The sequence below is a fragment of the Hibiscus syriacus genome, unplaced genomic scaffold, assembly GCF_006381635.1.
Source record: "Hibiscus syriacus cultivar Baekdansim isolate YM2019G1 unplaced genomic scaffold, ASM638163v2 tig00113096_pilon, whole genome shotgun sequence".
Classification (NCBI taxonomy): domain Eukaryota; kingdom Viridiplantae; phylum Streptophyta; class Magnoliopsida; order Malvales; family Malvaceae; genus Hibiscus; species Hibiscus syriacus.
The window spans coordinates 802,704-925,166 of NW_024063440.1; the positions used below are offsets into that span (position 1 = coordinate 802,704).

General features: G+C 33.9%; 6 protein-coding genes and 2 pseudogenes across 7 annotated transcripts; 3 read left to right on the forward strand and 5 right to left on the reverse strand.

Annotated features, from left to right (window-relative positions):
* Positions 1-13,304: 13,304 nt before the first annotated feature.
* LOC120185280 (coiled-coil domain-containing protein SCD2-like) lies at positions 13,305-20,332 on the reverse strand. The gene is made up of 21 exons (XM_039189546.1): positions 20,242-20,332; positions 19,886-20,169; positions 19,342-19,467; positions 18,996-19,136; positions 18,579-18,710; positions 17,969-18,100; positions 17,643-17,792; positions 17,275-17,532; positions 17,070-17,198; positions 16,792-16,833; positions 16,340-16,429; positions 15,994-16,053; positions 15,768-15,878; positions 15,620-15,680; positions 15,261-15,374; positions 14,976-15,097; positions 14,746-14,791; positions 14,485-14,547; positions 14,329-14,369; positions 13,674-13,800; positions 13,305-13,430 (listed from the first exon to the last, which is right to left on the reverse strand). The coding sequence occupies exons 2-21, from the start codon at positions 20,162-20,164 to the stop codon at positions 13,312-13,314; spliced, it is 2,343 nt and encodes a 780-aa protein (XP_039045477.1). The 5' UTR covers positions 20,165-20,169; positions 20,242-20,332; the 3' UTR covers positions 13,305-13,311.
* Positions 20,333-22,014: 1,682 nt separating this feature from the next.
* On the reverse strand, positions 22,015-25,796 carry LOC120185317 (the record flags this gene model as incomplete). The annotated part of the gene is made up of 3 exons (XM_039189569.1): positions 22,015-22,218; positions 25,430-25,578; positions 25,651-25,796. Coding segments are annotated over 3 exons (330 nt in total), but the record flags the coding sequence as incomplete, so codon positions are not given.
* Positions 22,390-24,856, reverse strand: LOC120185316 (annotated as a pseudogene).
* A 1,228-nt stretch (positions 25,797-27,024) lies between the features above and the next one.
* Positions 27,025-46,984, forward strand: LOC120185281 (annotated as a pseudogene).
* Positions 46,985-49,912: 2,928 nt separating this feature from the next.
* LOC120185272 (protein CANDIDATE G-PROTEIN COUPLED RECEPTOR 2-like) lies at positions 49,913-52,838 on the forward strand. Its single transcript, XM_039189542.1, has 6 exons — positions 49,913-50,346; positions 51,448-51,639; positions 51,996-52,158; positions 52,246-52,348; positions 52,454-52,535; positions 52,643-52,838. The coding sequence occupies exons 1-6, from the start codon at positions 50,062-50,064 to the stop codon at positions 52,718-52,720; spliced, it is 903 nt and encodes a 300-aa protein (XP_039045473.1). The 5' UTR covers positions 49,913-50,061; the 3' UTR covers positions 52,721-52,838.
* Positions 52,839-93,544: 40,706 nt separating this feature from the next.
* LOC120185312 (acyl carrier protein 1, chloroplastic-like) lies at positions 93,545-95,326 on the reverse strand. The gene is made up of 4 exons (XM_039189565.1): positions 95,261-95,326; positions 94,749-94,859; positions 94,151-94,273; positions 93,545-93,890 (listed from the first exon to the last, which is right to left on the reverse strand). Exons 1-4 carry the CDS (start codon positions 95,309-95,311, stop codon positions 93,762-93,764), a joined length of 414 nt encoding a protein of 137 aa, XP_039045496.1. The 5' UTR covers positions 95,312-95,326; the 3' UTR covers positions 93,545-93,761.
* An 11,877-nt stretch (positions 95,327-107,203) lies between these two features.
* On the forward strand, positions 107,204-113,637 carry LOC120185311 (vesicle-associated protein 2-2-like). The gene is made up of 10 exons (XM_039189564.1): positions 107,204-107,452; positions 108,080-108,160; positions 108,620-108,690; positions 108,764-108,845; positions 109,342-109,457; positions 109,539-109,688; positions 109,885-110,427; positions 110,529-110,606; positions 111,005-111,131; positions 113,626-113,637. Exons 2-9 carry the CDS (start codon positions 108,112-108,114, stop codon positions 111,116-111,118), a joined length of 1,203 nt encoding a protein of 400 aa, XP_039045495.1. The 5' UTR covers positions 107,204-107,452; positions 108,080-108,111; the 3' UTR covers positions 111,119-111,131; positions 113,626-113,637.
* LOC120185309 (sodium/hydrogen exchanger 2-like) lies at positions 112,404-117,850 on the reverse strand. 2 transcript variants are annotated; one of them, XM_039189562.1, is made up of 15 exons: positions 117,440-117,850; positions 116,490-116,829; positions 116,252-116,370; positions 115,848-115,945; positions 115,588-115,647; positions 115,456-115,502; positions 115,170-115,364; positions 115,040-115,086; positions 114,762-114,828; positions 114,574-114,674; positions 114,343-114,444; positions 114,027-114,165; positions 113,876-113,938; positions 113,419-113,502; positions 112,652-112,984 (listed from the first exon to the last, which is right to left on the reverse strand). In XM_039189562.1, exons 2-15 carry the CDS (start codon positions 116,664-116,666, stop codon positions 112,652-112,654), a joined length of 1,632 nt encoding a protein of 543 aa, XP_039045493.1. In that variant the 5' UTR covers positions 116,667-116,829; positions 117,440-117,850. The 2 variants fall into 2 exon arrangements, with proteins under 2 accessions (XP_039045494.1, XP_039045493.1); XM_039189563.1 differs by lacking the exon at positions 117,440-117,850 and having other exon boundaries at positions 112,404-112,984; positions 116,490-116,666.
* Positions 117,851-122,463: the final 4,613 nt, after the last annotated feature.

The following is a 122,463-nucleotide window of genomic DNA, read 5'->3' on the forward strand; positions in this document are numbered from 1 at the left end:
TGTTTTGTTTGAAGAATTTTACATGACCCAGCCTCCTAGGTATGAACAGGGTGATGGAACCTTGGTGTACAGACTAAATAAGGCTATCTATGGGCAGAAGCAAGCTCCTCGAGCTTGGTTTGAGAGTCTTCGAGCCTATTTGGTTTCAGGGAGGGTTCATTTTGGCGCGATCAGTTATTCTCTCTTTGTTAGGATGACTTAGGAAAGCGTGGTATACATATTAGTGTATTTTGATATTATTCTCACTGGGAGTGATGCTGATGAGGTTCAACGTGTGATTAAGAAACTGAATAAACAATTCTATTTAAAGGATCTTGGTCTTCTAAGTTTCCTTTTGGGTTTTGAGGTGTGTTATGGTTCTGATGGGTTAATGTTGAGCCAACATAAATACATTCGTGAGTTACTACAACGGTGTGGGTTTGATGACGCGAAAGGGCTTCCTACTCCTATGGTGTTAGCCTAGAAGTTGTCACTGCGTGATGGTGCTCCTATAGCCAATGCTGTTGAGTATCTATTGGATCATAAACTTGATCCATTATGGGAGCCTAAACCCAAACCCAAACTAAATTGATGTCATTGCTTACATCATTTAAGTAAAGATGTCATTGCTTACATCAATTTAGTTAGGTGAGAGTTAGGTATTTGTAGACTTTAATGGTTTAAATTGGTTTATTTGTGTGGTGTAGGATTGTTCTTGAGTAGTATAAATACCCCTCCCCGATTTAGTTTTAAGCATCAAGAAAATTAAGAGCTTCTAATTGAATGAAGAAGCAAAGTCTTATAAGAGTGAGTTGTAGTTCATGTTTTTGAGTGAGAGTGCTCTTGTAATATTTGTTTGAGTTTCAATAAAAGTTCTTTGTGTGAGTGTTTTATTTTCAACAAATTGGCATCAGAATGAGTTGGAAAGATCGAAGGTCTCGACGAGAGGAATCCGACGCAGCCAGAATTTTCTCAATCTGAGTTCTGACGCACCGTCACGCACCACTGGAATACTGCTGCCAGAAAATCGAGTTGACTCACCGAGTTGAGCCGAGTCAACCGAGTTGGAGCCCTTGACTGAGTTGTCCAAGTCCCTCTAAAGGTTTTTTTTCAGCGTTCCGGATTCATCCGTGCAATCGGATTTTACAAAATCTCATTATATTGAGAGATATGACAAATGGTATGACACCATTCCAAGTTCCAACACTCAACAACAACAACTACGACAATTGGAGTTTCAAAATGAAGGCACTTCTTGGATCACAAGATGTGTGGGATATCATAGAGAAAGGCTATAACGAGCCTGCGGATGATGATGCTTTTGCTACTCTTACACCAGATCAAAAGACAACTTTGAAGGATTCAAGAAAGAGAGACAAGAAGGCTCTCTACCTCATCTATCAAGCATTAGATGATGATGGTTTTAAAAAGATTTTAGGTTCAAGCTCTAGCAAGGAAGCGTGGGAGAAGCTGCAAACCTTTTACAAAGGATCCGAGCAAGTGAAGAATGTTCGTCTCCAAACATTAAGAGGTGAATTCGAATCCTTAAACATGAAAGCATCTGAGTCTATTTTAGATTATTTCTCAAGAGTAGTAGTTGTTTCTAATCAATTAAAAAGAAATGGTGAAAAGTTAGACGATGTGAGGATAATAGAGAAGATACTCCGTTCGTTAGATCCCAAATTTGAGCACCTCGTCGTGACGATTGAAGAAACTAAAAACTTGGAAGAAATGACGATCGAGCAACTCCAAGGATCATTGCAAGCATACGAAGAGAAGTATAAGAAGAAGCATGAGTTTACTGAGAAACTCCTTAAGCTGCAATTACAACAACAACAATTCCAACAACAACTATGAGAAAGGAGAAAGCTCAACACGAGGCCGTAGAATAATCAATCCAAACTCAAGGCATGACAAATCTCAAGTTCGATGTTATAATTGTCAAAAGTTTGGGCATTATGCTTCAGAATGCAGAGCTCCCAACAACAAAATTGAGAAGAAGGCTAACTACGTGGAGGAAAAGACAGATGGCAAAGAAACTCTTCTTCTAGCACGAAAGGAAACTGATGGTGGCCAAGCAAATTCCTGGTATCTTGACAGTGGTGCAAGCAATCACATGTGTGAAAGGAAAGACATGTTCGTGGAGCTAGACGAGTCAGTAAACGGAAATGTTTCGTTTGGAGATGATTCCACAATAGCAGTGAAAGGGAGAGGTAATATTCTTATCCGTTTGAAAGATGGGAGGCATCAATTTATTTCAAATGTCTACTATGTGCCCAATATGAAAAGTAACATCTTAAGTTTAGGGCAACTGGTAGAGAAAGGTTATGATATTCACATGAATAATTATAATCTTTCTATAAAAGATAATAAGAATAACTTCATTGCTAAAGTGCCGATGTCAAAGAATAGAATGTTCTTGATCAACATACAAAATGATGTTGCAAAGTGCCTAAAAGCTTGCTATAAAGATGCATCATGGCTTTGATATCTTCGATTTGGGCATCTCAATTTTGGAGGTCTAGAGCTGTTATCTAAGAAGGAGATGGTGAAATGACTACCTCGTATCAACCATCCTGACCAGCTCTGTGAAGGGTGTCTAGTCGGGAAACAATTCAGGAAAAGCTTTCCAAAGGAGTCAGAGACAAGAGCCAAGAAGCCACTCGAGCTCATCCATACCGATGTGTGTGAACCGATCAATCCGAGCTCTCTCGGTAACAGTAACTATTTTATTCTCTTCATTGATGATTTTTCAAGAAAAACCTGGGTATATTTCTTGAAACAGAAGTTAGAAGTTTTTGAAGTCTTCAAGAAGTTCAAAGCAGCAGTGGAGAGAGAAAACGATAGAAAGATCAAAGCCATGAGATCCGATCGAGGTGGAGAATTTACTTCCAAGGAGTTTCAAGAGTTCTGTGAAGAAAATGGAATTCGTCGACCAATGACAGTTCCAGATCCCCCCAGCAAAATGGTGTGGTAGAAAGAAAGAATGGAACAATCCTCGACATGGCACGAAGCATGCTCAAAAGCAAGAAACTACCCAAAGAATTTTGGGCGGAAGCAGTATCGTATGCAGTCTACTTGTCAAATCGATCTCCAACAAGAAGTGTATGGGGAAAGACACCGCAAGAGGCATGGAGTGGAAGAAAGCCTGGTATTTCCCACTTGAGAACCTTTGGAAGTATAGCCCCTGTTCACGTACCAGACGAGAGAATAACGAAGCTTGATGATAAAAGAGAGAGTTTTATCTTCATCAGCTATGATGCTAATTCTAAGGGCTACAAGTTGTACAATCCAAACAATAAGAAGTTTGTGATTAGTCGAGATGTGGTCTTCAACGAAGAAGGAGAATGGGATTTTAACTCTCATACAGATGACTTCAATTTCTTTCCTCAGTTTGAAGAAGATGAGCAGACAATGAGGGAACAACTAGATGAATCTCAACAAGAGCTTGCAACTCCACCCACTTCACCAACATCAACTACTCAAGGAGACTCATCACTTTCGTCATCGTCAAGTGGGAGTCAAAGTGAAAGAGTTGTGCAACGCACAAGAAGCCTTAGAGATCTCTATGAGGTAACTGAACGACAAGATAATCTTACATTATTTTGTCTGTTTGCCGATTGTGAACCAGTGAGCTTTCAAGAAGCGGTACAAGAAAAGAAATGGAGAGATGCGATGGATGAAGAAATCAAGGCCATCGAGAAGAATGACACATGGGAACTTACCTCACTTCCCAAGGGACATAAGGCGATAGGTGTCAAATGGGTGTACAAAACAAAGAAAAACGCCAAAGGAGAGATTGAAAGGCACAAGGCGAGGCTAGTTGCTAAAGGCTATAGTCAAAAGGCTGGAATTGACTATGATGAGGTATTTGCTCCTGTTGCTCGATTGGAGACTATCAGACTAATTATTTCTTTGGCAGCTCAAAACAAGTGGAAGATACAACAGATGGATGTAAAGTCCACCTTTCTAAATGGAGTTCTTGAAGAGGAAGTTTACATTCAACAACCATCATGCTATGAAGTTAAAGGGCACGAAGACAAGGTGTTGAAGTTAAAGAAGGCTCTTTACGGGCTAAAACAAGCACCAAGGGCATGGAATAGCCGAATCGACAAGTACTTCCAAGAGAATGGCTTCAACAAATGTCCCTACGAGCATGCTCTATATATCAAGATCAAAGATGGAGATATTTTGATCGTGTGCCTCCACGTGGACGATTTGATCTTCACTGGAAGTAACCCAAGCATGTTTAATGAATTCAAGGATGTGATGATGAAAGATTTTGAGATGACAGACATGGGGCTCATGGTGTACTACCTTGGCATTGAAGTTAAGCAACAAAAGGATGAAATTTTCATTTCACATGAAAGCTATGCAAAGGAGATACTGAAGAAGTTCAAGATGGAGAACTGTAAGCCAATAAGAACACCGGCAGAATACGGGATCAAGATGACCAAACATGAAGAAGGCGAAAGTGTAGATCCAACATTCTTCAAAAGTTTGATAGGAAGTCTACGCTATCTAACTTGCACGAGACCCGATATTCTTCATGCAGTTGGATTGGTTAGTCGCTACATGGAATCTCCAACAGCCACCCATTTTAAAGCCGCAAAGAGAATTCTTCGCTATCTGAAAGGTACAATTGACTTTGGCTTGTTCTATTCAGTTTCTAATTATTACAAGCTTGTTGGATATAGCTATAGTGATTGGGGTGGAGACATAGATAATCGAAGGAGCACTACTGGATTCATATTTTTCATGGGAGATATTGCGTTCAAATGGATGTTAAAGAAACAACCGATTGTCACATTGTCCACTTGTGAAGCGGAATATGTTGCTGTTACCTCATGTGTTTGTCATGCAATTTGGCTTAGAAATCTATTGAAGGAGATAGGTTTGATACAAGAAGAGCCTACCAAGGTTTGTGTCTACAACAAATCAGCTATTGCCTTATCAAAGAATCCAGTATTCCATGATCGAAGCAAGCACATCGACCTTCGCTACCACTATATAAGGGAGTGTGTTGCAAGAAACGATGTGGAAGTTGAATACGTGAAGTCACAAGATCAAGTTGCCGATATTTTTACCAAGCCACTGAAAAGTGAAGACTTCATAAGATTACGGAACCTACTAGGGGTTACGAGATCAAGTTTAAGGGGGTGTTGGATCATAAACTTGATCCATTATGGGAGCCTAAACCCAAACCCAAACTAAATTGATGTCATTGCTTACATCATTTAAGTAAAGATGTCATTGCTTACATCAATTTAGTTAGGTATTTGTAGACTTTAATGGTTTAAATTAGTTTATTTGTGTGATGTAGGATTGTTCTTGAGTAGTATAAATACCCCTCCCCATTTTAGTTTTAAGCATCAAGAAAATTAAGAGCTTCTAAGTGAGTGAAGAAGCAAAGTCTTATAAGAGTGAGTTGTAGTTCATGTTTTTGAGTGAGAGTCTCTTGTAATATTTGTTTGAGTTTCAATAAAAGTTGTTTGTGTGAGTATTTTATTTCCAACAGTATCGAAGCATAGTGGGTGCTCTTCAATATGTTGTAATCACCCGGCCTGATATTGCTTACTCAGTTAATCGCGCGTGTCAATTCATGCAGGCGCCTCTTGATGTGCATTTTCAGACGATGAAACGCATCTTACGTTATCTTCAAGGGACAACTGATTATGGGTTATGATTGACGACGTCGTCTCGGTTGCCTTTGACTAGTTTTGCTGATGCAAACTGGGGATTCGATATTGATGATCGGCGGTCTACCTTAGGGTATTGCATCTATTTTGGAGGTAATCTCATTTCATGAAGTTCTCGAAAGCAACGGTTTGTTGCATGATCCACTGCCGAGGCCGAGTATCGGAGTGTTTCCTCAGCTGCTACTGATCTGGTATGGGTCGAGTCTTTCTCAAGGAGTTGCATGTGGTTTCACATGGTCGGGCTACTTTGTGTGTGACAACTCCAACGCAGTGGCTGTTTGTGCTAATCCAGTTCTCCATTCCAAGTTCAAGCATGTTGAGCTTGACTTATTTTTTGTTCGAGAGATGGTTGTAGCTGGTAAGTTACAGGTGCATGAAGTTCCAGCGTATGAAGAGATGGCTGATATTTTACCCAAACCTCTCTCGTCTCCTCTATTTTTGAAGCATTGTCAAAACTGCTGGTTGACTTCCAGCTTTGAGCTCGTGATGAAGATTAGAAGGTTGGAAAAGCATGGGAAATGTTGAGGTTTAAGCTCATGATGAAGGTTTGAAAATTAGCAAAGTATGGGGATTGTTGAGGTTCAGCATGTTAAACGTATTACGTGTAGAAGTTTGGTGAATGTTAGTATAGGTGTTATAGCCTTCTGTGAGGTTTCTGTTGTGCATGCGGTTATAAGTTTGTTAGGGTTCTGTTATTCATGAGTTTACACGTCAATCCTTTTCAACTATTATAAATAGCTAGACTTGTAAAAGTTTTGGTACGACTTTTAATAAAAAGGTTTAGATATCCTTCTCTCTCTCTCTCTTTTCTTTATCTTTCTTGTTTAGATAGCTTCAATGCTATTTTAAAATTTTCAAATCCGGAGCGACTCTGCTCGTTTACAGTCATGTAATCATTCCTATCTTACCTTATTTTTTTTAGAAGAAATTCTTTGTTAGTTCTTAGTGTTTTTTTTGGAACGTCAAATTTTAAGCGAAAGAAAAATATTTTTCAAAGTAGATTTTTACTTTTCAAGAAGAGTAATATTACTTATTTGCATTATAAATTTTGAATGTAGAAATATTGAAGAATCGTATTAACATTGTGGGATGGCGTTAACTTCTACGATTATACAAATAATGATAAATTTACTTTTAAGATAGTAGTTTATGTAATGACAAAATTAAAATTAAAATTCATTTTTTACGAGTTATTTTTTCAGTTAATATTAATTTTTTATTTTATAACAGTCTTATTGTTTTTAACAATTTACTGTCGTACAGATATTAGCAAGCAAATCTCTTGGGTGATGAAAGCGTAGTTTGCAATAAAAGAATTAGGATACTAATCAAATTAATTTTTTTTATAAATAAGTAGTGATCAAAATAGAAATACATTTGATTAAGTAAGTAATTTATCCACAGGTAAAATGAAAAATATCCTAGGAATTTCTTCGGTAAAACTACGATAATAGTTCTTGTACGATGTATCGAATTGCATTTTATTTACTTTATTTAGAAAATAGGCAGATTAGTCCCTAGATATTTCAAAACGAACAAATTCGTCCATCCATATCTCCATTGACCGTTGAAGTAATGATTATGAAAAAGGAAAAAACTATTTTGCCACACATTTATAATTTTTATCAATTGAATAATCATTAAAAATACATACAAAATTTTAAAACAAAATGATTAACTTTTTTATTAAAAAAATATTTGTATAGAAACTGTTAATAGGATGATAATTTAATAGATTTCAACCCGATCTGATATGATAGAGTTAATCTTTTTTCAATTATAGATTTGGGCTAGATTTTATATAGGGTGAGATCATATTGGATCAAGTTTAGATGAAAGGTGAAAAACCTTCGAAGTCCGACCTAACCTGACCCGAAGGTAATAGTGTAATTTTTTCATATAGATTTATAGATGATTCCTATAATACCCTATCTCTATAATTTTTTAAGGGTAAATTATGCGTTTAGTACCTAAACTATCATTTTTGGTTTGTTTTCATACCAAAACTTTTAATTTTTTTCAAAACCATACTCAACGTTTAGTTTTTGTTTCGTTTTAGTATATCACTATTAAAAACTTAACGGGTGATTTTCACTTGGCAACTTTTTTATGGGTAAATTGCATCATTCATCACTCAACTATCTTCTCACTCCTATTTTGGTCACTAAAGTTTTTTTAATTTAATTACTTAACTTTCAAATTACTTCCAATTTAATCACTCTAACTTTCAAATTTATTTTTTATTATATATTAATAAAATTATAATAAAAAATCATGTCAAAAAAATTATTAACAAAATAAATTAGAGTGATTAAAATAGGAGCAATTTGAAAGTTGAATAGTTAAATTTTTTTTTTAAATTTTAGTACCAAAACAGGAGTGAGAACATATTTGAGCGATGAATAATGTAATTTATTAAAAAATTAAATTACATTCTTTTAGAAAATTGTAGTGCCGTTAATTTTTTTAATGGTGAGATATTAAAATAAAATAAAAACTAAATGTTAGGTATGATTTTAAAAAATTAAAAGTTTAGATACTAAAACAAATCAAAATTGATAATTTAAATATTAAACATATAATTTACCTTTTTTAATTAGGCTTTTATTTTATATCAAGTCGAACTAAATCTATACTGATTAAATCAAATTTGAGTAGAAAAAATATACTCTTCAATCAATTTAGGTAGAGAATATTTATTTTTCAAGCGAATCAAATTGAACGAAACCCATTCCAACTCGATCCCTTACATCTCTTAACAGTTACCCATTCTCTATTAAAAAATTAAAAGAGCGGCAAATTCAAGGGTCTCCTTTCCCCCGGCCTTCCCTCTTTCTCTTTTCCGTTTTATTTTGGTTCCCACTATCACTCCAAGCGCCGCCTAAGTGTATTGAAATAAAGAAAAAAGAAAACACAATCCTTTTTGTTTGCTTCATAGTTAAGAAGGTCAGACTTATTTCTTGGGTTTCTTCTCTTGTTTCTAACATCTGATTCTGACTTTTGTTTTCTTAGTGATTTTCAATGTTTCCTGCATTTTTTTGTGGGTATGCGTTCTTTCGCTGGTTCAAAGCTTCCATTTTCAATACGGGTTTGTTTCATCTGTTTGTTACTTTTTTTCCGATTAAATTTTAAGAACATTTCTGGTTTATCTTGCTTTATTTTATTTGTTAATTCGAGGGTTACATGACTTTTCTCTCAGGGTTGCTATTGGGTCCTGAGAAATAGGGAATTTGAATTATAAGTTTGCATTTTATTCAAGTTCTTAAGGCCTATGATTAAGGGATTGTTGACATCCGAGGTCTGGTGTTTGAGCACAATGTCTGTAGGTTGTAATAGCATTTTTTGTTAAATAGAATATATTGTATTCTTCCGGACTAATTAAAAAAAGGTTTTTTAAGGCCTATGGGTTGTTTGTCTCTTTGTTTTGGTTTCTTATTTTTCCTTTGTTGGCAGTATATAACTGCATGCAAAGGCTCAAACTTCTTACTTTGCTGCTTCATTTATCTTTTTGCTCCCTGTGTGCTTTAACATTTTTAAGTTATCATCAACAAGTGATGGGTTATGCACATTGTACTTCCAAGTAGAGAATCTAAGTTTGAACCTTGAAGAAGACATTGTTGTGAGTAGCCATGTATTTCGAATATAAACCGTAAAATAGGCACGTAGAATAATAAAAACAACATTTTTAGGTTCTCTTTTCTCTGATCCTTAGAACTATTAAGTTGGCTTCTAGTTGAGTTGTTGATTGCAATGATTACGAGTCCTTTTTCAAAATAATTGATCCCTTGTTATTCTAAAGATTGTATTTTTCAATACTTTAGCCATTTTGTCTTAGTTGACATGTTTATATTCCTTTTGATATTGTGGTCCGGGTGATTTTATTTATTTATGGTCTTTGTCATCTTTATAATATGTTTCAGGATTCGAAATTTGGATTCCTGGCTTCCAGTAGCATTCGGATTTTACTTAAGCATGCTACTAGGAATTGTTTGGTACTGATAGGCTGGTCCTCGGGTCTCTATTTTATCCAGCTGTATTAAGTCTTGCAAATATATTGTGGTTGTTGCTACAATGGTAGGTGTTTTGTGAGTTTTTCGAACTATTGATTTAGGTTTTAGATGAATTTGGTGGACATATTGGACTACAATGGTTTGGTTGCGCTGTTGCAGGAAGGTTTTTGATGATAGTATCATAGTGGTCATTGGATAAGTAGTAGGTCGGAAAATTTGAACGTTTAATCTTTGGGTGCTATCAACAATGGAGTGCAACAGAGAAGAGGCTGTCAAAGCAAAGGGAATTGCTGAACAGAAGATGCAGGATGGTGATCTCGAGGGTGCTAAGTAAGAGGTTTGCATTAAAGGCTCAGAGATTGTTCCCTGAGCTCGCGAATATCTCACAGTTGTTGACGGTGTGTAATGTTCACTATTCTGCACAAAACAAACTCTCTGGGTTGGAAATGGACTGGTATGGGGTTCTTCAGATTGAACAATCGGAAGTGCAGAATCTTGGTCAAAACTGCACGAAAGCCAGCTTCTCGTGCATCGAAGAAAGCAGCTTCTCGTCCATTGGAGAAGGCCTTTGTCAATGGTCCGCATGAGTTCACTAATGGTGATCAAAATTGTTCTTCAAAGTTCACTGCTTCATATGCCTATCAGCAGGCACAACATCAAACATTCTGGACACTCTGCAGTGCTTGCGGCGTCAAATACCAGTACTATAAAGATTTTGTCAACAAATCGTTACTTTGTCCGACTTGCGGGTTTCAATTCATTGCCTTTGACTTAGGTCCTCAGGGACCATATAGTAGTGGTGTCCAGTTTCGGCATGGAGTTGCAGGATAGGCTCATATTCCGAAGGCATGGAACTATTGTGAGGATTTTACAGTGAAACGGAACGTAGATGGGTTTCCAAACACAAGAGACGAAAAGAAAGGTGGTGACATGCCAATGCCTACTGCATCGGAGCCGAAAGGGTCAGGAACTTCAGGAAATGGCAAGAAGAGGGGTGGGGGGAGGAAGACGGTAGAGGTATCCGATGAAAGTCATGAGACCGAAACCGCGGATGCTGTTGGTTCGGAAGATTGTGGTCTGAATTCAAAAGCAAACACCATTCATCCTCCTAGGAAATCTTCAAAGCAAAAGCCTATTACAGATTATTTTTCTTGGCAAAAACGTGCCTGACCGTTTTTTGCTAGAGTTTCGATGTTACGAACTCTCTTTTGAAAATCCGATCCTTAAACATGTTAATTTATCACCGGTCTCAAAAAATCTGAATGTGCTCTAGCTTAAGAATGATGTGAAGTAAAAGAGATTGAGAGACTAACCAACAATTAGTCGATCTAGTGAGATGATGCATTGGATCTCTTAAGCAAAGTTTAAAGTTCAAATCTTGATGTTTGTAAATGGAATAAATTGGTTGAAGGAATCTGTAAAATTTTATCCAAAATAATCGATCAATGAATTGAATATCAATGGTTAAACCCAAAAGAGAGTGAGAGACTAAAACATGCTGCAATAACCAACAGGGCTAGCCAGAAGAGATTAGCAGCGGCTCTTCCCATTTTGCTTTAATTAGTATGTGATTTTTTCCAAAACTTTTTTATTTAATATTTTATTTATTTGATACATTTCTAACTAACAAAAGTATAATATTATTACCTTTCTATTTATATAATACTATTTTCTAGTTATTTATAATATCGTATTTGCATACTTATTACTCGTTAGAAATTACCTTTAATAATTAAATTACTATTTTATTGTTTATGTTTATTCCTATAAATACCTGATTGATAAAAATTTACAACTTGCATCAGTAACCAAAACTAGCTACTGCCTACTGAGATCCCATTTGTTCGACTCTGTTTTTAGTTTTTTCATGTAGTCTCTCGTACCTCTCATTCCACACATAAAAGAGACCTAGGTTAGTCTGACAATAGTAGAAATGTAAATACTAAATCTTAAACTTTAAATCCTGAACCATGAACAATAATAAATTTCAAACCTCTAATCTGGTTTAGTTGAAAACTGAGCCGAAGATGTCTCCTTGAGTGATCGAAATTCGGACAAGTCGAATCAAAACTAAAGCAGACACTCAAAAATTCAAATATTCATCAAAATAATTAAAAGAGTCAAAATTATGATTTTATACATTTGAACGACTAAATTATAAATATTAAAAATTTCAAGGATTTACTTAAAATATTCCTTTTGATTGACTACACATATTATTAAGCCTACTATCTTTCAAAATTATGAATTAAAAAAAAAACTAATTCTGATATTAGTTGACAAAGTTATTGATTTATGACTAAATTATAAATATTCAATAATATGTTATTGATACCATTGATAATGGTATTGATACCCAATAATCAAAGCAATGTCACAACTTACCTATTTCAAACTAACATAAAACATATTAACATGGCATGTACCACATGATTGAATATAAGACAAATTTACAGTATCAACATAATCACAATATACTAAACACTCAAAACAACATAGGAATATGCATGCAACCATACTTTACAACATTTACACCATCACAACTACTAAGATACCCGAACATAACACAAATTTGACACATAAGGTATTAACATAACAAAATATGGAATTGTAACACAATTATTCACAGAGACCTCAACATACATGCAACCTTCCTAGGAGTTTTACGGACAAAATCCCTCACCCTTATCAAGACCAGAGTTTGAATTTACTCGTGCACAAATAATATAGATCTTATGACATGCCAATTGCACCTAAAACTCACTAGTAACTAAGGTTTGATATAACTCAATTATCTAAAAATACCATTTACAGTAGCAATTTGCATATTTCTTACAATATTTTCTCCGAATTTTTTTAAACATAGCTTACATATTGAAACACGACAATTTACCATGTTCTCATATCAATTATTAAGATAATCATTTATCACGCACTGAAAATACATATAAAGTATAACGTATTGAGTTACACAATATTTCCTACACACATAAAATCCAAATAACATAAACACATACATAAGAACTCAATTTTAACTATATTCGCCTAATCTGAGCTTATGGTAATACTTAAATTGAAGATTACTCTTTTAATTTCAATTTGGGAAAAAGAAAATCAATAGTAGAGTGATCGACGAAAAAGAAAGGGATAATCAATAGTAGGATCCGATGATAAAAAAATAAAATGATGGTTGATTCGACGACACATATGAGGTTTAAAAATGCGAGGATTAAGGATTTTAAGATTTTTTTAAAAGAATTATACGTTTTTAAATTTAAAAAAGTATATAGACATTTTTTTAATTAAACATATATATATATATATTAACGAGAGCCAATGAAAAAACCATTTTCAAGAAAAACTATAAAATCAAAATAATGTAAGATAGTGAACAAAATCTCTAGCCTGACAAATAAAGAAAGAAAGGAAAATGGATAATCTTCTTTTTTAGTACACTTTCATTGGCAAAAAAGAGCGCTAAAATTATTATTATTATTATTATTATTATTATTATTATTATTATTATTATTATTTGTAGCATATGAACTCTCACCATGTAAAGTAATTCCTACAAATGAATGAAGATTTTTCTCAGCAATACATATGATGACACTTCTTTTGTATCAGAAACCTGTCTCGATATGCAACTGGGCAGTGGCGCCTAGCTCGAGTCCTCGCCGAGACGTCTTCCATAACTGGGACTCCAGCCCTAACCTTCTAATCTCCATAAGCCCACGCTCAACTGCATCCAGTAAAAACAATCAACATACTTTTACCAGACATGACATTACTTCAAAATTTACGTTGTCATATATTTAGCATAACTGCTTAACTGGTCTATGTTACCCTGATCTAGGAGATGTCCGATATAGATGAGTCCGATATAGATATATCATGACAGTATTCAAACACGGTAGTAAAGTGATATGGTTTTGGTTGGTAAAGTCTTCAGGTTAAGAAAGGGAGAGGAACAGAGGGGAAGTACCATCGACTGCGTCCTGCGAAGTGCAGGATTCTGAACTGCAGGTGATCAACGACTGCAAACGTTCATCTGCAATATCAGGTTCCACACCATGGGTCATTGCCCTCCTCCAGAAGTATGTAAGCCAAGCCTGCACGAGAAAGATATAAGCAATAAGAAATAGCTCAATGAAGATTCTTGAAATGATGCTTTCTAGGGAAATATATCACATTCAATTATGCTTTAACATTGTCAATCGTTTCATATAAAGTCGTCCATTCTTAATGCATTTCCAACAAGTTAAAAAAATATGGCGGCAACAGATCTGAAGAGTACTGCCAGCCAGTTGCAGAACAAATAACTCGAACAAGCGGGACTAATGGCAGAATTTTGAGGCCTTGGTACTGTTTCCCCTTGTTATATGTACAGGATTCATCAACATCAAAGTTGTTTTACATTTTTAAAATACAAAAGGAAACCTGCCTGTAGCCTAGACCATATTATTAAGGAGATGATTAGCTGAAGATTTTTGCAACTAATCACTTTCAAATTACACAATGAACATAAGATCCAAGAGAAAACAAAGATTAGCTTGGAGCCATAATGACATAATCATCTTTCTTAGATTATATTTGACCCTTAAGACGCAAAGGTTTTTCTTAGCAGTGAAACATGGTACCTGCTTAAAATGCACGTCATCAGACTCTTCTTGGCTTAATTCTGAAGGGAAAAAAACATCAATGGGAGTAAACAGAATACAGCAATAGATGCACAACTCTTCCATTTACTAAACTGGATAGGGAGCTTAAACGAACAAAATGGTTGACTAACTTACCGAATATCTCGAATTGACCATCGGTAGGCAGTTTCACCTCCTCTACAACCATGTAAACGGAAGGTAAAAAAATGTCAGGAGACCAATAGATCTTCTGGATTTTAAAGCATGCCATTCATGTAAAGCTTTTGCATTGACAATGCAAGTTTCGATTTCTAAAAGATGTTATTACATGTCAACAGAACAGCTAAAGATTTTCCCACCATCAATAGATGTTATGTTCGAAAAGGAAAGGAAAAAAAATACCATTTTTTAGCATATTCGGCCGTCGTTGTTTAGCCAGTGCGAATGTAACCGCGTCCTCTACCTTCAGAAAAGATTAAAAGAAATGAATTAAATATACAAATAAACTGACCATATAATGTGTTATAAGAGGGGGGAAAGCCTGTAAAGGACGATAATATGAGATATTGCATCATAATTGTATGATAGTAAGAGGGAAGAAAGATGGTATGACAGCTGCAAACACAAGCAAATGAAAGAAAAAAAACCTTTAATAAAGCCAGTTCCCTTAGACCTTTCTCCACTAAAAGCATGCTCTCAACATTTCTCTCCCCGGATAGTTCATTAGTGTGTTTCAGGACCTTCTGTCTTTCTTCTAAATCATTGCCGGCTGTTCAGTATAGAGATAAGGAAAGAAAAAGGAGACATTTAGTTTTCTCTCTATTGAGAGAGAGTAAAAACTGAATGTGAGGCTATAAGAAGCTAAAAAGTAAAAGGAAAAGATCATTTAAAGCTTCATTTAGTGATCATGCATATCAAATGAAATCTCTTACATGACATATCCTCCTCTCTGGCTCTTCGTCCAGCAGCTAATACTATTTCAAAAGGAAGAGGGGCAAATGATGACCAATATTCATATTTCACTCCAGCAATATCGGCCTGAATACCTGCAAAAAGTGATGTCCTCAAGGAATCTAAGCAGCTCCATGCAAAATGTAAAGGAAACAGTTACAGATTTGCACATTTAAGAAACCATGTCAACTTCAATTACTCCCAGGATTACTCAACTGTTAAAATAAATTGCAGCACTTAACTTTTATAGTGATTACATATAAGCAGCTTTTTATCCAATACAGCAGCATCAACTCAAAAACAATCAGGAACTTCACGTATTGAAAGATAAACACTTTACCATGTTCCACACATAAACTCCAATAACGAGCAAGCCAGCATCTCTTTAAAACAACCTCTTCCTAAGATGAAAACTGCAGATTACGTAAAAATGGCATAAAGGAGTAAATTGACAGGATGATATCTAAAAGATTAAGAACAAAGCCAACCATCTCTTCTTCAGTCAGCATCATCCTTTGAGTTACTGTTTGCAGTGCTTTGATTTCAAACTCCGCTGCATTGAGCTTCTCTAAGACTGAATTTGTTTCATCTCTTGCTATCTAGGCCACAATTTAAGAGAAAGAATTATGTTAAGAATGGATACGTTCCCTTTGTAAAAATGGTAAAATTTGAAAGAGAAAAACCAATAACATACAACATAGCATCTCAAGATACCTTGGCTTCTGTGTGAAGAGCAGCAATCATCTGAGTTTGTGTTCCACCTTTTGAAGCAGCCTGCAAGAAGGACCATGTCACATGCTACTCAGCTGCAGTTCATAAACCATGTAAAAGTAAAGCAATAAAATCAGCTCATTAGTTTTTTTTTGAAAAGTGGTCATTTATAAGCAATAAAGCATGAATAGTTAGGTTTACAAAACCAATGAAACTTTTGAAGATGCTTAAGAATGAATAAAGCATGACTTCAGCAAATCTTTCCTTGGCATTTATTTTTGCATATCGGATTCTCGTTTTAAGATTTATACTCAAGATTTCATGCTGGGCACTCAGTAGAAGAACAAACCTCCTCCTGCTGGGCTGCTTCCTTCACCTGTTTCTCAAGAAGCTGAGTTCTTGCTTCTGCTTCTTCACACCTCTCCTCTGCAAGGTGAAGCTGGAAGGCAAATATCATGATGGAGAACCAAACAAATAGTGCATGACTATTATTAAATTTTCCGTAAGCCAAAGCGCTTGTTTGGCTAACCTAAAGACATCAGAGTTATTGGGGGAGCGGGGGAGAATGGTGCTGCAACAGCAATATCCAAATGGCAGTACTCAGATAGATTATGCCAGTTATTTGAAGACAACTGTTGCAACAACTTTAGAATATTGGCTCAGTGCTTGAAGATGATGGAGAGCCAAATTGATGTGCATGAGTACAGTATCAACTTTCAAATACAACTTATCATAAGATCTCATTACATTCAACAGCGGAAAACGTTGCATGATAAAGAAGAAAAAGAGTTACTGAATCACCTTTTGAAGTAGACTTTCATTTGCAACCTGTAGCATATCAAGCTGCCATGAAATTCACAACACATTGTTTAAAAAAAAGTAGTAGTTTTCCTAAAGATCTTCATACAGACTGAAATTTGAAGCGTTCAGAATTGAGAAAAATCATACAGATTTTTGAAAAAGAAAATGTGGTGAGGTAAACAACAGGTTTCAAATAATTTATTAGAAATGAAAAACTAAGCGAAACAGTTGATGGATGCTAGAAGGGAACACATATATAGCTTAACTAATGATTGTACCTCATTTTGTAGAGCAGAAGCGGACTGCTGTGTTCCACTAACTATCATGTTGTTCATACTCCCAAAATTTGAAACCAATCTGCTTAAGCAGTAAAGTTTAGAACACTCGAGATAAAATAAATTAAGAATCTAAATCAGTGCAATTTCCATTCTAGTTCAGCTTAGAGATATAAAAATACCGCTTCTCCGCAGGGTACGGCCTGACTCCTAACTGTTGGCGACCTGGACCTGTGGAACGAGGAGATACAGTTTGTTCTGATGAACTGGTTAATGCAGATGGCCGGCCAACACTTAAAGCTGCAGAACTTTGCAAAGACGACCGTCCAGCTGAAGGTGAGATGGATTGCTCCATGGAGTTTTGACCACTTGCATGAGCTGGTATTGATTGCTCCTTGATGCTGACAGGTAGAGAGGCATAACTGCCTGGTATAGGACGTGGTTGATCTTGATTGACACGAACTGACTAAAAGCAAATTTGAAGTTACAAGTAAGGATTACATCAATCATACATATAAGCATTACACAAACAAACAATTTAGACAACTGAGCAAACTTAGTTAATAGATATATTACCAAAGGACAAGATGAAGGCTTAGCTCTTCCACCAAGCCCAATGGTTGGTTTTCCACTCATTGAACTGTTAGAAAGGTCATCCTCATCATTGTCCTCATCAGTTGGTTGTGGTCCTACCTGTTTCACAGGCCTTTGAGCCATGGGTCTGCCCTGAGTTTTCAAAGGGAAGCCTATGTAAAAATTTATTTATCGGTACCATAAAACTCCAGCATTCAAAACTGTAAAATCGTTACCTTTCTCTCACATCATAAGTAGTTCTTCTCTTACATTAGCATAACAAACAAGAAATTAGCTAAGAGACTCATAACAGGAAATCACATAATTACCACAGAAGGGTGCGGCTGCATTCCTCTACCACGAGCAAGACCAATGCTTGCTCTACCACTAACCAAAAAGTCTTCCTCATCACTTTCCTTGTCAGTAGCTTGTGGCATCCGCTTCTGAGATATGTTTTTAGCCTGCAAAATTATACTCTGTAAATCAACTGAGAACATATTTGTTGGTAGCATCAGGATTTTACATGTGGTAAGCAAATCACAAAGGTTACTTGCAACTAGAAATCTACGAACTACCCTTTTCAGAAAATTCCTCGGCAACTTACTAATTAAACTATCTTCTCTAAACAAGTCACAATCACCAAATTTGGACTGATAAACAAATTAAAATGAAGTTAAATTTTGCACATAGGACCAATATGTTCACCAACAACGTCAACAAACTACTCTTTTTTTTATTCAGTAGCAAAACATTAGGGAGTATCCCCAATGTCCTTAAGGAACCTACAACCGATTTCTAGCGCTCCAGAACACATGAACAGGTCACTCAATTATTAGCCTAAGCTTAACAATATTACTTCTCTAATTGCATTCATTTTCTTTCTTCGAGGCTTATTTGACAAACACATCGAATAAGTAAATCAGGTAATCACAAAGTTACCATAGGAGAGAAAGGCCTTGCTGCCCTTCCACCAAGCCCTATTCTTGTTGTGCTACTCACTAAAAGGTCATCTTCTTCACTCTCATCATCGTCTGCTGGTGGTGGTACTTGAGTTCGAGCTAAGCTTTTTCTCTGGATATTACAAGGTAAGTCTAGGAAATAACATACTTATGTGCAATGTGAAACCAGCTACATGCTACCATGAACAAATTTCAGTCCAGTTACATGTTTGAAAAACATTATCATGCGTTATAAATTGATAAAACTGTTAATAGTGGTAATTTAGAAAGAAAGGAAAAGTGTTATTTTAACTTGTCAAATGGAATGTGTTGAACTACATCAAGAAGTTTGTGCATCCCACTTGACAAACACAAGCAGCCGGTCTTAACTAAAATCAATTTCATATCAGATGATTACCGCAGGAGAGGGTGACCTCTTTGCCCTTGCAGCGAGACCTATGCTTGTCGTGTTACTGACTGGGGCATCCTCATCATTGTCATCATCAGATGGTTGTTGTTTCCTTAATGGTGATGGTCGCCTTTGAGGAATATTTTTGGCCTAGATTTTAAAATACAATCCGAGGTGAGAACATGCATACTAGCAATGTCATAACTTGTCATAACTCTAGCATATGTGAGCAACAAAAGAGTTTCTGAATACAAGAAGAGTCATCATCAAAGTAATGGAAGTGTCATTTTAACAAACATATCATAGGTCTACCCCAACGAACGAAATTTGAATTAAAAGATTTCCATATGAATACCATAGGAGACCGCCCCTGCATTTGTCTTCCACCAGAAAGTCCTATACTTGGCCTGCCACTCACTATAGGATCATCCTCATCATTGTCGTCATCAGCTTGTGTTGACTGCGGAACTCGCCTTTTAGCCTGCATATTACAAGTTAAAAAATCCAGGTGGTAAGAAGTGAGAAATACTTATTTCCAAATGCCAAGTCCTGGCATAGCCTAGTAGTATTTTATCTCATACTTCTTGAACGCTTCATCATTCATACTGATATGGAACTTAGGGGCTGTTTGTTTGCCTCTTAATGGAATTGTTTAGAGCTTCGCTTCACACCTCTGAATGATTCAGTGCTGACTGATTCAGCACAGAAGTACATTCTGAATGATTCAGAGTCATTATCAAACAGCATGTCACATTTAGAGCTAATTCATACAGAGCCTCTGAATCATTCAGCATTTGAATAATTCTAAAGTAAACAATACATTACCATACTTAGTAATGTAAAAAAATGTCAACTTCACACACATACTTAAATCGGATATCCATGTAACAATACATTACCATAGGAGAGGGAGGACGCGTTGGCCTTCCAACACTACTATTGTCAAGCTGGTCATAATCATCACCATCATCGTCGTTCTGCTTATTTGACATAACGGCCGCCAGCCTCTGCGCTGCAGCTTTAGTTTGCGCTTTCCTCGGGTTCCCAGCACCTCCATAGCTTGATCCAGACCGTGTGTGGCCCTGCAACGCGGAGGCCGATGTCAATGGTGATGACGGCATCCCTGGAGCCGCCGAGGTGCTGTGTCTTCTCTCAGTTTGTAACCTCCTCTTATCCATAGTCACTAAAAAATTGAAAAAAGAAAACCAATCAATGTCAATAGCATAAAATAAATAGTACTGAACATAAATCTTACCAGGATGATCAAAAAAGACTCTGGATTCCAGTAAATGGTAAGAAAAACAAACATTTTTCTGACACCAAACGGAAAATAATGAGAAAGTGTGATTGGTATGGAACAGTTTACGGGAAACATTCAAAGTTAAAACTGGTAAACACAAAGGACCCGATGGTTATGGCAAGAAAAAGGGGAGGTTTTAACGGTCAAATTCCGGTTGTACTCATTTACATTTTGGAATGAAATATTTTCTTCCACAATGTCTAATTTTATTTTACTAAAAGTATATTTTACTGTATTTGATCTATTTTTTTTATAAGAAAAAGGCTTAAATATAAAATAAGTGTTCATACTATGCTGCTTTCACGAATAGGTGCATACAATAATCTTTGAATCATCCAGGTGTTTAAAGTTACAAATGTTATCACTTTAGGTACTCTAGCGGTAACTGTCGTTAGTTTTATTCATAAGGTGACATATGTCATATTTTTGGTATTTTTTATTTTTTTTAATTTAAACTATTATTATATTTATAAAAACCTAATTTTTCTTAAATTACAAAAAATAAACAAAAAATCATAAAAATCTTAAATCCTAACCCTAACTCATCATCATCACCCTTTCCAACCATGACCATCGCCTCTGACTTAGTCCCTGCTATCCTCCTAGTCATACACCGCTGTAGTTGTCGTCGATTGACCGTCAGAATCGTGTGAGATCATAATTTTCATCCTACGGTTAGTGGGGTACAAAACGTCGATTGATCGTCGATCGTTCCTGATTTCATAGGGTGTTGATCATCGGGGTAGGTGAGGTCGGATTGAGCTTCGTCGACGGTAAAGGACAGCGGCTGACATGAGTTTGGGGTTGAAATGAAAGTTTTCAAAATTTTAGGTCAAAAATTGTGTTTTTTTAAAATATATAATTTAATTTTTAAAAAATTACCATAATTTGACACGTATCACCTAACAGAAGAAATTAACGGTGTTTACGACCCGGACTTCTAAAGTGGTAACGTTTGTAACGTTAGACACCCTGATCATTAAAAAAAAAATACTGCATGCAACTATTTGTGAAAAACATTATATTTTAACCACTTATATTAAAGCCCAAGGGAAAATATCTCCCGCAAAACTAAATAATGGTTATTAGGTATCCTTACATCCATCACTCAATGAGTCAATGTATGTGTATCGTAATTCATGCTCCTTGTCACCATTATTGTTCGAATAGGTGTTCACTTTTCGATTTTAACCGATTAATTCAATTAAATAAAATTTTCAATATTTAGTTAACAATTAATTAAATAAATTTTTCAATATTCAATTAACAATTAATTCGATTCAAAACCAATTAATTAATTGAATTAACAAAAAATATTAAATGCAAAATCATTTTTTTTTCAAATTAATTTGTTCCATTAGATTAATGATTTTCAGAAAAAGTTCGGTTAAAGATTATAATGTTACCATACGTACCATTAAGATTTAGAACTAAAGTTTAGAATAATCAAATAGGACACGATAACATTAAAATTATGCTTATGAAAAAAAATCAATAAAAACCAATCATCAGTCCATGAAATAATTACCCTCATTCAAATTAAATCACATGAACAAATAATAATTGTTCAATAAAATTAGTTTATTACTAACTAGTGCCTTATTTCATATTTTGATCATATCCAAAGCTAGCTTCAACTTTGAGCTCCCAAAATCCAAAAGATAGGGTGACACCATCATTGTAACAGCAAGGCGAATAAGGATGGAATTTAGAAGGAAAACAAAAATCAATAAATAAAGCTTAAAAGAACAAAACTTACTTTCAAAGCCACAAAAAGATGAAATGGGACAAATACATAGTTCAGTAAAAATGATATGCAAACTGGAATTACAACCCATCTGACCCAGATAGCACGAAATCGTTTCAACTTCAATGAGGAAAGTGCTGCTTGAGAGCCTTATGATGCAACATCTCTGGAACACATTTGTTTACCTGCATGCAGCAATAAACTCCATTTTCATTCAAGTGACCATTCACGATTAAGAATCCAACAACACAACTTAGATGCAGAGAAACACGTAACTTAAGAAAACACAAATTTAGACCATCTATTACCACATTGTCTAATAAGAAAGCATTGCATACAAAAATAACAAAGTTCCTTCACCTTGGCAAGAAGATGGCAGTTGGATTTCCAGGTGCTGGGCATTTCCTTAGGGGGAGGAGCAGCTTTAGAGCATCAGCTCAGGGTCAGCGAACGACAGTACTTCTACCTCTTCCAGACCAAGTCGTCTTTTGATCAAGTCCAAGTTCTCATTCAGGACCTCAATCTCTCCAAAGGGAAGCTTCAAATCCAGGGCTTCGGCACCAATTTTAATAGCCTCATCCTTCTTAAATCTCAAGAATGGCATACATAGTTTCTGGGTTCTTTTGAAGTCTGCTGCCACACCAACAGTGCTCTCTTGTAATGCTTTCATTATCTCCCCATCGGATGCAAAAGTCTTGGTATTACTGTCAAATTTGCTTTGAAGAATCTGCAAACACTCTGCTTGCCATCCATCAAATTGCTCATTCACAAAGATTAGGCCCTTTAACTTGTCCTCAGATAGTGCTGTAACTGGAGCCCCTTTCTTATTAGGTTTCTTTGAGCCCAAAATCTGCTTATTGAGCAACTTTCTCATCAACACAATGGAATCCTGCAAATACTTATTGGCTTTCTTGAGTTTTAGATCTGGAGAGTCTGCAGTGGGCCAACCTGCTTTTACCACAAAGCCATCCTTCTTCAGAAGTTCTCTCCAACCAAACTCCGCATAGTGAGGGCAGAATGGAGTGATAAGCCTGGTCTCCACATCCATAAAACGCCATACAAGGTCACGGTTCATGCCCCCACTGCCACAAGAGAATCTATACTCGTCCCTTGCAGTTTGAAGATCATAAAAGCCAGTTTTGAGAGCCTCTCGAAACATGTAATCTTGATAATTCTTCTCAGTCATTAACAGCGATGTTTATCTCATTTTCAAACACCCGATCAGCATAGGTAGATGGGGGACCTGTCCTCAACGATGATTCTGCAGCCAGAATCTCTTCCATCCATGCGATCTCTTTTGTAAGACGTAAGATTGCAGTATTGGCCGTCTCAAATACAAAGTTCGCATCATCTACACCATCCCCTGCATCAGCCAAAGAGAACCTTGTAGCATCGGCAGAGAATTCTTCAATTGCCTGACGCAGTGTCCTGAAATTTCCAGTAGACTTGGACATCTTCTCTGAATTGAGCATAATGTGTCCATTGCACATGAATCCACGAGGCCAGTGATCCTTGGACATGATTGCTGTGTGGTTGTAGATACAAAATGTCAAATGGTTCTGGATAAGGTCTTTTCCAGACACTCTAAGATCAAATGGGTACCAGTATTCAAATTCCTGCTTCATCTTATTAAGAATAGAGGATGGGATATCTGATGATTTGGGATGAGGACCACCACAGAAGAGAAATTCCCAGACCTCGTCAGTCATCTGGGCGGGTTTAAGTAGATCAGCACTTTTTCCATACATGTCCCCATTTTGTAAGAGATGAGCAACTGTGTAATAAGCCATGTAAATGGTTGAGTCAGATAATGACTCAACAAGGAATTCTTCATCCCAAGGCCAAAGGATCGTGAGCAAGCCCATTGGTTCAGCCATCCTAAAGTATGCTCAAAACCATGCCTTGCCTCATCAGAGTATAGGTTCATGTTGGATAAGCACACATCAGACAATTTTTTCCATTCTGGTTCCCCATATGTGATATACCACTGATCAGTTAGAGCCACAACACATTCATCTCCAGACCTTGAGATGACCTTTTCAGGCTCACTATAAATTATTGCTTGGCCCGTCTCAATCAGTTTGGTCCTTATCAGTGGCTTCGCTTCCTGTACTTTTCTTCCAGCATACTCTCCAACAGTCATCATTCCCTCAGTAAAACCTCTCAAGTACACCAACTTCTTTGCCTCAGCAAGCTTGTCTTTCTCATTCTGACTTTTGATTTTAAGATCCAGACAAACTTTCTCAGCAGCTTTGTCTCCAAATTCAGGAATGTCAATGATGGGAACAATCTCAAATGGTAACACCCACTCATCTTTCACCCCAAACTTTGCCCGAAAAGCAGGTTTTGCTTTCAAATCATGTAAGGCCATATAATCATCAGGAGCGTCACTAGGAACACTGGTGACAATTCCGGTACCTTTGTCTGTTAGAATAGTAAGCATTGGAAGAGCATATATGATCTCATTAAATGAGAGAGGAGACCTCACAGCAAGACCAATCAGATCATATCCAGTCAGCTCAACCAAGCAAGTAGGCTTTTCAGGGACACGGGAAAGCTTCTGGTAAGCAAGGTTGAGTGCTGCTCTCTCAGTCAGAATAAATACCTCAGTGTCATTGATTTCAAAGGCTCCATATTTCCCGTCAGGCAACACCCAGCAGTTTGTTTGCCCATACATTGTCTCAGGCCTCAATGTTGCAGCAGCCAAGAACACGTTTTTCCCTTCCAAAACACCCATTTTGGCAGGAAAAGGTGGCACCACTTCCATTTTAATAATAGTACTCTTGAGGCTGAACTCCTTCACCAGTGCCTATCATGATCGGCACAAGGCTGACCGTCCAAGGGACGTTTTTCCCTTCCAAAACACCCATTTTGGCAGGAAAAGGTGGCACCACTTCCATTTTAATAATAGTACTCTTGAGGCTGAACTCCTTCACCAGTTGCCTTATCATGATCGGCACAAGGCTGACCGTCCAAGGGAGAATATATAGTATACCTCATATCTTTAAGCTGACCGTCCAAGGGAGAATATATAGTATACCTCATATCTTTAACAATCTTACCCATCAATTTCAACTTCCTCATCTGCCACTTAACAAAAGAATCGAAAAATGGATTCATATCCGTAGTCACAAAGGACCTTCTCCAATCACATCCTAGGCCAAATGCCTTAAGATCTTCAACAGCCAATGGCGGGAAGAATTTCAGCCACTCATATGGGTTCTGAAACTTCGATATCGCACTATTCGAAAGTCCAAAACTCCTCATAATTTCCCACTGAAACATCTGTCTACTGGACTTAGAAGCTGCTTTAGATTTTTTTCCTTTAAACTTATCAGGCATCACATTGGCACCTTCATTCGGTAGGAAAAGGAAAGTTCCCGAAGAATTTTTCACCTGGTTGAGGCGGCTTCTCGCCGGGTTCTGCCTTGAAAACATCTTTCTCATCCCACCAAACTCTAACCTTCGACTCGATTTCAAGCAGTTTGTCTCTCCTTGCAAAGCTCTTGCCTCCCTCTGCTGCCATCTCGTGAAACTGATGAAATCTATAAAACAAAACAACACAAAATTCCAATTGGTAAAAACGAAGCAAGCAATAATCTTCGAAAAAAAAGCACCTGAATTTAGTGAGGAATACGGCGTTGAGCCTACTAGCAGGCTCTCTAGATCGAATAATCTTTGCTGAATGGCAGCGGAAAACAGAGGAAATGAATGGAGAAGAGGGATGATAAAGTGAAAAGGAGTAGACTGCGTTGAATTTCAATTACAGGCTCGTTCCTCATTTGTTTGTATTTACAGGTTTTTAGGGTTTAAAATTAAAAGAGGGCCGGACCCAAAGTTTTATCAAATGGCCCAATTTCTGCAAAATCTTCTTCTTCAACCTGAGAAATCAAAACCCAATTTTGTTGTTTAATGAATCCATGAATTTTCCAAAAAGATGGATTTTTTTTCTGATTAGTAAGATCTGTTCAGAATATTTTTAATTAATTAACTTAAGATCTTAAAGGAGAATAACCCTCTTTTTTACCATTAAGATCGTTTAATGAGTTGTCTAAAAAGATAAATTGAGTTGTTGCAGAGGCGGATGGTAACGACAACAAGATCCCAAAAATTCAAAAAATATGTTCCAACTCCTTTACAATTTTTAAACTTTTAATTAGACTCTAGAATAATTAAATCCAAAAGTTTTTGAACATTTTATCTAAAAAAAATTGAAACTTTTAATTAAAACCCTAATTTCTTTTAGAAAAATCTCATTAAATCTCAAAAATTTTTTTATAGAAATTTCAGTTAAACCCCAATATGTTTTTGTCAAGATCCCCATTGTTGTTTGCCAAATGGATGGTCACAACTTAAATATCCATTGTTATCTGACTTGTCTGCATCATACACCAAACGAATGGTTTATATATATATATTTGTATTTACAGATTTATTCACCCAACTTTTGCATAAGATTATTCTATAGCTTTGTTATGTTAATTACACTATACTGTATTGGCACTATACTGTATTCTGTTGACATGCCGGCCATGAGATTCCATTCACCATTGACAATTGGCAAAGCCGGCATGGCATGCATTCTGTTGATATGGAAAAGCTAAATAACTGAAGTGAAGTATTAATATTTTAAAAAAATATATTCAATAAATCAGTAAATTAGGAAATCAAATCAAATCAATAAAGGGTTAACGAATCTGGGATGAGTTCATGCAATTAAGGGGCCTTAAATTTTCACTGAATACAACAAAATTGAAGCATTACAACTGGGTTTTCCTTGATAATGACTAGAGCTGTGCTTTCAAAAATGTCTTTACTGCTTCTTTTCCATAGTCAGTGACACAAAGACAATAGAAAAGTAAAAGTCTTTGGCATCAGACAAGTCAAATACAAAACTCCAAATGGCAAGAAAATGGAGTAGCAGTACTATAAAGAATGATTTGCACAGCAAATCATAAACAGATTTTTTTTTTATAAAAAAAAGCAATTGAAATGGAACTTGTATCTCAAAATTTGCCATCATAATCTGCCTAACATTGATTTTTCTACCCCCTACCTTGTCCCTGAAATCTGCAGTAAATGTTTGGCCTAAACCAAGGCTGGTTTCGTGGCCAAAACCACTAGCCAGATTCCTTTCTGCAAACTTCACCATTGATTCTCCTTACCATCAACACCTTGCACCGGCCATCACCCGCTACCTCGGCCTCATCCGGACTGAGCACTACCATCCCCTCATCACCCCTTCCGTCAACGTTTCCACCTCGGCCACTCCGTTGCAAACTCTGTCCATCGATATAACCGATCTCGTTGTGCCCCTCCAACACAGGGTCAATGAGACCTACTCCCTCTCCACTTCCGAAGTAGGTGAAACAGCCTATTTGACTGCCGAGACAGCATGGGGCGCAATGAGGGGGTTTGGAGACGTTTTCGCAGTTGATATGGGGCGATCCTTCAGCTATCCCCGTCGGCTTGTACATATGGGATGCTCCCTTGTTTTCACACAGGGGAGTCACGTTAGATACATCAAGGAATAATTATGAGGTGGAAGACATATTAAGGACTATTGAGGCAATGGGTGCTAACAAGCTTAATGTATTCCATTGGCTTGTTACCGATTCGCATTCGTTTCCTCTAATGGTGCCTTCGGAACCGGAGCTCGCCGCCAAGGGATCCTATGGTCCTGACATGATCTATTCTCCCTCGGATGTGGCTAAGATTGTTCAGTTTGGCTTGGAACATGGGGTCAGGATCCTACCAGAGATTGACTCGCCAGGTAAACTTCTTATTACAGTGCAAAACAAATGAAATTAGATGATAAATTTTGAAAACACTCGTTTTTTTCATTTGAATATTATTTATATAATTATTATTATTATAATTATTATTATTATTATTATTTTATTATTAATAAATATTATTACATATTACAAGCCCAAATACATTACGAGCCCAACCCAGATACATCAGGCCCAACATCGACCCAGACATGGTAGCCTAGTTAAACCCTAAAACCAGATTAGGGTTTCCATCTCAGTACCCTAGCCGCCTCAACATCACAGATCCAACGGCCCACACGCATCCAGAACAAACCCTAGGGTGATGATACCCTAGGGACCATGCGGCGCCGTTTCTACTTCCAGTCGCTCCGCCGCTGCCACGATGCCCCGTCAAAGTTTCTAGAAGAGCTCTTCCAGCCGCACACGTAGCTCAACAGTGAGTCACCACTAGAAGCTAGAAGAGCTCTTCCAGCCGCACACGTAGCTCAACAGTGAGTCACCACTAGAAGTCTGGTGACTCACCAAGCGGCCACCTTATTAACCGGTCCGAGAGCCACACCGTCGATGGCTATAAAAGCCATCGACCACCTGAAAACAGAAGGACACACGGCAGAGGAGAACACACAAATAGAAAAGAAAGCAACCCAGCAACCACGAATAGCAAGGAAAAGACGGAGAGATACTTACCGAGGAAGCCACGCCTTCACCGGAGTTCATACCAGTCTCGAAACGTCATCAAAAACCTTCGAAAACTGAAGGAATCGTCTTTAGGACGGTCCGATCTACGTTTTGAGAAGTTTTGGTGTTTTTCGACCACCGGTGACGGTGGCCAGCGGCGAGATCGGTGACGGTGACCGGCGGCGAGATCGACGACGGTGGCCGGCGACGAGATCAGCGATGGTGATCGACGCCAGATTCCCTCCGGTGAGGGAATCCTAGAGAGAGACTAGAGAGTTTTCTTTTCTCTCAGTTAGAGAGAGAAGAGAAAGAAGAGAAATGAGAATATTGGCCCTTCGGGCCAGCCGTCTGGGGAATTTATACCCCTTCCCAAACGATGCCGTTTTGGGGAGGGGTATATCCATAATTTCGCGTTTGGCCAAATCCCGTCTGCAGTCCATTAGCTTTGTAACATTCTATTTTAGTCACTGAAATCAAATTCTAAACGTTTTAATTTAGTCTTCTAATTTTATTTACTTTATAATTTAGTCACTTATATGTTTATATAAATATTTTAGGTAAATGATGGATTTAGTCCTTTAATTTTAATAATTAATATTTTAATCCAGAAAGTATGTTTTAATTTGTTTTAATTTAATATTCAAATTTAATATAATTATAATTTAGTCACTAAATTAAATAAATAAAAAATAGCATGTCTAATCCCTGTAGTTTCAAATAATTAATTACAAATTAGGTATTTAATTTTATTAGATTATAATTTAGTTCCTAAACTTAATACTTTCATTTATTTTACAAGATTTATTACTTTTTACATTTTAATATTATGTTTTAATTTCATTTATTTTAAACATTGTTTAATCATATATTACTTTTATATATTTATATATATCATTACTATTACTATTATTATTATTATTTATATATAAATAATATTATTTAGTATTATAAATATATATAGAAATAATATTTATTTTATGAAATTACTATTTATAAATTTAATATGTTAAATCATTTTAATCATATTTTAATATATATTGATATTAATAAAGGACAGTCTTAAAGAAACTGGATGTCCATTTTCTAATATTTTTAAATAAATACATATCCTATTTTTTATAAATTACATATTAATCTATTTTTTTTAAAAAAATTTTTATTAATATTTATTTATTTTTTTAATATCAAAGAAAAGAGCCGTCTTAAGGCACCTAGAAGTCCTTTTCTGATATTTCTTAATAAATAAATATCTTATTTATATATAAATTAATAGATTTTATTAAAGATGCTAATAAATTTGAAATAAACAGATTATAAATTAAATATATTTTTAAATTTTTAAAAAAAATTCTAATAATAGAGACAATTTATAATTAATAAAGTATCAATTTTGGGCATTGTGGGGTGCTAATCCTTCCCCAAACGTAATCGACTACGAATCCCTTTTTATTATTAAAAAGAACAAATTTTTGGTTATACGCATATCAGTTTATCTTTTAAATTATGTTTTCTTAAAAACTATTTTAAAAGATTGTTTTTAGGTATTTGACCTACCTAACCCAAAAAAAAGGTCAATGGCGACTCCCAAAACATTTCAAAATCAGTTTTTCCCCACCAAGTAAAAATTTCGTGCCTGGACGAAAACCGGTTACGACAGCTTGGCGACTCCACTGGGGACCGGTCAAACTTTAAAATCAATTACAAATTGTCTCTATTAATTAGAAATTAAAAATTCATATATTTAATTTATGTTTCTTTCTTTTTAAAATTTTTATATGATTATTATTTTTATAATATTTATATATATTATTTTATTAATGTTTTATATTATTTTTCATGTATTAAATTTTATTGTCTGTCAGAGGTTTGAACATTTCTCCTCACACACAACACATGCATTGCATAACATAAGCTTTTTAATCAAGCTTGTCCCTTTTAAGTGGGAGTGAAAGCGACGTCTTCGTGAGAATTTATTCTCCGTGTCAGACCTAGCAAATAGCTTTCGGGGTTCATATGCTCTATGTCTTCGTGGAAATTTATTCTCCGTGTTAGGCATAGAGAAGTGTATCCCCTCGAATTAAACTCGATCCACTTTAGTCTGTGATGGATTAGGATTGAGGGTTAGCAGCCCAAGGGGGCACTAACAAGGACAATTCGGGTACTCTTACTCTTAGAACTAAAACTCTACATATAGTAAACCTTAGAAACTCTTCCGATCTGAAGCCATGCCGAAATTTTATCCAAAATAGGTATACACAAAGGAGAAATGATTTATAACTTTTTCCTTTCAATTTATTTATTTATTTATTTATTTTCTTGATGAATAAATTGCATGTAAATTTAAATTATTTTAAGTATGCTATGAAGAAAGCATGTTTAATTAGAAATATTTGGATAGATGTTATTAAATTAATTTTTACTTATTTATTATATGAACTAATTCATTTATTTTTATGTGTTCTGTTATTTTTGCATAGCATCATACATGATTAAAGGTATTGATCTTCGTGTTAATCGTCTCATTGGAAAACCTTCATCTATGGATAAAAAGTGTTCAAATCAAATAGTTCCAAACTCAGAAGTAAGACAGTGGGCTGAGAACTTACAAAGGCAAGGGGGAGACAGTCTGCAAGATGACTATGTATCTGAGTTAGCCAGTTATGCTCCAGTTTCGCTAAAAAGAAATGATATGCAAGATTTGCGAGGCATTTGGGAGAGTTGGGACTCAAACAAAAAGTTGCAGTTTTATCAGACTTACGAGGACATCCCATATTTGCTCTATGTCGAAGTTGATGATGACTTACTTCGAGCCCTAATTCAATTCTGGAATCTAGGGTACAATTTCTTCACTCTCAATAAGGAGGACTTGGTTCATACTATTGAAGAATACACAACTTTGCTACATATAGAAGGGGCTTTGGAGAATCGAATTTATTCAAGGTCAATTAAAACTCAACCTTTTCGAGTTAAATTAGCAAAGATTGCCGGAGGACGAGAGGAATGGGTGGTATCACGTACAAAACAAAAGGGCGAAAGCGAAGGCATTTCTTGGACCAACATTAAAGAACTTATTCAAAGTCATCCAGATGATAAAGTACGATTCGATCTCTTTGCTCTGGGTATGTATGGTATGGTCATCTTCCCAAAAGTATTGGGATATATTGAAGCTGCAGTAGTAGATTTGTTTGAGCAGCTACCAAAAAGGGTTAATCCTGCTTGTACAATTCTAACAGAGACTTTCATATCGTTAAACGCTTGTAGAAAGCTAAGAGGTGGACGATTCTCAGGATGTGCCCAATTGTTATATGTTTGGATCCGTAGCCATTTTTGGAGGACAGAAAAGGTTTCATACTGGCGCTTTAATACGGACTACTCACCATTGAAAGAATTTTTAGAGCAAGAATGGCCGAAAGAAATTACGAAAGATATGTGGATTAATGCCTTTGGAAATCTGCAAAGCGATGACATTGTTTGGCGAGCCCCGTGGCAAATCCAAAGGGAATTATTTTACAAATGTGGTGATTACAACTGGGTGATGTTGCTCGGATTGTGGGGAGGAATTGGATATGCACCACTTCTTGTCATAAGGCAGTATGAAGGTCGTCAATTTGTTCCTGTCACTGTTGGATTACATTCGTCTGAGTTCGCAGTCCACAGCAAAAATTATAAAAGAAATATCATGGAGGCCTTTACAGCTTGGAAAAAAAACTTTTTGTATTCGAGCTAAAGAAACAAAAGAAATGTTAACTCCCGATTATGAGGAATGGAGATCTGTCAGGAAAAATGAAAATATTCCTCTACCAGACCAAAATGAGGATATCTCTATGGAAGATCGCATTAAGGTGGTTCCATCAGAGATTGAAATCCTGAGAGCTGAGTTGAGTGCTGAGTTTGAAGCAGAAAGAGAATGTTGGTCGAAAGAATTAGAGCAAATGAGACGAGATAAAGCTATGTTGGGTTTTGACGTTAACTTTCATTCAGCACAATGTGCAATGCTGAGAGAAAACAAAGAAAAAGTTAATGGTGAATTCAGAACGTTAAAGAAAAATTACCATGAGCTATATAAATCCCGGAAAGCATCAGGACCGAGCAGATCATTAGTACAGATGACCAAAGAATTGAACATTGAGAAAAGTCGAGTTGAAGATTTGAAAGGAAAGAATAGACGTCTACTCAAAAACCTTGAGAAAGGAAAGCAGAAAATGGATGATTTTGAGGTTGACAGAAGGGAGCAAATTATAAAGCACAAAGCTGAAAGCCGTGAGATCATGAATGAAATGCAGAGAGAAATGGATCAAGCCAAAGAATTAGAAGAGATAAAGAACGACATGCTTGAGAAATTTGAAGGTGAGAAAAATACCATGTTCAAGGGATTTGAATCTGAAATGAACAATCTGATTGCCGAACTTGAAATCAGGGGCCAAAGGATTGAAGAGTTCGATGTTGAAAAAGAAAAATGGGAATTGGAGAAAAAGAATTTTAACACCAGACTTGAAGTAGAGCAAGAAGTTGCTAGAAATTGGATGCAAAGATGCAGAAACAAGAATGTTCAAATCCAGAAGCTTAGTCAAAGGACGTAAGAAGCACGAACAAAACTTGAAGAAGATTTGGATCAGTCTAGAAACAAAAACTCAGAAGTTTAATGCTTACATTTTGCAACTTGAAGAGTCATTATTTCAAGAAAAGATTCGTCTAGGACCTAGTGATCTTAAAGAAAGTTATGAGGAGAATGCTTCACTACGAAGACGTATTAGAGATCTTGAAAAAAACTCTGCACAGTTGTCAAGTCAGAATCACTGAGTTAGAGTAGACTCTCGAGGGAACTAATGAACAATGGCAAAAATCGACTGATTTCTATGTAGAAAGAAGTGAAGAAAGAAGCAATATGGTATTTGAGGTCATGATACAAATGAGAGAAGTTGCTAGATATGTTGGGGAACTAGCTGTTGAAGCAAAAATAATTGAGCATCACGTTGATCCAGTTTCCAAATATGGAAAGAAGATGTCATGGCTGATGAAAGAAATAATAGAGCTTAATAAGAAAGCTATGCCGTATATGTAATTATGAACTATTATAAAGAAACTTTTGTATGCCGATGGAAGTTGTTCTATGACAGTTAACTTTTTGGGATCAATACCTTTTGCATACATTCATTATTCATTGCATTATTTTCTTTATGTATAATTTTTATTTTACATTAAGATAAACATTAATTAATTAAAATTTGAAAAAATAATATCAAAAGAATTTTCAATCGCAGTTATTCTGGCCAAACGAGAAATACAACATCACTACGGTACTAGACAAGCTACTAAGAAAATCATGGAGGATAAAATATAACGTATTGAGGAATAACATAACAAAGAACAAGCAGAGATGAGAATGAAGCTAGAGAAAATTGAAACTAGTATTGCAAACTCACAAGACATCATGATGCAGAAAATAGAAGACATGCTCAAAAAGCAGGCTACCATTGGAAAAATTCATGAAAATCCTGTATCTTTCGACCAAGAACCTATGTATCCTCTAGGTTTCCCACCGGAACCAATTTATCACTCTGGTACTACACCTATACAAATCCATGCCCGCATATCAACACTTCAAGAGGCCAAACCACATGAAAATCAACAAGTGGATCCTGCATCTTCAAGCAAAAATCCACTTATATCAGATGTGAAAATAGGGGATTTTAATGCTGAGCATCTAATCCCAGATTTGAATGAGCTGAATGAGAAAGAAAAAGTAAATGAAGAATTGGCCAGACAGATCAGGAGCTTAGAGGAATGCATGAAATCAGTAGAAATAACTGAATCATTCTATGGGTTTGACGCTAGCGAGTTGAGTTTGGTTCCAGACCTAATCCTCCCCATTAAGTTCAAAGTTCCTAAATTTGATAGATATGACGGTACTACATGCCCTTCGTCCCATATTACCATGTTTTGCCATAGAATGATAGGTCATGTGAAAGACGAGAAATTGTTAATTCACCGCTTTCAAGATAGCTTGACAGGACCAGCCTTAAAATGGTATACTCAACTAACCAAAGTCAATATTAGATCCTGGAAAGATCTGGCAAAGGCATTCCTAGAGCAGTATCGCCATGTGATAGATATGGTCCCTGATAGATGGACTCTCCAAAATTTAGAGAAAAAGAATAACGAAACATTCAGACAGTATGCTCAGAGATGGCGTGACACAGCAGCCCAAGTTCAGCCACCTCTATCAGAAAAAGAGGCCACAATAATGTTCATCCATACGTTAAAGGCTCCTTATTTAAGTCATCTAATGGGGAATGCAACCAGAAATTTTGCATATTTGGTCATTTCTGGAGAACTCATTGAAAATGTCTTGAAAAGTGGCAAAATTGAATCAAATGAGGGGTCTAGTTCCAAAAGACCTATGTACCGAAAAAAAGAGAACGAAGTCAACAATGCAAACTCTTACAACAAGGATTCTTCGAAAAGTGTTACAATAACCCAGCCAAGGGTTAATAAAGAAGAAACAAACACTAATCGAGTAGAGTCCAGAGGATCTTGAAGGGAAAGTGAAAGGTTGTCTTTTACACCTTTACCAGTGCCCTATGCTGAAATCTATGATTCACTATTAAAAGCATATGTCATACGGCCCTATCCGTTGGTTCCCATGTAACCACCATTCCCTCCATGGTATGATGTAAAAGCACACTGTGTTTACCATGAAGGAATTACGGGTCATTCTATTGAAAACTGTTTGGCATTCAAAAGAGTGGTCCAAAATTTGATCAACACTGGAAAGTTAGAATTCAATTCACCAACTACATCAAATCATCCGCTGCCAAATCATGGAGATAAAAACATAAACGCAATTCAGGAAGAGAACAGAAAGAAAGCAAAAACTGACGTTTCTCAGATTAAATCTCCTTTTGGTTGGATATTTCAACAAATCTCTCCTTATCCGGCATGATTCTACAAGAATTCAAGCCAAAGCATAATGAAGGCAATAATTATTGAGAATATCATCAAGAGAAGGGATACAAAATTTAACTATGTCCTGAATTTAGGGATTTGGTGCAAAAATTGATGAATAACAAAGAGATAGAATTCTTTGAAGAAGAACCAGGGAAAAGAGAATATGATGTTTGCTCATCAGAAGATTCTAAACCTAATCAGACAATAAGTGATCCTGTGATTATTAATGTGAAATCATCTACAGTGAATCCTGAACCAACAAAGCCGAAGGTGGTTATCACAACTCCTTTACCATTTCCATATAAGGACACCCGCAGGGTACCTTGGAATTATACTACCAATGTTTCAATGGTAGGAGGATCTGTTTCTCTGGAAAAAGCATAAGAGAAAATATAGAGTGTGGATTAGTCGTCTGAAGCAGTGAGTGAAGTCGGATTCTTTACAAGAAGTGGGAGATATTACTCTCCCGAAACATCAAATGCATCAGAACAGGTGAAAGTAAAAGGAAAAGCCATGGTAATACCTCAAAAGGTATTTAATGATGAATCCCCTCCAGCATTCAATGAGCTTGTAACAGAAAAACAAGCTCAATAATTCTTGAAATTCCTAAAACATAGTGAATATAGTGTGGTTAAACAGCTACATAAATAGCAAGCGCGGATTTCCATTCTTGATCTATTGATGAATTCAGAAGCACACAGAAATGCCTTGATGAAAATGCTTAATCAAACCTTTATCCCTGAAGATATATCCCTCAACAAGCTTGATAGAATTGTGGGACATATAGCCGCTGACAATTACATAACGCTCACAGATGATGAAATACTTGAAGGCGGAATGGGGTCAGTAAAAGCTTTGAATATTACCACACATTGTCATGGTCATGTTTTGCCAAGAGTATTGATTGACAATGGATCCGCTCTTAACTTGATGCCTCTGGTCACACTTCAAAGAATGCCGGTGGATAAATCACATGAAAAGTTATCAGAATGTAGTGCGAGCTTTTGATGGCACTCAGAAAGAGGTGCTTGGGAAAATGGAAATACCGTTGTTGATCGGACCAGTCGTGTACAATATTGACTTTGTGGTGATGGATATCCACCCTAGATATAATTGTTTATTAGGAAGGTCGTGGATTCATTCTGCAGGAGCTGTTCCTTCTTCATTGTATCAGAAATTGAAGTTTGTTGTTGAGGGCCAACTAATATGTGTAGGAGCTAAGGAAGAAATCATTGCATCTGTAACAAGTGATGTTCCGTATATTGAAACCAATGATGATGCCTTCGAATGCTCTTTCCGAGCTTTGGAATTTGTTAATGCAACCTTTATTGCTGAGGGAAGCAAAATTCCACATCCCAGATTGTCTGATTGCACCAAAACGACAGACTTTAGGCATTGGAGCTAAAACTGGGAAAGGTTTGGGAAAGAATCTTCAAGGGAGTTCAGTTCCTGTAAGTATGAAGATGAAGAAAGATCGCTTTGGGCTTGGATTTAAGCCCAATTTTTAGCAAAAGAACAAAGAGATGAAAAGAAGATGCAAAGATAGAAAGGCAAGGTTGAAAGGAGAAGAAATCCCTTGGGAACACATGTTTTTCCCGCAGTTGAAGACCACGTTCAGATCAAGAGGAACGGTTAATATAGAACAACAGCTTGTTGAGGCCTTTAAAGAAGAAAAGTTGACAAAAGATCAAGAATAGTTGAAGAAGCTATGGAAGGATATTTATCAACATGATCATGAATGACAACAAGACTGGAAAATACTTGGCTAAGATTCGCCCTTGTTTTCCTGGAGAAACACTCAATAATTGGACTGCTGAAGACCTCCCTGTAGTTTTTAATATTAACACAGAGTAACATTCAGAACTAATCTTTATGTTTAGCCCAAGAATATGAAAACTTTTTGTTATCTTGTAAAGGAAATTATGTTAAGTTCACCTAATATCCAATATAAGAAATTTTCTTTAAAATTCTCAAAGGGCAATCATTCTTTACATTTTTTTACATTCATTATTTTTCATTTATTTCATAAATTTACTATATCCTTTCGGAAATATGTCCGACTTAAATTTGTAGGTGTCACAATGTTAATAGCATGCTTATTCCTAAATTTAATCGAGAGATAAATTTAGAGCAGCCCATATGTCTGGAGGAAATCAATGAGTGTGAGGATGAACTAGAATGTGATGTTCCTACTGAATTATTAAGATTGGTAGAAAAAGAAGATAAACAAATTTTACCTCACAAAGAAGAGATTGAGACTGTAAATCTGGGAACAGATGAAGAAATGAAAGAGGTGAAAATTGGTACTACTCTGACAATCCAGATAAAACAAGAATTGATGAATCTCCTTCAAGAGTTCAAAGATATCTTCGCCTGGTCTTATCAAGATATGCCTGGTTTGAGTACAAATATAGTGATGCACAAACTTCCAATCAGTCCAGAATATAAACCAATTCAATAAAAGCTCAAGCAAATGAGGCCAGAAATGTTGTTGCAGATCAAAGAGGAAGTGATGAAGCAGATTAATGCAGGTTTCCTACAAGCAGCCAAATACCCAGAATGGGTAGCCAACATTGTTCCAGTACCAAAGAAAAATGGGAAAGTTTCGAATGTGTGTGGATGACAGAGATCTCAACAAAGCTAGTCCAAAAGATAGCTTTCCATTACCTCACATAGACAAATTGGTGGATAATACGGCAGGACATGCATGGTTTTCCTTCATGGATGGCTTTTCAGGGTATAACCAGATAAAAAATGAACCCTGAAGACATGGAAAAACAACATTTATAACCATGTGGGGCACATTCTGTTACAAAGTAATGCCATTTGGATTGAAAAATGCAGGGGCAACTTATCAGAGAGCAATTGTAACTCTATTCCATGACATGATGCATAAAAAGATTGAAGTATATGTGGATGACATGATTGCCAAATCCCGAACCGAAGAAAAACATATTCAAAATCTAAGAAAGCTTTTCCAACGATTGAAAAGGTATCAATTAAAGCTCAACACCGTTAAATGCACTTTTGGGGTAATGTCAGGGAAGCTCTTGGGATTTGTAGTCAGCAAAAAAGGAATCGAGATTGATCCAGATAAAGTAAAAGCAATTCAAGATCTTCCACCACCCAATACGAAAAAAGAAGTTCGAGACTTTTTGGGAAGATTAAATTATATATCTCGATTCATTTCATAATTGACTGACAAATGTGATCTAGTGTTCAAGTTACTTCGAAAGAACAATCCTGAAGTCTGGAATGATGAATGTCAAGAAACTTTAGATATTATTAAGAAATATTTATCCAATGCCCCATTTTAGTATCACCAATGCCTGATAGACCATTAATTCCCTACTTAACAGTCTTTGAAAATTCGATGGGATGTGTACTGGGACAACATGATGAATCTGGAAGAAAAGAAAAAGCCATTTATTATCTGAGCAAGAAATTTACTGATTGTGAAATTCGATACCCACCAATAAAAAAATTATGTTGTGCCTTGGTGTGGGCTACTCGAAGACTCAGACAATACATGTTATATCATACTACTTGGTTGATATCCAAACTTGATCCTTTGAAATTCTTAATGGAATCACCAGCTTTGACAGGCAGAATGGCTAGATGGCAGATGTTATTATCCGAGTTTGATATTGTATATGTCAACTAAAAAGCGATAAAAGGAAGTGTCATAGCTGATTTTCTGGCCATTCGTGTATCAGATGATTATCAGTCGTTGAGTTTTAATTTTCCAGATGAAGATTTGTTGTGCATATCCATGAATGAAGAAGTCAGAACGAATGATGAATCGTGGAAGCTTTACTTTGATGGATCATCCAATGCCTTGGGACGAGGAATCGGGGCAGTGTTAATTTCTCTAGAAAATATTTATTATCCTTTTACAAGCAGATTGGAGTTCTTTTGCACCAATAACATGGCGGAATATGAAGCTTGTGTCATGGGATTGAAGGCATCCATAGAAAGAAAAAAATGTCTCAAGATATATGGAGATTCATCATTAGTGGTGTATCAATTACGAGGAGAATGGGAAACAAAAGATCCCAAATTACTGGAATATCGAAATTTTACCCTCGAATTAGTGAAATAATTTGAGAGAGTCACCTTCAATTATCTCTCTCGAGAGGAAAATCAAATGGCAGATGCTTTGGCTACATTAGCTGCTATGTTTCAGGCAACTAAGAAAGTTGATATGATGCCAATCAAAATGCAAGTATATAAAATTCCTGCACATTGTTACAGTGTAGAAGAAGAGGCAGATGGCAAACCATGGTATTATGATATCCTACAATATATCAAATATCAAAGCTATCCACAAAATGCATATAAAATTGATAAAAGAACCTTGAGAAGAATGGCTGCTGGATACTTTCTTGATGGCGAGACTTTGTATAGAAGAAGCAATGATCAAATGCTATTGAGATGTTTAAATACTAGCAAAGCCAGAAGCATCATTGAGGAAGTCTATAGTGGGATATGTGGAACACATGCAAATGGTCTTTCCATAGCTAGAAAAATAATGAGATATGGATATTATTAGGCTACCATGCACACAGATTGCATTGATTATGCAAGGAAATATCATAAATGCTAGATATATGCATATAAGATTCATGTACCCCCATCTCCTTTATATGTAATGACAACACCCTGGCCATTTTCTATGTGGGGAATAGACATCATTGGGGCAATCACACCAAAAGCATCGAATGGACATTGTTTCATCCTTGTGGCAATTTACTATTTTACCAAGTGGGTTGAAGCTGCTTCATATTCCAATATTAAGAGGTCTACAGTCTGCAAATTCATAAAGAAAGAAATAATTTGTTGGTATGGGCTACCAGAAAGGATCATTACAGATAATGCTCTGAACCTGAACAACAAAATGATGACCGAACTTTGTGCACAGTTTAAGATCAAACATGCAAACTCAGTGGCATATCGTCCAAAGATGAATTTGGTAGTTGAAGCGGCAAATAAGAACGTCAAGAGAATCATTACAAAGACTACTGAAACTTACAAAGATTGGCACGAGAAGTTACCTTTTGCTTTATATGCATACCAAACTACTGTTCGAACATCTACTAGGACAACGCCTTTTTCTTTAGTCTATGGGATGGAAGCACTCTTGCCGATTGAAGTTGAGATCCCATCACTTTGAATTTTGAGAGAAGTAAAATTGGATGAGTCTGAATGGATCCAAGCCCGATTTGATAAATTGAACCTTATTGATAAGAAGAGATTGAAAGCTATTTGCCATGGGCAGATGTATCAGAAACGGATGATGAAGTCTCATGACAAGAAAGTACATCCAAGAGAATTCCAAGAGGGTGATCTAGTGCTGAAAAAGATCTTGCCTATACATAAAGATTTCCGTGGGAAATGGATGCCTAATTGGGAAGGACCATATGTTGTAAAAAAGGCCTTTTCCGGAGGAGCGTTGATCTTGGTAGAAATGGATGGAAAAGTTCTAAGAAACCCAATAAACTCAGATTCTGTCAAGAAATATTATGCTTGAAGAAAAAATGAAATAAAAAAAAAGAGAAAAGAAAAATGAAAAGAAAAAAAAGAGAAAAAGAAAAAAAAGAAAAAAAGAAAAAAAGAAAAAAGAAGAAAATATAAAAAGAGGGTCAAGATGAAAACCCGCAAAGGGCGTCTTGAAACTAAAGGAAGGATTTGAGTTGAAAACCTGAAAGGGCGGCTCAAATGCATGTTGATATTAGGCATCTGGCAATTGAACCCTCTTAAGATTTTGATAGTTTGGGAGGAACTTCACATCTACAAGCATTATGACAACCTTTGAGATCTTCCAGACGAAAGCTTACTTCAGTGCTCTAAATTATATCAAGTTGATTAATTTAGAAATACTTGTGCTAATAATTTGTAGAGTCATTTGAATTTTTATCATTCCTATGATTGTCATGACTTTAAATATATTTTTATATATTTATAATTTATTCCAAGTTTATCTTTTTGAAATTCAATTTATTTTTTAAATTCAATTTGTTTCATATAAACATCCTGTAAATAGATTAATATAATCTTAAAAAAAACAAACAAAATATTTCTGGCTATTACTTTATGTTAATACTTTTAAGTACATGGAATCTAAAGTTAGTCTTATCGACATTTGCAATCACTGTTGAAAAGCAAACAAGTTATGTCCATCATAGAGTCATTTGGAAGCAGAACAAGAGGAAATCTGTTATCAATTGGTAGATTATGAATATAGCCCCTTTTCCATGCAACAGTGCAAAATTACTTCAAATCTACAAATTCTGGCTTTACATCGTATAAGTACCGTGACATTTTAGCCTAAATACAACTGGAGCAAATACCACGTTATCATAGTAGAAATAAGGAGTCCCAATAATATCTTCTGGAAGTATTCTTTGAGTTATCAGATCTGGTTCAGTAAGAACTCCAAAACCAATCATTGGATTAGGAAGATGAACTGCATAATTGTCTTCATTAAGAAGCTTCTTTTCAAGTTACATCCACTTCTTCTTTTTCTATGAAAATCATAGCCCAAGTTTCACCTTTTCTTGTAATTGGGATCATTGCATAATGGCTTCCTATCTTTTATCGAAATAAATACGTCAGCAGCCTTAACCATTTGAGCAGCACATATAAAATCTGTCAACTCTACAATTGATGAATCAGACCACATCTCTATGACTATTGAAGACTTAGCATTTGAGTATCCCATTTTCGTCAAGTATAACAGTTTACACTCCTCATCAGAATCAGAATTCAGGATTTCCTCAGTATCAGAAGAACTATCAATATCTGTGAAATCATCTTGAAAGATCACTTCATAGTCAGATGAGTAGTTATCAGAATCAACATGTTGTATGAGTGCGTGCTTTTCAAGAGCCTATACTATTGAGTTTTATTCTCAAGTGGTTTTGTGACATCATGCAAAAATTCAGGCATATCTACATCTACACTCTTCAAAGATGATGATTCTCAGTTCGAATAGGAAAGATTTATTGGATTTCTACACAATTGAAGAAAGACCCAGTTCACCACTTTGAGATGAACTTAACATTCATGCATCATATCTAGACATTTGCAAATAGGGGCATTCTCATTCATTTTATCCATGTTGAATATTTGACAGGAACTTCAAAGATTTTAGCAAATATTTGAATCCATCACCTAATGGATTACCATTGCCAGAGAAAGTTCATAATGAGAAGAATTTATCTGAAGAAGGAAGAGAAAGTTCATAATGAGAAGAACTTGTTCAACCTTTTGCTCAAATTCATCATTTGATGGATCAACTTTTCCAGAGAAGTTCATAATGAGAAGAACTCATCTGAAGAAGGGAGAAGAAGTTCATAATGAGAAGAGCTTGTTCAACCTTTTGCATGACTCTATCATAGAAGGAAATAGATCAATATCAATTTTTCCAGAGAAAGTTCATGAGAGAATCTGAAGAAAGAAGAAGAAGTTCATAATGAGAAGAGCTTGTTCAACCTTTTGCATGACTCTATCACAGAAGGAGATATATCAACATCAATTTTTCCAGAGAAAGTTCTTAATGAGAAGAACTCATCTGAAGAAGGAAGAAGAAGTTCATAATGAGAAGAGCTTGTTCAACCTTTTGCATGACTCTATCACAGAAGGAGATAGATCAATATCAATTTTTCCAGAGAAAGTTCATAATGAGAAGAACTCATCTGAAGAAAGAAGAAGAAGTTCATAATGAGAAGAGCTTGTTCAACCTTTTGCATGACTCTATCACAGAAGGAGATAGATCAATATCAATTTTTTCAGAGAAAGTTCATAATGAGAAGAACTCATCTGAAGAAGGAAGAAGAAGTTTATAATGAGAAGAGCTTGTTCAACCTTTTGCATGACTCTATCACAGAAGAAGATAGATCAACATCAATTTTTCCAGAGAAAGTTCATAATGAGAAGAACTCATCTGAAGAAGGAAGAAGAAGTTCATAATGAGAAGAGCTTGTTCAACCTTTTGCATGACTCTATCACAGAAGGAGATAGATCAACATCAATTTTTCCAGAGAAAGTTCATAATGAGAAGAACTCATCTGAAGAAGGAAGAAGAAGTTCATAATGAGAAGAGCTTGTTCAACCTTTTGCATGATTCTATCACAGAATGAGATAGATTAGTATCAACATTTTTCAGAAGTGTTCATAATAAGAAGAACTCATCTGAAGAATAAGGAGCAAAACTTGTTCAAACTTTTTGCTAGATTACATCACAGAAGGAGATGAGTTGTCATCCCCAGTGGAAAAGTTCATAATGAGAAGAACTAATCCCAAAGAAGAATTTGTTCAATATTTCCATCATAATCAAGTGAAGTCAAATGAAAAAAAACTTATTATCTTTTCATCTTTGCCCTATTCTTGTTAACACAAGAATAAGCAAAGAGGGGCAGCTGAAGATACTCGTTTTTTTCATTTGAATATTATTTATATAATAATAATTATAATAATAATAATAATAATATTATTATTATTTTATTATTAATAAATATTATTACATATTACAGGCCCAAATACATTATGAGCCCAACCTAGATACATCAGGCCCAACATCGACCCATACATGGTGGCCCAACTAAACCCTAAAACCAGATTAAGGTTTCCATCTCAGTACCCTAACCGACTCAGCATCACAGTCGTTGGATCTGAGATATCCAACGACCCACACGCATCTAGAACAAACCCTAGGGTGATGATACCCTAAGGACCACGCGACGCCGTTTCTACTTTCAGTCGCTCCACGTCACTCCGTCGCTGCCACGATGCCCCGTTAAAGTTTCTAGAAGAGCCATTCTAGCCGCACACGTAGCTCAACAGTGAGTCACCACTAGATGTCTGGTGACTCACCAAGCGGCCACCTTATTAACCGGTCCGAGAGCCACACCGTCGATGGCTATAAAAGCCAAACCGAAGGTATTTTCCTAGATTTGCTCTGATCGGTAGCTATTTAAGAAAAAAGGACACCAGAATCGTCTTTAGGACGGTCCGATCTACGTTTTGAGAAGTTTTGGTGTTTTTCGACCACCGGTGACGGTGGCCGGCGGCGAGATCGGCGACGGTGATCGACGCCGGATTCCCTCCGGTGAGGGGATCCTAGAGAGAGGCGAGAGAGTTTTCTTCTCTCTCAGTTAGAGAGAGAAGAGAAAGAAGAGAAATGAGAATACTGGCCCTTCGGGCCAGCCGTCTGGGAAATTTATACCCCTTCCCAAACGATGCCGTTTTAGGGAGGGGTATATCCGTAATTTTGCGTTTGGCCAAATCCCGTCTGCAGTCCATTAGCTTTGTAACATACCATTTTAGTCATTGAAATCAAATTCTAAATGTTTTAATTTGGTCTTCTAATTTTATTTACTTTATAATTTAGTCACTTATATGTTTATATAAATATTTTAGGTAAATGAAGGATTTAGTCCTTTAATTTTAATAATTAATATTTTAATCCAGAAAGTATGTTTTAATTTGTTTTAATTATATCGAATTATAATTATAATTTAGTCACTAAATTAAAAATGAAAAATAGTAGTCTAATCCCTGTAGTTTCAAATAATTAATTACAAATTAGGTATTTAATTTTATTAGATTATAATTAGTTCCTAAACTTAATACTTTCATTTATTTTACAAGATTTATTCTTTTACATTTTAATATTATGTTTAATTTCATTTATTTTAAACATTGTTTAATCATATATTACTTTTATATATTTATATATACTATTACTATTATTATATTTATATATATATTAAATATTTATTTAGTATTATAAATATATATAGAAATAATATTTATTTTATGAAATTACTATTTATAAATTTAATATGTTAAATCATTTTAATCATATTTTAATATATATTGATATTAATAAAGGACATTCTTAAAGCAACTGGATGTCCATTTTTTGATATTTTATATTTAATATATATTGATATTAATAAAGGACATTCTTAAAGCAACTGGATGTCCATTTTTTGATATTTTTAAATAAATACATATCCTATTTTTTATAAATTTTATATTAATCTATTTTTAAAAAAATTATTTTATTAATATTTATTTATTTTTTTAATATCAAAGAAAAGAGTTGTCTTAAGGCACCTAGAAGTCCTTTTCTGATATTTCTTAATAAATAAATATCTTATTTATATATAAATTAATAGATTTTATTAAAGATACTAATAAATTTGAAATAACAAGATTATAAATTAAATATATTTTTAAATTTTTAAAAAATTTCTAATAATAGAGTCAATTTATAATTAATAAAGTATCAATTTTGGGCGTTGTGGGGGTTCTAATCCTTCCCCAAACGTAATCGACTACGAATCCCTTTTTATTATTAAAAAGAACAAATTTTTGGTTATACGCAGATCAGTTTATCTTTTAAATTATGTTTTCTTAAAATCTATTTTAAAAGATTGTTTTTAGGTATTTGACCTACCTAACCTAAAAAAATGTCAATGGCGACTCCCAAAACATTTTTAAAAAAAATCAAAATCAGTTTTTTCCCACCAAATAAAAATTTCGTGCCCGGACGAAAACCGGACAAATTTCATTTTACTTTGCAATTGCAGGGCATACAGGATCATGGGCAGAAGCCTATCAGGAAATAGTTGCCCGTGCAAACATGTTCTGGTTGCCGGGAAGTGACATGGCTGACCATCTTGCAGCGGAACCAGGAACCGGCCATCTAAACCCCTTGAACCAGAAAACCTACCAAGTTCTCGAGAACGTAATTCGTGATGTATCCAATTTGTTCCCCGAAACATTCTACCACGGCGGAGCCGATGAGATAATTCCTGGATGCTGGAAAGCTGATCCAACCATTCAATCTTTCCTTTCAAATGGTGGAACCCTCAGTCAGCTCCTCGAAAAATTTATCAACTCTACTTTGCCTTATATTATATCGCTCAATCGTACCGTGGTCCATTGGGAGGATGTTCTATTAGATGATGTTGTGAAAGTAGACTCCTCATTTCTTCCAAGGGAGCATACCATCTTACAGACATGGAACAACGGCTCGAACAACACAAAAAAGATCGTTCAAACCGGATACCCGACGATCGTATCCTCTTCGGAATTCTACTATTTGGACTGTGGCCACGGAGATTTCCTGGGAAATGATAGCCTATATGATCCGCAAACAACAGGACGCGACCCAAAAGATGGAAAGTCTTGGTGTGATCCATTTAAAACGTGGCAAACTATTTATAACTATGACATAACCTTTGGTTTGAGTGAAGATGAAGCCAAATTGGTGTTGGGTGGAGAGGTGGCATTGTGGTCGGAACAAGCCGATCCTACGGTTTTGGACGGAAGGTTATGGCCAAGGACTTCGGCAATGGCGGAGACAATGTGGTCGGGGAACTGCGACGAGGCCGGGAGAAAGAGGTCTGCCGAGGCAACTGATAGGTTGAACGAGTGGAGGTATAGGATGGTAAGCAGAGGGGTGAAGGCTGAGCCAATTCAACCACTGTGGTGCATTAGAAATCCAGGAATGTGTAACGCATCCAAGCCAATGTGATTTTCAAACAAGGGGAAGAAGGAAAATGATATTGTACTTCACTACGTTTACATTGAGAACGCCTCTCCCTTTTTCAACTTGAATTCATGCTTCAATTGATTAGTAAAGGAAATGTCTAACGCATTGCATTATGCTAAATGTAGTTTTAAAGTAAAATACTAAATACCATTCCACTCCATTGCCAATCATCCTTCTTCTCATCCTAAAACAAAAGAGAAAATTCATAAGGAAAAAAAAAACCAAAAGCAAACCACAGATCAATATTAGAATTGTTCCTTTCCAAAGTGGTAACAGTTAAAAGCAAGATATCGATTTTTATTTTACATAAAAGTTTGATGTTTCAAAGATTTTGGTAAGAAAACTTTTCCAAAATAGAATTAGAAAAAAGGGAGCCTTACCGGTGTAGTTCAGGTTAATTTAATGTAACTTTTAATTTAAAATTTTATAATGCTCAACCTAAAATGTTAGACAAATTTATAGCGTTTTCGGTTACAATTAAAAGTTACATTGTGAAGATTTAAGGCTTATTATCGAAAATGTTATTAACAATATAACATTTTCGATTTCAACCTAAAATGTTACTTTGTCTAACCTAAAAAAAATAAGCTTTTAAAAAGATTTTCGGTTACAACTGACTTCTTTTGTTTTGTAACTTTGTATTAATAAATTGTATTTTAGAATTTCCAAAGGAAGAAACGAAAGATAATTCGAAAGAAATAGTTTAAGAGTAAAATTAGAAAATAATTGTTGTTAATATGACATGTCATTAAATTAATCAGAATTAACTATAGATTAATCATTGTATTACAAATAGATAATGTTAGTTATTGTAACCTGATTTTTTAAATTTTAATAAATATTAATGACCATTAGTGTAATTAATCTTTATGTTTAAAGTTACATATGAGACACTTAAGCAGGAGAACTGACTATTTTCCCCCCATGAATTGTATACTTAAAAATAAGCCTGTAAATAAACTGAACGTTCAGCGAACCGTTCATGAACAGTGCGACGGGAAGTTCGTTTATGTGCGTTTATTTATTAAATGAACGAACATGAACAAGATTTTGTGTTCGTTTAATTAAATGAACGAACATGAACATAGGTCTCGTTCGTTCATTTATATTCGTGAACGTTTAGCTATGTTCGTTTATGTTCGTTCGGTTATGTTCGTTCATTTATGTTTAACCCAATCTTCTTAAATCAATTTTGGTGACCAATTTGTAAGTATCTTAAAAATATTAATTTATCTGATATTCTGATGACCAACTCCATAATTAACCAAATTTTATTTGGAGATTAAATCTAATATTTTAACCCGTGAGGCACCTCGCACATATATTCATTTCCCCCTTTTTCCCAAACTCTAGTGTTCATTGGAAAGTAGAGACGATCGGTGAAAGCTTCAAAACAAGTTATATTATAGTGCAATATGAAGTTTTACAGGTCTGTTTTCATCTCTTTCTCTATTTTATTTGGCTTAATAGTTGATATGTAAAGTTATTGTGGGTATCTTCACATCTAAAACTCAAGAAAACATCATACTTCTTTCTCGAAATAGATGAGAAAATAAAGGTAACAATCAGAAGTATATGAGCATCAGTAAAGAAAAAAATATATAGAATTTGCCAAAAAAACAAAACAAAGGTTTCTATGCAATTTATGAAAAAGAGTGTAATAGCGGAAGTACTAGGTTTTCCAGGAAGAACCCATTAATAAGTAGAAAATACACTTTGACAATGAACTTTTGTTTTCATAGTTCTTGTGTGACCTTTAGTTGTGGAGTAGACTTTAGGTACGTTAAAATTTTGAATGGTGGTTTAGCAATAATATCAGTTAGATATGTAGCATCGGAGGGATTTCGGATCTATGTTATTACCTTGTAGTCCAATTTGTACCGTTCAAAATCTTCATGCTGTTAAATTTTATACTCTGCCAACGGAAAGAATCATTAATAACAAATCTCACTAAAGTCTGACATTGATGTCACAAAACTTTTAGCCGGCGAATCTATTAGAATAATGTAGTGGAAAATGATTGTTCATATGTAATTATGGACCACTAAGATAAATGTTATAGCATTAAATTAAAGTTGTGTGAATCATTTAATATCTTTAAAAGATCGATCGAAATATCTGATATCTTCAAACATTTCATCACTGCTAATCAGCTCTTACGCTATTTATCACTGTAGATTTGGTTGATTTGCATTGTCGACTATTTTTTATGAAAGAACAATGGAAGGTATGGTATCCAACGTTTATGTTCGTGTTCGTTTATGTCTGTGTTCGTTTATGTTCGTTTATTTATTAAATAAACGAACATGAACAATCTATATTCCTTAATGAACGAACATAAACAAAAAAAAATTTATCTGTTTATGTTCGTGTTCGTTTATGTTCGAACGAACAGGAACATACCTCCGTTCGTGTATGTTCGATTCGTTTACAGGCCTACTTAAAAAATATTATCTTTCATCATTTATTACTTACCGAATGTAAGTTTATTGAGTGTCCACTAATTTGATCTTCAGATCATAGGTTTTATTACACATTTATTTTATAAGGCTGCAAGTCGAGCTTATCCAATCATATAATTGTCTAATATTTATTGATAGAAAGACTTTTGTTAATAATATATTGTTGTTTTATGATTAAATGTAGTTATTTAACTGTTTATGTGGTTGTAACATGAAAAATATTAAATTGATAAAAAATTTAAATATAAATATTTTAAATTTATTAAATTATTTCAAATTAGAACCAAATTAATAGAATAGAAGTTTAGTGATTAAAACAATATTTTAATTTATTGACTAAATTGTAACGTTTAGAAAAAGAGTGACCCATTTGTAATCTAACAAATAATTAAGTCACCTGAGTTGTATTATGCTCTTTATTTTACGGTCAGCAGCAACCTGATTCCATGATTCAAGTCCATGCGATCAACAAAACAGAGTTTACTCAAACCCTTCAAAATTACAAAACAAAATCCTAAAAATCCCAGACTTCAAATCTTTAGGTTTTTCAATTTCTTGTGTTCCTCATTTTATTTGTGAAATTAAATCTCTCATAGAATGCAGTCTCTTGAAAGCATCACAGGTTCCCCATTTGATCAAAACCCTAACAACTCTTCTTCTTCTTCTTCTTCAAATGGGTTGTATGGATGGCTCTCTGAATGTCATGGATTTTGGCATAACTTAGCACTTACTATTCCTTCTCTTATCTTCGTTATTTTTTTGGGATTTCAAGCTAAAAAGAACTTTCAAAAGCTCTCACATGGAAGGTCTTATATCATGATTTCTTATTACGTTTGCATTTGGCTCGTTAGCTTGCTCAATCTTGCCTTGTGTTGTGTTCAGGTTTTTTTTCCCTTCTCTCTCGCTAATTCGATTTTGATGAGGTAGCGTGTTTCTTGAATTAGCTTATTGAATCTTTTGAACTTTGGTTGTTTCTGTGAAATGAATTTTGGGTATTCCCTTAGTTTGTTGGTTTGCTTTTATCATTATTATAAACCAAATTGCAGTGGAAGTTACTGTAAAAGACAAGCTGATGTGAAAAGCAAAATTAATAATTGATTAAAATGAAGGAATTGCTAAAATGTGAAATTAGTTATAGCATAATTAGTCTACTTATAGGTAAACTCAGGCATTTTGCATCAAAATATGAACGTACTTATTTTAATTCTTCACAAGTTTGTTTAGTTTATAGTCAAAATACTCTTTTTGTTCTTTGCTTTTGTGAGTTAGTAACAGAGAACGGACAACGACTAATGCTTTTTAAATTAATGGGTTGCAGCTTGTGTGTCTAGGTCTGGTTAGAAAAGGCGTGAAGGTTGTTTGATTATCTTTTTGCATTATAAACTTAAAACACGATCATTCGATGGGGGCAGTAAGCAGTTATCAAGTTTCAGTTGTTAGGTGAGGCTTCTTTGATGTCATATCTACGAATGATGCAGAGAAGCTAATAATGAATAATATTAGATCAGGGGAACAGAAATATGTATAGGAAAAGCCTTCTTTCTCGAGCTTACCCGTTGGATAGCTGTGTCTCTTTTGGTATGGCATGAGTTTGTGTCTCTCTCATTTATTATCATGCATGATGTATGATATTCTGATTTCCTTTTTCCATAGATGTTTCTGTTTCTTAAGTACGATACAAATTCCGATTACCTTTTGTATATGAATTGCATATTGGCAATCTTTAACAAATATTTTTTTTCTTTTTTTTGTTTAATATGGCTTATATGAAAATGAATTTTGTTAAGCGGTTTGTCATCTTATTCTTTGATAGTTTAAATGAGTTATAAACTCAATGGTTTGAGAGGACTTATATCCAGTAAAATTAATCAAATATAACATGCATTGATCCTTCAAGATTCTTATTCTAGTCGCTAATATGGTAATATTTTTTTTACTTCATAGCTGGATGGCTAGGTTTAAATTCTCTCTTGATTGATGCAGGCCTGGGAATGCACCCCTGGAAAGGAAACAGCTTGGAATGTCTTATCATTATTTACAACTTTTGGGATGCTATTCCTGGAAGTTAGTTTGTTGGCATTTTTACTTCAAGGAAATCATGCTAGTGGGTTGCAAGCTTTGACAAGGACATTTGTTATTTCGGGGCTTATTGTTGGTTTGGACTTACTTCTGAAGGTATTTATTTTATTCTTAAGTATTTCACCTTTCTTGGAAGTTGCATGACTGTTGCTGGTGAATCAGATTGTGGTGGAGAACATCAAATTTTCTTCCTTACTGCAAACTTTACTGTTAATAGCAGAGTCACCATTCTTGCGGCCTATAGTGAGATCATTTACCTACTTTAACTTATTAAGCAATCTTGAATTTTCCATATGACTCTACATGCACTTTTAAGTTGTTTTCATTTTCTAAAATGAAAAGGCACACAATATTATTCCTTTTTGTATTTTTCTTCTAGTGAACTCTTTAACATTTCTTTATGGGTGCTTTATATATGATATTAATATTTTAATGGATTTTCCCTCATTTAGGCCATTTACCTATTTGGATTTGGGGTTCCCTTGTTCATTGATAACTCAGAACATCCTCATAAAGTGAAATGGGGCTTGTGGGTCGTTCACAGGCTAGTGTTGACTGCTATTTATGGCTCCATATTGTTTATGTATCATTCCAAGTGGAGAGAGAGGTTGCCTGGTATGTTCATCCAAGTTACGTACGTGTTTGCAAGTTATCCAATCATAGTTTTATCGTTGCTTCACCTATCACTTTCTCCTTCTGCAGCAAGACCTGCATTCTACAAATATGTTGCCATCATGTTCATCTGGAACGCTCTAGCACTGTTTGCTTGTGCACTAACTGGAAATGGTGTTAGCTTTGGGTTTTGGTAAATACAAGCTTGATGCTACTTTAATCAGAGAATTTTTGTTATTTATATTGGTATATTATGTTCTTTTCCAAGGGATTTTTTTAATATAGAAAACATTTACAGGTTGTACAGTGCCGCAATCATTTGCTACCATGCCTTGTACCTTCCTCTTCTGTACATAACTTTTCTGGCAGATTTTTTCCTGGTAATCGTTTATTTTATATTCAACGAAAAAAAACCATCTTTTTAATTGATTTTTAGGACGGCCATATAAAACAGATCATATTTTTAAAGCATCTTTAATGTATGCAGGAGGAAGACATGCATTTAGAGAATGTATACTACTCGGAGATGAAAGATGCCGGTTTCTTCGACGCCGACTGGGAGTAAGCATTGCATGAACTTTGAATTAGTAGATTCTAATTCGATTAAGCTCTGTAAATAAAACAAAGTGCAATTCAGATTGTAAAATGTATGATCAACTACTGAAAATTGTGTTTACCGATATTACTGTGGCAATAACCTGGTGTAATCTTGATTTTTCTTCTGTATTATCAAGTATAGCTGGAGTTTGAATCTATATCTATAAATTATTTTTTTCCCAATCTGAGATCTTTTATGTTATAGAAAAGGTTGTTGAAAATAATAGAATTCTAGTAGAATGCCAAGGGCCTGATACTTATGGATTATAATGAATTTGAATTGTTTAATTTGGTTTCATATCAAATTTTAATGTGTGCAGAGTGAGTAGAACTTCAAATTACAGGTTAGAAAATTTTCCATACAATTCGATTTGGATTTTAAATTACGAACAAAAATATTTACTGTGCAGGCTCAACAGTATATTTAGGAGAATTTTGTTCACGGAAGGTAAGGTTACCTTTAGGAATAAGATTATTAAAAAGAATAAAATTATTAAAATATAATATTATTCTACTACCTTGTTTGATTTGTTTAGCAAGAATATAAGATTATTGTGTTTGGTTGGAGGAATATAAAATTACTTGGATGTATATTTTATTAAATTATTCTTGTGATATACGTTCTTTTTAACAAGTTAAAATTTAATATTAAATTATAAATATTTGAATAAAAATTTATAAAAATATTTTAATTGTTACATTATCTAAATTTAAAGAAAAAATACATTTAACATATAATTAATATAATTAGTATATCAAACTTATATTTTTAAATATTTTTTATAAGTACCATATTTATTTATAAAAAATATAAAAAATAATATTTTGGTATGGAGTGGACCAATATATTAATTTTCACTGTATAAGATCTATTTTTTAATAACTCAAAATTAAATATTATTTTAAATGATTAAATTTTTTGCAATAATAATATTTTCACCTTATAAAATTATAAAATGATTAATATACTAATTATTAAAAATATAAACTAATTTTAACTACTCAAATTTATTAATATTTTAACTCTTATATTATTATTATTATTATTATTAAGTTTATAATCTTTGTATATTATTATTATTATTATTAAGTTTATAATTTTAAGTGAAACGGAGAGAATAAGAATTGAGAATGATCCATATAAAAAGAATTCATTATTCCAAGAGTATTTGTGTCTAAAGTGGTGAGAATTATGCATTACCTAAGAATTTAAAGATAATGACATTCTTACCATTTTAACCAAAAAATGCTATTATTGGTAATAAGTTATTATCTGATAATGATTTTCTTTTGTGAATCAAATGTAAGAATACAATTTTGAAAACGATTATTCTCTTTGGTAATAATATTTTCCTCGAACCAAACGCCCTTTAGGATTTTATCTCTGTTAGCTATCAAATTGTTTAATTATTTACATAGGATTATCGCTTCAAAATAAATGACCTAATACATGATGTTTTAAGCAATGTTTCAGTCACAAAGAGATAAGGATTTGGATGAGTCTGCCATGTTAGACAAGTACCACTGAGTAACATTAATTTAATTTATAAAAATTTAAAATTTTAAAGGACTCAACATATAATTATAAATTAGTTAAAATTTTAAAGGTAAATTATTTAAAATAAAACATCAATTACATTATTTTCCATAATCATTTTTAACAATAATTGGATCAAATATCAACTCCTAATATTTTTAACATTAATTACATTTTTAACAAAAATCTAGGTGTTTGTATTAGATCCAATTATTGTTAAAAAAATTATGAAAAATAATGTAATTAATATTTTATTTTAAATATTTACCTTTATATTTTAACTAATTTATAATTATATGGTGAGTCCTTTAGGATTATAAATTTTAATAAATTAAATTAATAGTACTCATCGATATTTATAGTTAATTGTGCTCAACAGTACTATCTGAACATTGTAAAATTTTCCTAAGGATTTACATGTGATGACAATTTTTGGTTGAAAAAATAACCAACCTTTTATTCGGTTGTTAGTGTGATAACAATAAACTTTAGTTGAAATAATAAACAACAGCAAACAATTATGTTTTCTTCCCTTCGAATTTGAGCAATTGTATCTATAAAATATGTATGATTAATAATTAAAAAAATATATTACACATATATTATCTTATAATTACATTCAAACTATTAAAAAATTTATATTTTGTACATATTTTATTATTTTATTTGAACCACGGTATATGTGATTGGCAACCCCTGTAGCTTATTAGTCAACAACAAATTCACTTTTATATCTATTTAATTAATCTTATCATTAAAGTCAATTTCACTTTCTTCTACAATTTTTTTTTAAACTATATTCTTTATTATTATTATTTTATAAAATTAAAGTCTTTTTCTCTTAATCGATTGTTTTTAATATATAAAATAAATATAAGGGTAAACTACATGTTTAGTACCCAATTATCATTTTTATTCCGTTTTGGTCACCCAACTATTTGTTTTTAAAAAAGCATACCTAACGTTTAGTTTTGATTTTATTTTGGTCAACCGTTGTTAAAAAATTAACAATGATGTTGACGTACCACCATAAGATAATATCACCAAATATCACTATTTTACTCTTGAAGTATCGGTACTGGATAAAGCAGTACCAATATTCAAAGCCCAGATTTAACTTTTAAACCCGAAAATTTACCCTTATCAACTCAAATCCTTCATTTCTTATTCCTTCTCATACTCATAACTCAAGTACACATACTTAAACCCATTTATACTCATCTAATACATCATTATCTTCAAAATAATATCCTCTATATGGAAGTCAAGAATCATATCAAATTTTCAACATGTTCTAATTTCAATTCTATCACTTCATATCTCTTAATTCAACTAATGACAAGTCAAATTTAGTTTCAAATTCCACTTATCAACTCTTTTCCAAGATTTCATTTATAAACTCCTTATATTTAATCCCTCATAATTCCTTCATTTTATAGTTTTGAGATAACTTAAGCTTTCCTTAAGCTTAAGTGTCACTTAAGGATCATAAACCAAACTTAAATTCAACAAATAATCAACTCACAATAAAACTCACCTTTGCTATGTGTCTTACGGCTGAAGAAGAAGAAAAGCTCTCTAGATATTTCCTTTCCCTTTTCTTTCTATCTCCACGTGTATATATCTCTCCCATATCTCATTTTTAATTCAATAATTGATCAAATGACCATTTTGCCATTCCATTCATCATTCTTTGCTACATAGTGCTACAAAAAAATTCATATAAGTCCTTAAACTTTTCAATTTATCTACTTTAGTCACTAAATTCTGAAGTTTTACAATTTGGTCAGTAACCTGGTATTGAGGATGTTACAAATTTTCCCCCTAAAAAAATTCGTCCTCGAATTTTCCCTACACAAAGAGATGGGGGTATTGATTCCTCATGTCTTCTTCACGCTCCCATGTCGCTTTATTTACCTTATGATTCCTCCACAATACTTTAACTAATGGAATAGTCTTGTTCCTTAAATTTTTCACCTCATGAGCTAATATTTAGATCGGTTCTTCTTCATAAGTCAGGTCAGGCTGAACCTCTATCCCTATGGTGTTAAAATATGGGAGGGATTAGATCTATATCTCCAAAGCATTGAAACGTGGAACACATCATGAATCTTTTCCATTTCAGGTGGTAAAGCTAGTTGGTATGCCACTGATCCCACTCTCTTAACAATCTCATTAGGTCCAATAAACTGAGGACTAAGCTTTCATTTTCGTCCAAACCTCATTATTTTCTTCCATAGAGACACCTTTAAAAATACTTTCTCTCCGACTTGGAACTCAATTTATTTTCTCTTTAGATCTGCATATGATTTATGTCTATCAACTACTGCTTTTAGATTATTCTGAATCACTTGAACATTTTCTTCCACTTCCTGAATCAAATCAAGACCAAGAACTTCTTGATCCCTAAGCTCGTACCAGTTCAAGGGAGTACGACACTTTCTCCCATATAGAGCTTCATAGGGAGCCATTTTGATACTTGACTGGTAGCTATTGTTGTAAGCGAATTTAGCAAGTGGCAAGTTTCTTTCCCACGATCCCTTGAACTCTATTACACATGCTCGCAACATATCCTTCAGAATTTAGATAGTCCGCTTTGACTGTCCATCGGTTTGAGGATGAAATGATGTGCTAAAGTTCAATCGACTTCCTAACGCTCCGTGCAAAGTCTTTCAAAACCTCGATATGAATCTAGTATCTCGATCAGACACGATTGAAACAGGTACACCATGTAATTGTATAATCTCTCTGATATACAATTCAACATACTTATCCATGGAGAAATCAGCTCGTACTGGAATAAAATGAGCTGACTTAATTAATCTATCTACGATCACCCAAATAGATTCTCTTTTGTTCGAAGTCAAAGGCAACCCCGTCACAAAATTCATTGTTACATTCTCTCATTTCCATTAAGGAATAAACATTGGTTGTAATAGTCCTGACGGAACCTGATGCTCAGCTTTGACTTGCTGGCAAGTCAAACACTTGGATACAAATTCCGTAATATTTCTCTTCATTCCAAGCCACCAGTATCGACTCTTGAGATCCATATACATTTTGTTTCCACCAAGGTGCATAGTCAATGGACTACAATGAGCTTCTGTTAACAAATCCTTCTTTAACTCATCATCATCCGGAATCACTAATCTCCTTTGGTAATACAGATTCCCATCAGACTTGATTTCATAATCTTTTATCTCCTCATTCTTTACTTGTTGCAACTTCTTCAAACACTTTTCATCTTTCCTTTGCAACTCTTTAATTCTGTTCAACCATGTTGGTTTAAGCTTCAATTCTGCACATATTGCACCCTCTCCATCTAACGAAAAATTGACATCTAGAGCTCGTAAGGCTGCAAATGTCTTCCAACTTAAAGCATTCACTACCACATTTGCTTTTCCAGGATGGAAGTCAATTACCACATCATAATCTTTTATAAATTCCACCCATCTCCTCTGCCTTAAATTCAATTCTTTCTTGGTCATCAAATACTTCAAGCTCTTATGATCGGTATATAAATAGCAACGTTTACCATATAAGTAGTGACGCCAAATCTTAAGTGCAAACACTACTGCAACCAACTCTAAATCGTATGTTAGATAGTTCTTTTGATGTGGTTTTAATTGTCTAGACGCATAGGCTACTACTTTGCCATCTTGCATTAATACACATCCCAAACAATTATGAGACACGTCACTATAAACCACATAGTTCTTACCAGATTCAAGTTGAACCAATACTGGAGCTTCTGTCAGAATCTTCTTTAACATTTCAAAACTTTCTTGGTATTCCGGAGTCCAAGCAAATTTTACATATTTTCTCATCAACCTAGTTAAGGGTAAAGTTATCATCGAAAAGTTTTTAACGAATCTTCGATAATAACCGGCTAACCCCAGAAAACTTCAAACTTCTGACACGTTCTTTGGAACTCCCCATTCTAGAATGGTTTTAATCTTTTGAGGATTCACTCAAATTCCTTCTGTAGAAATTACATGTCAAAAGAATGTCATTTCATTCAACCAGAATTCACATTTAGATAATTTAGCATATAGTTTCTAAAATCTGCAAAACTATCTTCAGATGTGTATTATGCTCTTCTTCGGACTTCGAATACACCAATATATCGTCAATGAATACCATTACAAACTGGTCAAAATAGGGTTGAAATATTCTGTTCATCACGTCTATGAAAGAAATTGGTGCATTCGTAACTCCAAACGACATAACAATGAACTCATAGTGACCATACCTCGTTCTAAATGTCGTATTTGGAATATCTTTCTCTTGAATCTTTAATTTATGATATCCCGGACGCAAATCAATCTTAGAGAAAACTGAAGCTCCCTTCAACTGATCAAACAAATCGTCAATTATAGGGAGGGGATACTTATTCTTGATGGTCACCTTATTGAGCTGCCTATAATCAATGCAGAGACGCATTGAACCATCTTTCTTCTTGACAAACAAAACTGTAGCTCCCCAAGGCGATACACTTGGTCTAATAAACCATTTGTCCAATAATTCTTGTAACTGAATTTTTAACTCCTGCAACTCTTTTTGAGCCATTTTGTATAGTGTCATTGCAATAGGTGTTGTTCCAGGCATTATCTCAATCTCAAATTCCACTTCCCTATCCGGAGGTAAACCCGACAACTCTTCAGGAAAGACATCTGGGAACTCTCTAACTATGAGAATTTTTTAAATCATTTCTCCTTGGTTCTAATGTCAATCATATTAGTAATGAAACCCTGACATCCTTGTAGCAGTAATTTCTTTGATGACATAACTGATATTACATTTTCTAATTGATTCCATCTTTCACTGAATACCATAACTTCCAAACCTTCTGAATTGAGCAATGTTACCCTTTTTAGTCTATAATTAACATTAGCATGATAACGATATAACCAGTCCATTCCTAATATCACCTCGAATTTGTCAAAAGGTAATTCCATCAGATTAGCAGAGAATTCAATTCCCTGAATCCGTATGGGACACCTTCGACATACTATATTAACTCGAGCAATGTGCCTTAATGGATTCGTCACTATCACATTACTACTAGTAGCTTCTAACTGAATTTTCAATTCCCTCACTAATTTACTACTAATGTAAGAATATATAGAACCCGGATCAATCAGTACTAAAACACTCTTATCATATAATTGAAAAATACATGCAATAATATTCGGGTCATCTCGATCGTCATTGGTCTTTAGGTTATAAACCTGAGCCATCGAGCGAATCTCCTGTTGAGTCAAGGATTGAAACTGATTTCTTCCTCTATCTCTATCACTTCCTCTTTGAGTCATAGAAGCAGACCTCTCTGGCTGTGCAAGCTCCTCGACTATCATTGGACAGTCCCAGATAAAATGTCTAGTGTCCACACATTTGAAACAAGCTCAAGAAATCATTCTACAAATCCCTGAATGATTCTTTCCATAATGTGGACACTGTCTAGCTTGGCCCTGATTAGATCTCCCAATTCCAAATCCCACAGACTGAGTTTGTCTGGCTCTCATCGGATTTGATCCTCTTACAGATAATGTAACTGACTCCGATCTCGCCTGGGGTCGACAACCAGTATCTCTGCCCTATTTTGATGGTGCAAAACTTGAAGAAACACCCATTCTTTTAGACATATGAGCTCTTTGATCTCCAAACATTTCATTCTAAGCTCTTTCTAAAGCTTTGGCATGGTTAACTACTTCTTAGAATGAAGACATATTCAACACAATCAACATCTCTTTCAATTGAGGACACAAACCCTCCACGAACCATTCACAAGCCCTCCACGAACCATTCACAAGCTTCATTCTCTGTTGGAATAAGTTCAGCAGCAAAGTGACTTAACTTGTTGAACTCACACTCATATTCATACACCGTGCGATTCCATTGCTTCAGATTCATAAACTCTTATTTCATCTGTCGGATAAACTGATCTCATATATACTTATGCTTGAATTTCTCTAAAAACAAGGACCAAGTTACATGAACCACTCCATCCAGATTCTCCACATCAGAATAGTGGAGCCCATCAAGCATGATTTTCACATCATTGAGCCAAAGGTCCGCAACAATAGGATCTTCCTCAGCTTAACCCTTAAATTCTAGAGCTCATAATCCCTTTAACTCCTTCGCAACATTCATTCTTTGAGTTGAAGTTGAAGAGACAGAAGGTTGGAAACGTGCCAAAATAGCATCCAACGTCCTGAAGAAAATATCTTGATCTCCTACAGGCGCTCCAGAAGGTGTCTAATCTTCACCTTGCCTGGCTAGGGCAGGTGAATTACTACTCTCAGCAGGCCTATCATCTCCTGCTTCACTTTAAGAACTATCATGTCCAGACATCTAATAAGACACAACCATATAATTCTATTAATAAGATAACATACTCATTATTCTATCAGATCAGAAGTTCTCACTATTTTGTTGGCATGTATACATTTAAAGACATTATAAACTTCGGTTTATGCCTAAAATCGGGTAAACCTTAGCTCTGATACCATTAAATGTAATATCCCCAACACGTATTCGACCCAGATACGAATCCGAGTTGTCACATTAATATTTCAAAACGTTTACTTTTACAAAATCTCATAAAATTTAAAACTTTTATTAAAACAACAGTACAATAATTTACATAAATACTATTAAAATGATTACAAAATCGATCAGAGCATATATGATTTAAATTATAATTACATGCCAACATAATTATTATAATAAAATGACATATTGTTTTAAATCACTTCTGATCTGATTACTGCAATAGAGATGATGTCTTCCTAACCTTCAACTTTGATCTTTCTGTTTCTAGGTACCTACGTGTAAACCACTTACATGCTAAGTTACAGACTTAGTGAGGCAAAATATAACATGTAACAATGAATTCCTAAAACATGCATTCCTATAATTCCATCATGATATTACAATTTACATATATTTACTACACTATAACATGCAAAATCACAAAATGCACAAATGAAACATATCATCTTATGAGGTTTTTAATTCAGTTTTATCTTTTGGAATGCCCATGTACATTACTGAGAATATGATATATGTGAGTACACTAAGGTTGTGCACATATGCTGTCACCACAGCTTGTATAAATTCCCACTAGGGGCACTTAAACTTGTCCCGAATGACCACTATGTCTCAAAGGAATACTCCTTAAGAACCATATACATATTTCAATGGACCAAATAAGTGTATCGAAGTACCGCATATATGTTCCAAAGGATTACATATATGTCCCGAAGGACCACGTAGAACCCTCGACTCTTGGCATGCCAATTATACCTACAACTCTCATATCATATAACATGGGCTTAAATATGAATACATTTCACAATTTCATATCTTTTCTATCATCTCTCATATAAACACATCACATATTTCACATGTACATATAAGATCACTTGTCTTATAATGCATAACTTGGATTTGTTCTCTTACGATTGCATACATCATATATTATATCATATGGAAGCATGTATGAGTTATGCACGTACTCATTATAATTCTAACATATGCATGTACATGAATATAAAATCATGAAATCAAATATAGGAAATAGACTTATCACAAGTCTTATTTCCATAAAACAATATCTCTACTAACTATGATATGCACTCACCTTAGCCTCACTTGATTCGAATCAATTCTAGAACTGTATCTCTCTCTCGACTGTTTCTAATTCTTTGATTGTTCCGAAACTTGCTTATGCTCGATATCTACATAATCATACATTTATACACATATCATCATTCCAAATATCATGCTTCGATCCTTAATTTGTTAGACTAAAAGAAAGACTAAATTTCATTTTCTACTTGAAGTAGTATCGGTACCCCCTGTAGGGTACCGATACTTCCCTAGATGTAGTATCGATACCAATCCGGGTATCGATACCCATTTTGCATTCAAAGTTTTTGTTTCAAAAATGGTATCGATACTATCCTTATGGTATCGGTACCCTTGGTATCGATACTACCTTCCAAGTATCGAAACCCCATGAATGCCTTTGTCAAATTCAGACTTATGGTATCGATACTATTCAACCAGTATTGATGCCCCTATACCAAATATCACTATTTTACTCTTGAAGTATCGGTACTGGATAAAGCAGTACCGATATTCAAAGCCTAGATTTCACTTTTAAACCCGAAAATTTACCCTTATCAACTCAAATCCTTCATTTCTTATTCCTTCTCATACTCATAACTCAAGTACACATACTTAAACCTATTTATACTCATCTAACACATCATTATCTTCAAAATAATATCCGCTATATGGAAGTCAAGAATCATATCAAATTTTCAACATGTTCTAATTTCAATTCTATCACTTCATATCTCTTAATTCAACTAATGACAAGTCAAATTTAGTTTCAAATTCCACTTATCAACTCTTTTCCAAGATTTCATTTATAAACTTCTTATCTTTAATCCCTCTTAATTCCTTCATTTTATAGTTTTGAGATTACTTAAGTTTTCCTTAAGCTTAAGTATCACCTAGGGATCATAAACCAAACTTAAATTCAACAAATAATCAACTCACAATAAAATCACCTTTGTGTGTCTTACGACTGAAGAAAAAGAAGAGCTCTCAGGATATTTCATTTCCTTTTTCTTTCCATCTCCACGTGTATATATCTCTCCCATATCTCTTTTTTAATTCAATAATTGATCAAATGACCATTTTTCCCTTCCATTCATTCTTCTTTGTAATGTAGTCCTATACAAATTTTTTTCATACAAGTCCTTGAACTTTTCAATTTATCTACTTTAGTCACTAAATTCTGAAGTTTTACAATTTGGTCACTAACCCAGTATTGAGGATGTTACAAAATATATGTTGTGTAGGAAGCAGGAACTGCCAAGTAATTAACATTGGACGATTAAGGATATCTTATACTAACATTGTTAGACAGAGAAGAACAACAGACTCATTAAAAGGGATTTCAAGTATCTTAGTTGATGGCAGACTTCCTCCATCAAAGGAGAAAATGTAAAGATGAATGTTTCTACAATATATTATCAACGAAAAAATTTATATTTCACCTTCAATTTGTTTTCAAATAAATCTGAATACAGGAAGTCAAAGCAAAGTAATATTGTTAATAAAAATAAAAGATATAACTACCAGTTATTTGAAACAGAATTTATGTGATAATCATGAACATGACATAGACTCTTCGACATCTAGCCTCTAGAATGGTCTCCTGACTTGTTACCTAGATAAAATAAAGATCAAAGGTTATTATGCAAAAAAAGTGTAACCCTCTCAGACCGATACGGGTGACCCGATCCGATCTGGGGTGTTACATTATGGCCACAGGAGCGACCCACCGTAAAAATATCAGAAAAATTAAACTTTTTGATAAAATGCAATAATAAAACAATTTATAAATACATAAGTAAAATTTTTAAAAATTCATAAATAAAACAGATATATGACTCAGATATAAAAATAAAATACAAGCTACATGCCCCCCTAATCACATGCATCGTACTCCGCATGTAACACCGGTGGAACTCCTTTACTGATGTCGTTAGCTACCCTGGTTTGATTCTTTCAACCTGAAATAGTGAGACAAAAAGTGAGCTTTGGGAAGCTCAGTAATACAATACTACCAATTGATGCTACAAGACATGCAGATAAATGGAAAGCCATAAAATTTTCTTGTTGATTCAGACTTATACTTGTTTTTAGAATGAGTTGCGATTCCACTGTTATTTATTCGAGTAACAGGCATGAATATTACAGTTCAAGGGAATCATTCAGAGAACCAGATTCACGAGATCAAAATAGTGTGTCTAGTGTGTTCCCACAAAAAATAGTAAAAATAGTACAAATCTTTTTAAAAACAGTAACAATTTAAAACATATTTTTAAAACCTTGTTAGAACCCTCCAACCGAAAACTGTTATGCAGTGAACTGCATCCATAAGGGCTTACCCTAAGCATACAACAAAGGGAGCCACCCTAAGAGAATGCCTTGGGGCTTGAGATCTTTCATGGGTAAGCTTCCAGACCCTAAGGTACTTCTTTGGGTTAATCATGGGACTACATATGGTGTACAGGTGGAGGGCAGTTATATGGTTTATTTCATTGTCACGTTTATGAGATTTTACTAGATTACGATCCAGATATATGGTTTACTGTTAAAATTTATTTCTACTAGATTTTATATGAGTAGAATTCTAGAGTATAGAGGTTCAACCCTGATCTAGCTGATAGATCCTTACGGCCCTAAGGTGACCCTTGAGTAGGCTCCGAGGCCTTAAGATCTTTCTTGGGTAGGCCCCGTGACCCCAAGATCTCTCTTGGGTAGGCCCCGTGGCCCCGAGTAACTTTCATAGGTAGGCTCTCGGACCCCAAGACATTCCCTTAGGGTGGCTCCCTTTGTTGTGTGCTTAGGGTAAGCTCTTATGGATGTAGTTATGGGGAACCGCATAACGATGTTCGGTTGGAGGGTTCCAACATGGTTTTAAAAATATTTTTTAAAATTATCATTGTTTTAAAATGATTTGTACCATTTTTACTATTTTTTGTGAGAATACACTAGACACACTATTATGATCTCATTAATCTGGTTCTCTGAATGCTTCCTCTGAACTGTAATCTTCATGCTTGTTACTCGAAGAAATATCAGTGGAACCGCAACTTATTTTGAAAACCTGTATAAGTCTTAATCAACAAGAAAATTTTTTGCCTTTCCATTTGTCTGCATGTCCTGTAGCATCAATTGGTAGTGTTGTATTACTTAACTTTCCAAAGCACACTCTTTTCACTATTTCAGGTTGAAAGAATCAAACCAGGGTACCTAACGAAATCAGTAAAGGAGTTTTAAAGGCGTTGCTTTCATAGTACGATGCATGTGATTAAGGGCCATGTAGCTTGTATTTTATTTTTATATCCGAGTCAGATATCTGTTTTATTTCTGAATTTTGAAATATTTTACTTTTGTATTTATAAATTGTTTTATGATTGTGTTTTAACAAAAAATTTAATTTTCCCGATACTTTTACGGTGGGTCGCTCCGGTGGCCTTAATGTGATACCCCAGATCAGATAGGGTCACCTAAATCGGTCTTAGGGGCTTATATTTAGTGGTATCAGAGCCTAGGTTGAGTCAAATTTTTCTAGATAGACCAATCGATCGACAGTCAAAAGATGGCTGGTCTGTACATGGCCCTAGATTGTGACTGTACTCTCTAAGCCGAAACTTTAATGCTAAGAAATCATTCTGTAATTAGTATAATAAAGTATTATATATGTTATGACCCACTCTATGCAAAAAGGGAATAACGTCAACATACGTCCCAATCTTGGAAGTTACCCCGCGAGTAACGTGGGAGATTATTTGTTCGAGGATTTTGACCCGACTCCCGACCTGAATTTGAGTTGTGGTTAACTCCAAATGTTCAGCGCTGATAAGCCCATAACCAAAAGTTATAAGTAAAATATTGAGATCAATATCTAATACCCAAGTAGATTGGAGAACAAGGTAATCGGTTCAAACCTAAACAGGGCATTAGGCCTAAAAAGGTTTTGTACTGGTGTACCGAATTGAAGAATTATAGAATCATTCTTACTCCAATTTCTGAGTCTAAAACACAATAAGTGTTAAGCTGTTTTCCTCAACGATTCGAACAATATTATGTTAAAAGAAAAGGGGATATGTTCATGGTAAAAATGTATATCTCGAGGTGATTCCATTAAGTCTGAAAGAAAATAGCTATGCCTGCATATTGCACTGAAGTTAAGCAAGTATTATTATGATTAAGGATTTGTAATTAAGGTATGATTGGTTCTACGAGCATAATTCTGTTCAAGTTTGGAATTTTGTTAAGGAAATGTTTGTCGAGGATGCTTATTCAGCTGGATAAGGTCTACTAGAAGAATCACATACCTATAAATGAAACCTAAGAGAATAAAGATTGGGAGGAAACTAAGTTTCTACAATTCTTTGACTTGAGTAAATTTTGAGGACATAATTTCTTTTAAGGATGGGAGAATTGTCACACCTCAATTTAAGAGGTTAAATTATAAGTTTTAAAAACTTATAGGCAGTTTTAGAAAGTGCATGAAATTTAGGGATCTAGTTTTGAATTTGCCCATTTTTATTGTTTATATAAAAATAAACCCTCTTTCCCCTTGATGATACCAGGAAATCCCCAATTTTTAAAATCAAATCCCTAAATTTCCCCCTCAATCTAAGCCTCGCCAGGCTTCCAATACCTCACCATCCAACCACCATTCAGCCACCCAATACCCCCGTTTGATTCGTCTTTAACCAGCGACCAAGGCCCATGTATCACTGAAGCATGATTCATCATCGATCGACGATTGAAATCACTAACGTGAACCCCACCCGCCTTTCGAATTTACGCATTTTTCGACTGATCCAGTGACCGTTGCACCTCACCACCCTTCTCATCGAGTTCCCCAGCTCCGTGAGGCCAAAACCCGACTGGGTTCGTCGCCCATTGTCGATGATTTCGTAAGGTCTTCGACGTGAGTAAGTGTTTTAGGCCTTTTCTTTATTTTCGATGGATTTTGGGATGATTTTGGCTAATTTATTGATTGCAATTGAGTATTTGAAGTTGTAGAGAAATCAACCATCCAGAACTACCTCCGTCACCGTCGTACGATCCGCCACTCGCCAGCAATGCGCGTGGGGCTTGTTTTGGCCCAAGGAAATTTCCAAAACCGGGTTGACCCGACCCGCCTAGTCCGGTCCAGTCATTGAGTCAACTCGGCCAAGTCAATTCACTGAGTCAACTCGTTGACTTTGATCAAGTCAACCCATTGAGCATTGACCGGTCTGACTGATGACTTTGACCGGTCAGACAGTTGACTGTTAACTTTGACTTTGACCGAAAAAGTTAAATTTTTCAAAAAGCCCTAATTTATGTTTTTCGACGTCCTAAGTCTAAATATAAAGTATGTTTTGCCAAATTCACACCCGGTAAGCCGTTTTCAATGTTTTATCTTCGGATTCAAGTTGGTTTCTCATTTAAGTTCAGTTTCTGACGTAAATTCCTTTGCTATGTATCCAAGGAATTATTGGACATTGAATTAAAGTTCAAGGATATTCTAATGGAGATTAAATGGTCGATCGATATGGCACAGAAATTGAGGTAATACTTGACTACCTTTTATATACTTTTCGAGACTTATTGATAAATTGTAAAATCATAAATGAAAATAATTGGTCCATTAGGGTAGTTAACTATCTTTGGACTTAGACAGAAATTATATTAAAGATGGAACATTGTATAAGACTCAAACTGCTCAAAAAAAGAAACAGGAAGATCTATCGAAAATGATTGAATTACTATAGAAACTCCAAAGTGATCGAAATAAACTTAACTACCAAATGATCTAAGTATCTTCAAAGACCTAGAATTAAGTGAATGACTCAGACCTAGAATTAAGTGAATGACTCAGACAAGTCTGAGAACGTTGATGACCTTATATGTAGTACCTCCCTTAAGGGTATTCAACCTCGAATCAAGCATGTCGACATTTATTGATATCGTTGCAATACAAAGAAAATATCACTAGAATATATATTCATCTCTCAACAACTGATCAAGGATGATTCTAATATTGATCATATCACCTGGTGCAGTTAGTAATAAGAAGTGAATAATAAAGAAGTATCACAATCTGAATGTTTGACAAGTATTACAGTGATGGGATCGTTGGTTCAATTGGACTCAAAATCCTGATAACTCAATACATAATCATGAATACCCTTGATTATTTGAATAATGGAACCACTCTGAGTAAATCTGAATCTAGAATTATTTTGATATTAAGGTTCTTGAACATCTCCCTAATTGTATATGAATAAAAAGGGGTTCTAAGGTATCAATTTTAATGGTCTGATAGATCTGTTAGTAATTGATCCCTTTTAATAGGACCTCGTTCTTAGAATCTAATCAAATTGCATAAGTTTCATCTTTTTCATTCCTGATAAGTACCGAGTGCCTCTGAAAAATACTTGGATCCTCTAATGTGTTCCATATGTACTACATGACTGTCTTATATATTTTGAAATACAGGCTTATGAACCATTGCTACATGGTATGTGTTCTCTGATTACAGTTTTCACTGAAAAATATGTGTTATCTTATTTTGATTTTCACTGAAAAATATGATTGTTCTTGATTTACGGATTCATGGAAATTTACTGGTTTATGAACCATGGTTTTCTGTTTTCACTGATTACAACTTGAATTGTTTTATTGGGATTTTATCTGGGTAGGTTGAAGGTTCAGCTCTGATCAAACTGGTAAATCCTTACGAACCTAAGGTAACCCTTGGGTAGGCTCTAAGGCCCCGAGATCTTTCTTGGGTAGGCTTTCAGGCCCCAAGGCATTCCTTTGGGTTAATCATGGGACTACATATGGTGTACATGTGGAGGGTAGTTATATGGTTTATTTCATTGTCACGTTTAGAAGATTTTACTGGATTACGATCCAGGTATACAGTTTACTATTAAAACTGATTTTTACTGGATTTTATATGGGTATAATTCTGGAGTATAGAGGCTCAGCCCTGATCCAACTGGTAAATCCTTACGGCCCTAAGGTGACCTTTGGGTAGGCTCTAAGGTCCTGAGAACTCTCTTGGGTAGGCCCCGTGGCCCCGAGTAACTATCTTGGGTAGGCTCTCGGGCCCCAAGACATTCCTTTAGGGTGGCTCCCTTTGCCGTGTGCTTAGGGTAAGCCCTTATGGATGTAGTTCCGGGGAACTGCATAACGGTGTTCGATTGGAGGATTCAAACATGATTTTAAAAATATTTTTTAAACTGTTATTTTTAAAAAAAAGATTTGTACCCTTTTTAATAATTTTTTGTGGGAACACACTAGAGACACTATGCTGATCTCATTGAATCTGGTTCTCTGAATGCTTCCTCTAAACTGTATCTCCATGCCTGTTACTCGAAGAAATATCAGTGGAACCACAGCTCATTCTGAAAACTTGTATAAGTCTGAATCAACAAGAAAATTTTATGGCTTTCTGTTTATGTGCATGTCTTATAACATCAATTGGTAATATTGTACTACTGAGCTTCCCAAAGCTCACTCTTTGTCTCACTATTTCAGGTTGAAAGAATCAAACTAGGGTAGCTAACAATATCAGTAAAGGAGTTCCACCAGCGTTGCTTGCAGAGTACGATGCATGTGATTAGGGGGCATGTAGCTTGTATTTTGTTTTTATATCCAAGTCAGGTATCTGTTTTATTTCTGAATATTGAAAATTTTTACTTTTGTATTTATAAATTGTTTTATGATTGTGTTTTAACAAAAAGTTTAATTTTTTTTATATTTTTACGGTGGGTCGCTCTGGTGGCCCTAATATGACACCCTGGATCGGATCGGGTCACCCGTATCGGTCTGAGAGGGTTACAAAAAGTCAAGAAGCATGACAACAAAAAGAAACACCATTGTTCAACAACAAAATCCTAAGCCCACACCCAAAGCCAAAAAAGAAAAACAGACCAAACAATTAGGTGATCTTCCAAGTAAATGTTCAAGTTATGGTTGCCAAGGCCTCAGTTATCCAAAAATATGTATAACTGAAAGTGAAAAATTCTATATATATAAACATATATATAGTAGGATAGAATCTAAAACCTTGCAGTGTATTTTACAAGAATGCCTAGAAGTGCATATTTACAGGAAATGATGAAAAGAGATGATTTAAAATAATGAATACTCATCTTATACACATTAATCACAAAGAAATTGACAAATCATGGGCTTTGCCCCTAATTCAGTTAGGCATCACATCAGAGAGCAAGTTCTGTACCTAGTTCGAATACTACTCATTTGGAACAATTGGTGCTATAAAGAAGTTCATCACATTATCTGGCACTTCTATTATCATTTAAAAGTTTTTACAATCCAAACCAGCCTTGAGCTTATTAAAAATTCATATGCCTCAAAAAGTATTCAAATTTTATGTAACACCCACGGGCCGATGCGGGTGACTCGATCCGATCAGGGGTGTCACATTAGGATCACCGAAGTAACCCACCATAAAATTCTCAAAAAAATTTAAAATTTTGTTAAAACATGTAAAATCATAAACCAATTTATAAATACAAAAGTAACATTCACCAATATTTAGAAATAAAACAAATTTCAGACGCGTATATAAAATAAAATATAACCTACATGCCCCCTAATCATATGCACAGTACTCTGCAAACAACACCGGTGGAACTCCTTTACTGTTGTCGATAGTTGCACTGGTTTGATCCTTTTAACCAAAAATTATGAGTCAAAGAGTGAGCTTTGGGAAGATCAGTAATACAAAACTATCAGACGATACTGAAGGACATGCAAATAAATGAAAAACGTAACATTTTCTTGTTGATTCAGATGTCTACAGGTTTTCGGGATGAACTGTGGTTCCACTGGTATTTCTTTCAAGTAAAAGTCATGAAGATTTCAGTTCATAGGAAACATTCAGACCACCATGTTTTCAGGAAATTGGAATAGGATGTCTAGTGTGTTCCAACCAAAACCAATGAAAAGATATAGATATTTTAAAACAGTAATAGTTTAAAACATGTTTTCAAAACCATAGTAAAACCCTCCAACTGAACATCGTTATGTAGTTCCAGAAGTGCAATCGTAAAGGCTTAACCTAAGCACACACCAAAGGGAGCCACCCTAAAGGAATGCCTTGGGGCCTGAGAGCCTACCCAAGAAGGTTATTCGGGGCCACGGGGCCTACCCTAGAAAGATCTCGGGGCCGAAGGGACTACCCAAGAAAGATCTCAGGGCCTCGGAGCCTACCCAAGGGTCACCTTAGGTCCGTAAGGATTTACCAGCTGGATCATGCCTGAACCTCCATACTCTAGAATTCTACCCATATAAAATCCAGTAGAAATTAGTTTTAATAGTAAAGCGTAATATTTGGATCGTGATCCAGTAAAATATCGTAAACGTGAAAATGAAATAAACCATATAACTGCCCTCCACCCGTACACCATATGTAGTCCCACGATTAACCCAAGGGAGTTTCTCGGGGCCTTAGAGCCTACCCAAGGGTCACCTTAGGTTCGTAAGGATTTACCAGCTTGATCAGAGCTGAACCTTCAGCCTACCCAGATAATGTCCCAATAAAATAGTTCATGTAGTAGCCAGTGAAAACAGAAAATCATATTTCATAAACCAGTAAATTCCATAATTCCATAAATCAGGAACACATAACATTTAGCCATGGTTCACAAGCCAGTAAATCAATAATTTCGGTGAAACATATTTTAAAACATATAGGACAGTCATGTAGTACATGGGAACACACTGGAGGATCCAAGTATTTTTTTATAGGCACTCGGTAGTTATCAAGAATAAAAAATATAAAACTTATGCAATTTGATCGGATTCCAGGAATGAGGTCCATATGAAAGGGATCAGTTACTAAGAGATCTAATCAGACATTAAAAGTTGATACTTTAGAACTCCTTAATGATTCAGGTGCATCAGGAAGGTGTTTAGGAAGCATTACATCAGAATAATTCTAGTTTTAGATTTACTGAGAGCGATTCAATTACTCAAACAATTAGGGGTATTTAAGATTATGCATTGAATTATCAGCTTTTGAGTCTAATTGAACCAATGATCCCAACACTACAATACTTGTCAATCATTCGGACTGTAGTACTTTATTATTATTCATTTCTTATTACTGACTGTACCAGTTGATCTGATCAATATCAGAATCATCATTGATTAGTTCTTGAGGAGACGAATAGGTTTTCCAATGGTATTTATTTCTTTTATGTATTGCAATGATATCAATAAGTGTGGACGTACTTGATTAGGGGTTTAAAACCCTTGAGGGCGGTACAACATATAAGTTCATCAATGTTTCCAGACTTGTCTGAGTCATTCACTTAATTCTAGGTCTTTGAAGGTACTTAGGCCATTTAGTAGTTAAGTCTATTCTGATCACTTCAGAGTTTCCATAGTAATTCAATCATTTCAAAATTCAGAAAAATACAGTTCTTTCATTCAATTCAACTGGGTCATATAGTTTAGTTATTTCAAGAAATTCAGACGTGTAAAGTACATTTGATAATTCAGTCTCTGGGTGTTTTCTCATAAAATAGAAATTCTAGGTCATTTGGTATTCAAGGTTGATTTATTCATTTTAAAGTTGGAGGGTATTTAGTTATTTCAGAGCTTGGACTAGCTTCGAATCGTATTACACTTCAGGGGTATTCCAAATAAATCAAGAATTAAATCGGTGTTTCTAAGATTCAAGTGGATCATAATATAAGTTCTCATATCGTCTTTCTTATCATAATCATCTATAGTCCTTTTTACACTTTAAGGGTATTATTGTCATTTTATTCAATTTTGTTAGTGATATTACCTCTGATAACTTAGGCTTCAATATAATCTAATTCCTTTAGAGTTCAGGTTATTTTGGTCATTTGAACAATTGAGGTTATTTCGTAGCTCGATGACATTTCGGTAATTCTTTTCAATACAAACAATATGCACTTTTTATGATAATTGGTCAAGTATGTCCTTTCTAGGTTATTCTTCACTATCAGGGGAAGTCTTGGTCTTTTATAGGACAAGGGCATTTTCATAATTTTACCCTATATGGATATTTTTGGTAATTTCTTATACAAATAATCTCGGTATTTAACCTTTAAAGGAATTTATCAAAATTTATGAATCTTGAAATCAATTCATTTATTATTGAATTACTAAACTTATAATTATTTCTTGTCGATCTTTAAGTTTCTCTTTTTCAAGTCGTCTGAGTCTTATATTGTGTTCTGTCTTTATTCCAATTTACGTTTGAGTCTACTGATAGTTAAATACATCTAATGAACCATTCATTTCCATTCATGTAATTATCATCTATCAATAAGTTCCAAAAAGCATACAAAAGGTAGTAGAGTATTACCTCAATTTTCGTGGCATATCAATCGACCATTTAAACTCCATTCGATCACCCTTGAACTTTAATTCCACGTCCCATTATGTCTCGGATACATAGTAACCAAGTTTACATCAGAAACTGTACTTACTTGAGAAACCATATTGAATCCGAAGGTAAAACATTGAAAATGGCTTACCCAACGTGAATTTGGCAAAACAGACTTTAAATTCAGACTCACGACGTCGAAAAACATAAAATATGACCTTTGTGAAAAAGTTGACTTTTTGTTCAAAGTCAACAGGTTGACTCGGACGACTTGACTCAGACGAATTGACTTAGTCCAGGTTGACTCGGTCGGGTCAACGGACCCGGTTCGACTGGGTTGACCAGTTTGGGCCGGTCCAAACCGGCTGGACCAGTTCTAGAATATTTCCATGGCAGGGAAGGAAGCCCACGCGCACATGAAGGCGTGTGGCGATGGCCTCGTGGTGGTCAGCCGATTCTTCCTGGAACATCAACACAGCATATCAAGCCATAATAAATTCAAACATCAACCACAATCTATATGAAATAAAAGAAAATGATCGAAATGCTTACCTACGTCGGCGGTCGGTGAAAACGACGATGACAGCCTCACCCACCAGTCGGGTTTTGATCGCACGATGTTGGGGAACTCGATGGGAAGGGCGGTGAGACGAATTGGCACCTGAGGCGACCGAAAATTGCAAAAATCCGAATGGTTTCTTTGGTTTTTCTAACGAACTTTAAACTCTCTTCCACAACGATCAGTGACAGCTTTCGACGATCGATTAACAGGGGTATGCTCGCGAGGTGATGCTAGAACTGGTGATGGTGGCGGTGGTGGTGCACACCACTGCTGGTCGGAGAAGGGTGACCGGAGATGGGCAGTGGGGGTGAAATACTGGTTTGAAGCTTTTGGGGTGTTTCACGATCAGGGGATTTGTCTTTGGCAAAAAGGGTTACACGTTTTAATCATTATAATATATATATATATATATAATCTATTCAAATAAAAAATTATGACTAGCTTGAACGACTAAGGCCTTAGGTTATAGCTTTGGCATGTTTTAGGTTCAAAACCTATAAACCACATGTTTTTCTCTTTTTTTAACTGAAAAAGGATGGACAATCTCAGACTTAGGTCCCCGAACTTCTAAAAAATTTGAAAACTACCCTAACATCTTCAATATATTATAAATTGATCCCAAATTTCCAACACTTTCTAAAAATGTCTATAAATTTCGAAAACTTATAATTTGACCCCTAAATTGAGGTGTGACATTTTAGCCTAAAGCGTCATTAGAGCAAATAAATAAATGACTGTAGAATACAATTACCACAGGTAAATGCAATGATGGCAGGCCCCCAGGTGGGAAAGAAATGTCATTGCTCAAATAGTTGTGATATCTATCAGGGGAGCCTCCAAGAAAAGGTTTGGGGGTACTTAAACTAGCAATGTTGTCATTTTCTACAGCTTTTGATGGGTCCAAATTCATGTCAGAAATTTTTTTGACCTTTTTTTCTTGCATACTTATCCATCGACCTAATGTGTCAAAGTTAGAAAATAACTCAATATTCACTTGCAAGAAAAAAACAACATTGAGAAATCCATATTCTTTTTGAATTGTAACCATCTAACCTTAGAAAACAAAGAGATGATCCGGTTTGTTCTGTAAAATCATCAATGCCATGAAGAGTAACCTCTTGAAAGGATGGGTTTTGAAATTCGACTAGGCAGCTGACTATCCTCATCAATAAAGTCAGCAAGTAAATCCTCATTTTCCTCTTCTGAGATGGGATATGATTCTCATTATCATTGTGTGAAGAGACATCACCATGAATATTATCAGCATTTCCCTCGAATACCACAGAGGTTGCTCCATTAAGTGGGGACGAATTGTGAGTTTCTTTGTAACTGTAGCTTACTTTTAGCAAAAATGGGTTTCCATTTCAAAGCCAAGGAGAAAACCCACTCTTCTTGATATCTGTGTCGACTTTGTTGGCTGATTTGTCAAACTGAAAGACCCTATAATTAGAAGAGCTTCCACCATACGCAGCCATTAAGGGTGCTCCATCACCAACCAGTCCAGCAAAACTAATTATTTAGGCCGTATCTGGTGGCAAACTAAGCCAGGTTTCCCTCTCCAAAACTATTTTAAGTGCCTGGAAACTGGAAATGAAACAAAAAATAAGCCACAACTCCATTTCAACAGAAATAATAGTAACAATTTATAGGTAGAAGGTACTAGAATTATACACAAATAATAATAACAATTTTAATATGCTACAATAAGAAAGAAGATAAAATAAACATAAATATTGATACCTGCCCACCAAAAAACGATCCATGTTCCATTTTTATTCAAAATTTCATAGAAGTTAGCTCAATTCAATTAAAATATCAACAGTCATTACAAAATAATAATGATGATGACGATGATTATGATCCAAGTAAGAAGAAGCCAACAAATCTCACATTATGTTTGCAGAGAAGAAAAGAAACTAAGAAGCTAAATTGGACTAAAATTAAATGTGTCATTGACAAAAACGCTCAGTTGAATGTAATGAGATCTATTTGATATTTATTATAGACCAAAATAATACAATTCTCGAGCAAAACAAAATAACCTTAATAGAATGGCTAAAAACATATATGAATTCCATAAAAAAAAAACCCTAGAGCAAAGCGGTTTTTAACGCACAATAAACAGACCAAAGAAATTGTAGTAGTCTGCATACCAAGTTAGTTGTCAGAAACAGAAAACAAGGAAGCACTGAACTAGTCGAAAACATAAATCCAGTCGATATCCTGGTCTACCTCCCTAGTGTTCTATGTAGACGACAAAAATGTAGTAATTTAATGAAAGGTAAAAACAATGATAGATCTTCCATTTGATAAAACAAACTGACCACAAATGAATTGGTGAGAAGGCAGCCACAACTTGTTTGTATACACTTGAAACAAATAAAATAATTTACCAATAATACGTTATGAGGTTATCATATATGGGAAAAGCAATGCATAAATCATCTAGAAAGTTGAAATCAATGACTTCATACATGCACCAGGTATCGAGAACAAGGGGCAGAGAATAAATAACTGATAGTTAAATAGCCTTCTTCTTTAAACTCCTGACAAACTCCTAACAAGAGCGAATCCAGCTTTTGAAGAGTCCTTCCTAGTCAAGCCTGCATTAGTATTTAAAATTTGAAGTAAACTTTCTTTTCTAAAACTGTCATCCCAGAAAGTGAGATCGGCGAAGAGAAAGTGTTGGGATATTTGATGAAGCTCAATGATCAACCGGGTAAATTTTCAAAAGTATTTGAAGTGGATTTTGAGAAAAATTTAGGGATTAATGCATAAAGATTTATATTGGTTTGACTTCTCAACTAAATCTACATCCACTACCTTAGCTCATCACTAAGGATTTTCTAACAAATTCACTAATTTATTCTTTCTTTTTCGCAGGATAAAGAGATAACATTTTCAAATCCCTATATTTTCAATGGATAAGATAGAACTACTCCCCTTTACAAAAAGAACAAGATGTGTAAACAAGAAAATCCTTACAAGGTAGGCGTTTACAAAATTAAGCTCACTAAAACACTAATATTTACAAGAGAAAATAAAATTAGAATTAAAAGCTCTTCTCTTGTGTTTTATTGCTTGGATAGGTGTTCTAACCCTTTTTCAAGTGTCATCAACTTGTTTTTATATGTTGGAATGGGCTTGTGGTCGTTTCTAGGCTTTGCGCTTATTTAGAGTCGTTGAAGATTAATTTTCTACAAAATAAAATTGCCCAGGACAAGGAGTATCGGTACTCCTTTAATGAGTATTGATACTTCCTTTAAAATGTTTAAATCAACTAGCCGTTACTAGTCTTTGGGCTTGACCAGTATCGATATTATGCTCATGGTATCGATATTATGCTCATGGTATCGATACTACTATGTAAAGTAGTATCGGTACCCCTTGGAGTATTGGTACCTATTTTGTATTTTGGAATTTGAGTTATATGGAAAACACCTGGTAGTATTGATACTACCTAGAGAGCATCGATAATTCTATTACCTTTTGTATCAATACTACGTGAACAATATCGATATTGTTCATGCAGTATCAATACTTTAAGAACAATATCGGTACTATGTACCCAGAAAATCAGTTTTGTGCTCAAATTCTAATTTAAGGGTCTTTGAATTACTTTTGAAAACTTTAAACAAATTCAATTAAGTCTAAAAACATTTTGCCTTAAATTTTTATATCAATATATTATAAAGCATGGTTCAACAAAAAGTGAGATCAGCAAAGAAGCAACATATTCGACGAAGAAAAAGTGAGATTGGAAAAGAAGCAGTATATAGATTTGGATAAATGACGGGAATGAAAAAATAGGTGAAAGGAAAAAATGAAAAAGGGTTAAAAGGGCGAGGGACTTAGAAATTGTAAACTTACGGCTTTTGTAAATACAAACGTCACTAATGTGTTGATAACTTGCGGCGTTTATTCAAAAATTACCATTACAATATGAATCTCTTATGATGTTTTTTCAAAAAGCCATTATATATGTGTCATATTACGGCGTTTGTATAAAAACACCACTAAATTACGAGAATTTAGCGGTGTTTATATAAAAACGCCACTAAAGTACAAGTATTTAATGGCGTTTTTTCGTAAAAGACCGTGATAAGCATAAAATTAGTGGAGTTTCTATCAAAACGCCGTGATAACAATAAAGTTGACAGCGTTTGTTCAAAAAATACCGCTATAAACTCATTTTGTTGTAGTGCTTGCACTATTCTGAAAGCAGAGTTGTGGGGCATCCACATGGGTTTGAATGTAGCTTGCAGGATTGGTGAAAAAAAGGTAATTCTTGAAGCAAACAACAAGGAGACTATTAAACTAATCAAGGATAAATCAGTGGAACGAAGGTAATTAACGATATTACAACACATTGATAAATTGCTAAGGAAGAATTGGTTGGTTGAATTAAAGCATATCCTGAGAGAGGCCAATGGCGTTGATGATATTATTGCAAAACAGATGTGGAGTCGCCAGGAAGATGCTTTATTTCTGCAAGCCCCTCCAAGGGAGGCGGAGGAAATGTTAAGAAAAGATATATCGATCAGCTAGGCTGACCTTGTAAACCCGTTTCTCAACAACAACAAAAATACATGCAATTGTGTGGTTGTATATTAAGAATTAACTAGTGGCAAGATGATTTGGTTATCATGTGATTTCCTCCTCCTGCGTCATTTATTATTATTTTTATTTTTAGGGAAAACTGTACTGATGGTTTCTTATGTTTTTTATTCATTTAATTTTAGCAATTCATATAAAAAACGATTTTGATCTCCTACGTTATTGATTCATTCGGTTTTAGTCTTTAGATCGTTAAATCCTGTTAACTCATTAATAGAAGTCTGAGTTGATAATTAAAAAATAAAGGCTTAATGACTGATTTTATCTCTGTAATAGACCTAATTTATCATTTTCACTCTTATCGTATTTTCGCATCAGTTTAACCTTCGAAGTTGTTTAGGAGCATCATCCTAACCTTCTAAGTATGTTAACCGTTTTGACTAACATAACCGGGAGTCTTCTGCGTATGTGGATTAAGGGATTAGGTTAAAATATTTACTAAATACAACAGTTAGAAAAAATGTTCAAATTTTTTTATTTCAATTAAATTAAGGGATTAAGTTGAAATTTTAGGAAAATTTTCTAACCGTTGTGCTTGGTAAATATTTCAAATATTTTATTATTTATTATTTAATAAACGTTACATCATCATCAAGCCACGTCAACAATATTAGTTGACATGGAAATTGTTGACATCCACAGACACGGAAGATTAACGGTTATGTTAGTCAAAACGGACTTCGAGGGCTAGGATAATGGTCATAAAGGACTTTGAGGACTAAATTGATGTGAAAATACCATAAGGGTGAAAATGATAAATCGAGTCTACTACAGGGGGAAAAGTAGCCTTTAAGCCAAAAATAAAACAAAAGTCATGTGTCTTCTTCTTCTTCTTCGAATGGATTAATCATAGAGTGGTCCTTGGATTTTTTAATATTTACTTAATAAGAATAATTTAATTAATATTGTGTTTCGATATATCACATTAGTAGTATATTTTAAAGTACAACATTATCTGTATACTCATCCTGTAACACCCACAGACCGATACGGGTGACCCTATCCGATCTGGGGTGTCACATTAGGGCCACCGGAGCGACCCACAGTAAAAATCCAAGAAAATTTAATTTTTTTTGTTAAAACACTTAAAATCATAAAACAATTTATAAATAACACAAATTCAGAAACCATTCATATGTTATAAACAAGATTAAAATCATACAAATTTTAGACTATGATATAAAAACAGAATACAACCTACATATGCCCCCTAATCATATGCACCGTACATCACAAGCAACGTTGGTGGAACTCCTTTACTGAAGTTGATAGTTGCACTGGTATGATTCTTTTAACTTTAAATGGTGAGTAAAAGAGTGAGTTTTATGAAGATTAGTAATACAGAACTACCAAGTGATAGTAAAGGACATGCAAGTAAAAGGAACATCATAAATTTTCCTTATTGACTCAGCCATCTATAGGTTTTCGTAATGAGCTGAGGCTCCACTGATATTTCATCAAGTAAAAGCCATAAAGATTTCAATTCATATGAAACATTCATAGTACCGGGTTTAGGAGATTAGAATAGGGTGACTAGTGTGTTCCCATAAAACCAGTGACAAGGTACAAATCTTTATAAAACATTTATAGTTTAAAAAATATTTTTAAAACCATAATAAACTCTCCAACGAACACCTTAATGTAGTTCCCTAAAACTACATCTATAAGGACTTACCCTAAGCACACAACAAAGGATCCACCCTAAGGGAGTGCCTTGAGGCCTAAGAGTCTACCCAAGAAAGTTTTTTGGGGACATAGTGTAACGCCCCAGACCAATGTGGATAACCCGATCCGATATGGAGTGTCACATTAGGGCCACCGAAGCAACCCACTATAAAAATAGTGGAAAATTTAAAACTTTTTATCATAACATGTAAACTTATAAAATCATATATCAGTATGCAGAAATAAAACATATTTTCAGACTCATATATATAAAACAAAATACAATTACATGCCCCCTAATCACATGTACCGTACTCTGCAAAGAACGCTGGAAAAACTCCCTTACTGATGTCAATAGTTGCACTGGTACAATTCTTTTAACCTGCAATATTGAGTAATAGAGTGAGCTTCAGAAAACTCAGTAATACAGAACTACCAGATGATGCTGAAGAACGTGCAGATACATATAAACATATATTTCCTTTTGGTTCAGATATCTACAGATTTCTTTGACTGAGCTGAGGTCCCATTGATATTTCAGGTATTAACAGATAGTATTCAGTTCTGATGGAAAATATGTGGGATGTTTAGGTTCAGGAGATCAGAATAGGTTTTCTAGTGTGTTCCCAAAAATCATGTAACTTTTCAGATCTTTTTAAAACATATATATATATATACCCCCATCCATCAAGTCCAAAATGTGTAGGTTCCCCAGAACCATACACCCACCGACAAGTCCAGTAAGGCCCTGAGCACACAGCCGATGAGCCTCCAGGTATACTTCCTCCAACATTACCCCCAAATAAAACATGTTATATCCGTAAACGGATATATCAAAAATCAAGCATAATCCAATTAAAGTATCAGATCAAAATCCAGGTCAAGTATTCGATCAAAATCCAGGTCAAGTATCCGATCAGAATCCATGTCAGGTATTATAATAGAAATCAAATCGGAAATCATGTAAAAAATCCAGGTGATTAGGGAACACACCAGAGTTTACAGAAATTATTCAGAGGTACTGGATAATCTTAGCAGGTAGAGAAACATGAATCTTCAGTATACCGATAAGATATCGAAATTTAGAATCACTATAGGAAGAGGTCAATAACTAACGAAATCATTAGTTATTCAAAATATAACTTGGGTTGATAAGGAAGAAATGAAGATTCAGGACATTTACAGTCTATGTTGATTAATTTCATTATCAAACAACTTCAGATGAATATCTCCCAGAATTAATGCTTATCGACTGGTCAATTCATTGTCCTTACAGGGTATTTACACTTTAATACCACAAATTCTAGTACATATATAATCTTTGGAATCATCGCTGAATAAATCTTCTAATGTCTTTATTTTATGTTCACGCTTCCACTACATCATGAAATGCTGACGTTCTTGATTGTAGTTCAAGACCCATAAGAACATTACATAATGTATGTTCAATAACGTTTCCAGACTCATCCAAATCACTTACTTAATCCTTAGTCTTTGAGGTTACTTAGTTCATTTAGCATTCAAGTCTATTCCAGTTACTTCGGGATTTTTCAGAGTAATTCAAACGTTACTGAATTTCATATATATGTTGTACTTTTGTTCCATTCAATTTGGTCTTCGTGGTTGATTTGTCGAACAAGCGTCCAATTCTTAGTACTAAATGCGATCTAGAGTTGAGCTGAGCTTAATACTTCTAAAATTTATCATCAAGCCAAACTTGAGAAGACGAACACGTATTCCAGTAATATCTATGTCATTCAGGTATTGTCATAGCTTTAGGGTTGATCTACTCACTTAAATTATGTTCCATTACTTTTAAAAGTAGTTCAATACCTATGCTTATTTGGATTCCTTAATTAATTCAAGACATTTACTTAGTTTAGGTCATAAGGTTATTTTGGTAATTTTAGTGTTCAGATTTATTTCATTCATTTCAGAGCTCGAGGATATCCAATCATTCCTAAACTTGGTGATATTCTTGGGTCATTTCCATTACAGGGGTATTCTGGTCATTCTACAAATCCGATGTATTTCAATCATTTCCTTCTATATTGTCTTATTATTTAATACCAATTTATCATCTATTTCAGTCCCTTCGAACAATTCTGATAAAAAAGCACCACCGATAATTTGTTCTTCATGTATTTACTCGTATCTTGGATATTTTCAGGTCAAATGCCTTCTCAGATTTTTACCAACGGAATATCAAGAATTTTTCTTCACTAAGTCAGGATCTTAACAATCAAATCCTTACTTAATCGATTTAAATTCTAATCCTCAAAGTACTTTCTCATTCAGGGTCAACTCAGACTATTTAACCTCTCAAGGGCATTTTTATAATTTCTTAACCAAATAATTTCGATATTAGCTCTTAACGAAAATAATTATAATTTAAAGATCCTATGGTTAATTTCTTTTCAGAACATTCTCAAATCTTGAAATGATTCCTTAACAGACTTCTAGTATCGTGCATAAACCCTCTTGCAGTTGAAAACCGATTATCCAAATTTTCTAAGCAAACTAGCATTTCTTATACACATATGTAGTTTTATCAAATAAATATATACTTTCAGAGTTATAAATCAACTTCCAGGGACAATTCTTGACATATTACAACTTAAGGGTATTTTCGTAATTTTACCATACCGGAGAATTCTCATAATTTCCCATCCAAGTACCTTTAACATTTGACCTTTGATGAAATAAATTATAAGATACAAATCCAGGTTGATTTCTTTATTACCAAACACAGAACTTGAAATTTAATTCTAACAATCCCTCAATTTCTTATAAAAGTTCTCTGAACCTTAATCAGTTACCAAATTTCTACTGTATTCGGATCGAGTGTAGAAATTCATTAACTACCCAAATGAGACCAATATTATCTTATTCATGCATTTACCAATATTCACATGTTCCATAAAGTATAAAGAGATAGTAAAGTATTACCTCGATTTTTGTGCCATACTGATCGACCATTAAATTCCATTCGAACTCCCTCAATCTTAATATTATCTTCCAATATTTCCTCGGATCCATATCAACAGAAATTACATCAAAACGGAGCTTAATTATGAAAAACGGATCGAATCGGATGATAAATCAGTGAAAAATAGCTTACTGGGTTCGAATTTGGCGAATCGGACTTCAGATTCGGATTCAGGACGTCGAAAGTATGAAATATGACTTTTTGAAAATCTTGAATTTTCAGTCAAAGTCAACGGGTTTGACTAGCAATTTCGAGGCCTTCGGGTCCGAATTTCGAAAAATGAACTGTGAAATCGGATTTGGAACGTCGAAAAACATCAGGATAGGTATACTCAGTCAAAGTCAAAGGTCGTTTAATGCTCGGTCAACGCATGTCAACGGTCAACAGTCGACCATTTTACACAAATATCACCCTAACAGAAATTAATTACAAAATCAGCCACCTTCTGCAAATATACAAAACTAACACCCGAATTTTACACAAATAGCACCCAAACAGAAATTAATTACAACCAGACGATGCCCACTCTCAGGGGCGGCGCGTGTAGAGCGTGAACAGTGATACGGTGTTGAAAAATTCCCGAAAAAATTCCTAAAAATTATTTTAAGGCATTTTGAGACACTTACCAAGCTAGGTTCACAATTTTGAACGGCGAAGAGCTCGATTTTGAAACGTCGAAAACTTTAACGGTCTCACCCCTCCACGTGCCGGTGACGACGGAGAAACGAAGAACACCAGTGGACTCGAAACGATGCAAGGAACACGATGGTATGAGAGGTGTCGAAAACTGATTATCGGATCGTCGTGAATCGACAAAAAACCAATTGAAATCGAGTTATTACCAACGATACGTCCGACTGAAATTAATGACGAACGACGACGATTCACGACGAAAGGTTTGAGGGGTTTTGTTCCTCAGTCGACAACGAACATGATGGTGGTTTCGGTTCGTCGATCGGAGGTCGGACGACAAGTAGATCAAAATTCAAAGTGAGTTGACTGGAGGAGATAAACTGATGTTTTTCTGCAGAAAAACATACGGGAATGGGGGTTATAATTTATCCCAAAAGAAAAATGGTCAAATCATGAGTTTAGCCACTGAATTTCCTACATTCTTAAAATGGTTTGTCAACTTTGAAATTTTTCAATTTAATCCATCGTTTCTTTCAAAATATCAATTAAATCCGCCACTTTATAATTTCTTAATTTTTAGCCCCTAAATTGGGGTGTTACAATTCTCCCCTCCTTAAAAGAATTCGTCCTCGAAATTCATTCGTGACACATAATTGCATAAATAAAACTTCCATCAGTTCTTTCATATCTTTCATGTAGCTCCTATAGAAATACATATCCTCCACTAATTCTTAACCAGTTGAGCATACATTCTTATCAGAACGTTTCCTCATTTCAATAAAAGAATCCGAACGAAAATTTCCTTGAGTAATCAATTCAGTCTTGACCACGAGAATAGGCTCATAAAGCAGTAGCATATCCCAATTTCATTTTTGGAGTCGGGTCAGCATTTCTCGGATAATTAACTCTCACATGGCTTGGGGGTACTTTACAGCGTTTAGACAGATGTTACTGGTATTCCTTTTTGTACAAGTATAGCCTTAACGGATAGAAACTTTGGTTTACTCGTTACAGGTAGGGACTCAGCCCTGGAGTTCCGGCTCAGAGAGGTACGATTGTAGTCTAGGGGCATGTACTGATCAGACATATTTTGACATTCGACCAGCCGGTCTATCTTGAAAAATTTTAACTCAAACCATAGTTCTGATACCACTAAATGTAACCCTCCAGACCAATGCGGATAACCCGATCCGATCTAGAGTGTCACATTAGGGCCACCGGAGCGACCCACTATAAAAATAGCAGAAAATTTAAAACTTTTTATCATAATATGTAAACTTATAAAATCATTTATTAGTATGCAAAAATAAAACAGATTTTCAGACTCATATATATAAAACAAAATACAATTACATGCCCCCTAATCACGGTACCGTACTCTGCAAACAACACTGGAAAAACTCCTTTACTGATGTCAATAGTTGCAGTGGTACAATTCTTTTAACCTACAATGTTGAGTAATAGAGTGAGCTTCGGAAATCTCAGTAATATAGAACTATCGTATGATGCTGAAGAACGTGCAGATACAGATAAACATATATTTCCTTATTGGTTCAGATATCTACATATTTCTTTGGCTGAGCTGAGGAACCATTGATATTTTAGGTATTAACAGATAGTATTCAGTTCTGATGGAAAATATTTGGGATGTTTAGGTTCAGGAGATCAGAATAGGTTTTCTAGTGTGTTCCCAAAAATCATGTAACTTTTCAGATCTATTTAAAACATATATATATATATATATATATACACCCATCCGTCAAGTCCAAAATGTGTAGGTTCCCCAAAACCATACACCCACCGTCAAGTCCAGTAAGGCCCTAAGCACACAGCCGATGAGCCTCCAGGTATACTTCCTCAAACATTACCCCCCAAATAAAACATGTTATATCCGTAAACGGATATATCAAAAATCAAACATAATCCAAGTAAAGTATCAGATCAAAATCCAGGTCAAGTATTCAATCAAAATCCAGGTCAAGTATCCGATCAGAATCCAGGTCAGGTATTATAATAGAAATCAAATCGAAAATCATGTAAAATATCCAGGTGATTAGGGAACAGACCAGAGTTTATAGAAATTATTCAGAGGTACTGGATAATCTTAGCAGGTAGAGAAACATGAATCTTCAGTATACCGATAAGATATCGAAACTTAGAATCACTATAGGAAGAGGTCAATAACTAACGAAATCATTAGTTATTCAAAATATGACTTGGGTTGATAAGGAAGAAATGAAGATTCAGGACATTTACAGTCTATGTCGATTGATTTCATTATCAAACAACTTCAGATGAATATCTCCCAGAATTAATGCTTATCGCTGGTCAATTCATTGTCCTTACAGGGTATTTACAGTTTAATACCACAAATTCTAGTCTATATATAATCTTTGGAATCATCGCTGAATAAATCTTCCAATGTCTTTATTTCATGTTCACGCTTCCACTATATCATGAAATGCTGACGTGTTTGATTGTAGTTCAAGACCCATAAGAACATTACATCATGTATGTTCATTAACGTTTCCGGACTCATCCAAATCACTTACTTAATCCTTAGTCATTGAGGTTACTTAGTTCATTTAGCATTCAAGTCTATTCCAGTTACTTCGGGATTTTCCAGAGTAATTCAAACGTTACTGAATTTCAGATATATATTGTACTTTCGTTCCTTTTAATTTGGTCTTCATGGTTGATTTGTCGAACAAACGTCTAATTTTTAGTACTGAATGTGATTTAGAGTTGAGCTGAGCTTAATACTTCCAAAATTTATCATCGAGCCAAACTTGAGAAGACGAACAAACATTCCAGTAATATCTATGCCATTTAGGTATTGATATAGCTTTAGGGTTGATCTACTCACTTAAATTATGTTCCATTACTTTTAAAGGTAGTTCAATACCTATGCTTATTTGGATTCCTTAATTAATCAAAGACATTTACTTAGTTTAGGTCATAAGGTTATTTTGTTAATTTTTGTGTTTAGTTTTATTCCATTCATTTCAGAGCTCGAGGATATCCAATCATTCCTGAGCTTGGTGATATTCTTGGGTCATTTCCATTATAGGGGTATTCTGGTCATTCTACAGATCAGATGTATTTCAATCATTTCCTTCTATCTTATCTTATTATTTAAGACCAATTTATCATCTATTTCAGTCCCTTCGAACAATTCTGATAAAAGAACACCCCCGATAATTTGTTCTTCAGGTATTTACTCATATCTTGGATATTTTCAGGTCAAATACCTTCTCAGATTTTTACCAACGAAATATCAAGAATTTTTCTTCACTAAGTCAGGATCTTAACAATCAAATCCTTACTTAATCGAGTTAAATGCGAATCCTCAATGTACTTTCTCATTCAGGGTCAACTCAGACTATTTAACCTCTCAAGGGCATTTTTATAATTTCTTAACCAAATAATTTCGATATTAGTTCTTAATGAAAATAATTATAATTTAAAGATCCTATGGTTAATTTCTTTTCAGAACATTCTCAAATCTTGAAATGATTCCTTAACAGACTTCTAGTATCGTGCATAAACCCTCTTGGGGTTGAAAACTGATTATCTGAATTTCCTAAGCAAACTAGCATTTCTTATGCATATCTGTAGTTTTATCATATCAATATATACTTTCAGAGTTATAAATCAACTTCCAGAGACAATTCTTGACATATTACAACTTAAGGCTATTTTCGTAATTTTACCCTACCGGAGTATTCTCATAATTTCCCATTCAAGTACCTTTAACATTTGACCTTTGATGAAATAAATTATAAGATATAGATCCAGGTTGATTTCTTTATTACCAAACACAGAACTTGAAATTTAATTCTAACAATCCCTCAATTTCTTATAAAAGTTCTCTGAACCATAATCAGTTACCAAATTTCTACTGTATTTGGATCGAGTGTAGAAATTCATTAACTACCCAAATAAGACCAATATTATCTTATTTATGCATTTACCAATATTCACATGTTCCATAAAGTGTAAAGAGGTAGTAAAGTATTATCTCGATTTTTGTGACATACTGATCGACCATTAAATTCCATTCGAACGCCCTCGATTTTAAAATCATCTTCCAATATTTACTCGGATCCATATCAATAGAAATTACATCAAAACGGAGTTTAATTCTGAAAAACTGATCGAATCGGATGATAAATCAGTGAAAAACAGTTTACCGGGTTTGAATTTGGCGAAACGGACTTCGGATTCAGATTTAGGATGTCGAAAGTATAAAATATGACTTTTCAAAAATCTTGAATTTTCAGTCAAAGTCAACTGGTTTGACTGATAATTTCGAGGCCTTCGAGTTCGAATTTCGAAAAACAAACTGCGGAATCGGATTTGGAACGTCGAAAAACATCAGGATATGTATACTCGGTCAAACTCAAAGGTCGTTTAATGCTCGGTCAACTGTAGTCAACGCATGTCAACGGTCAACATTTGACCATTTTACACAAATATCTCCCTAACAGAAATTAATTACAAAATCAGCCACCTTATGTAAATATTTACGAAACTAACACCCGAATTTTACACAAATAGCACCCAAACAGAAATTAATTACAACCAGACGATGCCCACTCTCAGGGGTGGCGTGTGTGGCGCGTGAACAGTGATACGATGTCGGAAAATTCCTGGAAAATTTTCTAAAAATTATTTTAAGGCATTTTGAGACACTTACCAAGCTCGGTTCATAATTTTAAATGGCGAAGAGCTCGATTCTGAAACGTCGTAAACTTTAACGGTCTCACCCCTCCACGTGCTGGCGACGACGGAGAAATGGAGAACACCTGTGGACTCGAAATGATGCAAGAAACACGATGGTATGGGAGGTGTCGAAAATGGATTGTCGGATCGTCGTGAATCGACGAAAAAACAACTGAAATTGAGTTATTACCGACGATACTTTCGACTGAAATTAACGACGAATGGCAACGATTCACGACGAAAGGTTTGAAGGGTTTTGTTCCTCAGTCGACAACGAACACGATGGTGGTTTCGGTTCGTCGATTGGAGGTCGGACGATGAGTAGATCGGAATTCAAAATGAGGTGACTGGAGGAGAGAAACTGATGTTTTTCTGCAGAAAAACATACGGGAATGGGTTCATCCCAAAAGAAAAATGTACAACTCATGAGTTTAGCCACTGAATTTCCTGCACTTCTTAAAACGGTCTGCCAACTTTGAAAGTTTTCAATTTAATCCACCGTTTCTTTCAAAATATCAATTAAATCCACCACTTTATAATTTCTTAATTTTAGCCCCTAAATTGGGGTATTATACGTAGAGCCTACCCAAGGGTCACCTTAGGTCCATAAGTAATTATCAGCTCGATCGGCTTGAACCTATATAAGGAATTACCAATTTGAGCGAGCTGAACCTGTATACTCCAGCCTACCCATACAATACCCAGTAAAAATCAGATTGAGCAGTAACTTTAATACCAAAATAATGATCCAGTAGTATGTATTAAAAATGATCATATAGTTATTTAAATCACATAAATACCCTCCACCCATACTCTATATGCAGTCCCATGATTTACCCAAGGGAGTGCCTTGGGGCCTGAGAGCCTACCCAAGAAAGTTTCTTGGGGCCTCGGAGCCTATCCAAGGGTCACCTTAGGTCTTCAAGGAATTACCAACTCGATTGGTCTAAACCTATATAAGGAATTACCAGTTTGATCGAGTTGAACCTCCATACTCCAGTATCCTACCCATATAAGGTCCCAATAAAACAATTCAAGTAGTAACCAATAGATTTCATGATCCAGAAATCAGGAATATTCATATTTTACAGTGAAAACATGTAACCATAGAACATATTTCATATAACCATTGATCATAAACCAGTAAATCAGTGTTTTCATAAAATCACGTTTAAAACGTGTAAAACATTTATATGTCACATAATGAACACACTAGAGGATCCATATATTATTCGGAGATACTTGGTATTTATCAGGTAGGGAACCATGAAACTTTTGTAAATTAATAGAATTTCAGAATCAAGATCCCTATAAAAGGGTTTTGATAGCTAATTGATTCATCATTCATTTGGGAAATGATTTATCAAGATCATACAATATTTAGATATTTTTCAGAGGCACTAAGCAACCAAGAAGGTACTCAGAATCTTTTGCATCAGAGTTACTAAAGATTTCAAATATGACATGAGTGATTCCATTATTCAGAATATCAAGGGTATTTTGGACATTTGGTTCTTAGAGAATTCTTAGTAATTTAATCTAATAAGAGTAAAGAGAGGATTTGTGGAATTTAAGATTATATATTGAATTATCAGGATTTTGAGTCCAATTTGAACCAACGATCCCAACACTGTGATACTTGTCAATCACCCGGATCGTGATAGTTCACTATTATTCAGTTATTATTGCTGACTGCACCAGCTGATCTAATCAATATCTAAATCATCCTTGACCAGTTCTTAAGGAGGCAAATAGATATTCTGTTTGTATTTATTTCATTTTCGCGTTGTAATAGTATCCCATAATGTCCGACAACTTGGGTCGTGCTCCATAACCTTTAGAGTCAGTACATCATTTAGGTTTATCGATGTTCCCAATTTATCCAACAACATTCACTTAATCCCAGTCTTAAAGGTAATTAGGTCATCTCAGTATTCGGGGTTATTTTGGTCATTTTTGGTCTAGGCATATTAGTTGTTTCAAAACTTGAGAATATTCCATCATTTCAATACTTCAGTGATGTGTCGCACTTCCAGTAATCTAATCTTCAAATGATTATTCAAAAATAAAGGGATCGTCGAATTAAGAATTTCCAAATGTATAAGTTTATTTTTGGGGGTTTTTCCAATATATCAGGAATTAAATCGGTGATTCCAAGGTTCAAGCGAATCAAAATTTGAGTTCTCAAGTCATCTCCATTATCATAGCCATCCGTAGTCATTTTGCCATTTTAAGCGTGTTATCGTCGTTCCAATCAATTCTGTCAATGGTATTACTTTCGATAAATTAGGCTTCAAAGTATTCTAGTTCCTTTAGAGTTTAGGGTATTTTGTTTATTTGATCATTGGATGTTATTTTAGTTATTTCGTAGCTCCAGTACATTTTGATAATTCATTTCAATCCAAACATATGTACCTTTTTCTGATAATTGGTCAAGTATATCATTTCTGGGTTATTTTTCACCATTAGGGGAAGTCTTAGTCTTTTAGAGAACAATGGCATTTTTGTAATTTTACCCCATTGGGTTATTTTTGGTAATTTCTTATCCAAATATTTCCAGTATTTAACCTTTAAAGAAATTAATCAAAATTTACGGAACTTGAATTCAATTCATTTATTAATGAATCAGTGAACTTATAATTATTTCCGATCAATCTTACAATTTTTTATGCAAGACATATGAGTCTTATACAACTTACTGTCTTTTTACCGAAATTATGTTCGAGTCTAATAATAATTAATTTTACCCAAAGGACCAATAATCTCATCGATGCAGTTATCAATTATCAACAAGTTCCGGAAAGCATACAAAAGGTAGTAAAGTATTACCTCGATTTTTGTGTTTCATCGATCGAACATTTAAACTCCATTTGATCACTCTCGAAATTGAATTCAACATCCAATAATTCCTCGGATACATAACAACCGAATTTACGTCAGAAACTGAACTTAATTGAGAAACCAAATGGAATCCGAAGATAAAACACTGAAAAATGGCTTACCAAGTACGAATTTGGCAAATCGGACTTAGGACTCATGACGTCGAAAAACATAAAAATATGACTTTTCAAAAATTTTGACTTTTCGATCAAAGTCTACGGGTTGACTTGGTCGGGTCAAATAGACACAGTTTGGTCCGTCTAGACTGGTTCTAGAAGCTTCATGGACCGGCGCGTGCGGCGGTGACAGATGATGTTTCGGATGATCGATCTTCCCTTATTCATCTATACGCGTAAATTGACCATTGTCAAACCAAAATCATAGCAACAATACACCAAAGTCACCGAAAATCATTTAGAACTTACCTCCAATGGTGGCGACGGAAAGGCAACGGTCCTTACCGGGTTTTGGTCGTACGATGCTGGAGAAGCCAATAGTAGTAGTGGTGCGCTGCATCATCGGCGGAATCAACCAAAAAGTGGAGAATTTGCGACGGTTGCAAGGTTTCTCCCCGATTCGGTCGAACGTTGATTGACGACGAACGACGATGGTTCATGATTTGAAACCAAGGGGGTTTTAATTAGTAGACAGCGACGGATCGGATGCGGGGAGTGGTGTATGACACTACTGATCGGAGCCTGAGCGACGATGGAGGGGCAACGGGGATATTTTCGTATAATTTAGGAATTTCCCATTTTAGGGATTTGGCTCTAATTTGAATCATGAAGAGGAAAGGGTTTACTTTTCACTAACCCCAAAAATTGGTAAAATTCAAGATTAAGCCCTTAACTACTTAAAAGTTCAAATCTAGGCTACAAGATTTTGAATCTTTCAATTTAGTCCTTAATTTCATTAAATGTGGGTGTTACACATCCTAATTGTAATTATTATTATTATTATTATTATTATTATTATTATTATTATTATTATTATTATTATTATTATATAATTATAGTTGGAAATATCACATATGGGATATGTAATCATTTTCAAAGACTAAAATCAACTGACCCTCGGCTAAGGTTTACTTACTCATTGTAATTAAGGGTGTTCAAATAATTAGTTCGATCACCGATTGAATTAAATTTTCATTAATATAATTAGCCAAAAAAATTAATTTTTAATCGAACCAAACAAAATTTAGTTAATTCGATCAGTGACCCAAGAAGTACTAGAATTGTTATATATATATATATATATATATATATTTAGTTAGATTAATTTGAGTTTATAGATAATTTTTTATTTGGGTTAAAATTTAATTAGGTCTTAATAATTTAATGGTCTAATGTGGTTAAAAATAATTGTCTTAATTCTTAATGGGTTTGTACAAGGGATAGGCATAGGTCGGGTTTCCGGCTAACCTAAAAATTTTATACCCTCAAAGTTTAATTTAATTCGATTTATGACCGAAGAAATAACATATTTTTTTAATATTTTTATATAGATTAATTTGAGTTTAATAGAGGTATCTTTTTATTTGGTTTAAAATTTAATTAATTCTTGATAATTTAATGTGTCTAATGTGGTTAAAAAGTAATTGAGTTTTTATTCTTAATGGATTTGAATTAGGGATGAGCATGAGTCGATTCGGATTTTCGACCAACACGACCCGACCAAAAAAATTTATACCCTCCACTTGACCTGACCCGAGTTTAGAGTAATTTTGCCAGACCCGAAACCCGACTTCAACCTGACCCAAAGTAATATAAAATTATTAATTTTAGTCAATAAAATTGAGACTTAATTAAAAATAATAATATAAAGAGGAATATTATTGCAATTATTCCTAAATATATAATGTATAATTATATTATTTTTCGAGTCATGCTGGGTATTTTTCATCCTAAACTCGAACCCAATTTTTTTTAAAAACCCACCTAATTAGGTTGGATTCGTGTTCCGTGCCAATCCATGGTTTGAACTTAAAATATTTATTTAATATATATAATATATTTAATATTTTCTATTAATTCAATTAATTTGGTTAGTTAATCAATTTCGAACCGAATTAACAATTAACCTGACTAAACTAATTCTACAGCCAAGCGTTTTAGCTGAACTAATTCAATCCAGTCGATTAATTCGGCTAAAACCGAGAGAACACCCCTAATTACAACTACATAAGATAGCAGCTTACTGAAACAAAACGCTCAAATAGTATTTTCTTGGCATACAACACAAAAACGAAATGCTCAATTTAACCAAAAATACCAACAACTTTATGAGTTTTACTGGATTTGAACAAATAAAGACTTGATGAGTTCACAACATGATTGACAGATGGTCTATGTGACATCAATATGGGAAAATAATGGCCAATGTACCCCCAACATAGGTTCTTGGTTAATTTCTAGGCACTTTTCTCGCTGCAGAGTTTATCGATGAGCTCCGCCGCGTCCAGAACAGTTGCTATGTTTTGGGCATTGTCCTCTTCCACAGTGATTCCAAACTCTTCCTCGAGCCCCATCACGATCTCAACCTGAAAACAATGGCATCATATAGAACTGCCTATGCCAATTTTTATAAAGAAAATTAAGATTGCCCAGGGAAAAGGGATGATCCCAAGGATACCTATACAGAAATATGCATCAAAGGGAAATAAGTTTACATATATAAATATAAAGCAGATATGCATATACTTCCCTTGGTCCACGACCCTATACTACTCAGACACGTAGTAAAAACAAACAAAAACCGAACATTCAAAAACTTTTGATGGTTATAGACAGTTGAGAGTACCGTATCAAGAGAATCGGCTCCAAGCTCAGCAAATTTTGATTCTCCCGTTACTGGTTTGTCACTTGGCACAGCTAGTTGTTTCCTTACAATTTCACATACCTTATCCACCGTCTCTGGTTTGGCCTGCCCAATGAAATTTTAACTCAAGCATCAACATCATGTTATTCACAAAAAGCACAACAGTCAATTTTTACATAAATGACCAGACTATAACAGGCATATTTACAACAAACCCCGCATGTGCAGCACAAAGGACTTAACGCTAAGCACAAAAAATATAACAAATATACAGCTACCAGAGGCAAGTGAATTGCTAATCATTCCTTGCATTCCTTACGGAAGAATAGCAGAAACAGCTAACCATATTTCAAACAACCCCATATGAGAATTATCGAAGAGAAGAAAAACATGCTCAGAACACAGTCCACTAGTTGTCTAGTAGATTCATATCAATGCACATTTCTATTTAATGGAATATTGCATGTTTTTTTTTCTTAGTATTGATTGAATGGACATGGAAAAGAAATCTAAACCATAATAAATAGGTAAATGAAAACCAACTGCGAAGAACTATCATTTCATTCAATGATGAACATACAGCACAGGATATCCGCAAGCGAGCAGGCATTGGACGCAACCCAAAGGAGAGGCTGCTTCTTCTCTGGCTCATAAATGAAACCAATTTCAATCCAGAAACCCTGCTTGTAGCCTGTTAAATGTGTTCAACAGAACAAAGGTCGGTCAGTAATTCACAAACAAAATAATATCAAAACATTATCCGCTTGTTATTTTGCTCTAAAAAGTTGATAAACAAAACAAAATCATAATTGATTAAAAATGAATAAAAAACTATAATGCACACCAATTTCAGCATAATTGTTCGATATAAAAGTCGAGTCATGCATTTTGTTCTACAAATAATAATAATTCTAACATATAATTCTTTGCATCTGAAAATAAATCCTCATTTTGGATAGTAAGAAAACGTTAGGAAAGGTTAAAAAAAAGAAAAGCAAGATCAACTAAAAGAACAACCAGATCGAGAACAAATCTAAGAAAATATAAAAGAAACGAATAAAATGTAGTAAATAAAAAGATGAGAAGAAATACCCCGGCATGGCGAGGTTGTAAGACGATTGAAGAACCAGCAAGGGAAGCCATTAGAGAGTTGCGATGAAGAAGGAAAACAAACGGAAGTGATATACGGCGGAGAGCAGGAAGAGAAGATTTGTAGTTGAAGTGTAAGTAGTTAGTAGGGTTTATCCTTCTGTGATATTGATAAAGGGATTTTGTAGTTTTGGATAGAGACGGCAACGGTGTGGCTGGTTGGCTTCTGACCGGAGTGCCTAGTTGGCAGAGGAAGGGAATTTGTGGTTCACGGCTAAGCAAGTTGATTTTGTTGATAAGATTTGACGTGGATTTTTAACCTAATTTCATCAAGGCTTAATTAAAAAATAAGTGTTTAAATTATATTTTAAATTTACTTTTCTTACTTAAAATTTTTCATTAAAAATTAGTGTTTAATATTTTTTATTACACTTTTTAAGTGTCTATCATCATATTTTTTATTTTTATATTTCTTTTAAAATATAAAAATATTTTTAAAAAACAAAAAAACTTAAAAAAAAAAACCTCACATGTCTTTTTCTTTTTCTCTCATCCTTTCACTTTTGACGACAAAGGATCATCATCAACTAAGTTTTGTTCGAAGTAGGAAAAGAAACTCGAACAAAACTCAATGGTCGTGACTGTGTAATGCACCGACAGTTGGAGTCGTCATAGTCGTCGAAAAATAGTAAAGGAAAATCTAAAAATCTATGACACTTCGCAGCGATTTCCACGACGATTAATGCATTTTTACGGTGGTTAGTGATTGAGTTTTGATCATGGTGATGAGACGGTTTCTATGGTGTCAACGATGACAACCACGGACCGACGGTGACCGATTGACGGTGTAAAAAATAATTTTTAATTTTTAAAAATAATATAATATTAAGTTTTTTTAAATAAATAAGTTTTGAAATTTTTATGCATGAATGTGTCAAATAACGATCAAATTTAATGTCAATTATAATTCATATACCTAAAAGTGTAATATTAAAAATATTAAACACTTATTTTTAATAAAAAAATTCTTTAGATACTAAAAATTAATTTAAAGTATAATTTAGGTTTTTATATTAAGCCTTTCAATAACTATATCGAAAACGGTTTGGATTCTGTTGGGTTCATCCAACCTCTTAGCCGAAGAGGTATTCGAAAATTTTAAAACCTGTTTTGCTCATATATTATAGTACAATTCTTGATTTTATCCTTCAAGATTCCTTTCAGTCAGTTTGATCCTTGTACTTTTATTATATCTATCACGTTAGTCCCTTTTTTTCATTAAAAAAATGATATGTGACCATTCACAAGCATTTTTTTTTAAAATTAGTTGAATTTCTTTTCGTTCCTACTTTTTAAATTTTTAACAATTATTACACATGACATCTTCTGATTAGAGCACATTAACATTTTTAACGAAAAAAACATCAAGGGCGAACATGATGCTTGAAATTACAGTATAGGGGTAAATTGATTAAAAATCTATTTATGAGTCAAATTGAAAATTTTACTAAAATACAAAAATAAAATATATATTTATATATGATCAAATAAGTAATTTAGTATTAAATTATATATATTTACAAAAATTGTTCATTATCGGCCAATGGTGAGCGAATTTTATGGAAATTCATTGATTTTGTGTTTGATTCTCAAATATTATTATTTTTAATTATTATCTATTATTTTTTTGGTATAATATTATTATATTGTTATACTATTATTAATAATTAATTCATTATTCATAATAAAAATGTTTTAATAATTTTTTAATTAAATTGATACCGAATTGAATTATGACACCAACTGTTCATACAATTAATAAACAAATTATAAGTATAATAAATGTTTGGGCAAAGTACACACAATGGTCCCCTGATTATAGGATATTATTTTATAGAATCCTTCGACTATTAAAAGTTACAAAATAGTCCTCTTACTATAGCGAGTTGCTTTGTTGAGTCCCTCAACTATTAAAAGTTACATAATAATCACCCGACTATTCATTATGTTCCAAACTCGTCATTTTCTGTTAAAAAATTAATGACGGTATGAGCTGGACATTAACCTGCTGACTGAGATATGATAAAATTTGATCTCACAATCTTAAACGATTATCATATCACAGTCAGCATGTTAATGTCCAACTTAGATAACCATTAAATTTTTAACAGAAAATGATGAGTTGGGAGCATAACGAATAGTCAGGTAACCATTTTATAATTTTTAGTAGCCGAGGGACTCAAAAAAATAATATATAAGTCAGGGGACCATTTGTGTATTTTATCCTAAATATTTAATAAAATATATTTAAAATAGGCTTAAGGTCAAGATTGAATTATAAATTAATGAGAATTATGAAATTGTATCACTTTTATTAACTTAAAATATTATAACTTTCGAATGATTAAAATATTTTTTATTTTGTCGACAAATGAAAGTCTCTATCATTGAAATCTTATCTTTTAATGTAAAAAATTTCATGGTTTGAATTAAAAAGCAATAATTTATCATGTGTAGGATTCCCTAAGTACAGGGGGCTGCTTTCACTATCTAACATTAAAACCATACAAATGGCAGTTGAAATTCGGAGGTTTTCACGTACACATCCCAACTTGTCTTGATCTTTAATTTCCCCACTCAACTAATTGCTTTCATTTTCATGCTTTCCCAATTTGTTGTCTTGATTTACCATCATCTCGATCTTAACCCTTCAACTCCCTTCATTTGCCCACCTAATATCTCATCCTTCTTTTCAAGGATTCATGTTTAGGGATGAATACGGATCCAAACAAGACAAGTTCCGACTGGACCCTATTAGGTTGGATTTTAAAAAAAATAGGTTCAGGTCGGATCTAATTTTTTAGAGGTTATGTTCGGATCGAGTCGAGTTCGAGTTTAAGATAAAAAAATATCTATCTTACCAGACTCGATAAAATATATTTTTACCTTATATTTAGAGATAATTACAATAATACCTCTCTATATATTATTATTATTTTTTCTCAAATCCCTATATTTTATTTAATAAAAGTAATGTTTTTTTTTATAAATATATTCTTTTCAAGGATTCATATCTTTGTTTCTTGGAAAATAAATTAATGATGACACTTAATTATAATCCATTGAATAGTTTTAATGATAAAAGGAAATTTTATTTTTAATTCTCTAATAAAAATTATAAAAAAGTATATTTAAACACCTATAATAATTAATGTTCAATTAATATATACTTTGTTATTTTATGTTATTAATATGCTTTGTTATAATTGGTCGTAATTAATATTTTATTTTGATCAAATTGACTTGATTTGTTATATAGCATTATATCTTGGGGGGGGGGATAGTGCATTATTATTTTTTGGGTAAACTACTCAAATGGTCACAAATATTTGGGTAAGTTTTCGTTTTTACCATTGATGTTTCAAAAGTCACAAATCGGTCACTACTTAAATTATGCATTATAATTGGCCACTCGACGTTAACAGCCGTTAACATGCATGACAAAAAATACACGTGGACCATTAACAGCCGTTAACAAGCTTATTTGGATGGTATAATTACACAAATAGTCATGCTATTTATATATTCTTTCAATTTGATCCTAGTTTTAATAAATTAAAATAAATATACCTACAAATCAGGAGGTGTCATGTGTCATTGGTTACATACATGTCATGCACATGTCATCATTTGATGGAAGACTAAATTTAATAGATTTATTTCTACCAATAAAAGGGTGACACTCACCCTCTGGTTGGAAGAAGATAAGGCAACAAAAAAGCAAATGGAGGATTTGAACATAAGACCCTTGAATGAAATAATGCAACCAAACCATTGAGCCAAAGCAATCATTTGATATATTTTGGACAACAAATGGTATATATCTTATATCTTAATATGTAAATGCTTTACTCAAAATTAATAATATGTTATATATATTAAATTTTAAAATTATCTTTATTTTTGTTTTAACTTATTAAATATTTTTTTTTTAATTTTGTCTTAATCTATTAAATATATTTTGTTTTTATTTTATTGTAAAAATATATATTTTATCTTTATCATCATTTAAAAATATATTTTTAAATAACTTAACTTGAAATATATTTAAATATTTTACTATTATTTTAATATAAAATATATATTTTACTCTTATTTTAAATTAAAAAATATATAATATTTTAATATATTTTTAAAAGTTTAGATAATAATAAAATATATTTTTAATTTAAAATAAGAATAAAATATATTTTTAAGTAAAGATAAGAATAAAATATTATATATATTTTTTAATTTAAAATAAGAGTAAAATATATATAATTTTATATAAAATTAATAATAAAATATTTAAATATATTTCAAGTTAAGATATTTAAAAAATATATTTTTAAGTGATGATAAAGATAATATATATATATATATATATATATATATATATATATACATTAAAATAAAAAAATATTTAATAAATTAAGATAAAAATATTTAATCAGTTAAAACAAAAATAAATATAATTTAAAAATAGATAACATATTATTAATTTTGAGTAAAGCATTTACATACTAACATACATGATATATATCATTTGTTGTCCAAAATATATCAAATGGTTGCCTTGATTCAATGGTTTGGCTTGCATTATTTCACTCAAGGGTCTTATGTTCAAATCCCCTACTTGCTTCTTTGTTGCTTTATTTTCTCTCAATCAAAGGGTGACATGTTTCATGAAAGGTGTGTAACCAATGACACATGGCACCTCCTGATTCGTAAGTAAATTTATTTTAATTTATTAAAACTAGGATCAAATTGAAAGAATATATAAATAACATGAACTATTTTTGTAATTATACCATCCAGGTAAGCCTGTTAACGGTCCACATGTGTTTTTCGTCACGCATGTTAACGGTTGTTAACGTCGAGTGATCAATTTGTAACAAACGATAATGTTAATTAGTGACCGATTTGTGACTTTTGAAACATCAGTGGTGAAAACGAAAACTTACCCAAACATTAGTGACCATTTGAGTAGTTTATCCTTATTTTTCTCAATTCCACTATTTGCAATCAAAGCTTTGGGGAACTTTGGCTTTTTGGCATACTTTCCCACGTAGAATCCCACCATGTTCTATGCCAAGGCTACTATTTATAAATGATATGAGATAGATCATAAATTATTTGAGATTGGTTCAGTCAAAGTTTAGTCAATATAAGAATTGAATGAGCTTGACTCGATCTTAAATGCGACTCGATTTTTAAAAAAGTTAGCGAGCAACTCGAAAAATTATTTTTTTTATTTTTTAAAATTAAATTATTAATCATATTAACATTTATGTGCTATTTAAAAAAATATAATATAAGATTTTTATGTACTTAATATTTGGGTTCGAGCTCGAGTTTGAGCTTCAATCGAGCTAAGTTTGAGAATGTTTCAAGTTCATATTTTTTCGAGCTCGAGTCGAGCTTTAATTTTTTTATTTTGAATTTGAATAGAAGTTGATAATTTTAAATTCGCGATCTTTCGAATCGAGTCGAGCCTAAATTTTAAGTTTTTGAGTCGAATCAAACTTAACAATACTTAAACTCGGCTCGTTTGTATAAATTGCAATATATAGAATTTATGATGTTATTCGATACAAATTCAATTTTTACATGCTCACTTAAGTAATTATTTAATTCTCTTGGATGATTTCATTGAAACTTCTCCAATGATGTTGTTGTCTCATTGCGAACCACAAAATATGTAACCTACACACGAGAATAATCTGAACATTAAACTTATAAAGCTCAATAATACACATCTAGTTTACTATATTTTATATGGATCATAAACATAACCATACAAGTCAGATATAAGCATAGAAGCATTGTATGCCTACTCTAGAGGCTCAACATATTTACTAAGTCTACGGTATATCATATTTCATAACATTACCGACATTCATCAATATATTTTACGTAAGTATCATCAATTACAAAATTAATTCATGGCCTAGGACTTTTCACACAATTTTATTAATAACAATACAACAACAACAACAAAACCCTATTCCCATATGCAATGGGGTAAGGGAGAGGTAGAGTAGTAGGATGCCCCCAACGCATGGTTAAGAGCAACTTCCATGGAAGACCTCCGGCAGTCAGAAAATTAAAAATAAAGATAAAATGCAATGCATGTATAAATAAATAAGTAAATAAATATTTGAACAGTCTAGCATCAGATAATAAACAACAATGGTAATGAGATATATGGAATCATCAAACGATATTACAGATAGAAAAGGTACATGGATCACTAAACATCATAATTTATAGCATGCATAAGTACCCTATGTCACAAAGCATATCATGTATTATTGAGAAATGTGGTACCTAATGTCTCTGAGCAATCAACTATCAATGGTAGAGATAGTACCTAATGTCACTAAAAAATCGATATTATCTCCCCAAACATAAACATGAGAAAGGATTGCATGATGTCACTAAGTAATTAGGTTGTACAATCACAAATACTCAAATAGTCTACCACTATACACTGTCACACATATACATAGGTATCCAAAGGTCACACGTACCTAATTATCCTTTTTAAGGCTAATCAGTGTATCTTAACTATATAATCATATTTATACATCAATGAAGCACAAGTCTAACAATACCCATATCAAATATATCATTATCAGAATCCCAATACAAACACCTTTTACAATACTGTGTAAAAAAACAAAAATTGAAAAAAAAATGAAAAAAAAAACATCTTGAAAAAGAACTAAGAGATTGAGAACAAATTTTGAGATTTGAAGAGAATTGTAGTTTAACACTGACCGATCCTCTTTCTCCTGAGGCGATCTCCATCTTTACGACATCTGCTCCAAGTTGGTGATGAAATTGACGAAGAGATTGAGAACAAAGTCAGTTGTAGCTGTCTTATATAACCTAGGATCTTAATTGTTGTAGCTCAACCACCGACTACTCTTGTCGTTCATTTTAACAATTTTTTCCACTCATTATAACAACTTTTCGTCAGATCAGTTTCTCGTCTGATTCTCGAATCTTCCAAAATTTATATCCACAGTATCTTCTAATTTATGCTTTGCTCTAGCTCCTCCTTCCGTCCTAGGTCGTAGCATCTATCAATTCTGCACCACTTAAAACATTTTTTTACATTTTATTCCAGTTATATTGTTGTAACAAAAACCAAAACAAATAATTATCTTTCTGAAATATTATTGATGCATTATATATTTGAGAGTTATCATGTATTCAAAGGTGTTTTGAAACTCTATTTAAATGTGAGCAGAGGATCTTAAACCTGTGGCTGAATGGAGGAATCTCCACCATGCTCTAGTGAGGAGTTTTCTTCGTGTAAAAGCTCTCGATGCTAGACGTGGAGGTACTAATCATGTTACGGGAGGAAAGTGAAGTTTTTTCTATGCCATTTTCTTGATGTTGTGTGTAATGTTATGTGTGAAGGATTCAAGGGAACATATTAGCACCTCGATGATGAGGAAGGACAATGGAGATTTTTTGACTTTTTCTGATTAATTTATGACAACAGTGACATAGTTAAGGTAGGGTGGAGGATTCTCAAAGCCCTTGGCCATAGATGAAGCAATTCAAAACCCTCAAAGAAATCTAGTTGACTGACAGGGACATCTTTGCCATGGTAGAAACAAAAAGGAAAAGTCAACTCTCAATTTACTAGGGAGAAAACATCTCAACGTCGTAGTAGATGTAACTCACCAGTCTTTGGAGGTAACTCTAAGATGTATAAACAAGAGTGAGAGGTATCCCTATATATGTCGATCTTTCAGAGGTATTTCAATGATTCTAGGATGAGGGCATCTCAACACTCGTTAGAGTGGAGGCTCTCGACTATTCTAGTTGGTTTTAGGACATAATCCTGAGTGAGGAATCTCATTACTTTTTGGCCAAGTAGAGAAGGTTACTCAGTCTGCAACAATGCACTGCAATGGATGTAGAAGTATCTTAACGCGTATCATTCATAACAGGTAGAACTGATGCATTTTTGTCATGGTAAAATAGGGCAAAGATATCTCAATGTCGAAGCATAGGCATCTTGACCCCTCAGGTAGGTATGTGGTCGTAAGCTGGGGTAAATGCAACTCAATGCCCTTCGAGGGAACTCACAATTTTGTAGGTACAAATGCAACTCAATGGTTCTACAGTTAGTGGATAGAGGTTTTTTCGCGTTCGGAGGAGTCTCAACACTTTTGATCATTCGCTAGTGACAACATTATTTAAGTTTATGAAAGAGTGGAGGTATGTCAACACTTAGAGAATATACAGTTCGACACTCTAAGCCAAAATGAGAGATTTCCCCACTATGGCAACATAGTTGAGACATTTCACATTACGACAACACATCATAGGAGGAAAGTAAGGTACATGATTACCTAACATTACTAAAGCGGAGCTATCAAAACCCTAATACATACATGTATTAGTTGTTCAAACATTACATGTTATTCTATGAGGAGATTTTTCTAAGTTCTTGGGCTAGAAGTACTTTAACAATTTCTCACGAGTGATATTTCTACCAAAACAAGTTAGTCAATAACTATTATGGTTTCTGTTCTGTAAGGCGGTGCCTGCAAGGTAATGTGAATGGTCATTGTAGAAGCTTTCCAAAAATTTCCATTCTACCATTAGCTAGATGCCATCGTCCAAGGTGCAACTCCTTGTGATTTCGATGACGATCCTTCGAACATACTGTTGAGCTTCTTATGTTGTCCATGACCAAGATGTGAAAAAAGTTCGTCGCTTCATAGACGACATACTTCGTAACAACACGTACTTTCTGTTCATATGCTCAAACTTCTGGGTTGGTAGAGGTATGGTGGGTCCAAGCTGGGACACATAAGAATAGTGATCTTGGTGAGATAGACAGGCGGTGTCACTCGTATTGTCCCATTCTTTTTCCCCCATCATATGCTTTTCTAGCTCTTTCAATGGACTAGCTAGAGAAGATAAGTGCATTTGGGTAGATTTTAGGAATAAAATGGGAGATGAAGATGGTTGTTTTGTTTTTTGGGATAGATGTCGACTGATTTTCTTGGTCGCGAGGCTCGTCCACTCTCACCGCACCAACTTTTGATGAGAACAAGTGGGTTGTATTAGTCGTTGGCAGTTCACCCCTTCTAGTTTGGATGAAGAGTCGCAGTTGGTGTAAAGACTACTATTAACTAATGATTCTTTATGAAATAGATTAAGGAAAAGATACCATGTGAAAGAAGATTGTTTTTGGTCATATAGTGTAAAGATGGTTAAGAGAGAGCCCTCTTTTAGTCGTGGCTAAGAGGTATTTATAGTGATCTTAGTTGATGATATTAGACATATGATTATTATGACTACTCATAGATCAACCGACTAAATAAATTTTTTTTAGATATTAGTTTTCGCTATAACAAGTCACGTGGATCTATAAAAAATCTAATCATGAGATCTATAATTTTATGAGGAGTACGTGACTCCAAAGAAATTGCGGGCAGAGATCAATCCTAATTTCAAAGGTATAACAAGGAGGAAATGTAGTCATTATTATTGCGTTTGAGTCTTAAAGACAGTTATAATTAACTGATGATATTAGATATATGATCATTATGACTACTCATAAATCAACACACTAATTATAGTTGATGTTTAGATATTAAATTTTTCTATAATAGGTTACATAGATTTATAAAATATTAAATTTTGCTATAATAGGTTACATGGATTTATAAAAAAATATATATTCATGGGATCTATCATTATATGAGGAGTATGGATGTCCCTGGTTCTTATATGTAATGGGGTAAGGGGAGGTAAGATAGTAGGCTACTCCCAATACTAGGTTGAGAGCAACTTCCGTAGGAGACCTTCAAATTATGAAATGCCCTCCATGGGACTAGATCCCACGACCTCAAGGTTAAGAACATTGTGCTCTACCAACTGAGCTGGATATTAATTCCGAAGGTATAACAAGAAGAAAATGTAGTCATTATTACTTCGTTTGAGTCTTAAAGATGAATCACTCTTTTTCTGAAAACCAGGGAATAAAATAATGTGTTAATCGGGAAATACAAGGTTATATATTAAATTCATAACCAGTTTTTATTAGCTCAGTCTCAGCTTATGCGAAAAAAGAATATTTCTTTTCCAAGTAAACATATTATTTGATTAAAAACAAAATTATATATCTTTTCTACTCTTTCCAAATTTTTATAAAGTGAATTTATTTTGTGTATTGTAATTTTCAATCTTCTCGTATCAATCCTTACAACCTCGATTGTAAAAGGAATTATTGACATTCTTTGAGGTATTGGGTTCGAGCACTTACAACATTAATAGTACGAACGATAAAGTGAAATGATTGAGAGTTATCTTTAAATATATATTTACTCTAGATTAATAAAAAAATTCAATCTTCTTACAAACCCTTTATGATTAATAATATAATACGTAAAATTTAATTTTTTTTATAAGAGGAAGAAGAGAGTTAATATGAGATTATATTGAAGACCTAATTAATATCAACTAGAACAAAATGGTATTCCTTACTAATTTAATTTATTAACTTACCAAATGATTAAATAACTTACCAAATATAAATCACTAAAATAATTTTTTATTAGTTTAAGATAATTACAAGTAATATATGTTTGAAAGACTCTCAGTCATATAATAAAAAATGTTCAAACATCCCTACAAATATCGTACTCTAATACAAAACCTTTAAGGATAATTATTATTCCTTTAACTAGTAAAATCGTTTAGTTTGTACAAGGTTAATGAAAAAAGTTAAAAACATTGGCCCATGAAATTACAAACGACATCCAATTAAATTATGTATCGTGGAACACAAATCTCTGTATATGGCAACCTTTTAATTTTAAATCTGAAATTTGGATTACGATTTTTTTAAATTAATTTTTTATTTATTTATATTCAATTTTTTTAATTGTATCTCTTATTATTAATAATAATAATAATAATAATATATTAATAGAAGCTTCTAATTTTATTAAAAATAAAAAATATTCAAATTACAATAAATGTTTACAACTATAACAGTAAATTTAATATATAATAAAAATATTTTTATATGATTATTAATACAATAAAACTTGTCATTTAAGATAAAAAATGACAATATAAGAAAAATGTTAAAAATTAATCAAATAAACTCGAAAAAAATATATACGAATAAATATGACCGTATCGATAAACGAACCAGAAAATGAGATCAAATTATTAAAAAACTATCGACAAACCATAAAAAAGAGTCGAGCGATGTGAAAAAACTAGCCGTGAACGCAAAGCATGTATATAAATCCAATTCGAAGGTCCAGGGAATATCAACATGATAACAAATAAACGTCATCTTTATCAGTCGTAACGATTTCAAATTCAACCATAAAAATAGATAAACGAAAACAACATCTAAATGATTAAAAATGTATAAAAAAGGCAAAGTTATTAAAAATAAAAATAAATAAATGAGATACATTATATTAAAAAAAAATAATAATAAATACTAACTATCAATAACTAACACCAAAACCAATGTTACCGCCTGCCATAAAAATAAGGAAGAAAAATAATAACATAGTATAATTTCACTTATTAAAAACGTGATAAAATATAATTACGATAAACAAATCACTAAATTTAAATTTTTTGAAAATTGGAATTTAGTGGTATCAAATGAATGTTACTCTCTTTAAAAATTATAGATTTAACTAATTATAATATATATATTTAACAATTAGTTAAAAAATTCTGAATTAATCACTTAAGATTTTAATAAAAATTAAAAAAAAATCACCCAATATAAAATCGGAGGCTTGAAGAAAAGCAAAACGGAGTGGGTTAGAGAGCGAAACGGCGGGTACAACGAACACTCTCCAGTCACTTTAAAAGCTTTGCTGTCCTTTAATGCTCGTCTTTCACCTCCCTTGTTCAGAGCTTTTCTTTTCTCTCACAATTCACCTCTGCCACTACCAAACCCCAAACAACTCTGTCTCTCTCTCTAGGAATTTCTGGAACTCTTCGCTTGTTTTTCTATTATTTTCTTTGCAATTTTATAATCTGTTGAATCCTTCACTTTCACTCTATAAATACTCTCTCCGTTTCTCTCCCTTTCCCTTCTATGTCTCTCTAATCTCTCTGCCAGAGATTCTTTCGCTGTTACCGGTAAGCTTTCGCTCTTCTGGTTTCTAAAACACGTTGTCGTTTACTTCTCTGCTCGCTTTTTTTTTGCAATTTCATGCACTGTGGAAACTCGTGACCTGGAAATAGGTTCCGCTTGACCGGTTTTTCTGTCGAGTTTTGATGATCGAATTTAAAAGAAGACGAAACGATGTCAGTGCCATGATGAATTGACGATATTGTTGTTTCTCTTTGAGTTGAAACTCGAGTTAGTACAGAGTTCTTTTCTGAGCTCAATTTTTTCGCATCTTAATTTTCAGATCGAAATGGTTGATCTAGTTGTTGTTTTGAATCAAAAGGAAAATGATCCGATTGGAAGCCGAGTCATTATTGATATTTTGATTTGAAAATTTTAAAATCTCTTCTGTTTTTCTAGTTTGTTTTCAAATTTTCATCGCCACCGTTTCCGGGAATTCGAATAATCTCTTATTTGGAATCCAAACAGAGTTGCTTCGAGTCTGATCCGAGTCAAAGAGGTTCAGAACTCGATCTAGTTTCGACTTCATCTTTTTTTCTAAAAAAATATTCTTCATCTTTATTCTAATTTGAATATTTTGCAAAATGGAAAAATAAACTAATTATTTGGATTATTTTGATAATTACTAAGCGCTGATTAAGATTTGGTGATCAAGTGAAGGAGGACAATGAACACGCAACTTTTGGAGATTGAGCCGAAGGAACTTAAATTCGAATGTGAGTACAGAATTTCTTGGTTGCCCCTTTACTTTTACTGCATAAAGTATTTTTATAATAATTAGATTAGATAAAGTAACTTTTAGTTCTTTATTTTTTTTCTATTGTATGAAAAGATACCAACTGTTTTTTGGAATTATTAGTTTTGTTTGGTGACTAAATACGCGGATGAAACAAGGAGTTGCTTAAACCTGTTTATTTTTCTACAAAATAATATAGTAGTAAATGCAATTCGTGCTTAACTGAATTAGTTCATTGAATCTAACGGATTCATATATCAATATATATAATATTTTTCTATCCTAATTCTGCAAAAAGATAGAATAATAAAAAAGAAAAAGGTTTTTTAGATTTTGTAGCTTTTTTTGGGTTTGTTGTGAGAAAAAAAAGCGAAGGGTTAATATATTCATAAACTTTGATATTTTTTGTCTAATTTTAAATTTATTTTTTTTATGATAGTTATATTGAAGAAGCAATGCTCCTGCTCGGCAACGCTTACAAATAACACTAACCAATATGTTGCTTTCAAGGTCTGAACCTTTACTTTCTGTATTTTTTCATTTTCTAATGTATGTTGTGATTGGAGCAATGATATTTTTGCAGGTTAAAACTACGTCTCCTAAGAAATACTGCGTGCGGCCAAATGTTGGCATCCTTATGCCAAAATCAACCTGTGATTTTACAGGTATGGAATTTTTTGTACTTAAATGTTTTATGTTCTATGTCTGTGCATGTTTTGATCTTATAATGGCTCAGGACTAATGATGTAAGTATATAAAAAATCATGTTATCATTAGAAGTTTATATAGGGTCACTTGGCTGAGGGACGGGAAAGAATTGGGATCCTATCAGGGTAAAATTTTCAGCCTTTCAGGTCTTTAAATGCAGGGCATTTCCTCTGTATTTTCTGGTTTCTTTCTTCATTTGATAATCAAGATTAATTTTCTGAGAGTCCAAATCTAGTGAGGCAACAAAAATTACATGCTTTTGTCAAACATAATCCAATAATCTTGACCTTTAGGACAATCCGCCATTGTGTTGTCTCAGTAGTTGGACAGGTGAATCAAAGCTAGTGATGCAACTTATAAATAAAATGTAGTTCTAAATTTCTCATACGATGTTCTGTATAATTTTTCTCCTCCGTGCTATTTTATATATGACCCTTGTCCTTTTCCATTTAGTTACCATGCAAGCTCAGCGTGAAGCCCCTCCTGATATGATATGCAGAGATAAGTTCTTGATTCAGAGTACCATTGTCCCTGCAGGAACAACTGATGAAAACATTACATCTGCCACAGTAAGTGATTTTCTGCTCTGCTTGTGCTTAATTTGATAATAGTACTTAGCATGTGACTTACAGTCTGTGTTTGCTTTACAGTTTCTTAAGGTCAGTGGAAGATATATTGAAGAGAACAAGCTTAAGGTTGCCCTTGTCAGTCCTCATTCGCCAGTGTTGTCACCAATTAATGGGACAATGAATCAAGGAATGGATTGTGATAGAGTTGGGATTCCTGTACCACTTCCGACGGTAGATAAACTATTTTGCATTATTATATATACGTGTGCACTTTTATGTAAGATTGCATTATCTTTTAAGGGAAAACAATATTCTTTATATCTGAAATGAATTCTTTTTTGTTGAATATGAGATTTAAAAGCAAACTTAATGTACATTGATGATGCTTATGCCGTTTAGAAAATTACTGTTTTCTCTTCTGTGTCAGGTTGCAAATGTTGAAGCATCAAAGATGATAAATATTGAGGATTTAAAGCCAACTAAGGATTTAGAGTGGAAGCCAAAGAAGGGTATGTACTATGAGGAGGAATTAAAGCCAAAGAAGGATGTAGAGTGGAAGCCAAGGAAAGATATGTACTATGAAGAGAAATTAAAGCCAAAGAAGGATGCAGAGCTGAAGCTAAGTAAGGATATGTTCTATGAGGAGGAATTAAAGCCGAAGAAGGATTTAGAACCGAAGCCAATGAATGATGTTATCGGCGAGGACTTAAGTTTAATGAAAGACAGAAACCTGAAGCCAAAGAATAATTCTTTCAATAGCAAGGAGTTAAAGCCAGTGAAAGATGAGGAATCCAAGCCGATGGAGGATATTCTTGGTACCAAGGAACTGAAGACAGTGAGGAAAAAGGAGTTCAATGCATCGAAGGGCAACGAGAGAAAAACATTGACGATCGTGGAGGATATAAAGTTTGCCAAAGATGTGGAGGAAATGAAATCAAAATTAAGTGACCTTGAATCTAAGCTAGGCAAGGTATGTTTGATTTTACGGAAAAGGAACATTGCTTGATAGTGACAGTTAAAAGGAAGGTTGCATTATATTTTGCCATCATTTATTTTGAATCTGTTATTCAGGCTGAAGCAATGATTTCAAAACTGACTGAGGAGAGGAGCCTAAGCACTCAGGCGAGGAAGGCCTTACAAGAAGAACTGGTAAGTAATTTGCCTGTGCATTCTTCTTTTCGTAGATTCATGTTACATATTTCATATATAATGTTAACCGTGTACAGTCAATCCTCCTAGTGACCTTTATAGTGAGAACCATTGATGCCCCTATCACGGGGTGATATTCTAGCTTATTTTTTAGCTTTTGAGCTGATAACGATGAATGGTCATCAACTCTACGTCCTCAAACGTCGTCTCTCTCTCACGTTCTTGGAGTAGGCCATTGATTGTTTTTCACCAGTGATTTCTTTAGCGGAATAATGGCATTTTCAGTAGGAGATGCTCAAAATCCACTTAGCACTCTCCGTTCTCGTTCATCTACGAATGCGTGTTTTTTTTTTTTTTACCGATACAAACATTAACAGTAAAACCGTATATTTACGCAGGCGCTGTTGAGGAAAAGGAGTGATGTGAGAAGAGTTGAAGTGGGATTCCCTTTCCTATTTGTGTGTATGGTAGCAGTGGTAAGTGTGTTTCTGGGATATCAATTGCACCGTTAACAAACAATACTTTGTTTCTCCATGTGATGCCATTACCAGCAACAATCATAGATGGGGTTTTGTTAATAGAGTTTTAAATATTTTGCTTATCATAGCAGGTGTGCACAATATTACAGGGATGGCAATGTAAAGCAAGGATTTGTGAATATTTGTATTAGCTATTTTGCCAGAAAGGAAAATAAAATAGATACCTAAAATATTCAATCTTTTTCATTTGAGTTCTAAAAAATTGACACATGACATAATTAAACAATATTTTAAATGAAAAAGATAGTATTTTTAAATACTTATTTTAACCAAAAAAAAAATTAAGTATCTATTTTGATCAAAATGATAACTTTAAATACTTATTTTGAAAAAAAAATATGATATACTTTAGGTATGTATTTGTGGCATAAGCCTCAAAATTATTTAAAATTATGTAAAATTATTTTTAGTTTAATATATTTTTCATACTTTTATAATATTTTATTATTTAAGATTATTTTAGAATTTTTTATTCTTTTCTTGAAAAAGTTAAATGTCTTTAAAGAAACTTTTAAGTTTAGAAAAATTAGAGATAATCAATCATAAATTTTTTGAATGACTCAATTGACCTATAATTATAAATAACTTTATTTTATTTTTAAAATGATCAAATGTATATATAAGCTTCTGAAAAAGTAAAATGAATATGGCATTATTCTATTTTCAGAACGGAACTGATATCAACCATAATCAAAACCATCCAAGCTGAATTTCACCCATTCCAATCATTAATTTCATTAAATTTGAAATAAAATAAAACTATGATTTGAATAGGAATAATGAATAAAAAATTAAGGTAAACTACACCATATACCACCAAACTTTAGACTAATCGTTATACCGCGAAACTTTGATTTTCGTTTTAATTCTATCACTGGACCGTTAAATCGTTAACAACCAAATCAAAACAACGTCTTTTTGATGAAGTGTCTACCTCGACAGCCATCAGCCATGTCATATTGCCGTTAACGATTTAATGGTTCAGTATACAATTATAACGAAAATCAAAGTTCAATACTACAATTTACAAAATTAAAAATTTAATATCATAGTCAATACAATACCTAAAGTTTGATAATAGCTGACGTAGTTTTTCCGGAAAATTAATCCATCATAAGTATTACTTTTTTTATATTTCTTTTGAGAAGTTGATTATCAGTTTATTAAACAAATAAACTTCACAAAAAAATTAATAAAAATCGAAGTAAAAACAATTTAATCAAGTTAACACTTGTATACATACAAAATAAGCACATTACGTACAAAATAGAATAACATTCTTACCCAAATCATAAATTACGTTTTAAGCTCTCATAGATGTCAAAGGGAAAGAGAGAGCATCAGGTTCTGGACGTAGTTGTTGGAAGAATAAACATGAACCTTATAAACTTAAAAAAAAATATAGCACAAGTCTATACACGAAATATAGATTCCGGAGGCAACTACATACTGCGCCGGCTTCTTTCCGGAAGCGTGTACGTTTTTCGCATATCTTGTTCGGCCATCTCACTGCCATTGAGGCACGTTATGTTCACTCCTTTCCGTTGGGGAGCCGGGAACAAAGGGCACAAAACCCCGGCCACCAAACATCGGTCGCATGAAAGCATTATCAAACTTACGCCAATAGTAATGAACGGTGTGTGCCGGGGTTGCAAGAAGTGCGCGAATGCTGCCCGGTCGATGAATTCCAACAAAACTATCATCAAAGGAGTCCTGAGCACTTCCGAGAAACGGTGCCTCCAACGATTTTGGAGTTGATTGGTCTGAGAGCATGCTGGTTGTTGCTTTAGGATGAGGCAGCAAGAACCTTATTAAAGGCTTAGTTAATAAACCAAAAACCTGTGCAGAACAAACAGATGATTTAACAACATTTTCGAGATATATCTGGCAGATTTGGACTCAACAATCGACATGGGAAAAAATATCTAAAATGCAGCAGAAACGCATAAATACGTCGGAACGTATATAACATGAAACACAGTTTTTCGACATCTGATTATGTATTGCAAATACACATTTATGCTCAGTTAGGTTCCAACGAACGATACAAAAATAAGGCTCTACATCCTAACAATAATTCCAACTCATTCCAAGGCAGCTAAACCATTCTTATGCAATTCGAATTACTTTGAGCAATAACGCAGAAGCGAAGCATTCAACATCGTAAAAAATAAATAAAGGGGAAAAAAGTAGGATAAATTGCAGAGTATATGGCAGATAAAATCAAATTATCAAATATCTAAGCAGAAAAATTAAAGCAGGAGATATCTTACCATAGTGCTGAATAGAACAACGGATATGGTGCTTGTGATCATAATTGCATTCCCTCGCAATTGTGTATGACCTGCCCTTGTAAACTGCATTTGAAGTAAAAAGTCTATCAGATGATATCAATTAGATTTGACGATTTTAGACACGCCCCAATTACATACTACGAGCACGATACAAGTATATGAAAGTAACAATGTGTCAAAATTTAGATAAATACAAGGTACTTAAACAAGATTTGATATGAAGTAATATGACCAAAACAGAAATATACAGATTGCCAGATTCAATGTCAATCAAACAAGTATCTCATTCTATCACTTTCTGAACGTATTCTAAAACATGCATATTTTTTGAAATTCATCTTCGAACAAACTTCTAACCAACTAATCGAAGCTCCAAATCAATGACTTATATAGAAAGGCTTCCTTCTTAAAAGAAGAAATATTATTAAGTCTTTACCTGATTATATGCAAGTGCCATAGATACAGCACCTCTCATGAGACCAGCCCACCATATTATAATCTAAACAAAGAAATCCAGACAAATAGTAACGTCAAATAATATCAATAATTGACTTGGAAGCAAAATGTTAAATATCTCGAACACCTACTTGTTCCCTGAAGCTGATTTTTTCACTAGCGAATTTCTTTGTCAAGTTGGATAAAAATGAGAGGGGAAACACGAAAGCTGCTCTTCCAGCCATAACAAGACCCAGCAGCACAGCGCTAACAGCAATCGACGTTCCAGGGCTACAGAAAAGGAGATCAAACACAATGAAAAACACAGCTCACCCATAAATGGAAGTTAATTTGGTACAAGTTGCATGGGAGAAAAAGCAGGGAGTCAAGACAAAAATGACTCATTAATTTACAATTTATCAAAATCTTGTTAGAGTTCCAAGCAGGTGTGATTGAATAAAAACATACCTATCACTTACAAATCTCCACTTCTCAATGTCCAAGGCATCCATGCCGACATAAAGAAAGATAAAAATCTCAGCAACAAATGACAAGGTTGCAAAAGCATGCCTGAGTTTAACCAAAAGAACTGAATCAGTTGAGGTGTATAAAGCGTTGAAATTGGGATTTTTGTTTTCTCCTAGTATCAACAGCACATGATCTTTATTGCCCTAAATCATCACTGTAAAGGGGACATACTTTGTAGTTACTCTTGAACTCTCAGTCACATTGTGCCAGGTATAATGTGACATCACAATCCCACAAAAGAACACCGTGAGAATGCCACTCAAATAGAACAGCTGCAGGGGAAGCAACATTAAAAGCATATTAATCAAAATAAGTTTGAATACAAAAAAGGAAGAGTTGCAAGAAACTGCTAGTCTTACTTCAGCCATGATATATGAAAGGTAAGCCATGAGCATCATAAGAGCAAACTCACGATCTGTTGAGTGCCTGAATATGTTGAAATCAAGCACATTAAATAATAAGTTCTGGACTTCAAAAAATATCAGTTGAATTCCTCTGTTAAGTAAATATTTCAAACTGACAAATGACTGAAACAGGAATATATTCTTATAGAAGTATTTTCAAGGTTGTTTGATGTGCAGATGACGATTATAGAAAAGTGGGTTGATATGAAGATCCAGATAGTATGGAAACATACCTGCCAAAGTACAACGTTTTGATGATGTAAGCACTAACCAGCCCAACCTGCAAGGAAAAGAAAAATATCACACCTTGGTGGAAGCACACTGTTCACAGAATGAATCAGATTTGCATGAAAAGATACTTACAACCACTCCCAGTACAGTGCTTGCTAAAAACAAATACAAAAAGTTGCCAAAAAACTCGAGAGCAATTTTAGGATTTGTATTTGTAAGGTCAAAACTCTGGATTGCATTGAAAAGCACCACAGATGTTGCATCATTTACAACACTCTCTCCGAAAACCAGACTGTAGAGTAGCGGAGTCTCATCCTGACTAAGCACCTGCACCATCAGAAACAGCTCCATTTTAGCAGGTTTGGTATATTAGTTTCAATTTAGAAAAAAAGCTATCACAATTTTAATCTATGCATACCTGCAGTGTGCAAACAGAATCTGTTGCAGCAAACATTGCACCAATTGCTGAAAGTCATAGGGAACAATAGTGAGGACACTGAAATAAGAAAAAAGACATTTTGGAGAATATGGGAGCAATAAGAGCAATTACCTAGAAAATCCCCAATTTCCAAGGAGCCAATGTCCATTTCCTTGAAGACGTTAATAACACCTGTTTGAAGCATCAGAGTTGCAATCATAACCAGTAAATTAGTCTTGGCAATACTAGGACATACATCAACAAATTAAGTTAAACCCTAAAGCTGCCAACCGGTTACCAACCCTACCCACAAAAATAGAAGAGAAGAAAATGAAATGCATCTGCACAGACTGCACTACAGTAAATTGTATCAATAAAGTCGTCGGAAATACCTAAAGATATAACCGTACAGGATATTAGTGTACCGACAGCCCCAAACAGCATGATGGTCATGAAGTTACGGAAAATTTGCTTCTTTTTCACCTGAAACCTGTCAGACAAAGCAGAGTTCAGAAGGGATTTCAAAAGCAAAAATTTAACTAAATGCAATGAACCTTAATATCACAAAAAAGATATCAATGTTCCTCTCATTTACAATAGTGAAACATTGGGAAATTCTAAATGTACTCAAGTTCAATCCAGAATGAAGAATCAGGGAAGAAGTGTTTAAACAAAGTAAAGTTTTACATTGGAAAAGTATTGCATATCCATCTATTTTACCTTCTATAAACTATAATAAACCATCTCCATGTTTTCCATTCACAAGACAAACGAAAATCAAGGAGAGCAAACTTACCCAGCATTGAATATAATTGGGGGCAGAAGATAAATAAAGAACAGATCTTCACTGAATACCAAAAGATGTGAGCTTTTACCACCACTTATCAACAAAATAATGACCCCAGTTAAAAGACCCTGAAAAAAAAATCAATTATATCAGACAACCGAAAAATATAAACCAAGCAATCAAAACTCATCTGAAATGTCCATGAATGACTAAACCCAGACCAATAGATATCAAGAGAGAAACTCACAATGATAAGGGCAGTGATTGACTCGTTCATCCATCTATTCTCCTCCAAAAGATGGCCAATCACAATGCAAGCGCAAAGAAGTGCAACAAATATGTTCATAGATACCACAGACGCATGGTCTGAAGTAGATAGTGTCTGCAACTTGGTAAAGATAGCAGCTAACTGCAGTGCCACCATATTGACCTCTTTATTTTATTAAAATTTATTGAACAACCAATAGCTTCTAACTGAAAGGGTGCTTCAGATTTAAGTTATCCTTCAACAATTTAAATCTTCCAAAACTTCTATGTCTCAGAACTGTCCATTTCAAGAACTTTCGACTCTTCAATCCTTAAGAACTCTGCATAACAATAAGCAAAGAGTCAGAACTAGCGTATTATTCTTAATATGCATACATATATATAATCAGTTTGCGTTCTTTATTTTCTGGTGGTTGATCATTGTATTCAACTGTTTAGAAACCTAGAAAAAGAAAATTATTAATTCTAAATATATAAAGATAATTAAAAGAAGTAGGAAGTATGTAGAAAGATAGAGAATTCAGAAGCCTCTTCAGTTACGGAGCTCAGTTATTTATAAACAATTTCCTAACTAAAAAAGCAAAAAGTTGATATATATATATACACACATACATATATATATATATATATATATATATAGAAGTAAATTTATGTCCTTCCCCCCCCCCTCCTTTTTTTGTTTCGTTTTTTGTTTTTTTTTTCTTGCATTCATCCACTTTCTCAGCAACCAAACATTTAACATACATAAAGAATCCATTTATAATTATAATTCATCCTTTTTTAAACTTCTTTTTGCAACTATTTCGCGATTTCATTGAGTCAAAATATCAACACACTGCTAAAAGTTTAAAAAATTATTCTCTTACATCACTTACTTTTCCTCCCATAAATCTCAGCAACCAAAAAATAAACACACAAAATTCAACTTACAGAATCGTTTTGTAGAATGAACACCATGCAGTAACAGAACATTCTTGTTTCAGGTCCTTTCAATTTCAGCAACTAATTTGTGATTTTAATGAATAAAATCAACAAACAGTTTCAAGACGCGAACATATCTGAAGAGAAATCTGTTTAAAACCACACACAAAAAAAAAACAAAGGCAAAAAGAGAATCCAAAGTTCCACTGTTTCAAACTTGCCCCACGTGAATCTTCAACTCTGCCACCAATCTCGCAAGAAATTGCCGCAATTCTCAATTTCCAGGCTTCAAATCTTCGTTTTACGATGGTAGAGAAACGATAAAAATCGACAGTGTTCGAAAGAAATCTGGAGTTCCTCTGAATTTTGTGTTTTTGAAGAGAATAAAGTAAAGGAGCTTTTTAAAATTTACAGAAATTTCTGGAAATTTATATATGTAATACATCTGTTATGAGATAGAGAGAGGAAATACAAATAGAGACGTGTTCGACTTGTGATTGGTCGACACAAATAAAAATAATAAAATAATATTAAAATGGGAATTTTAAAAAGGTAAAATTGAATTTGAACTGTTAGATCTATTGAATGAGTAGTTCGGAGTGAGCCACGTGGTTTTGTCGATGGTTTCATGTGAAAATGGACGTATATGATAATAAATCACATAACACGTAGGTACTAGTAAACAACCTTACGTCTCCCTCCTTCAGAAATAGTTTAAATTTTAGTTATTTAAATAAAATATAAAGTAATAGTAAGTAATTTCATTTTCATGTCCAAAAACGGTAAACAAATTATTGATTTTATGAGATTATTTGATTTATGAAATATAATATTATCTTTAAATATAATCCTTATTATTTCATTAATAAAACCAATTGAATACAAATACATTTATGTTCCTTTTTTACCCTCGCTTTGCTAGGTTATTTTTAAAAAAAATTAAAATTAATTGAAAATATATAACTTTGTCCATGCTTATTTTGATTGAATATTATTTTAATTATCAATTAAAATCATTAAAAATATAAAAATAATTTTATAATAATATCAATTATTATTTTAAAATAATGTTTTAAATCCACTAAAATTTTCGCTCCTTAATATTTAATTTCAAGATTAATTAATTCATATATAATTATTTATTAAACAACTTTTAAAAATATGTTTTTTACATAACGTTCACTTACATTAGAAGTATAAAATGTATATAATTTTTATATGATTTATTTTGTATATTTATTAAATTAAATTTATATAATTTAACTCGTTATATTGATTATATACTTTTAAGACGTGATGTATACAAATTTATAAATTAAATTTGTATCATTTAATTGTGGTATCACGCGATATTATATATATGTGTATATATATATATATAAAAGTTTCAATGATAAAAAATGATTTTTCTTTTTAGAGAACTTAAGTTCAAGCAACATTTAAGAAAATTATGAATATATTTTATCTTGTAATCACTCTAGACTATATATATATATATATATATATATATATATATATAAAACTTAAAATTTTAATTATTTTTAATTCTTTTTGTGGTACTTACAAAGTAATATTTGTTTACATTATTTTTTGACCAAAATTATAATCAATAATTAAGTTGAATATTATTATAATTATTTAAGGTTGGTGACCAAGTATTTAGCTCAATAATAGAGATAATGTCTTAACCTAATGCGATGAAAAATTATTTTGGAGAGATGTAATCTTTTTTGAAATCTCTGTAACTTTTGGGTTTATATTGCAGAGATAATTTTGTAGGGATTAAGAGAGTTTTTAGGATACATTGAGTTTTTGTATGTATACCGAATTTTGGAATACATGTGATATCATATACTTGTACTCTTCTTGCTCTCTATATCTATAATGGGTTATTGTTCACCCCGTCTATGGAGGTAACCAAGCCCACACCACATTAAAACTCATCTTATGTGCATGTTTTATTTTATGTTGCTATCGCTTTGATTATTTTTCTACCTTCAAATTCTAACAAATCATAATCTTTCTTAATTATTAAAAATGAACATACATTTTATAAATGTAGGTGCTCGAACCCAAAACTTAAAATATCGAGACTATTTAATAGATTCAAAATTTTAATTATTTTATAAAACTTACAAATAAAAAAGATAATATATACAAGTGTAGTAACGTGGGGATAGAGCTGGGTATATAGGCTAAGGCCCGCGGGCTACCCTTTTAACCCGCAACCCGTGTGGGTTTTGGACATCAAAAACTGAAGCTCGTTTAAATTGCAGGCTTTTTAGCCCGGACTATTAAACCCGCGGGTAGCCCGCGAAGTCCGCAATAGCCCGCTTAATTTAAAATTTATAAAATTTTAGAGAAAATAAATTTAAAGAATTTTATAGAAAAACAAAATAAATTACCTATAAATATGATGTTACTTATAACCATTGTAGTTCTTAAATTTATTAGGGCATTTGTCATAATTCTACCGTTGCTTGATATTTTTTTCATTTACAATGTGTTGAGTTAATCGATTGATGGAATCAGCCAAGAGGGGGTGATTTGGCAATTAAAATTTTGGTGGAAGCTTTTGCAGAAAATTGAAAGTAATTGCACAGCGATTTATAGTGGTTCGACTTTCTCAACCAAAGTCTACGTCCACTACCTTAGCTATTCACACTAAGGATTTTCCAACAAATTCACTAATTTGTTCTTTCTTTTGAGGCCAAAGAGATAACCTTACAACTCCCTCAAGAATATACCCAATTCTTGAGAACACTCTTTCTCAAAGAGAAGATTACAAATTTACAAACTTACAAGGAAATCCTCACAAGGTAGATTGTTTGCACAATTCTAGAACAAAGAAAAGAACACTCAAAAATGAATACAATTGAGTACAAGTAGTGTTCTTGAAAGCAAAATGAATATTGAATGAAAAATAGGCTTGAAATGCTCAAACTTGAGGTTTGATGCTTTCTCTTTGATTCTCTCTTAATTCTTGATTCTTGTTGTTTCTTCTTTTTGATCAATGGCTTCTAAGCTTGTTTAAATACTCCTTCAATTGATTTTGAAAGTTGGGAATGATTAGTGGAGTCAATAGAGCCGTTTAAGTGTGAAAACAATTAATAAAATCAGTTGGGAGCGTCAGTGCATCGATGCATACACAAGGTGCATCGGTGCATCAAGTGTAAAATTCAAATATTTTAACCGTTGGAACACTTAGTGCATCGGTACACTAAGTGTGCATCGATGCATAAAATGCATTCGATGTTTTGAATAAGCCTAAGTGCATCGATGCATAGTGTGTACATCGTTGCATAAAATGCAATCGATGTTTTCATTAAAATCTGAGTCCATCGATGCATGGAGAGTGCATCGATGCATAAGCTGCATTCGATGTTCAATTTATTCATTGGTGCATCGATGCATGGATTGGTGTATCGATGCATGGATTGGTGCATCGGTGCATGGATTGGTGCATCGGTGCATGGATTGGTGCATCGGTGCATGGATTGGTGTATCGATGCATTCCTTAGAAAAATTGATTTTAGGCTTGATTTTGGTCCAAAATACTTTGTGAAAATTGTTTCAAAAATATATTAAACACAATTTTACACATTTAGTAAGGTTTGAAATTGATCTTGAAAGACTTGGAGTAATAATTTGATATTCGATTAATTGAATCGAATATACTTATAAAATCTTAAAATTCATTTATACTTAGTTTTTTATATCGAAACATCAAAATATTTTCAACAATCTCCCCCTTTTTGATATAACAAAACACTTGAGTAATTTTAAGATTTGTTTTAAAAATTTGTTTTTCAAATCAATTTGAAAAGTTGAAAATTACTCCCCCTTACTATGATACATCTTCTCCCCCTTTTGTTAAATAAAAAAGACTAAAAAAAATTAGCCAATTTTTTTTAATAATAACAAAATTAAGCTGTTAAGATCACAATCAAAAGAGAGATTAGTCATTAGTTTCATAATCAAAATTCATATCGAATGTGAAATGGTAAATTGGTCATATATGTCTAATGATGCAAAAATAAGAAAATTCAAACCAAACCAAACATATATGTATTAAGTTCTTATAGCCAAAACAACCAAAACATTAATCCAAACATTCAATCATCCAAAATAAACAATCCAGAAACATCAAAATCAATCCAAGTTTTAAATCCAAGAAAGCATAACAAGGAAAAATCTACTCTATCGGAGGATTGGGAGGAGGAGGAAATCGTGCTTGCATCTCAAGAGAGAGAGCATCCATACGTGTAAGCATCTACCGTTGAAACTCCATTTGTTGAAAAATTGTTTGTTTTTGACGAAATTGATTGTAAAATTTAGTTTAGAATCATAATATAATCAATGTCCGATATAATGTTCATCCTAGAACTAATCAAAACTAGTTCTAAGTAAAAATCAATAAAACAGATGTTTTGAAATATTACCTTAAAAATTTTGGATTGAGAGGAATGTGATGTTTTGCACGATTTGATGATAAAAGCAGGATTGGGAGATGAAGAACGATTGAAATCCGTCAAAATTACGTTGATTTGAAGCTAAATGAGAGATTAGAGAGAGAGGGTGAACGGCGGTTTTGAGAGTGTTTTAAGGGTTTGAGAAAATAAAGAGAAAATTAGGGTTTTTATCCAAAAACCCGATGGATGCATCGATGCATGGCCTTGTGCATCGATGCACATTCAATGAGTGCATCGATGTACATTCAAGGAGTGCATCGGTGCACCTTCATGGTGTATCGATGCACATTCAAAGGGATGCATCGATGCACTGTTCAGTGATCGATGCATTAAGCACAAAAATATCAAAAATCAATTTTAAACACTTAAAATGCTAAATTATTTAGCTCTAGTGGTATTGGCAACTCATATATTGAAAATTAATTATGTTCAATCAATCAATTTTAACCTTTAACATTATTTGAACATATAATAAATTTTCACTAAGAATCATAAACTCCCCCTAACTATTAGCAAAGAATGCAATCAAAATAGTTATTTTTATAAGCATTTTCTTAAAAC

Bases quoted from the DNA above. Each gene is read 5' to 3' on its own strand.
- LOC120185311 (XM_039189564.1), top strand. From the start codon at position 108,112: ATGAACACGCAACTTTTGGAGATTGAGCCGAAGGAACTTAAATTCGAA. The intron at 108,691-108,763 runs GTCTGAACCTTT...ATATTTTTGCAG, and splicing joins ACCAATATGTTGCTTTCAAG to GTTAAAACTACGTCTCCTAA. The intron at 110,607-111,004 runs GTAAGTAATTTG...ATATTTACGCAG, and splicing joins AGGCCTTACAAGAAGAACTG to GCGCTGTTGAGGAAAAGGAG.
- LOC120185272 (XM_039189542.1), top strand. From the start codon at position 50,062: ATGCAGTCTCTTGAAAGCATCACAGGTTCCCCATTTGATCAAAACCCT. The intron at 51,640-51,995 runs GTATTTATTTTA...TCCCTCATTTAG, and splicing joins GTTTGGACTTACTTCTGAAG to GCCATTTACCTATTTGGATT. The intron at 52,536-52,642 runs GTAATCGTTTAT...TAATGTATGCAG, and splicing joins TTCTGGCAGATTTTTTCCTG to GAGGAAGACATGCATTTAGA.
- LOC120185280 (XM_039189546.1), bottom strand. From the start codon at position 20,164: ATGGATAAGAGGAGGTTACAAACTGAGAGAAGACACAGCACCTCGGCG. The intron at 16,834-17,069 runs GTACAATCATTA...ATTTCATGGCAG, and splicing joins CTTCTGCTCTACAAAATGAG to CTTGATATGCTACAGGTTGC. The intron at 16,054-16,339 runs GTTTGTTCTTCT...TCCTTCTTGCAG, and splicing joins AAGCAGCCCAGCAGGAGGAG to GCTGCTTCAAAAGGTGGAAC.
- LOC120185312 (XM_039189565.1), bottom strand. From the start codon at position 95,311: ATGGCTTCCCTTGCTGGTTCTTCAATCGTCTTACAACCTCGCCATGCC. The intron at 94,860-95,260 runs GTATTTCTTCTC...CACATTTAACAG, and splicing joins TACAACCTCGCCATGCCGGG to GCTACAAGCAGGGTTTCTGG. The intron at 94,274-94,748 runs GTATGTTCATCA...TTCATTGGGCAG, and splicing joins GCTTGCGGATATCCTGTGCT to GCCAAACCAGAGACGGTGGA.
- LOC120185309 (XM_039189563.1), bottom strand. From the start codon at position 116,666: ATGGTGGCACTGCAGTTAGCTGCTATCTTTACCAAGTTGCAGACACTA. The intron at 115,648-115,847 runs GTATTTCCGACG...TGCTTCAAACAG, and splicing joins CTGTACGGTTATATCTTTAG to GTGTTATTAACGTCTTCAAG. The intron at 115,087-115,169 runs GTAAGTATCTTT...TTTTCCTTGCAG, and splicing joins GCACTGTACTGGGAGTGGTT to GTTGGGCTGGTTAGTGCTTA.